At 55.5% G+C, this 122578-nt stretch overlaps 2 protein-coding genes and 1 non-coding gene across 8 annotated transcripts; 1 reads left to right on the forward strand and 2 right to left on the reverse strand.

The window, feature by feature from the left end:
• Positions 1–34392: 34392 nt before the first annotated feature.
• Positions 34393–41963, forward strand: COMP (cartilage oligomeric matrix protein). Of its 2 annotated transcripts, none has more exons than XM_060006662.1 (19): positions 34393–34516; positions 34746–34831; positions 35246–35297; positions 35725–35894; positions 36558–36695; positions 36993–37067; positions 37176–37334; positions 37423–37527; positions 37616–37723; positions 37924–38083; positions 38625–38743; positions 38956–39008; positions 39109–39290; positions 39505–39683; positions 39810–39858; positions 40062–40258; positions 40756–40928; positions 41549–41688; positions 41771–41963. In XM_060006662.1, the coding sequence occupies exons 1-19, from the start codon at positions 34438–34440 to the stop codon at positions 41815–41817; spliced, it is 2271 nt and encodes a 756-aa protein (XP_059862645.1). In that variant the 5' UTR covers positions 34393–34437; the 3' UTR covers positions 41818–41963. The 2 variants fall into 2 exon arrangements, with proteins under 2 accessions (XP_059862645.1, XP_059862646.1); XM_060006663.1 differs by having other exon boundaries at positions 34411–34516; positions 34741–34831.
• Positions 41964–42346: 383 nt separating this feature from the next.
• Positions 42347–121038, reverse strand: CRTC1 (CREB regulated transcription coactivator 1). Of its 5 annotated transcripts, XM_060008015.1 has the most exons (16): positions 120908–121038; positions 75179–75295; positions 73902–73949; positions 72211–72348; positions 71129–71190; positions 69024–69118; positions 66888–66973; positions 63175–63215; positions 62477–62697; positions 57655–57788; positions 55768–55920; positions 55609–55659; positions 53401–53505; positions 49819–49905; positions 49021–49201; positions 42347–47764 (listed from the first exon to the last, which is right to left on the reverse strand). In XM_060008015.1, exons 1-16 carry the CDS (start codon positions 121031–121033, stop codon positions 47553–47555), a joined length of 1857 nt encoding a protein of 618 aa, XP_059863998.1. In that variant the 5' UTR covers positions 121034–121038; the 3' UTR covers positions 42347–47552. The 5 variants fall into 5 exon arrangements, with proteins under 5 accessions (XP_059863998.1, XP_059863999.1, XP_059864000.1 ...); XM_060008016.1 differs by lacking the exon at positions 73902–73949; XM_060008017.1 differs by having other exon boundaries at positions 42347–47675; positions 55609–55920.
• On the reverse strand, positions 66420–66526 carry LOC132423733 (U6 spliceosomal RNA). The gene has a single exon (XR_009519054.1). It is a non-coding gene; the product is annotated as a U6 spliceosomal RNA (small nuclear RNA).
• Positions 121039–122578: the final 1540 nt, after the last annotated feature.

Here is a 122578-nt window from a genome sequence, read left to right on the forward strand (position 1 = left end):
CACAACAGTGGGAGGCCCGCGTACCGCAAAAAAAAAAAAAAGTCCTCAAATCCTTTGACACTTTTTTCGATTGCCCTCCCCTTGAGTGTAACTGGACTTAGTGACTTGCAGCTAATGAATAGAAGGCAAAACAGAAGGTGACAGAAGAAACTGCATGATATTGGAGGAATTGAGGTTTCTGCCTTGCCCTCTCCTGGTCACTCACTCAAGGGGACACAAGTTACCACATCATAAGGACACTCAAGCATTGCTGTGGAAAAGCCTCAGGGAGAAGAACTAAGATCTCTCACCATCAGCCAGCACCTGCTGCCGCCCATCTGTGGCAATGAATCCTACAGCCCCAGGAGAGTTTCCTCTGGCTCCAGCTCTAGCCAATAACTTGACCACAAGCTCCTAAGAGACTCTGAGCCAGATCCACCAGGGCAAGCCACTCCCAAATTCCTGACTTACGGAAACTATGAGATAACAAGGTCTATCTTTTTAAACTACTAACTTTGGGTATAACTTGTTACACAGCAATGGATAACTAACACAGACGTACAAGATATTTAATTTCAGGTTAGTTGGTAAAAGCAAAGGATTCCAAACAACTTAGGTGTCCATCACTGGTAACAAATGACTTGTCCCAACCTCAGATTGGGTTGTTACACCCCTAAGGGCAGGACAGCCTCAGCTGTCATGGGCTGGGTGATATCCTGGCTGAGGTGCCTTAGGAGGGAAGCCAGCCCTAGAATGTGGTCTGGAGCAGCTGAGCCCCAAGCCCTTCCATTGCACTTTAGTTCTCCAGCAAAGCTGGAGACATGGTAGCCAGAATTCCAGACCCATGCCTTATCCCTCCTTTCCCTGTCACCCCAAGACTTTCCTTTCCCTTCCTCTGATGGAGCCCTTTTCAGAGCCAGCATTTGTAACTGAACAGGACCCTGTGGGGCCATCCCAGGACAGACCCCACCTCCCATGTCTTCCACCTGCCTCTTGTCTGCAGAAAAAACTTTAGCCTCCTAGGCCTTTCCCAAGTGCCAAAGAATAAATTTAATCAGAGAAGTGGGAAAATTCAGCTAGAAAGGAAAACAGTCAAGCAAGACAAAATAATTTCAGGTTAGTCATTAAACAAAGTCAAGGACTTTTAGTTCCTTCTCAAGGGCTATAGATAATATTCTGAGCCATGTCCTTTGAGTTATTTTGCAGATACTGAAACTCTTACCAGGTAGAAGTTAACTGCATGCTGACCACAATAACATAGACCCCCAGATCAGCTGGAACCGGAAGATTGATGATGTTGACTCCCAATTACCTCACCACCAGCCGATCAGAAGAAAGTCCATGAGCTGATCACACACCCCACAACCCCGCTCCCTCACTGTCTCTAAAAACCTTTCCCTGAAAACCATCAGGGGGAGCCTTTTGAGGGAGAGCCTTTTGAGGGAGGGCCTTTTGAGGGAGAGCCTCTAGCTGCCTGTACTCCTTGCTTGGTGCCCTGCAGGAAACGCTGCACTTTCCTTCCCTACAACCTGGTGTCAGTAGATTGGCTTTGCTACAAGTGGGCAAGTGGACCCAAGTTTGGTTTGGTAACACATGGATCATAATTTTGATTAAATTATCGTCAGTGTGATTCTTTGTCGAATGTTCATTATTGTTTTGGAGAGGATGCTGCAGGTCTCCCACCCAGATCTCCTTTACTGGCTGGCGCACCCCTACCCCAGCTGCTGTAAATATCGTCTGCTAACAGCTCACAGCCACCCATCGTGAATTGCCCTCACCCGAACTGCCTCACCAGGGAGGTTATGCCCCCCAAAACGCACATCCCCTAGGGAAGCCCACACCAAGGACCAACTGGCATGGGGAACCAGAGGCCAGACCCCTTGCACCAAAGTAGGAACAACTTGGGCTTCTCATGCTCCAGGGTCCCCCCTAGGTCAGTGGAGGCTTGACACCAGTTGAGCCCACTTCCTTGCCTGCTCCTTCCCTAAATTGTCCTGCATCCTTCACTCCCTCACAAGTTTCCCCCAAACTCACACAACCTTGGATCTCCATCTCAGGCTCAGCTTCTAGAGAACCCAACCCAAGGTGAGGCAGAAATCAGTTCTCTGAAGGCAGGAACCGTGTCAGTTTCATTCACTGCTGTATGCACAGGGCCGAACACAAGACTTAGCACACAGTAGGTGCTCAGTAAATGTTTCAGTGGCCAAGTCACAAGCCCATATTACTGCTTGGGGAGAACATGGAGGAGACCTATTACCCATGTTTATAGGTTGAAGGGATAACTAAAAGGATCGTCACACTTTTTCAAAATCTTCCATTCTCAGTCACCTCTGGCATGTTTCTCCTGCAAACTCAAGACCCATCAACATCTTCATGTGCTTTGAGCATACAGAGGCCAAGGGCTCCTCAAAAAAGAAGGCACGTTGATCTACTTGTTTCTTTTGTTGCTTGTGCTTTGGGTGTCATTTTCAAGAAACCTTTGCTAATCCAAGGTCATGGAGATTAACCCTTATGTTTTCTTCTAAGAGTAGTATGATTTTAGCTCTTACATTTAGGTCTTTGATCCATTCTTGAGTTAATTTTGTGTATGGTGTGAGGTAGGGGTCCAACTTCATTTTTTTTGTATGTGGCTATCCAGTTGTTCTAGTACCTTTTGCCAAACAGATTATTCCTTCCCCATTGAATGGTCTTGGTACCTGTTATAAAATGAATGTTTGTGTCCCCCCCTAAATTCGTATATTGAAACCCTAACCTCCAATGTGATGGTATTAGGAAGCAGGGCCTTTGGGAGGTAATTAGGGCTTGATGAGGTCATGAGGGTAGGGCCTTAATAATGGGGATTAGTACCCTTATAAGAAGAGATGCCAGATCTCTCCCTCCCTTCCTCTCTCTCTCTCTCTCTCTCTCTCTCTGCCAGGTGAGGGCACAGCAAGCAGGTGGCCCTCTACAAGCCAGGAAGAGAGCTCTCACCAGGAACTGAATTGGCTAGCATCTTGATTTTGGACTTACAGCCTCCAGAGCTGTGAGAAATAAATGTCTGTTTAAGCCATCCAGTCGGTGGTATTTTGTTATAGCAGCCCAAACGGGCTAAGAAAGCATCCTTGTTAAAAATCAATTGATCATGAATGTAAGGCTTTATTTCTGGATTCCCAATTCAATTTTATTGATATATTTGTTTATCCTTATGCTAGTACCATGCTGTCATGATCACTATGGCTTTGGAGTAATTTTCAAAATCAGGAAGTGTGGCTTTCAAAGTTTGCTCTCCTTTCTCAAGATTGTTGTTTGGGGGGAGAAATGTCTATTCAAGTCCTTTGCCCTTTGTAAATTGTTATTTATATTTTTACTATTGATGTGTAAGAGTTCTTTTTGGATACTGGATACAAGTCCCTTGTCAGGTATATGATTTGCACGTGTTTTCTCCCATTCTGTGGGTTGCCTTTTTCATTTTCTTGATGGTATCATTTGTGGCACAAAAATTTTAAATTATGATGAAATCTAAATTATCTATTTTTCCTTTTGTTGCTTTTGTGCTTTTTTCATCATAGCTAAGTGTTGCTTATTCTAAGGTCACAGATATTTATTCCTATATATGATAGACGTCCAACTTTATTCTTTCACATATACATATATATATGTATATATATATATATCACAATACATATACATCACAATACATATACAATACATATACAATACATATACATATACAATACATATACAATATACAATACAATACATATACATATACATCACAATACATATACATTGTAGATATACAATTGTCCCAACACCACTTGTTGAAAAGACAGTTCATTTCCCATTGAATTGTCTTGGCACCCTTGTCAAATGCGTTTTTAGTATGAGTGTGTGCCATGGGACAAACTTAGGCTAAAAACTTTTTCTATGTTTATCTGAAATTCAAATGTACCTGGGTATCCTGCATTTGTATTTGCTGAATCTGGCAACTCTATACTGGCATCTAGTGGGTAGAGGCCAGGGATGCTGTTAAACGTCCTACAACGCTCAGGACAGCCCTCCACAAAAAATGAAATCTTACTCAAAATGTCTATGGTGCTGAGGTTGAGAAACCCTGGTGTGAAACAAATACAGGGATAGCATCGCTTGACAACCAGCAACTCTGAGAGTAGGTGGGATCTGCCCATTTTTCAGGAGTGGAAACTGAGGCTCAGAGCAGGTGAAGCAAGCATGGGAGGTCGTGGGCAGTGGGGATTCACCTGGATTCTCTTTAAAAATCACCCAGGAGAGGGCTTCCCTGGTGGCGCAGTGGTTGGGAGTCCGCCTGCCGATGCAGGGGACACGGGTTCGTGCCCCGGTCTGGGAAGATCCCACATGCCGCGGAGCGGCTGGGCCCGTGAGCCATGGCCGCTGAGCCTGCGCGTCCGGAGCCTGTACTCCGCAACGGGAGAGGCCACAACAGTGAGAGGCCCGCGTACCGCAAAAAAAAAAAAAAAAAATCATCCAGGAGAATCTGTCCCAGAAGAGACAAAGAGGCTCTTCAAAGGGGCCTGGGCTACCCGCTATGGATGCAGGCACCACAGATCAATCTCCAAGGATCCCCCCCCAGCCCCCACCCCTACCAGACACTTAGCCTGAGAAGATCCCGGGCACGCCCGGGCATTTGCATCTTAATGCTACCCCAGGAACTCCACTCAATGTTCTGTAATAACCTATTGGGAAAAGAATCTGAAAAATAATGGATATATGTGTATGTATAAATGGATCACTTTGCTGTATACCTGAAACTAACAAAACATTGTAAATCAACTATACTGTAATATAAAATAAAATTTCAAAAAAGCACATACTAACCCAGAGCGCTTCTTTAGGATGTCATATGGAGAGGATGAAAAATAAAATAATGCTTGGTCTAGCCACATTCTCATCACTGGAGGGTCCATGGCCACTTTTCGTTTACTTGGTTAGTAGTCATTTTTAAAAACCTACAAATGGGGAATTCCCTGGTGGTCCAGTGGTTAGGACTCTGTGCTTTCACTGCCCGGGCCAGATTCAATTCCTGGTCGGGGAACTAAGATCCCACAAGCCTCACAGTGTAGCCAAAAAAAAGTTTTTTTTAAATTACAAATAAAATAAGATAAAAACCTACCAGTCATTAATATTTGCCCCCGCTAGCAGGTTGAATGGTGTCCCTCCAAAAGATATGTCCAAGGTTTAACCTCTAGAACCTATGAATGTGATCTCATTTGGAAAAAAGGGTCCTTGCAGATGTAATTAAATGAAAGATCTCAAGATGACATCACCATGGATTTAGAGCAAGCCCCAAATCCAAGGACAAGTGTCCTTATGAGAGACAGAAAAGGAGAAACATAGAGGAGAAGGCCATGTGATGACAGAGGCAGAAGCTGGAGTGCTGCAGCGACAGGCTAGGAAATGCCTGGAGCCCTCAGAAGCTGGAAGAGGCAAAGAAAGGTCCTCCCTTAGAGCCTCCAGAGGGAGCACGGCCCTGCCAACACCTTGATCCTGGACTTCTGGCCTCCAGAACCATGAGAGAATAAATTCCTGTTGTTTTAAGCCACCCAGTCTGTGGTAGCTTGTTACAGCAGCCCCAGGACACTAACACCCCCACCAGATGACTCTCATCTCAAAGACCCCCATCCAACCCTTGTACTATATTTTTCATGCCTCTATTAATTATTAAAAATACATATACATTTTTATTTGGATTGCTTTTAACTGTATAAAAGGGCATCAAGCTGCCTGTGATCTTGGGGTCACTTACTCTTTCTCGCATGGTGATTCTATTTCTGAGCTGTGGCCATATTGTTACTCATCTATACTTTTTGATGGCTGTATAATATTCCACTACCTCCATTCAGCATTTAGGCAGATTCCAGGCGTGGACACCTCCAACACATCTAGCAATTTCTCTCGAGCATGTTGCAAGGCATGTGAATATTCCACTTGAGGAGGAAGAAACACCATGGCCGCCACACACGCCTGCCCCCCCAGCTTTCTATGAGTTCCCCAGGAGTCCCATTCCCACCATGCTGGGTATCATCTCACTGGGTAATTTTTGCCAACCAGCTGGATGCAAAGTGGTATCTCATTGAGGTACTCAGGTTATTCTAATTTTTTAATGCAATTCACACAACGTAAAATTCGCCACTTTGGCTATTCTAAAGTGACATTTAGTACACTCACAATGCTGTGTGAACATCAGCTCTAGTTCCAGAACATTTTCATCACCTCATAAAGGAAACCCTGTACCTTTAATACAACTTTTGAGCAAAACTAAGCAGCTGTTTAACTGGTATTTAATTCTTGTTCGTTTTTCCTATTCGGGAGAAAAAACACAATGTTTGTCTGTATGGGGTGGAGGATCCCTCACTGTAAAAGTAACACATTCTTGATGCTGGAAAAGAAAAAATCAGACAAAACAGAAAAGTAGAAAGAATATAAAACCACCTGGAATCTCACAACTCAGAACACAGTGTGCGCCACGATCCCCACCCCCAGATGGCTAACGTGAAGAAGATTGACACCAGCAAGTGTTGACAAGGATGGGGAGGAACTGAAACTCCTGTCCAGGCCGCTGGAAATGCAAACTGCTGCAGTCACTTGGAAAGGCAGCTTGGCGGTTTCTTCAAAAGTTAACAGAAGTCAGCCTTTCCCCTCCTCAGTATTTAGCCTAGAGAAATGAAAGCAGGTGTTCATAGAAGACCTGGTACATGAATGCTCCCAGCAGTTTTATTTATTAGTAATCGTCCCAAACTGGAAATAACCCAAATGTCCACCATCAAGGGAATGGACGAACACACAGTGGAATACTTCTCAGTAATAAAAAGGTGTGAACTGTTGACACTCCAGCAACAGGGATGCACCTCCAGCCCATTATGCTGAGTGAAAGAATCCAGACGCAAAAGGCTACGTACTGCACGATTCCTTTTATATGCCATTCTAGAAAGTGCAAACTAATGTACACTGACAGAAAACAGGTCAGAGGTTTTAAGGGGAGGGGTGGGAGGAAACATTTAGGGTGATGGTTATGTTCACTATCTTGATGTGGTGACAGTTTCACAGGTGTAGACATATATCAAATGCATCAAATTGTACACATTAAAAATGTGCAGGCAGGGAGATCAGCTCGGTGGTTTGTGACCAGCTAGAGGGGTGGGATAGGGAGGGTGGGACGGAGGGAGAGGCAAGAGGGAAGAGATATGGGGACGTATGTATATGTATAACTGATTCACTTTGTTATAAGCAGAAACTAACACACCATTGTAAAGCAGTTATACTCCAATAAAGATGTAAAAAAAAAAAAAAAGAAAAGAAAAAAATGCGCAGGTTTTGGTATGTCAATTATTACTGAATACTGCTGTTTTAAAAAGCAATGACAATGACAGTATTATATGAAAAATGTGTGTGTGTGTGTTGTAAGAAAAAAAAAACATAAGAAAAGAACTCAGAGTTGGGATTCACAGATACTTGTATGGGTATGTTCATAGCAGCCCTATTTACAATACCCAAAAGGCAGAAATAACCCAAATGTCCATTAGTGGGTGAGTGGATAAACAAAATGTGGTCCATCCAAACAAGAGAATATTAGGGCTTCCCTGGTGGTGCAGTGGTTGAGAGTCCGCCTGCCGATGCAGGGGACACGGGTTCGTGCCCTGGTCCGGGAAGATCCCACATGCCGCGGAGCGGCTGGGCCCGTGAGCCATGGCCTTTGAGCCTGCGCGTCCGGAGCCTGTGCTCCGCAATGGGAGAGACCACAACAGTGAGAGGCCCGCGTACCGCAAAAAAAAAAAAAAAAAAAAGAGAGAGAATATTACTCAGCCATAAAAAGGAATGAAGCACTGATTCATGCTACAACATGGATAAAGCTTTTTTTTTTTTTGGCTGCACTGCACAGCATGTGGGATCTTAGTTCCCTGACCAGGGATCAAACACACGGCCCCTGTGGTGGAAGCATGGAGTCTTAATCAATGGACTGCCAGAGAAATCCCAACACGGATAAACCTTGAAAACATTATGCTGAGTAAAAGAAGCCAGACCCTAAAATGCCACATGTTGCATGATTCTATTTCTATGAAAAGTCCAGAACAAACAAATCCACAGAGACAGAAAGCAGATATTAGAGATTAACTAGGGGGTAGGGGAGGGGGAGATGGGAGTTATTGCTTAATTGGCACTGGGATTCTATTCTGGGAGATGAAAAATTTTGGAAGTAAATAATGGTGATGGTTGCACAACACTTCGTGAATGTCCTTAATGGCACTCAATTGTACAGTAAAATGGCGAATTTCATGTTAGGTATATTTTTCCACAAAAGAAGTCTAAAACGATAAAATTCAATTAAAAAGAAAAATACAACAGATGGTTGCGTTGATGGGTTTGGGTTAACTAAAGCAGGTCTGGATTTATATCCCTGTCCTGCTATCGGCTTGCTGTGTAACCTCTCTCAAATGTCTTGACCTCTCTGTGCCTCACCTGTAAAATGAGATTCTAGTGGCGCCAACACCCCACAGTGTGTTGAAGGGTTTAGGGCAGTATCTGGACAGCAGCCATCAAGCACTAGTTCTCAGTGTTCTTTATTTTGTCTACATTTTCACAATTCATCATTGAAAATTAAAAAAAAAAAATTATTTCAAACCACACCAAAGTCCCCTCGGGCCTCCACCACAGCCCAGGCTGGGTCCCAAGTAGATCTCAGCCAATCCCAGGCCTGTCCCACTCAGTGACTTAACCCAGCATGGGTTGCACTCCGGAATTCACCCGCCAGTCCTGAATTCACAGCTCTGCCCCACGTCCTGGTCCAGCCCCTCCTCAAGTTCCACGCCAGCCTCCAAGTCCAGGGAAATGGCATTCTTCTCTTGTACCAAGAGAGGTCCCTCGAGGGTAAGCAGCGGCCATGGCTGCTGCAGGGAAATTCCATGACTTTGGAAAAAAGGACATTTAGGATCTTAGCTTTCCCCCAGACCAGCTTCTTTGAAACCCCATCTGTCAGGCTCCTGGCTCCCACAGAAGTGGCCCTCGCCAGTCACGCCTTGCTGAGATGTGGGCAGCCCAGGCTGACCGTGGACCCCATTTGGGGCTCTTCCCAGGAACAGTGGGCGCTTGTGGGTTTCTGTGGGCCCCCCTCGCGGCCCCATTCTTGCTTCAAAGGAGCCTCTTGTGGGACATGGATATGTGGCCAAAGCCCCGGCGATGCTGGTGGGGAAAGAAAAATAGGCATGTGTGTATGGTTTATAGCCTCCCTCTGCTCTCTGAACAGCCTCTTTGAAGGTGACGATGGGTCACAGCAGGCCTTGGGTTGGGGGGGACAGTGGGTGGCCACCTTGATTCTAATTCAACCACAGGCTGCTTTTTGGGGAGATATGCTGGGGTGTCGGGAGAGGTGGGTTTTGGCCTGGCCTCAAAGCTTGGGTTCCCAAAGAGACTCAAGGCTGCCACTGTGGGTGGCAAGGCTCCAGGAAAGAAGTCAGCCCCCAGGGACCCTCTTCTATTCCCGTACGACGCTGCACACTGGGATATATTTGGGGTGGAATTCACCATGGATGTTTTAGAAGGTGTTGGGCTGGGAAACTAAATAACACCTCCCAGTGGGTCCGACCCAGGTCATTCTCCCCAATTCACAGATAGCTGTGTGGCCTCTCAGAGCAGGGAGATGGATGATACGCAGAAGCCATCAGAAATCAGTAACTGGTGTAGTGTGTGAGGAGGGGACAAAAGGATGGGAAGGAAAATGGACCACGCCACACCCACTAGGAGGGCCACAATCCAAAACGGAAAATAACAAGTGTTGTTCAAGGATGTGGAGGAACCGCAACACTTACGCGCTGCAACTTGTAAAAACGTGATATGCTGTAGTCGCTGCAGAAAAGTTTGGCGGTTCCTCAAAAAGTTAAACATTGAAATGCCGTGTGATCCAGAAATCTCACTTCTGGGTATATGTGCAAAAGCGTTGAAAGCAGGGTCTCAAAGAGGTGTTTGTACACACATGTTCACAGCAGCACTAGTCACAATCGCCAAGAGGTGGAAACAGTCCAAGTGTCTGATGAATGGATAAACAGAAGGTGCTGCCTCTGTACGGTGGAATATTACTCAGCCATAAAAAGGAATGAAGTTTTGATACATGCTACAATGGGATGAACCTCGAAAACGTTATGCCAAGTGAAAGAAGCCAGACACGAAAGGCCACACAGTATATGATTCCATTTGTACGAAATGTCCGAACAAGTAAATCCATAGACAGAAAGCAGATTAATGGTTGCCAGGGGCTGGGGGAGGGGGATGGGGAGTGACTGCTTAGTGGGTACAGGGTTTCCTTTTGAGGTGATAAGAATGTTCTGGAATGAGAAAGAGGTGATGGTTGCACACATAGTTAATATACTAAGTGGCAGTTTAAAGGGGTAAATTTTTTGTCATATATTTTACAGCTAGAAAAAGAGAGAAAGGAAGGAAGGAAGGAAGGAAGGAAGGAAGGAAGGAAGAAACAAAGAAAGAAACAAAGAAAGAAAGAAAGAAAGAAAGAAAGAAAGGAAGGAAGGAAGGAAGGAAGAAAGGAAGAAAGAAAGAAAGAAAGAAAAGGAAAGGAAGGAAGGAAGGAGGGGGAAAGGGAAAGGAAAGGGAAGGAAAAAAGAAGAGAAGAGAGAAGTAAATAGTTCCCTGAGGGGTCGATGGACACCTGGGTGCAGGGCCACTTGCAGGGTCAAATGTGTGACTGCAAATCACTGACCAGATGTGCCCAGAAGATGGGCACAGTATAAAACCCACCAGACCAACTGAAACCGAATCACCACAGATGAGTTAGAGGACACTGCATGAGGTTCCTGCAGCTGCTGTAACAAAGTATCACAAACTAGGGGGTTTAAAACAACAGAAATTTATTCTCTTGCAGTTCTGGAGGCCAGAAGTCCTAAATCAAAGTGTCGGCATAGTCACACTCCATTTGAGGGCTCTAAGGGAGGATCCTTCCTTGTCAATTCCAGCTGCTGGGGGCTCCAGGTGTCCTTGGCTTGTGGCTGCATCACTCTAGTCTCTGTTTTTACATTACCTCCTCCTCTTCTTCTGTCTCTTATAAGGACACTTGTCATTGGATTTAAGGGCCACCCAGATAATCCAGGATGATCTCATCTTGAGATCTTCAACTTAATGACACCTCCAAAGACCCTTATTCCAAATAAGTTCATATTCACAGGTTCCGAGAAGGCATATCTTTGGGGCACCACCATTCTACCCACTAAACTATCGCTTACACTTGCAGAGGGGTATCCAAGACTCCGAGGAGTGAAGCCACTTCCTTAGGGCCCCTCTGGCAGCTTCTCACTCAGACCTGAGCAACATTGAAGTCCCCAGGACGTGAATTCAAGGCCCAGTGACATTCACAAGGCCAGCATGGCCCGCTAGGCCTGCACACCGAGGCTTGAGGCCCAGGAGATCAGAGGGGTTTGTGGACACCAGCAGCCCAGCATCCCGAAGTGAAGGGGTGCAGACTGCCTGGCATCGGCTACCCAGTGCGTGTTCGCCGAGCACCTCTGCGTGCTGGGTGCCCTCACCCCAGGCTGGGCAGAGTCTGGGTATGGAATGCTCAGATGGGCCTGGGGCAGCAGCACTGTGGGTGGTTTAAGGCTGGGGGTTCTGGGTTTGAATCCTGACCCAACCTCTTCCTGATTTAGGAGGCTGTGTGCACGCTTTCCTCACCCATCAAATGGGGCAAAATCAAATCCTTCATGTATGAGTCAAGATTCCCCAGAGAAACAGAACCAGTCGGTTACATATAGATTTATAGAAAGAGATTCATCATGAGGCTTACGTGATTATGGAAACTAAGAAGTCCCACAATCTTCCATGGGCAAGCTGGAGCCCAGGAAAGCTAGTGGTGTAGGTCAGTCAAAACCCAGAGACCAGGGCTTCCGTGGTGGCGCAGTGGTTGAGAGTCCGCCTGCCAATGCAGGGGACACGGGTTCGTGCCCCGGTCTGGGAAGTTCCCACATGCCACGGAGCGGCTGGGCCCGTGAGCCATGGCCGCTGAGCCTGCGCGTCCGGAGCCTGTGCTCCGCAACGGGAGAGGCCACAACAGTGAGAGGCCCATGTACCGCAAAAAAAAAAAAAAAAAAAAAAAAGTCAAACCCAGAGACCAGGGGAGTTGATGTTGGAAGTTCCAGCTGAGTCCCAAAGCTTGAAAACCAAGGTGTTGATGTCTGGGGGCAGGAGAAGAGGGAGAGCCCAACTTAACAGAGAGAGAGCAAATTCACCCTTGCTCCAAGTTTTTGCTTTGTTCAGGTCCTTACTGGAGTGGGTGATGCCCACCCATATTGGTGAGGGTAAACTTCCTTACTCAGTCCTCTGATTCAAATGCTAAGCTCTTTAGAAATGCCCTCACAGATGCAGCTAGAGATAATGTTTTCCCATCTCTCTAGGGACCCCTTAGCCCAGCCAGACTGACACTTGAAATTAACCATCAGGAGGTAAAGGAGGGCTTCCCTGGTGGCGCAGTGGTTGAGAGTCCGCCTGCCGATGCAAGGGACACAGGTTCGTGCCCCGGTCCGGGAAGATCCCACATGCCGCGGAGCGGCTGGGCCCGTGAGCCATGGCTGCTGAGCCTGCGCGTCCAGAGCCTGTGCTCCGCAATGGGGGAGGCCACAGCAGTGAGAGGCCCACATACTGCAAAAAAACCCCAAAAAAACAGAAATCCTCGTGTTTCAGTCCACTCCTGATTGTCCATTGATGGCTCTACCCCAGACCTCCTTGTCTTTGATCTTCCAGATCTTTTTTTAAAAAAAATTCATTCATTAATTAGTCTGTTTATTTATTTATTTATTTATTTATGGCTGCATTGGGTCTTTGTTGCTGCACACGCCTTTCTCTAGTTGCGGCGAGAGGGGGCTATTCTTCGTTGCAGTGCGTGGGCTTCTCATTGTTGCGGAGCATGGGCTCTAGGTGCGCGGGCTTCAGTAGTTGTGGCACACGGGCTCAGTAGTTGTGGCACACTGGCTTAGTTGCTCTGCGGCATGTGGGATTTTCCCGGACCAGGGCTCGAACCCATGTCCCCTGCACTGGCAGGTGAATTCTTAACCGCTCTGCCACCAGGGAAGTCCTGAACTTCCAGATCTTTTCCTTCTGGCCCTGGCCCAGGAATCTGTGTCTACTCTCACCTCAGGTCACCTCTCCATCCTTTGGGGCGACCCCTGCATGAGGCTGTACTGCAGCCATTGGTTCACACCTGTGTGCCAAGCAACCCACCACACAGACCCAAGTGGGAGAGCTAAAATGCCTCTGGGTGTAGGCATGCCAGATTCATCAAGACAAACACACGCCCAGAAAAAACTTTTTTTAAAAAAAAAAAAAAAGGACATTCAGTTAAATTTGAATTTTACATAAGCAGCAAATAATTTTATTTTAAAAATTTTTACTATGCTAACATACACAGCATAAAATTTACCATTCTAGCCGTGTTTAAGTGTATAGTTCAATAGTGTTAAATACATTATTGCTGTGCAACCGTCACCACCATCCATCTCGAGAACTCTGTTCTCTTCCCAAACTGAAATTCTGTGCCCATTAAACACTAACTCACCGTTCCCCCTCCCCCAGCCCTTGGCACCCACCATTCTACTTCCTGTCTCTGATTACTCTAGGGACCTCATATAAGTGAGATCATACAATGTTTGTCTTTTTGTGTCTGTCTTCTTTCACTTAGCATAATGTCCTCAAGGTTCATCAATGTCTCAGCATTTTGTTCCTTTTAAGGCTGAATAATATTCCATTGTATAGATATACTCCAATTTTATTTATCCATCCACACGTCAATTGCCGCTTGGGTTGCTTCTACCTTTTGGCTGTCATGAACAATGCTGCTATGATTATGGGTGTACAAATATCTCTTTGAGTCCCTGCTTTCAATTCTTTGGGGAATGTACACAGAAGTGGAAATGCTGGATCATATCATAATTCTATTTCCAATTTTTTGAGGAATTGTCATACTGTGCACCATTTTACATTCCCACCAACAGTGCACAAGGGTTCCTGTTTCTCCACATCCTCACTAACACGTGTTATTTTGTGTTTTGTTTTGTTTTTTTAATAGTAGTCATTCTAGCGGAGATGAAGTGATATCTCATTGTGGTTTTCTAAAAATATTTATTTATTTATTTATTTGTTTTTGGCTGCATTGCATTTTCGTTGCTGCGTGCGGGCTTTCTCCAGTTGGGGCGAGCAGGGTCTACTCTTTGCTGCGTGTGCGGTCTTATTGCGGTGGCTTCTCTTGTTGCAGAGCACAGGTTCTAGGCGCGTGGGCTTCAGTAGTTGTGGCGCATGGGCTTAGTAGTTGTGGCTCACAGGCTCTAGAGCGCGGGCTCAGTAGTCATGGCACACGGGCTTAGCTGCTCTGTGGCGTGTGGGATCTTCCCAGACCAGGGATCAAACCCGTGTCCCCTGCATTGGCAGGCGGATTCTTGACCACTGCGCCACCAGGGAAGTCCTCATTGTGGTTTTGATTTGCATTTCCTCATGTTGAGCAGCAAATAAATTTTTAGGATAAGTATTTTCCATGTAATATTTGGTACATACTTATCCTAAAAATTTATTCATTGTTGATCTGAATTCAAATTCAACGGTGCATCCTATATTTTTGTTTGTCTGTTTTATATAAATTTATTTATTTTATTTATTTATTTTTGGCTGTGTTGGGTCCTCGTTGCTGTGTACAGGCTTTCTCTAGTTGTGGCGAGCGGGGACTACTCTTCATGGGGTGCGCAGGCTTCTCACTGCGGTGGCATCTCTTGCTGCGGAGCACAGGCTCTAGGCGCGTGGGCTCAGTACTTCTGGCTCGTGGGCTCTAGACCACAGGCTCAGTAGTTGTGGTGCACGGGCTTAGTTGCTCCGCAGCATGTGGGATCTTCCTGGACCAGGGCTCAAACCCATGTCCCCTGCATTGGCAGGCGGATTCTTAACCACTGTGCCACCCGGGAAGTCCTGTTTGTTTCTTAATTGCAGTAAAATATACATAAAGTTACCGTTTCAACCACTTTTAAGTGTGCAACTTTATTGCCATTTAGTACATTCACCATGTTGTGTAACCACCATCACTATTTAGTTCCAGAACTTTTTCATCACCTCCCCAAACAGAATGGGCATCTGTAGCTTTTCGGGCAATCCTAGCCCTGGGGCAAAACTGTAAACGCATATCCTGTCTATCTTGTGGGAATGTGAACTGTTTCTGGTCCTTCTTTCTAATCAGAATAGAAAAGAATGCATCCGCCAAACCAGCAGCCACAGGCGACATAGCTGAAGCCTCAGGAATAAGCTCTGTCAGGACCACCCCCTCTACACAGCAGCTGGATAGAGCACCCACTTGGTCAGACCTGAGGAAGTCCATGGTCATTCTCCAGGGCCCATCTGGTATCCTCAGAGGCTGACTGGAGGATTTGATTGGAGAATTAAACAGAGGTGTGACAGGGACCCTCCCCTGCGTCCTTTGATGGTGGCGGATCTCTATGGATGTGATCTTGTTTGTGTTTTACGACGTGGCTGCAGGCGGGGACAGATCTAGAGGCTTCTTGTGGCCTTCCCCACTCTTATCCTTCAGGCCTCAACAGTGAGAGGAAGTTCCTCCAACTTCCAAGCATCTCTGTTCTCACCAGCTCTACCTGTTGTATACTCAGGGACCGCTGAGCTGGTCCACCATGAGCTAGACTTTCTCCAGGACTTTATTCATTATCTGGCCCCCCAGCCCTCTGTCTGCACGCGGGGTGGTGACTCCCTGGTTTCTGAGATCAGTGTCAGCTCAGACCCTGTGTCTGAGAGTCCTCAAAATGTCTGGGCATCCAGGTTCTGCAGTGGACGGCCACTTGAGTACAGGACCACAGGTCGCTGTGAGAAAGAGGACTGAGGATTTGTCAAGGAGACAACGTTCCAGAGTCCTCCCTCCTCGCACCTGACCAGCGCTTCAGGCCACCTCGGGTCTGGGAACTGGGCAAAGGGACTGAGACTCAGACTCCCTTTCCTCTGTTCTTGTGCTTTCAGATCGTGGTTGTTGATGATGCGGTATCCTTGGTAGCTGCCCATTCATCTCACCCCAGGGATATTCTATTAGCCTTATTAATCATCTCCACAGCTCGCTGGGGTCAAGCCCCCTTCCACCTTGCCTGGCTGTATCAGCCAGTTTCTCCCAGAGATGGAGATATTAGGACATGTATACATCAAAAGACGTATTGTGAGGAATTGCCTTATGCAATCATGGGGGCTGGTGAGTTCGAAATCCAGACTGGCAGACTGGGGGTTCAGGCAGGAGCCAAAAAATTGGTCTCCTTGACCCAACTCAAGCCCAACTCCTCCGACCCCTCTTCTCAACTAGGCTCCAATCTTGGCCTATAACGACTTGAACTAATGTGGTATCCAATGGCTCAAGGTCGCTTCCCTAGGATGACCCTAGCCCCTCTTTTTTTTTTTTTTTTTCCTTTTTTTAATATTTATTTATTTATTTGGCTGTGCCGGGTCTTAGTTGCCGTGTGCAGGATCTTTAGTTGAGGCATGCGGACTCTTTGTTTCCCGACCAGGGATCGAACCCGGGCCCCCTGCTCCCCCCGGGAGTGCAGAGTCTTAACCGCTGGAAGTCCCGACCCCAGCCCCTCTTAAAGTCCCTGCCTGAGAAGACTCAGGGCTGCCAAAAGAATTGACCATTTGTTCCAGTCAGCTCTTGGAGATGGTACCCCAGTCTCTCGGCCTTGGTGGGAGGGTGGAGGCCAAACTTTGAGAAGCATCAGTTGGCAAACCTAGATGGGTCTCACGTAGAACAACCCTTCCTTCCTGCTTTTTGTCATTTTCACTTCCCTGCCTCTACAGAGCCCCCCGTCACCCCCCACTTCCATTCCCTCATTCTCCCTTTAGAAAGCCAAATCAAAGTTGAGTTCGCTCCACATTGAATCTTTTTCCTTATGGCAATAGTAGGTTATGGATTAAAATCTCCCCTGACCGCTTTTCATTTATTTTTTATTGAAGTATAGTCGATTTACAATGTCGTGTTAATTTCAGGCATACAGCATAGTGATTCAGGGTGTTTGTTGGCTTTTCTTTTTTTTTTTTTTTGCAAATTATATTACATTACAGGTTATTGCAAGATATTGGGTGTAATTTCCTGTGATATCCAGTACATCCTGCTGCTTATCTATTTTATGTATAGTAGTTAGTATCTGTTAACCTCACCCCTAATTTGCCCCCAGCCCTGCACCTTTGGTAACCATAAGTTTGTCCCGACCACTTTAACTAGGGTCTGGCTTTGTTTATCTTGGACAAAGTGGAGTTTCTCCGTCCTTGGGGAAACCTTAGTTTTGCTCATAAATCATCTCAGCTGACTGGATGAGACCCACCCTGATTATTTAGGGTCAACTGGATATGGAAGCGAACCACATCTACAAAATACTCCACTGCTACCCCTAGACTAGGGCTTAAGGGATGACTGGGCACAGTCTAGCCAAGTTGACATGTAAAACTCAACAAGCTGACATGTGAAACCATGGTACTGTCTTAGAATAATTGAGGGTTCTGGCTCTTGGTGGTGAAGGGCTCACCCAACCTCGTACCTGGAGCATCATGCCCACGGCTCTGTGACCACCTGCAGAAGACACCACTACCCAGCTCCCTCTTGGCGCTGGCATCTCTCTCTGACAGCCTTGGGAGATGGCGTGCCCTCTGGGTCCTCCCACGGGACACCATCCTCTGGGATGCTTCCACGTATTCTTCCACTGCCCTCAGCCGCTGCCAGGACAGCTCACCCAGGTAATTCCACGCCTCTCAGTCTGGGCCAGCACTTTCTCCAGGCTTCTAAGAGCCATTTCAGCAACCCAGCTGGCCCATCATCCTCTGAGTCCTTGCCAGGATGTTAAATCCCAAGATTTAACGTGTCCCAAGAAGGTGCCCCCAAGTCAGTGCACTCTCGTTCCTCTGGTCTTACATTCTGGTTCCTGGACAAAACGCCTTCAACAAGAAGCGAAAGCAGGGACTTGAATGGATGCTTGCACACCTGTGCTCACCGCAGCAACATCCACAGAAGGCAAAAGGTAGAAACAACCCAAATGTCCATCGACGGATGACTGGATAAGCCAAATGTGGTGTAGCCACACAATGGAATATTATTTAGCCTTAAAAAGAAGGAAATTCTGGGGCTTCCCTGGTGGCGCAGTGGTTGAGAGTCCGCCTGCCAATGCAGGGGACACGGGTTCGTGCCCCGGTCCGGGAAGATCCCACATGCCGCGGAGCGGCTGGGCCCGTGAGCCATGGACGCTGAGCGTGCGCGTCCAGAGCCTGTTGCTCCGCAACGGGAGAGGCCACAACAGTGAGAAGCCTGTGTACCGCAAAAAAAAAAAAAAAAAAAAGGTTAAGATGGGGACTTCCCTGGTGGTCCAGTGGTTAGGACTCCACGCTTCCACTGCAGGGGGCCCAGGCTCAATCCCTGGTCCGGGAACTAAGATCCTGCAAGCCGCGTGGCACTGCCAAAAAAAATTTTAAAAGAAATGGTTAAGATGTTAAATTTTATGTTATTTTACCACAATTAATAAAAAAGAGAGAGAGGGGATAAAATGAGACTTAAGGGAGACAACAACCAAATACGGATGTTGTTTGGAACCTGATTCTAATACACCAACTGTAAAAAGTCATCTTTTGAGACAGCTGGGGAAACTGGGAGATGCATGATGCATCGTGGGTGCCTATGAAAATCCCCATCATTTCTGGAGCCAAGTGGCAGAGAAACAGAGAAATGACTCGAGGCCTGGGAGTGCTTTAGCATATTTCAGCAAAATAAAGTAAAAATAAATTGAAAATAGAGTAACCTTGAAAACATCATGCTGAGTGGGGGAAACCAGCCACAAAACCCCTCATAATGTAGGGATCCATGTATGTGAAACGTCCACCACAGACAAATCCATAGAGACAGAAATCAGATTAGTGGTTGCCAGGGGCTGGGAGAGGAGATGGGAGTGACTGCTCATGGGGACTGGGTTTCCTCTGGGGGTGATGGGAATGCTCTGGGATTAAATAGAGGTGGTGGCTGCATAACACTGTGAAGATACTAAAAACCACTGAATTGTGCACTTTAAAAAGGGTGCATTAGGGGCTTCCTTGGTGGCGCAGTGGTTAAGAATCCGCCTGCCAATGCAGGGGACACGGGTTCAAGCTCTGGTCTGGGAAGATCCCACATGCCGCGGAGCAACGAAGCCCGTGCGCCACAACTACTGAGCCTGTGCTCTAGAGCCGGCGAGTGACAACTACTGAGCCCGTGAGCCACAACTACTGAAGCCCGCGCGCCTAGAGCCCAAGCTCTGCAACAAGAGAAGCCACCGCAATGAGAAGCCCACGCACCGCAACCAAGAGTAGCCCCCGCTCTGCGTGGGTCAAGGTGGCTTCTAGGGTCTGGACTGTCCAAAGAAGGGTCCGTGTGTTCCTGGTATACCAAACTCAGCACACTGAACCTGGCTTTGCTGTGGAAAACTGGTTTGAGGTTTCTCAAACGGTTCCACGTGGAATTTCCAGCAATTTCAGCAATGATCCAGCGATTTCACTCACAGGTGTAGACCCAGGAGAACTGGAAACAGTTGTTCAAACCAAAACTTGTACATGCATGTTCAGAGCAGCACTAGCATGGAGACTAAACAACATGCTACTAAAAAACCAATGAGTTGGGACTTCCCTGGTGGCGCAGTGGTTAAAAATCCACCTGCCAGTGCAGGGGACACGGGTTCGAGCCCTGGTCCGGGAAGATCCCAGGTGCCGCGGAGCAGCTAAGCCCGTGAGCCACAACTACTGAAGCCCGGGCGCTTACAGCCCGTGCTCCGCCAAGGAGAAGCCCGCGCACCTCAATGAAGAGTAGCCCCCACTTGCCGCAGCTAGAGAAAGCCCATGCGCAGCAACGAAGACCCAATGCAGCCATAAATAAAATTAATTAATTAAAGAAAAATATCTAAGGGACATTAAAAAAAAATGGGTCAACAATGAAATTAAAAATACCTGGAAACAAATGACAATGAAATCACAACCATACAAAATCCACGGGATGAAGCAAAAACAGTTCTTATAGCAAAGTTCATAGTGAGTAGGCCTTCCTCAAAAAACAAGAAAAATCTGAAATAAACAAACTAACCTACCACCTAAAACAATTAGAAAAAGAAGAACAAACAAAACCTAAAGTCAGCAGACAGAAGGAAATAATGAAGATCAAAGAGGAAATAAATAAAATAGAAATTAAAAATTAGAAGAAAATCGATAAAACCAAGAGCTAGTTCTTTGAAAGGGTAAACAAAATTGACAAACCTCTGGCCAGGCTCACCAAGAAGAAAAGAGAGAGGTCCCAAATAAACAAATAAGAAATGAAAACCGATACCACAGAAATACAAAAAAAATAAGAGAATACTATGCCAACAAATTCGACAACCTAAAAGAAACAGACAAGTTTCTAGAAACATACAGGTCACCAAAACTGAATCAAGAAGCAAGAGATAATTTGAACAGACCGATCACCAGCAGTGAAATAGAATCTGTAATTTGAAAAACTCCCTACAGGGACTTCCCTGGCGGTCCAGTGGTTAAGAATCCATCTTCCAGTGCAGGGGACGCAAGTTGCATCCCTGGTCGGGGAACTAAGGTTCCACATGCCACGGGGCAACAAAGCCTGCATGTGCCACAACTAGAGAAAAGCCCGCACACTGCAAAAAAGAGATCCTGCGTGCCACAACTAAGACCCACTCAGTCAAAAATAAATAAATGAATAAAATATTTTTAAATATAAAAAATTTAAATCTCCCTACAAACAAAAGTCCAGGACCAGCGCAACACTAGTCACAGTTGCCAAAAGTGGAAACAACCCAAATGTCCACTGACAAAACATGGTACAACTGTACAGTGGAATATTACACAGCTGTAAAGGGGGATGAAGCTCTGACACACCCTACATCGTGGATGAACTTGGAAACCATTACGCTAAGTGAAAGACGCTAGACACAAAGGCTGCAGATTGTATGACCCTATTGACGTGAAATGTCCAAACAGGCAAATTCACAGAGGTACAAAGCAGACCAGTTGTTGCCAGGGGCTGGAGAGTGGGGTGGGAGTGACTGTCAATGGATAAAGGTTTCTTTCTGGGATGATGGAAAAGTTCTGGAATGAGATAAAGGTGCCGGTTACACAACATTGTGAATGTACTAAATTCCACTGAATTGTTCACTTTCAAATGGTGATTTCTGCATTTTGGGAATTTCACCTCCATTAGACAAAAGAAAGGCGTCTTTGGAACTGCTCTGCCTATGTTGATCTCTGCCCCTTTGCTTATTCCCTGCCCCGTCTCAGGCAAGCTGCCACCTTCCCTGCCCACCTTTATAGACCTGTGACCTGGGGGTACTCTAGTGCCCCTTCCCACCTGATTCTGGTCCCCACTCTAGGGCAGGACAGGTCCCACTTGTTCCTGCTGTGTCCCCAGCACCCGAAGGAGACCACACAGTAGGAGCACAGCAGGCGTTTGTTGAATGAATAAATGTTGGAAAATATATTAGCTCCAGGCTTTATCCTGAGCCTCTATTTTGCTGGAGAATTTCTCCCCAGTCTGGGGGAAGGGGGTGAGGGGGACTTTGCTTGGCTAGGAAATCCCTGCAGAGCCCAGGCCTCTAAGGAGGGTACAGGACGCAAGCAGGGTCGAAGCCTCTCTGCAGAAGGAACAGCGTCGTGACGAGGCCTTTCCACTCTGCAGTCAGACTCCCAGCCCCGAGAACCATAAAACAGTCCTGCTCGGACTGGAAACATTTCCTGGAGGCGTTGGCAGGGCCTGTGAGGAAAATTCCAGGGGAATAAGGAGAGAGGTCTTTGGCATCCACGAAGGGCCTGGAAGGGGTCGCCAGGCCTAGGGCCTTGGGGGGACCTTGCTGTTCTTGGGGGAGGCTGAGGGGCCCAGGCAGGGCCAGGTGGCTGTCAGCACGTTATCTGGGTCTGGGAGGCTCCTGCAGACCGACAGACCTCCCTGAGTCCTGTGGTGACGGAGGTGGTGCGTGGCCTCACCAGTCGGAGACGGTCCTCCACAGGAATTCGTATAAAGCTGCTTCGAGATGTTCCCAGCAAACATGAACAACCCACAGGGTGCTGACGTCTGAGGAAGGAACCTCCTGGTGCCCAGCACAGGGCAATGGGGTCCACACACCTCCCACGGCTCCCTATTGTCCCAGGATGGAATCCCAGTCTGGCCTGTCTAGTTGTATCGCCCTGTGTCCCCTGCCCCCATGTGAGCCGGGCCCCACCACAGCCAGGTCCAGGAACACTGCCTTGTTCTCGTCCCCTCCGGCCTTTGCCCACACTGGCATGTATTGAGGGTGAAGTTCTTGATTATAAATCCTGGGGCATTGCTGGGGGAGGTCAGGGGGACTCAGAGGGGTAGATGTTTCTCAAACCTTGTCATTGGGGCTCGTAGGTGCCTTTGTCCCCTAGAAGACAGGACCCCACCTACTATGGGCTGGGCATGATGGTACATGTTGGGGGTAAAATACAGTTTGTATGAACATACACACAAAGAAGATAATCTCAAAGAGTGAAGAGTGTTTGGAAGAAAGTTGAGTGAAGGTATTTTTGTTCAGGGGTTGGGGAGGCCTCCTGAGGTTGGTGATATTTAAGCTGAGATCTGAAGGACAGGAAAGTACCGTGTAAATATGGTGAATGAGAATTTCAGACAGAAAGGATGGCTTGTGCAAAGGCCCTGGGGTGGGAAAGGACGTGGCTGTTGGCAGAACAGTGAGGAAGCCAGTGTGACTGGAGCAGAGTGAGGGAAGGAGGAGACAGGCAGGAGGGATGGGATGAGGTCAGATTGTGTGGGGCCTTGCAGGACACAGAGAGGAGGCGGAATTTATTCTGAGAGTAATAGGGAGCCATGGAGGGTGTGTGAGTCAGAGAGGATTTATGAATTGATTTATGAATCTGATTTATGAATTTGAGACATCCCCTGTGGTTACCCTGGGGAATGGGGGGCAGTGTCCAGGCAGGAGTCAGCGGGGTGGAAACCAGGGCTGGGCTGCTGGGAGGGGCAAAGTGTTTGGATTTGTATGTTTTGGAGGCCGAGGGGACAAGAGCTGCTGACCAACTGAACATGGCGGGGGGTGGGGGCGGGGAGGGAGGAGCCTCAGATGCTGCCCAGGTCTCAGGCCCAGCATGGAATGGATGGTGGGACCATTGCCTGAGACAGAAAGCCTCGGAGAGATGACATCAGGGTACCAACGGCTGTGCCTTGGCCGTGCGGTCAAGGTGTCTGGTTGGAACCACATGCCTGGGCCAGGCTGGTCGAGCTCCAGATGAAACTGTGGACCTTGTGGGCGAAGAGTGGCCTTTGACGTCCAAGCCTGGACCGGGTCCACCAGGGAGAAGCAGGCAGGGGCGTGGCCCGAGCCCTAAAACCCCAAGCTTTGTGTAAGCAGGCAGGGCCCAAGTTTTCCCCATCCGGGTCCTTTTGTTCCAGCTGGAAACTGGGACCAAGTGGAGAAATCCAGATGTGGAGTTGGATGCAGCCCCGAGACCGTGCGGTCTGGGGAGGCCCAGCATCCAGGCGTCCAGTGGGTCCGGCCTCCGTGTGGCCTCTCTGGCCACGGCCCGGCCAGGTGTGGGGGGCAGGACGGTTTCAGCTTTGTGTCTCTGGCTTCAACTGCAAAGTTTAGAAAAATAATCCCAGCGCCGAGGCCTCACCCTTCCCGGTGTCAACCCAAGCTCCGGGTGGAAAAACAGGCCCCGGGCCCCTCGCCAACCCACAGATCTGAGACCCGCCCAGGGACCTGTTTAGGAGCAAGGGCAGGGGTCAGGAGGGCAAAAGACTGGCTCTCAGCATTTCTCTAGATGTGAAAGTTGACTCGATTTTCCCCCTGGAAAAGGGGGGCATTGCTCTGGACTCGCACCCACATTCAGGGTCTCCTGAAGCACCAGCTGTGTGCTCAGCCGCGGGCCACGCACTGGAGACCAACCCCTCAGACAAGCCATGGCCAGCCCTGCCCAGAGGGCCTCCCAGTCCAGCGGGACGGGGTGTGGGGTTCGCTAGACAACAGCTGTCACATTCCTGGGCCTCCGTTTTCCATCCCTGCAATGGGGAGGAAAACAGCCCCCCCTCAGGGAATCAGCACTATCACCATGACAACCTCCTCATTTCGGACCATTCACGACCCAGCCTGGGGCCCCATGGACAAGATCCCAGCGGTCCCAAATCTTCTAGATCGGGGGCACAAGTCAGCTGTTTAAAATCAGGCGGGGTGGGAACTGGGTTGAATCACTTTCAGGTCTCCTGATCCCAGTCACTAGGAGGAAGTGGTTCAAGTGCGGCTTAAGAAGTGGGGACAGGTGGCGGGGGCGGGAGAGGGCTGGGGTGTTGCTTAATGGGGACAGAGTTTCAGTTTTTCGAGCTGAAAGTATTCTGGAGATGGATGGCGGGGATGGTTGCCCAACAATCTGGACACACTTCATGCCACCAAACTGTGCACTGATTAAGATGGAAAGTTTTATGTGATGTGTTTTTACCCCAATAAAACGTAATTTTTAAGAAAGAAAAAAAAAAGATGAAGACTGAAATCAGATCTGCCTCTCATGTACTGTGTGGCCTGAGCAAATGTCTTGCCCTCTCTGGGCTTCTGTTTGCTCCCTCCCTGCCTCCCTTCCAGCTCTGGATCATAGTCACAGCTCTGAACTTGATGATTCCCTGTGATTGTGCATTTCCCCCATTTCAACCCTCTGGGGCTTGAAGCGGGGCTGGGGAGCAAGGGAGATGAACGTCGGTTGAGCAGCCTTGAAATGAGTGATGGGGTGAGAAACTAGTGAGTGTGGGCCCCTCTTGCCACCTGCCAGCCATTTGGAAATAACACGTTGGCGACGGCAGCCGTCCCGGGCAAAGCCTGTTTCCTTGTGATGTTCAAGGTTGCCTGGTACCCAGGGGAGGTCAAGAGGCCAGCAGACTAAGGAAGGGCCTTGGCTGGGCCTGGAGCTTCCCCCAGCGGCAGCCTTCCAGGGAAAGCCTGGGCCAGAGCTGGGACCACCACCATTCCTGCTGGCAGAAGGTAACAAGAGGGGCCTTGAATGTAGCGTTTGGAGATGCAGGCAGACGGTGGAGGCTTGGCATACTGCCAGGGTCACCTCCATTAAAGCAGGTGGTGTCCGGCAACCTGTAATCCAGAATGATCACTAAGGCAGGAGGCAGGTGGCGGATCCAGTCTCCATCATTTGCATCTGGTGGCATCCATCTGGGGGCTTACCCCCTTCCCCACCTCGAGAGGATGACTTAAGCCCCTGGCCTGTCCAATCAAAACCTTCTATCTACAGACCACAGTGACTGGTTCCGGGAAGGGCATGGAACCTGAGCTGGGCCAGTGAGCCTCAGCCCTGAGATCTCTACTGGGCCTAGCAGGGAGAAAGGTGCTCTGCTTCCGCTGGACCATGGGGCTGGAGAAATTTAAGCCTGACCCATCTTTGCCACTCCAAGAAGCAGGAAGAGGGCTGGTCAGGGAGATGCAAATCAGAACCACAAAGAGACATCACCTCACACCCACTAGGATGGCCATAATAAAAAAGAATCTAAAACACGGCATTGGCAAGGATGCGGAGAAACTGAAACCCTTGCTCATTGCTGGTGGGAGTGTCAAATGTTGCAGCCGCTGTGGAAAACAATGTGGTGGTTGTTCCTCTGAAAGTGAAACATAGTTCATCATCGTATGATCACAAGATCCAGCAATTTCACTCTAGGTATACACCCAATTGAAAACAGGTGTTCAAACAAACACTTGCACACACATGTTCACAGGGTTATTTATTCACAATAGTTAAAAGGTGGAAACAACCCAAATGTCCGTCAACTGCTGAATGGATAAACAAAATGATGAACCCTGTAGACATACTGAGTGAGAGAAGCCAGACACAGAAGGACACATGGTGTATGATTCCATTTATATGAAATGTCTAGAACAGGCAAATCCACAGAGACAGAAAAGCAGATGAGTGGTTACCAGGGGCTGGGGGTAGGGGGAACGGGAGTGACTGATAAGGGGAACGGGGTTTCCTTTTGGGAGAAGATGAAAATGTTTTCGAACTAGATAGAGGTGATGATTGCATGACATCACCCATGTACTGAAAACTACTGAACTGTACACTTTAAAATTGTTGAAATTATAAATTTTATGTAATGTGTATTTTATCACAATTTTTTCTTTTTAGAAAAGGGAGAAGACAGCTGACAGAGAGACACAGATCCTGAAGGCATCATTTGGGGGTTCTGGACCCAGCCATAGCTGAAGGGAACCCTGACGCTAAGGTAAGGCAGCAAGGGATGGGCTTTCCCTCCCCGTAACCTGGTATTTCAGAAAATCAGCTGCTTCGTCCCCATCATGATGAGAACAGCCCTCACTGAAGGCGCTGGGGGCCTCAGGAGGCTGGAATCCCCTCCCTGACCCTCTGCTTTCCCATCTGTAAAATGGGAGGAAGGGAAAGTCCCTCCATGCCAGCAATACGAGGTCCCAGTGTGCACTCATGGTTGATCACGTATGATCGTGTTTCGTCCCCGTGGCAGCTCTGTGAACAAGGTGCTCTGAGTTCAGCAAAGGGAAGCAATTGCTGAAGCCCGTGCTCCTGCCTTCGACGCTGCGTCACATCTAGAAGCAAATGGCTGGGGCCTCAGGAGGAGGGGGGTTAGGGCTCCCCAGAGGAGGCTCAGCAGGGTGGTGACAAGCTCACTCTTAGCATCCAACAGCCCTGAGTTCGAGTCTCAGCTCTGGCCCTCTGTGATCCCGGGCCAGTGGTGTTCACCTCTGGGCCTCAGTTTCCCCTCTCCAAAACAGACCGGTTATTCTGGGCGTCAGGTGTCGGGTCTGCTGGGTGAATCGTTGCTGTCCTGGGAGAGCTCATTAATACACGGATGTGTCTGGTGGAATCCGAGCTGGGCTGTGACTCCTGGTGTTGGGCAGAGGCCAGCGCTGGGGGGCAGCTTACCAGTTTACTGCCATCCGGAGGCAACGCAGCCAGGATACAGCCTCCCCTCCATGCCGTGTTGCTGTTGGCTTTTAAGAGGATATGGATGTAGAAGGAACTTGTTGATTCTTTTTCCACTTGCTGCTGAGCACTCGGCGTCCCGGCGCGCCTGGCCGGAGGCTGGCACTGTTTCCTGGAACCTGGACAGCCTCGCTTGGCCCTGGCCACAGGGACTCGCTGAGTGTTTGGCGGCTGGCTGGCTCCAGGCATCGGCGATGGCGTGGTCCTTCTCTCCCATGGCTGCCCCAGAGAGCAGGGAGAGAGTACCTCAGAGCTCCCGCGGCCTCTGGGAGCCTCCCTGGACAGGTGCCAACAGGTGAGGGTGGATCAGACAGGGTGATTCTGATGGGATCACCTCTGAGACTCCATCCTGTGGCATCTCATACGCGGGGCTCACCAGTGTTGTGTCTCAGGCTCCCTGGGCTCCTGTGGCTTCCACCATTCCACGGTTCTGTGCTTCTGTTGACTGGTGGCCATATCACCTGCGTCTGTGGGTTTTAGCACTGTGATCCCATGGCCCTAGGATCCCACAGTGTGGTCCCAGGTCTCCATTAACCCATAATGCTATGACTCTGTCATTCCTTAGTTCTGTGGCTCCTTGTTCTGTGGTCTTGTGACTCTTGGATTCATTGGAACTTCCTGACTTTACTTTCTTAAAATAAATTTATTTATTTGTTTGTTTGTATTTTTGGTTGTATTGTGTCGTCATTGCTGCACGCGGGCTTTCTCTAGTTGCGGCGAGCAGGGGCTACTCTCAGTTGTGGTGCGCAGGCTTCTCATTGTCATGGCTTCTCTTGTTGCGGAGCACGGGCTCTAGGTGCGCAGGCTTCAGTAGTTGCAGCACGTGGGCTCAGTAGTTGTGGCTCGCGGGCTCTAGAGCGCAGGCTCAGTAGTTGTGGCGCACGGGCTCAGTTGCTCCGCAGCATGTGGGATCTTCCCAGGCCAGGGCTCGAACCCGTGTCCCTTGGATTGGCAGGCAGGTTCTTAACCACTGCGCCACCAGGGAAGCCCCACTTGTGACTTTAGAAAAGGGTAAATCATCTAACCCAGTGGGAAACAGAGTCAAGAAAACTCATGGGGTGGGTGTTGCAATGACCGCCCCTCCACCAGCACTATGTGGGCCAGCAGCAACAGTGGCATCACCCCTTTTCCAGAGGGTTCCATGTGGCTGTCATCGTCCCATAGCTCTCTCGCAGACTATCCCAACAGCTGCTGTAGTCAGTCTCCTTCTGTGGGGTGAGAACAGGGACACACAGGCCAGCCATCCTGGTCCGGCCTGAGGGAGTAAACTTTAAGTTAGGGTAAATAGGGGTCAGCCAGGTAAAAGGCAGAAGGAAGAGTGCTCCAGGTGGAGGGCACAGCCTGTGCGAAGGTCCTAGGGTGGGGAGAAGCCTGAGAGTGGGAGGCACAGGGAGAGGCAGCCAGTGTGGCTAGAGTGAGCCAGGCCAGTTCACTTTCCTTTGTCTCATGTAAGGTCAGGGAGACAGAGACCGGACAGAGGCACCTGCTATGTGCTTCACTTTCACTGTCTGACTGACTTCTCACAATGACCTTTGAATGGGCTTGTCACATAGCTAGAGAGGCCCCAAGGGGGCGTCCATTCATTCATCCATCCGTCCTACCATCTGTCTATGATACATCCATCCACCTATCATCCACCCATCCACCCACCCAGCCACGTATCCACCAACCCATCCATCCATCTCCCCACCCATCTGCCTGTGTATCAAGCCACTCATTTAGCCGTCCCATCTATTCATCCCTCCATCCCTCCATCCCCTGATCCAGCCAGCCAGCTATCATCTATCCAACCATCCATTCACGTGTCCATCCAGCCATCTGCCTTCCTTTCTGTGAGTCCGTCCATCCACTCACCCGTTTACCCATCCAACCACCCACCTACCCACTCACTCATCTATCGGTCCATCGATCCACCCATCCATCCATCTACTCACCCATTAACCGTCCATCCATCCAGCCTTCATTTATTCTAACATGTGTATGATGCTGGAGATATGGTGGGACTCAGTGTGATGAAGGATGCAGCCCCATGGCCACGTAACCCATCTGTGCCCATTCGGTGTGGTCAGAGCTGTGACAGATGATACTCAGGGCACTTTGGAGGCCAGAGGATGCTGCTAACCCAGCTGGGACGAAGAGGAGTGAGTGATGTTAGAGGGGAAGGTGGACCAGGTGGAGTCACAGTCCAACGAAGGGCCTGGAGGGCAGAAAGAAATGGGGCTGGAGAGGCCCGTGAAGCCCGAAATGGTTCACGGCTCTGTCCCGTCCAGCCCTCTCCCCTTCCATCACACTCTCACCCCTCTGCTCCAGCCACACCTGCCTCCCCGCTGAACCTCCCAGACATCAGGCACATCCTCCCCGCAGGCCTCCACCCTTGCTGTGTCCTCTGCCCGGGACACCCCTCATCGGCTGGAACCCGTTCACCCGTTCAGGTCTCGATACTAACATCCCACTGCAGAGTGGCCTCCCTGACCCCTGGGCTCTGCTTCCACAGCCCAGCCAGCCCCTACTTCCATGCAGCTTGGGTGCACTTGTCCACCTTCAAGGCTACCTACCACAGGGCTGAGAGGCTGAGACCACCTCCTTCCCATCCACTGTGCAGCAAGGGGTCAATGCTTGTGCAGTGGATGGAGTTATTTCGTTTTATCCTATTGATTTCTAAGCATTTATTTGGCACATATTGTATGCAGTCCTCCCATTTCGGGACTGGGGCTCTCCCCTGCCTGGTAGCCTCCCTCTCTCACTGGCCCATTCGAGCCTGGGCCTCTGCCTGCCAGGCGGCCAGTGGGTAAACACACCCCGCCCTCACCCTCGGCCTCCCGCCCTTCACTGGCCAGAACAAGGTTCTCCTGTTAATGAGCTGAGGTGGGGGCTGGAGAAGGGGGGAGGAGGAATTGGGGGCAGGGCTTTGGTTCCTGTGATCTCTCCTGCCTACTCACCCACAGAAACCTGAGTGGCGGGACTTCTCCCCGCGGCAAGGCTGTGTGTCTTCCCTCTCTGAGCATCCAGTGCCCAAATAGAGGAGGCACGACGAGCCTGCCACACTGAGCCTCAGTTTGCCCATCTGTAGAGTGGGGAACGTTGGCAACCACCAGCATCAAAAAGTGCTGAATGCGCTTTTCATGGACTAATGTATTTGGGTCTCATGATGAGCCTAAGAAGTTGGGGCTCTCATTGTCCCCATTTCACCTGGGTTTTTAGTGCTGCTGGTATAGTGCAGAAAAACTTTAAGAATTTCCAATTTTCACTTCATTAGACGGAGAGGCAGACCGACAGACAGACAGACTGAGGGAGAGAAGGAAACCACTGCAGTGAGACCGCAGGCAGTCTCTCTCCGTGTAACACAGACACAGGTTTGTTTTGCTGTTACCTACAAAACTCTCACTAAATGCGAGAGGAAAGGAGAAAAGAGCAGGGCAGTCATTTGTCCTGCCACAGTTATCCCTGGAAAAATTATGAAGATAATGGTGGTGTAAAATCATTCTCAGAAATCAGTGCCCATAGAATGACATGTTGTTAAATTCCAGTCGCTTCCTAGTGAAGTCCTTTCTCTCCTAAGGGCAACCCCATAGTCCATTCTCTAAACTGGAGAAGTAAAAATTTACATTATAATAAACTTTTGAAGGTGTCCTCCCCCACCCTGTCCAAAGAAAAGAAACACACACACACACACACACACACACACACACAACCGCTGCTGCGAGGCACAGCGACGTTAAGCAACTTGTCTCAAGTTGCACAGCAGAGCTGGGATATGAAACTCAGGGTCCTGGTGCCAGAGACCAAGACCTTCATGGCGGTGTCCTGCTGCCTCCCACGATGATGAGTTCCTGCCTCCTGAGGCTGCGGGGAGAGTGGGCAAAAGAGGAAAACCCACAAAAGTGATGTGGCAAGGTTTCGAGCATTTGGTGCTTGCTCAATAAAATTGTGTCACTATATTTCTTGTCATTTTCTTCTTTTCTTTATCATACGTTTTGGAGAGTCTAAGACCGAATGACAATAGAGTCGAGGCAAATGGAGGGTGGGAGGGGAGGCGGGGCTTGCTGAAATTTACAGAGCAAGTCAGGGTGGGTCTGCCAGACTCCAGTGCCCAGATGGCATCCTATCTGTCCCCCTATCTGTCCCCCTTCCCACCGCTTGGTCCTTCTGGAGAGATGGGTCCAGTTGGGCCATCCAAGGCAGGCTGGGTCAGGCTCCTCAGCTGCGGATGCAGCAGTGGCTAAGTGGCCTCCCTTGCTGCTCTAATGAATTCCCCAGACCCTGGGCCTGTGGTGGGGCCCGCCCAGGGCAGGGCGGCTGCCTTCCCGACATACTTTCTCTCTGGATTCACAAGGAGAGGCGGCTGGGGGAGCTGGGGGCGCCCACATGTCTCCTGGCCCAGCAGGACTCTGCCAGGAAGGGCTCAGGGGCCCCATCACACAGGCATCAGCCTCTCTGCCCCAGCCTGGCCAGGTTCCTGGAACTACTGGGTCCAGCATCACGGGAAGGGGGGCTGTTTGGGGCTCCAGCCAAGGGCTCAGGCCAGGAGGTCCTGGGTAGCAGAGTTTTCACAGCTAATGAGGGACCTGGGCTAGCATTTCTCGTCTGGAATCTGTGGCCAAGGGCAGAGAGTGGGTGGTATGAAGGCCTTAGGGGTCCTGTCTTCTCCTGTTTTCATCCTGGCTGTGTGACCTTGAGCTGTCTCATACCTTCTCTGAGGGAAATGTAAATAAGAACGATCTGAGGTATAAGTGGCATAGTGTATAAATTACAGATTATATAATGAGGCTAACACAGGAGGCAGACACGGGGCACGGGTTAGCTCATTCAATCTTCTCAACAGTGATCACTCCCACTTTCTAGGTGAGGAAACCGAGGCACAGAGAAGTCAAGCAACTTGCCTTAGGTCACACAGCAAGGCGATGCCCAGCTGACATTCGAACCCAGGCCATGTGGCTCCTGAGTCTGTCCTAAAGTACAGTGGTAGCCGGGGTTGCTATTATTAATAGTAATTACATTACATTAATTATAAGGAATAATAACAATGTTATACTAATCATGGCAGGTGTTCTTTGCAGGCCCAGTGGCCCCCAGGGTAGGAGGAACAGAGCAAAACACAGACGTTTCCAGTCCCCCGGGTGAGGCCATCCCAACTTTCTCTGCCAGAAATATTCTGTCAGGCATCCTAGAAGAATGTCACACAGGCACCAGCCCCTAAGCCCTGCCCAAGTAGAACAGGGAGGTCTTCCTGAAGGAGTGGGCACCAGAGCCAGAACTTGGAGGATGGAGGAAGGTGTTCGGGATGGTGGGAGACAGCAGGTACAAAGGCCGGAAGGACACCCAGAGTGAGTTCTTGTGTAATGTGAGGCTGCCGAGGTGTGCGTGGGAGGAGAGGGCTGGCTGCTTGGAAGGGGGACTTCAGGGCCGATGGGATCCAGGAGGCAGGAGCATGAAACCAGATTGCCCATGTCTCCAGGCCTCTGTTGTCTGATCTGCAGACTGGGGCATCTTAAGGACCTCTGCCTTTGCCGTTCCCTCTGCCTAGAATGTCCTTCCCTGCATCCCCTCATGGCCGGGCCGTGAACAAGGCCGCGTGTGTCCAAGCCGCAGTCCCATGCCAAGCCTGTGGTGGGGGCCTGGCTTCCATGTGCCCTTGTCCCAGCTGCATGAGGCACACGCAAGCCTACAGCCCTTGCTGGAGCCGTGGTTTTCCCAAGAATTCCAGCACCAACCGGGAGTGGCCCCCAGGTGTGCCCGACGCCAAGGAAAACAGGAGGTGAGCTCACGGCCCTGCCACAGGCATCAGGGCACGGGCCTGTGGTACTTCACTGGAAGTGCCCAGGCTGGGATCGGCTGTTCCTACCCAGCCTCCCCTCCAGACCCACCACTCCTCACTCACCCTCTGTGGCTCCCCATTGCCCTCAGAAGACAGTGCAAGCCCTGCCCCACTGGTATTACTTCTCCTGAGCCCCAAGATTTCTCTACCCTGAGATCAATCTGTCCATCAGACCAGGCTCATTTTTGCCTCAAGGCCTTTTCACATGCTGTTCCTCTACCTGGAATGCCTTTCCACCATCTCTTTATCTGGCCATGGCCTCCTCACTTTCCTGGTCCTAGCTCGGTGTTCCCTCCTCCTCCTCTAAGAAGCCTGCCCAGACTCCCCCTGCCACCCCAAGCTGGGTCAGGCACCTTCTTGGAGCTCCCACTGCTGCCTGTGCATCCCCCACCACAGTCCTGGCCCCTTGGGATGATTACATGTAGCTGCTTCCCCACCAACCTGGGTTCCCCACAAGGGAGGGGCCCAGTCCGGCTTGTTCATTCTGTGTCCCCAGCGTCCTGCACAGGACACGGCACACAGTAGGTTCTCAATGCATGTTTGAGAATAATGAATGTGCCTGAAATTTCCCCACCTCCAAGCTCCACATGCTTCACTCTGCCAGAACCGTCCTCACCTTTTTGTCTCTGCTGATCTGAGTCTTCCTTTCCTTTAGGTTTCCTTGCCACCTCCTCCAGGAAGCCCTCGGTGACTTCTCTGCAACCTCCCATGAGAACAAATCTGGCAAGGAACCTACCCTGGCTTCATCCCTGCCCCTCTCAGTGGCCCTAGGCTAGTCACTTCCTGTCTCTGGTCCTCAGTTTCCCTGCCTATAGAATAGAGGCTGCAAATGCTGGAGGGTAGGGGCAAAGAGGGTTAACTCCAGAAAACAGAGATGTTTTGTAGCTTAAGAGCATGGCTGGGCTGGGAGGATTTTCCTGATTAGCAGTAATTTCTATTTTTATTACAGGCTGTTCCCACAGAGCTGGACTGGAGCTTGGATGGTATGGCAAAGTCTCGACAAACAGAAGCACAGGGCCTCCCCCGCTCAGATCTCCTCCAGCCACAGCCCTTTAATTTGCTCACCCTCCTGCTGGGGAGGGACACACACACAGCCCAGTGCACAGATTGGGAGACTGAGTGGGCTCCGGCCCCTGGGCGACCAGGCTGCCCCCCTCCCCTACTCACCAGCTTGAGAACCGCAGAGAGAGATCAGAAAGGGGTTGGGGGAGGAGGTGAGTCCTAACCTTTAGCCACTCTTGACTCAGTTTCCCCAGGTGTGAGCTGAGGGGCGCCACTGTGGGGATCACTTCGTTCCCAGCTATGCCCGAGTCTTGGCACGCAACCATCACTCAGATAAGCGAATGAGAGGGCTGGAGGGCGGTCCCGCTTGATTCCCCGCCCCAATAACCCCCGCACAAGCCCTCCCCCCGTGACTCAGTTTCCCCGCCGGATCCGGGTTCAGCCGCGCTGGGCGGGGCCTTGAACGCGGAGGCCAGCGCCGTCTGTTTACCTTGAGGCTGGACGCTGGGCAGGGCCGCGGAGGGCCGTCCCCGGGGCCGGCCGCGCCGCCGGCATAAATAGGACACGCGGGCCTCGTGGGCGGCAGAGAGCGAGCCGCTGTCCAGCTCCCCGCCGCCGTCATGGTCCTCACCGCCGCCCGCGTTCTCTTGCTCACCCTGGCTGCCCTCGTCGCATCGGGTCAGGGGCAGATCCCGCTGGGTAAGCCGCGCCTGACCCCCAAACGGACAGGACTCGCGGGAGGCCTGGGGTCGCGGCTTCTTGGGACTCGGGGACTGTTCGCCGGGGCGTGCGGGGCGGAGAAAGCAGGCAGCGGGGCAGAGGCTCAGGAAATGGGGTGGGCGTCAGGGGTCCCTGCCGCGGCGGTGTGAGGGGTGGTGATGGGGGTCTCTGGTCCCCGACGCCCCACCAGCGCCCCCTGTCAGCGCAGGTGCAGACCTGGGCCCGCAGATGCTACGCGAACTACAGGAGACCAACGCGGCGCTGCAGGATGTGCGGGAACTGCTGCGGCAGCAGGTGCCTGCCGGGGTTGGGGGGACGGGGGTGCCGGTTTGGCACAGAGAGGCTTGGAAGAGGGGAAGGGGGTCTCGGAGGTAGGGGAGTGTGGAGGAGTGGGGGGAGGACTGGAGAAGGGGATCCTGGTGGAGGTGAAGAGGGTCCAGAGTTATGGAAAAGAGGAAAAAGAGGGGTCCCAGGGAAAGGGGGTTCCGCGGGAGAGGGGTAGGGATCCGTGAGGGGGGAAGGGAATCCCAGGGAAGGAAGAGAGGGGCTAGGAGAGTAGGGATCTCGGGGTAGGGAGTCCATGGGGAGGGGACCCGGGCCGAGTGGGTGGGTCTGCGGGAAGGGAGTTTGAGAGAGGGAGAGGGGAGACCCGACGGGGGAGGAAAGGGATGGACCCGCTGACCACACCCCATCCCCCTTGCACCAAAGGTCAAGGAGATCACGTTTCTGAAAAACACGGTGATGGAGTGTGACGCGTGCGGTGAGCGCAGCTGGGGCGGCAGAGACTGGGCGGCGGGGGAGTGAGAAGAGATGGGGAGACAGAGACAGAGAGCGAAGGACAGACCGGGAGGAAAAGAGACAGAGAAGATGGAGGCTGACAGAGATGGAGAGATTGGATGAGGGATGGAGAGAGAGAAACAGGAAGGGGAGACAGAGACTATGGGAAGGGGAGACCCCAAAAGTGCCAGAAACCTTGCGAGAGATGCTGGGAGGTGGAGAGTCGCGGAGGGAGAAGCAAAAAACGGCCGAGCGCAGAGATCCAGATACTGGAGAAACCTGGAGGGCAGAGCGCTCAGTACGAGGCGGGGTCGCAGAACAGCCAGGATCTCACCACGCCCTCAGGGGCCATTCCCCCCCAGGCTCCACCCCTGGGCGTGACCCTAACCATTCCTGCCCCACCCCCGCAGGGATGCAACCCGCGCGCACCCCCAGACTGAGCGTGAGGCCCCTAAGCCAGTGCGCGCCCGGCTTCTGCTTCCCCGGCGTGGCTTGTACCGAGACAGCAAGCGGTCCGCGCTGCGGACCCTGCCCCGCAGGCTTCAGCGGCAACGGCTCGCACTGCGCCGATGTCAACGAGGTGCGTCCGTCACCACCGCCCAGACGATCCCCCAATGCGTGACCCCACAGCTCCCCACCGCCCCGACGAACTCCTCATCCGCTGGGGGTGCTCTCCCGGAGCCCCCTCATCTCCAGGGGCGCAGGTCCAGACGACCTCCCCACCGCCGGGGGACACCCACCACTACCACCCCCCTCTCCACCTGGGACGCCCATCCCGACGACTTCCTCCGTAGCCGGTGACGTCCGCCTCAACGACCCCCCCTCACCGCCGGGAACCGCCGACCCCAGCCACCCTTCCACCACCGGGGGGCTCCCGCCCCGACAGCCTCCTCACCGCCGGGCACGCACGCCCCGACGACCACTTCCCGCCTCCTCTGGGGACGCCCGCCCTCAAAATGTCTTCCCCCGCCCATGAGCACCCAGCCCACCGGGTCCCAGGAGCAGATCCCCTCAGGCACGCTCTGTTCCCCGCCTGGTCTTGCCCCTTCCCACATCAAGGCAAAACCGTGTGTGACCCCTGGGACAGTGGCCTCTGCCCCACATGGCACTCCCCGCCCCCCAAGAGCTAGCTGACGGCCCTTGAACTTTACAAGTACAAGCCCAATAAGCCCTGAGAAGCCTCTCTCGGGGAGGCCCAGCTATACGTCCGTCCTCTGACCCTCCGGGGCCCTTCTTCCCCCAGTGCAACGCCCATCCCTGCTTCCCCCACGTCCGCTGCATCAACACCAGTCCGGGCTTCCGCTGCGAGGCTTGCCCGCCGGGGTACAGCGGCCCCACCCACGAGGGCGTGGGGCTGGCCTTCGCCAAGGCCAATAAGCAGGTGAGGGCCGTGGGGGGTTCGGGTGGGGAGCCAGGAGGAGCATGTTGGGGTGGGGGGCATTTTGTTGAGTAAACTCGACCTCCAGTCTCGCAGCCTTTTCCTGCCTCGCTCCAGCGGGAGCGCATAGGGACCGGAGTCTGGGGAACAGAGGAAGTTAAGGGTCCACGTCAGGGATGGTCGGGCTTGGAGGCAAGATGTAGGGGAGAGGTAGGATTCAGAGGAGACGTGAACCGGGTGGGAGGTCTGGGGGTATCTGCGTAGGATCAGTGACCTCTGCCCTCCCTCCCACCCACCCAGGTTTGCACGGACATTAACGAGTGTGAGACCGGGCAGCATAACTGCGTCCCCAACTCCGTATGCGTCAATACCCTGGTAAGGCCTGGGAGGAGAGGGGAAGGACTGAGAGATGGAGGATGGGACGCGAAGTGTCAGGCGTGCGGGGGTGGGGCGGGGCGCTGACCTCCTGTGGCCCGGGCTCAGGGCTCCTTCCAGTGCGGCCCGTGCCAGCCCGGCTTCGTGGGAGACCAGGCATCAGGCTGTCGTCGGCGCGCACAGCGCTTCTGCCCCGACGGCACGCCCAGTCCGTGCCACGAGAAGGCCGACTGCGTCCTGGAGCGTGATGGGTCGCGATCCTGCGTGGTGAGTGCGAGCGGGCCAAGGAGGGGCGTACGATGAGGGTCCGGGGGTGGGGCCACGCCGGAGCACCCACTCACTCCCCCACCCGCAGTGCGGTGTCGGCTGGGCTGGCAACGGGGTCTTCTGCGGCAGCGACACAGATTTGGACGGCTTTCCCGACGAGAAGCTGCGCTGCTCAGAGCGCCAGTGCCGAAAGGTGGGCGGGGTCTGAAGGGCGAGGCCTGGTATGAGGGTGGGCGGGGCTCCCTGGCAGCGCCCCTCATGCCCGCCGCGCCCACCCCTAGGACAACTGCGTGACGGTGCCCAACTCAGGGCAGGAGGACGTGGATCGCGACGGCATCGGAGACGCCTGCGACCCGGATGCCGACGGGGACGGCGTCCTCAACGAGAAGGTGGGGCAAAAGCGGGGGCCTAGGTGAGACTAGATGGGGGCTTGGCTCGAGTGAGGGGTGTGGCCTTAGAGGCTGATCTCACAGGTCCCAGAGGGTTAGGGGGTTCCCTGCAGAGGAGGCGGGGCCTCGGAGACGGACAGTCTGGGGAGTGACATTTGCCTTTCTAGGCCTGACTATTCCCAACCGGCCCTGACCTCTAGGACAACTGCCCGCTGGTGCGGAACCCAGACCAGCGCAATGCGGACGGCGACAAGTGGGGCGATGCATGCGACAACTGCCAGTCCCAGAAGAACGACGATCAGAAGGACACAGATAACGACGGCCGAGGCGACGCCTGCGACGACGACATAGACGGCGACCGTGAGCTCTGTGGCAGGGGGGAGAGGAGAGGGAAGGGCTGGCACCAAGGGGCGGGGCTTGGCTGGGCGGGGCTCGGCCTCCTTTGGAAGCCGGAGGGGGTGTGCTCGCCTAGGGCTCCAGGGACCGTGGACCATGCTCCGGCGGGCAGCAAAATGCAAGCTGGGATATGATGGCGAGGAGAAAAGGAAGGAACTTTTGGAGGAGGGGAAGGTGGTCCCTGTGTTAGATGCTGCAGGGAGGAAATAAGAGGACAGAGACGTGAGCCTGGGGTTTAGGGCTGAGGAGGTACCATTTTTACATCTGGGCAGAGACTCGAGGTGGTGCATTCACAGAGCTAGTCCCCTCACCGCCATCCATTCATTTAGTCTCTAGGAGGCTGGTGACTGGGCATGAATACTTGGTTTAACTTTGTTGTTATTGGGAGCCAAAGATGGGGTGGGACTCTGTCCCAAGCTAGCCCCAGGGCTGCACCTGCCCTGCTGAAGTCAGCCTGGCCCCGTCCTAATCTTGGGATCCTGTTCTGTCCTTCTGCTTCCTGCAGGGATCCGCAACGCAGTGGACAACTGCCCCAGGGTGCCCAACTCAGACCAGAAGGACAGTGATGGCGATGGTGTAGGGGATGCCTGTGACAACTGTCCTCAGAAGAGCAACGCAGACCAGGTGAGGGCAGGCCAGACCCCAGCTGGGTCAGACCCCTGGGGTAAGCACCAGGCTGATTAACAAGACTCCAGCCCAGTCCCAGCAGCCTGGGGGGGTGGGGGGGTGTTCCTCCACGTCAGGAAGGACCTTGACTCTGGAACTGGGGGTGGGCAGGAGGCTTCTGAATTCTTCTGCCCTGATTAAGGACATCTACAACCTTCCCCCGCCCACAGAGGGATGTGGACCACGACTTTGTGGGAGATGCTTGTGACAGCGACCAAGACCAGTAAGGAGGACATCTGGGGCTGAGGTGGGCACCCAGGGTGGGCAACCCTTGATCCAGCTTTCTGGGGTCTCATTGTCTCTGCCCCACCCGCTCACTCTAGGGATGGGGATGGGCACCAGGACTCGCGGGACAACTGCCCCACAGTGCCCAACAGCGCCCAGCAGGACTCAGACCACGATGGCCAGGGTGACGCCTGCGACGACGATGATGACAACGATGGGGTCCCCGACAGTCGGGACAACTGCCGCCTGGTGCCGAACCCGGGCCAGGAAGACGTGGACCGTAAGGCAGGGTGCAGGGCCTGTGGTGGGGATGGGGCTAGTGTGGAGCCACTAGGGTGAGATTTGGGGTGGGCATGGTGGGGCCAGTGGCACGTGTGAGCAGAGCTGGAGACATGGTGTGGGCAGGGCCGGTAGCCTGTGTGGGCGTGGCCAGGCCTGGGGCGGGGCCTGGAGCTGATTATACTACGGTGGGGGGGCCTCCCATCTCCTCTCAGGGGACGGCGTGGGCGACGCGTGCCAGGGGGACTTTGATGCAGACAAGGTGGTGGACAAGATCGATGTGTGTCCGGAGAACGCTGAGGTCACCCTCACCGACTTCCGGGCCTTCCAGACGGTCGTGCTGGACCCCGAGGGCGACGCGCAGATAGACCCTAACTGGGTGGTGCTCAACCAGGTGCGGGCGGGGCCCAGGCGGGAGGTGGAGGGAGCCCAGGACCGCCACAGCGGGTCCTAAGCTAGGGGCGGGGAGCCGAGGCCCACACGGCTGGGCTGAGGCCCTTCTTCCTTTGAACCCCACCAGGGGATGGAGATCGTGCAGACGATGAACAGCGACCCTGGCCTGGGTGTGGGTGAGACATGGGGAGGGGCCAGGCCGTGCAGGGGGCGGGGCTAGGGGAGAGGTGGGACGGGGCGGGCCTGGACTCAGGAAAGGCGGGGCCAGGTTGGGTGGTCTGGGCTCAGGGGTCGGGCGTTCTGGACTCTGGAGGGGCGGGGCCCGGGGGCGGTTCTGGGCCCCGGTGCGGCAGGGGCTAGCGTCCCTTCCTCTCCCCAGGTTACACGGCCTTCAATGGCGTGGACTTCGAAGGCACGTTCCACGTGAACACGGTCACGGATGACGACTACGCGGGTTTCATCTTTGGTTACCAGGACAGCTCCAGCTTCTATGTGGTCATGTGGAAGCAGATGGAGCAGACATACTGGCAGGCAAACCCCTTCCGTGCAGTGGCGGAGCCTGGCATCCAGCTCAAGGTGCTGGGCCCTACCTGAACTCTTCGTCTCAGTGCCAACTCGGAGGCCCCAAACCCTCCCACAGATCCCCAAAGCCTTACAGCCCCCGGCCTCATTCTATGGACCTAGAAGTCTTTCTACCTAGTTCCTCCCACAGGCCCTCAAACACTCCCCCGGGATCCCCCAATCTCTCTGTGAGCCCCCAAACCCTCTCACAGAGCCCCAAACTTTCCCTCAGGTTCCAAATCCTCCTGCAGGCCCCATAGACCCCAGTATTTCACTGAAACCCTAGAATTCCCCAAGTCCTCTAGACTCGAGTTTATCCCACAAACCACTGCTGCCCCTACAGCCTGACTGCAAAGCTCCTCGTGGCCCCCAAGGCTTTCTCATGGGTCTCCCATCCAGGCATACTGGGGCCCCCCACCACTCCTCTATGACTCACAGCTCCTTGCCTGTCTGGGGGCTCTGGTGGCCTGTGTGGTCTCTGACCCCCGCTCCCCTGTTCTCTGGCGTGGCAGGCCGTGAAGTCCTCCACAGGCCCTGGGGAGCAGCTTCGGAATGCACTGTGGCACACGGGGGACACAGAGTCACAGGTGCGGCTGCTGTGGAAGGACCCCCGCAATGTGGGCTGGAAGGACAAGACGTCCTACCGCTGGTTCCTGCAGCACCGGCCCCAAGTGGGCTACATCAGGTGGGAACCTGCCCTCTGCCAGGGGGCCCGGAGTCCCTGCTCTATCCTGGCTCTTGAGGGAAGGAGGGGGGTGCTTCAGGGGGCCTCGGTCCCCTTATCTGTAAAATGGGAATAATATAGGCAGTTAGAAATAACTGTCTGGCCCTAGGGCATGATACCCCTCCCAGGACAGGGGGAGGGGCCAGGCCGTGCAGGGAGCTGCTCAGGGGGCAGGGCCAGAGGAGAGGTGAGACATGGGGGAGGCTGGACTCAGAAAAGGCAGGGCCAGTTTGGGTGGTCTGGGCTCAAGGGTCCGGTGGTTCTGGACTCTGCACACAGCAGTAGGGGGGGTCTCACTCACTCCTGGTTTCTCAATCCCCACTCTACGCTGCCAGGAAGACCAGGCACTGCGCTTAGCACCTACTGTGTGCAGGGCCCTAGATGTCCATCCTCTCACACAGGGAAACTGAGGCTCAGGTCAGGAGCCCCCTCTGCCCTGAGCATGGCCCCGGCAGGGAGACATATGGCCCCCTCTTCTAGAGAGGAGGGGGCCTAGCTCATGGGGCAGGATGCCGACGCTCTGAGAGGGGAGGAGGCACCTGGCCCAGGGCCCTGAATCACAGTCCCTTCCTTTTCCGCAGAGTGAGGTTCTACGAGGGCCCGGAGCTGGTTGCGGACAGCAATGTGGTCCTGGACACGACCATGCGGGGAGGCCGCTTGGGAGTCTTCTGCTTCTCCCAGGAGAACATCATCTGGGCCAACCTGCGCTACCGCTGCAATGGTAAGAGGACCCTGTTGGGGAAGGTGGGGAGTCCATACCGCCCAGCCTCACCCCCCCTCACCTGCTCACCCTCTCTCCACAGACACCATCCCTGAGGACTACGAGGTCCAGAGGCTGCTGCAGGCCTAGGGACACAGGTGAGGACCCGCCACTGGATGACGGCCACCCTCACGGCTGCCCTCACTGTGGGAGGCCATCAGCACCCGGCCCCAAGAGGCAGCTGGCCTGGTGGGGAGGGAGAGGGGCTCAAAGAGGACAAAATAAAGTGTGTGTGTGGCGGAGCAAGCCGGCTGTGGTCTCTGCTGCGGGGAGATGGAAGGGTCGAGACTCTGAGGAGAGGCCAGGGACCCCAAACTCAGGCCTTGGGAGAGTTGGGGGCCTGCCACTCTCTCCCCCCGTGACTGGCTGGGGCCCTAGAAGCCTGACTAGGAGTGTCCGGCCCTGCTGCATCCCACTCACTCTCCTGGGGCGTCTGCCCCAGGATCCTGGGGTGTGTGTGTGAGGGGCTCATGCCTGCGTGTCCGTGTGTCTGTGTCTGTGTGTGCGGCCCCTGTGTGGCTCCTGCCTGCTGCACCTGCAACACCCACAGTTCATCCTCCAGAGGAGAGAAGAGGGCAGGAAAAAAGGGGAGGAGGCAGAGATGAAAACATTGTATTTTTATTACGTTTCATTACAAAGGATGCAAAGGTACACAGACGATAGCGTCCACGCCAGAGAGGATGGGCAGGGGCCGGCCGAGTGCGCCCTGAGCGCCCGCCCCCGCCCGCCATGGGCACCCACGCGTGCGGCCCACGGGACATCTACAGCACAATGTACATGCTGGGGGTGGGGGCAGAGCCAGCCTGGGGGAAAGAGGGACATGAGTGGGACAGGGCTTGGACTGGCAGGTTTGCATATATCAGTGCCCAGTCCCTGGAGGGGCAGGGGCAGTTTCCAACGGAGGGCATGGCGGGGTCAGTGGACCTTGACTGCCAAAGCCCTCCCTTCCGGAGTGTGGTAGCAAATGCCACAGCTGTGTCCCCTTGTCCCCGGTTGGCAGGAGGTCAGAAATGACAGGCTGGGCATCGATTACCCCCAAATTCCACAACCCTGCAAGATGGGGGCAACCCAAGTGTCACTGGCTCCTCGGGACAGGGTGTTGGGCACTGGCCAGGAGGGCAGAAGGCAGAGGGAGCTGTCTGGAACCAGTCCCTGACGTCCAGCCCCTGCCTGGGGTGAGCCTGGAGCCCTGAGACCCGTGGGCCTGAGCTAATGACGAGAGGGAACTGAGGCCCGGGTCACAAGGGTCTTGTCTGCTCCCCGGCGCCTTCAGGAGTACCCCAGCGCCTAGGCCTGGGGGTGCAGGTCACCGCACCTCCATTGGGGTAGAACTCTTATCTGTGGCCAGCCACCTGTGGCACACCAACGGTTAGGAGAGGTACCTGAGCCCCACGCAGCCAGGACCCCCAAAAGCCGAGGAAGCCAAAAAGAGTTGGTTCAGGCCAAGCTGGCCGGGCAGGGCCTGACAAAGGAATGTCCCAAGGACCCCTGTCATAGGATGCGAGACCCCCAGGGGATGGGGGCCCAGGGTCCACGGAGAACTCGGGCAGAAACAGACCTGTCTGCCCACTCACCCCAGGCAGGCCTCCCAGGGTAGGCGAGGTGCCAAAACCTCCCCCAGCTCTTCAGGTCACGTGGGGGGGGCGTGGAGCTCAGGTGGCCACAGCTCCCTCACCTGAAGCGTCACCTGCAGGGGTGGTAGGCCAGGCCCAAGAGCAGCAGGGTACCCTTGACCTTGCACCCCTGTGCCCCAACACTACGCCAAGGGCACCCTGAGGACTCTGACTACAGCTCCCTCAGAAGCCAGTGAGGGTGACGGGTGCAGCTACTGCTGTTTCAGGGTGGGGGTCTCCTGACCTACCAGGCCTCACCACACCCAGCCTGCACCCTGGGGTGGGGATGCCTTCTTTGGAAATGCAGAAGACTCAGAATCCAGTTGGGGGCAGGAGTTCGGCAGCAAGTTTGGTTATGAACTAGCTCAGGGTGGGCTGAGATGTGGAGGTCTGGGGAGGGGTGTACCATCCCAGGCGTTCTCAGCTGCCTGGAGGCCTCCAGGTCAACAAAGTTTTCTCTAGGAGAAGGTGATCATGGGGGCTCATTAGGCCCAGGAGGCTGGACAGAGGGGGGTCACCCCTGCTGCTTGAGTCCCACCCAGCACCTCCATGGGCCTCGTACGTACCTACTCCCGTCCCCTGTGACCAGGCCATGGCCAGCACCCAGCATGCACGCAGCCCCCAAACTGGACACCCACCCCAGCAGGATGGATGGACGACACGGGACGTCTCGCCCTCCATGCAGGAGTCTCACAGCATCTGATGGACGGACAGATGGACAGCTGTCCTTGCCCGCACCACTGTGACACACAGGCCTCACGACGGGCCCACTTGGCTGGCCGCCCTCCTGGGAGGTCGGCCGCCTGAAGAAGTCAGGTCAAACACACCTACGACGTCAGAACCCTCCTGCCCAGCCCTCAACACCCACAAGGAGATAACAGCACACAGGCCGCAAAGGCCGGCCAAGCACTCCCAGTGAATGGAGGCGTTGCTGGGGAAAGGGCTGCAAACACACACACCTGCCCTTGCCTTCCAGCCTCGCAGGCCTGGTCCCAGGGAACTCCGTGGACCACACTGGGGTTGGGGGCTGGACCAAACGCAATTAGGGTCCCTTCTGCTGTGTACTTGTCCCCACAGGGAAGCCTGACTGGTTTTTGAATACCACTGGCCGTGGGCCTCCAAATTTTGCTGAAGGGTCGACCTGCCCCCTGAGCTTTCCACTGAGGGTCTCAGGGCCCCCTGCCCCAGGGGACTGGCGCCTACCCTTCTTGCCCGGAAGAGCGCTGGGGGGAAGCAAGGCGTGCAAGGAAAGCTGGGGGGGGGCTGCAGGGTACCCCAAACAGTGCTGCCTGTCTTCCCTCTGCTAAGGGCACGGTGCGGGGGGAGGTCCTCACGGGTACCTGTGACAGGGATGTGACCCCCATGAGACTCCTCCTTCCCCAAGTCAACCCTGGGCACTGCAGGGGGTGATGCTGACAGGCGGAGGGTGGGGACCAGGGGCATGAACTCTCTTCTCTGGGGGACACAGAGACAGGCTGACCCCAGGTCTCACCCTCGGTCCATGGAGCCTCACGGGGGAACAAATTTACCACCCTGGGGGCTCAGAGGACAGAGGGTAAACTGAGGCAGGTGGGGACACGCTGGTTGGCTCACGCTCCCGGAGAAAAGATTTGCACAGCTGAGGGGGGCTCGGCCACAGCGAGCGGGTCTATATACACGACGCAGGGGCTCCAGCTCACCCCTCACGGCGCAGCTCGTCTGAAATCACAGTATTTTCACGTCACAAGTCAAAGGGCTGATTCCCTTAAGCTGTCCTGTTTCTAAAAGTCTTGGCTACTCATATTCAATATTTAGTAGAGAAATGATATTTAAGAAAAAACCCCAAATCCCCTGTTGTAGACCCCCAGAGGCCTGCCCAGGCCCAGGAGGGGGCAGTGAACCCTTTGAGGACGCCTGGCCTCTGGCTCCTGGCTGGATCCCCTCCCTGGGAAAGCTCTGCACCTACGCCCCTCATGGGCTGAGGCTGCCGTGTTAATACAGTGTCACCTGTGCTCCTGGCCTAGGGATGCCAGAAACAGGCCATGGGGCTGGACAGTCCCTCCTTCCCTGCCCATCTGCACCAAGAACCCACTGCTGGGCAGATGGGAAATGTGGGCTGGCGGGGCTCCCTCACGGGGTCCCCAACTCCTTGTTTGAAAATTGCATCCAGGAAGGTTGCTTGTAATTTTATTAAGGCCATTTTTTAAAAAAAGTTCTACATACAAGTCTAATGGTAATCAAACCCTTCTATGTACATACATGTAGTTTTTCTTTAAAAAAAGAAAGAGTCCTCACTCTTTGCCCCCAGCCCTGGAAAGAAGATGGGCCCTTGACCTGGATGGACTGACACTAAACCTAACTCCAGTCCAGACAACAGCGGCGGAGGCCAAGTGACCGAGGACAGGGGGCTTCCCGTCTGTGGGGCCACGCGGCCACTTGGCCACATGCTAAGAGCCCGGCCAGGGAACAAGAGAGAGGGATGGTCGCTAGGATCAAATCTGGCTCCCACAGATAGAGGCGGGCGCTCCCAAGACCCCAACGGAGGCGGAAACGCACCAGGCAGGAGGTGCCAGCCCTGCTGGCAGGCGGAGGAGCGAGTAAGAACTCGAGATGCGATGTCGGAGGGAATGAAACGGACGTTCCTATTCCAAAGCAACTGACAGAACACAAAGCCAGCCCTGTCGCCCCCTCGCAGGGCCTGCAGGGCAGACGGATGGCCTCTGGTGCGCCAGTGAGCCCCGATGGATGGTCACCTGGGCCTCCTGAGGCACTCAGAGAGAAGCACCCGGAAACCAGCCGCTAAAATGCACACTGCTCTTTGCCTCCAAATCCAGCCCTGCCAGGAAGGGCTACGAAAGAGATGGCGGGATGGTGGGAGGGGATGAATGTCGGCTGGACCTCGGGATGGGGGTGCTGAGGACAAGCTCGTCTCCGGGGCATCTCAGAACAGAGGGGCCGCGGCTGCTGCCGCCAGCCACGGGGTCTAGGACAGGCCTGCCCTGAGGACTGGCTGGCACCTTTGGGAAGGCCGGGCAGAGCTGGGTCTTCACGAGACCCCTGATGGAAGCTGGGGCTCCTTCCCAGAAGTCCGTTAGGGATCAGAGCAGAGGCCCCTCTGGCCGCTGCTGCCAGCTTCTGCCAGAGTGCCCACCCAGGCCAGCGAGCCCAGCCCAACCTCACGTCCTTCTGTTTTGGGATAACGGAGCAAAAGTAAAAAGGCCAGAGATGCAGCTCAGACCCGGGCAGGCAGCAGACCGCTTCCAGTTAGCTTACAAATATTATAACGTTGGATTTCTAGAATAAAAACATGCTCTCAGGCAAGTGTTGGCTTGAAGGAGTCAGTTATTCATCTACAACCAAAATGTAAATACAAACCGAAAGAAACAAACCAAAAAAATGCCCCGGCCGCCTCCAACCGCCCCCCCGGCCATTCTTTAAATAATACTAACAGTGACCACGGTACAGAGAAAGAAAGAGGAAACAAGTCGCAAAACCCCCTAGAAATGATCCCCGCCTCCACGTGCATCCCCGACAGGCCTGGGTGGGGATTTCGCAGCAAAGGTGGCCACCGAGGGGCCCAGCTGGGGGTGGCGAGGCGGGGGCGTGGGCTTCCCTACTGGGCCCCGGGGGGGATGCAGCTGCTTCGCATGCTCCGTTCACATGTTCGCATCCCACCTCCGTGGGATGGAGTCTAGTGTTCTGCGTGTGCTCAGAAATATAAAAGACAGCAGTCCAAATAGTGTTTATTTCCGCTTCATGTCCGCCCACCCCCGCCCCCGGCGCCTTCTCCTTTTGGCGGGGTGGGGCTGGCTCGCTACCTAACCAAGGGCTGGGGGCGCGGGCGGGTGGGGGGACCGGGGACAAAGGAAGGCAGTGAGAGCTGGACAACAGTCGCAAGATGCACCTCATCCCACCACCGTCACAGAGCACGGCGCCCCCCGAGGCCGGCGGCCCTGCCCAGCACGCTTTCCGCATCTTACATGGGGACGAGAGAGCAGGGAGGGAGGGTCCGCGGGGGCGACGACACGCGGCCTCACGCGGGAGGTGGACAATCGGGGCGGGCGGGCGGGTGGGCTGGGGCGCTTGGCGGCATTGCAAGCTCAGAATCACAAGCTCGGCCGTTTGCGAGGGACGGAGCGCCACCGTCCCCAGGCTTGGGGAGACGCCGTGGGGACCACTGACCGGTGGGGTGACGGAGCCGGGGGCTGGGCGGCCGTGTGCCGGGCGTGCGGCTCACAGACGGTCCATCCGGAAGGTGTCCTCGGTGGCCGGGTCGGCCAGGACCATGTCTGGGTCATTGAGCATGTGCAGTCCGTCCAGGGTCAGGGGGTCAATCTTGAGTTCGTCCAAGGGGAACTGGTTGTCAGAATCGAAGCTGACGTCACCGACCCCGGCCAGCGTGCTGGTCAGTTCTTTAGAGAGGCTGGGAGGGGACTCTCCTGTCACTGGGGGTGGGGGGTACACACAAAAGGCTCAGCTTGGCCCTGACTCCCCGCACCCCGACTCTGCGCCTCCATGGCTCCCATCGACGCTCAGGCCATACCAGGGAGCTCACCTGAGCAGTGTGTTCCCCAAAGGACATTTGCGATGTCTGGGGACATTTTCAGTTGTCACGACTGGAGGGAATGCTACTGGTATCAGGTGGGTGGAGGCCAGGGATGCGGCTCAACACCCCCTAGCACACGGGACGGTCCCAACCCAGATGTCGGGGTACCAGGGCCGGAAAGCCCTGGGATGAGGGCTGCGACACAGACTTCAGTGTGACCTGGAGGGTGCAGGGGCCTCTCAGGCTCTGCCAGGTTCTGCCAGGCAGTCTGCTCCGTGTGCATGTGGGTTGGGGGGAAGCCCGGGTTTCCCTGCAGAGACCCAGGTTCACACCTGGGCTCCTTCCTCTACTTGTGGTGAGACCCTGGGCCTCAGTTTCCCAATCTGGGAAACAGATATGAAAGTTTCGTTCCTTCTGGGCTGTTGGACAATCACAGAGGCCTGATTCTTCTCACACAACTTCCAAGGCCAAGGCTTCTACACCCAGAGCATCTCCTGCAGACCCTTGGGCGGGGAGGAGGCATTGGGTCTGCACTCCGGCTGTGGGGAGCTCTGGGCAGGAACCCCTTCCATCCTAGAGATGTCAGTGGGGACTGCTGAGAGGGCCTCACCCTCAATTCCCCGACAGCCCTGGCTTATGAGGAAACCGCCTCCGTCTTTGATAAAACCTAGAACCTTCAGGGGCATGACGAGGGGTGGGGGTGGGGGACTGCAGCGTCTGAGCTCTGCTGGGAGAAGACTCACTCAACATGCGCGTGCGCAAGCCTGGGTGCCTGGGCACTGTGCTCAGGCCGCTCAGGGAGGCCCGACGCAGCATGCGCGAGCTCTTACGTGTCTGTCAGCTGCACGGGACAAGCCCCAGCAGGCAGGGCCCACCCCACAGTCACATGCATCCCCGGCATGTTCAGCTACTGGGGTTCAGGGGACTGGGCAGGAGGTGAAGGGCTAGGTGAGTGACCGGTTTCATCCTGTTCTCTCTTGAGCCTGGGACACCGGACACCTGGTCCAGGGTCCAGTGTGCGTCCCCCCAGCCTGTGTCCTGTAAGCCCAGCAGTGAGCCGAGGTCAGTGGGTTCCGGCCTCCTTGGGCAGGGACACCTCAGCCCCGTCGCGCCTCACCACGCAGGGCAGGGACTCCATCTCCCCCGGCCTCTCACCTGTGAGGATGATATTGGGGATGCTGCCGTGGCTGGGGAAGCTGAGCTGCTGTGTGTCCGGCAGGCTCCCGTGGCTGCCCGTGAGGCCCATCATGGCCGCCTGTGAGTAGTTGAGTGTCGAGCCCGGGCTGTACAGGCTGCTGGAGCTGATGGCATTCTCTATCATGTTGAACTGCTCCAGCTGGGACAGGAAGCATACAGGTGTGAGGCCAGCCTCCCCGAGCTGGCCACCCTGGGGCCCCGGCCGTGGTTGCCTGGCCGGCCTGCCTGCGACCGCTGGCACCTCCTCCCCTACAGGACGGCCAGCACCCGTGCCAAGGTACACTTGGGGCTGCCAAGCATGAGTCCCTCTGCCTTGGGGTCTCCCCATCTCCGAACCTGCCTGGGCCTGCCGGCTCACGGCCCCCTCAGAGCTTGCTGGATGGATGGATGGATGGATGGATAAGTGAGTGAGTGAACAGCTCCAGGCTTCAGCCAACCCTTCCCGTGCCCACACGCCCCCAATCCCGGCCTTCACGCAAAGCCACTGCAACCTCCCGCAAACCCACGTGCACGGCCCACACCGAGGCACCGCTGTAACAGCCACTGCCTGTCCCTACCAGCGTTCACCGCCCACCCTTCCTCCCCACTCCGCTGGCGGCCTCGTTCTGCGGGCAGGGTGCAAACGCCAGGAGAGGCCAAGCCAAGCCACCCCCTCCAGGGCCTGGGCCTCTGCAGTCTGGAGACTGGAGAGGCTGAGAAGCTCACGCAGAGGAGTGGGCGGGGTCTGGCGAGCATCTGCGGTGGGCGCCTGCTCACCTGGTGGGACAGAGCATTGGCCTGCCTGGCCGCCATCTGCTGCTCATAGTATGAGTCCCCAAACACGCCGCCCAGGGTGGAAGAGTGCTGCAGACAGAAGAGAGGCCCACTGTCGTCAGGGTTCCTAAAACCAGGCAGGGGGTGAGGCTGCTATGGGGTTGGGGGGGTGGTTCTCCCACGGGCTGGCTGCACCCATACCCTTCTCCCAGGACCTCACCACCGGCCTGGGCTGGGAGAGGAGGGAGGCCTCTGGAACTTCCTGGAAGGTGCTCAGGACGTGAGAGGCTGATGACATCTATCTCAGGGCTCCTGGGAGAGCCCACACCCGCTGGGGTGGAGGGGTGCACTCCTACTCTCAGGATGATTGCTCCTTTCCACCACCTGCTCCTGGGGAGGGGGCCGCTGCCGCCCAACTTCTCCCAAAGTGCCATCCCATCTCCTCTCCTTAAGCTCAGGTGTGGGTGAACCCGCTGTCGTCAGATGGAAGACGAGGGGCCACAGGGACCGGAAACCCCACCTGACAGGCCCCAGAGGAAAGTGTGTGAGTGGGGCAAGGCGGGAGATACTCGGTGTTCAGGGTGGGATGCGTACCTTGTCAGACATGGGAGACGCGGGACAGGCAGCAGGCCACACACACGTGGGCAGGAAGGGTGCACAGAGTGAGCACAGGACAGGTACACGGAAAGCCCCTGCCCACCTGTCCAGCCGCGGCTGCCTGCCTGCCCGCGAGGCCCTGGGGCCTGGGGGATGGCAGGCAGTCCCACTCCTGTTTGCCCAATGCCAGCTGGGGCAGAGGGATGGGGGCTGCCCCTGGGAGAGGAGCAGGGGGCTGGGGATCCTCTGAGGCAGTGGAGATGCCAAGAATAGGACTGTGGAGCTCCCGCCCATTCTTGAGGTGCTGCCAGGGAGATGGCAGGACAGAGTCTGGCGGGATGTGGAAGGCAGGAAAGGGATGGCCGTGTGTGTCGCCAAGTCACACCGGAGGCAACAGACCTGGGGAAACAGATGCCCCGCCCAGGGCCCTCGGCGTCCCCGAGGCTGGGAACTCTGGCCTGTTTCCTCCTCTGTAGAGCAGGGTGGCCCTGCAGAAGTCGCTCCCCTGCGGCCGTTTCCAGGTCAGAGGCTTCATGGACCACAGGCCCTGGACCTCCCCGCTTTGAGCTCTCTATTCTAGAAAGGCCCCCGCGTTCTCTGACAGCTGCCAAAGCTTGACTCTCAGGCCTCCATCCCAGAGGGGAGTTGGCCACAATGCCCCCAGCCGCTCCGGGTGTTCAGTGGACTGACCGCAGAAAGGGACAGCCGCTCCGGCTGGTGCGGTGGCTCCTGGGAATGCACATTCCATTCAAACACCAGGAAAGAGTTAAAAATGCGAAAGGAGTAAGAAGCCAAAAAGACAACGTGGCAAAAAGGCCACACCTGCCCTAAAAATCGCCAGCTTCAGGTTTGGAGAAGGGGGCTGTGAGGTTGCTGGGTTTACCTGCGAAGGGGGCAGATGATGGCCGTGGCTGAGGCCGGGGGCAGGCTGTTCTGGGGCAGCTGACCCTGTCCCCATGGCCTTGACCCCAGAGAGGCCCGGCACACACAGGAGACCCCAGATGTGGTTTCTCTTGTGAAGCTACCACGAGGGTTTGCCAGAAAGGTCTGCCCAGAATGGAAGGGCTGGGGCCGGAGGGGGCAGCACAAAGGAGCCAATTCTAGCTGCCTAAGGTTCAGGGTGCAGCCGGACACAAGCGACATCCGCTTGGGGCCAAGTGGGGCAAGGCGGCTGCCTCGTGCATCCAGGGGAGATGCTGGCTGGGCCGGAGAGGCGTGGGGTGACCCAGGCCCATGGGGCTGATGAATATGTCCCCAGAGATCCAGCTGCAGTGGGAAACCATGGTTTGCCCCCAAGCAAGCCCCTGGTTGGGGCCAGACAGCCTGCCGGCCCCATCCTCACATCTGAGTGAGCAGCCTGCCTCCCTGGCCAGTGCCCAGTTGACGGATGGACAAACCAACACAGAGACACGGGCTTGATGAGACGGCGACATGCTTTCCGCTCAGAATGGCCCACTTTGGTGCAGGAGAACCTCTCCTGAGAGCGATCTGCTCCACGCTTAAATTCCTGTCCTGCCTCACGTACACCAGCCCCAGGCAGGGCTGCCCACCTCGGGCAGGCGCCCCCTATCGCTTTCCCTGCCTGGACCAACTTCTCCCACTCCCGCGTCCCCTCGGCACTACGTGACGAGACCAGCCGCGAGAGCTCAGAGCCGACAGGGATGGACGGAGAGTATGCAGACACCAGGCTGACCCCCCGCCGGCCCCGAGCTCACTGCACCTTCCCTGCCTTCTGCGGAGTGGGGGGCTGCATGCCAACAGTCCCAGCGGGACCCCTGGCTGCCGTGGGCGGTGGAGGGAGCGCCCTGGGAGAGCCCCTCCTGTATCAGTGAGCCATGAGAACAGCCTCAGGTCCCCTGAGGGCTAGGTCTACTGTCCTGACACACGGGGCCTGGCTCGGGGTGCGCTGCTGCGAGCCTGGGAGATGGACAGCGGGGCATGTCGCTGGGGACAAGGGAGCCCACGTCCTGCCTGGAGGAACAGCTCCTCCCCCTGCTCTTCCCGGGAAGTAAGGCCCTATCTTCCCCTAGCTGAGAGGGAGACTTCAGGGTCCTGGGCACTGCAGTAGCTCCTGAGGTTTCTCAGCCTGGGGATGGGGTGGTGGGGTCCTGGGGAGGCTCTGCTGCTACAGCAAGAAGTCTGGGGCCTGGATGTCAGTTTTGCAGGAACCCCTTCTCCCCTGATGGAAGGTTCCAGACAGAATGCACCCATGGATGGAGCAGAGCCAAGAGGGATTCTGAGGAACCTGGAAGGGGTGTGTGTGTGTGTCTGTGTCAGAGATCGGGGTCCTGTGGTGCCTGGTATGGAGGGAAAACCTGAGTCTGATAGACATGATCAGCCTTGCCTGTTGCCTGGGGCAAGCCTCAGTCTCATCTGTGGGAAGAGGACGGAGACACTGGAGGGGCTGCTTCCTGTGCTGGGAGTCTGAAGGCGAGAGACACGCCATCCTAAGGAGTGGAGGGGGCTGAAGAGTCAGAGCCCCCATCACAGGCTGGCCGTCACCTCAGCTGCACTCTGATGCAGGGGGAGCACGCCTCCACCTCCAGAAGCCTGGAAGCAGGAGGCCTCAGGGCGGGCAGACATGGGTGGGGACGGGTGCACGGGCTGCTCGATGCCTGCTCTGAGCTGCACACAGGGCTCGGCATCCCAGCCATGGGGTGAAGAGCTGGGGCGAAGGCGACACCAACGTCACCAATGCGAATGGGGAGCCCGCCAACCCCACTTGGGGCTTGGCGTGGACCACAGAGGCGCCGAGGGAATGTGACAGCTCCGGGAGAGGGTGCCTTCTCCCTGGCCACTGCCCAGGGTGGCTACCCCTCACCGGTCCCCACCCCGGTGGAGTGAACAAGATGGCGTGGAGTGAACAAGATGGGGTGGAGTGAGACGGGAGGCACAGACGGCGGACAGACAGGTGGATGGGGGACACGTGGGGGGGTGCCAGCTAGGCTGGAGTGGGGGAGGCCGGGGAGGGGAGGCGGCGTCCCTTACTTGCGGGGAGCTCCCGGGGGAGAAGCCTTGATTGGAGACGGGTGAGGTGGGAGACTGGTTGGCTGGGGAGCCAGCGCTAGTACGGTACTGCTGCAGAGCCGGCGCCTGTGACGACAGACAGGTCAGGATGCTCACGGGGCCCCAGGCCTGGCTTCCCGGGACTGGCTGTTCGCTGCTGACACCCCTGGCAGGGCCCCCATCCCTCAGGTGAGCTGAATACCCAGGGCACCTGCAGGAGGGCACCTAAGCCCGGGGCCTCAAGGGGCCCTTCCTCCAAACCCAGCTCTGGGAGGGGTGGGGCATTCTGTCAGAGAGCATGGAACCCAGCCTCACAGAATCGCCCTGGGGGGCTGGGGAGGGGCGGAGGGATCAGTTCTACTCAGCAGGTTTTAGAGCACTCACACGAACGCACACCACACCCACGTACGTGTGCGCACAGCTGCACACGTGTGAACACGCACACCCGCAAGGGCAGGGAAGGCCAGGGCCGGTCAGATGCCCTCGGGCTGACAGCCAAGGCCACCTGGGGCACACTGCAGGGCTCCTGGCGCCGGGTAGTCACTAGCACTGGTATTGCTTGGGACAAGTCCGCCGGGTTACGCTGTCCACAGACTTCCAAAGGACGGCCACCTCCTCACTCGAATGACAAAGGGTCTTGGCTTCTTATCAGACTCCTGGGGGGGCAGGACGAGCTCGGCCAGGACCTGGATTTAGACCCTGCTCTGGTCCTAACCAGTGAGGCCCTGCTGTGTGCCTCTGGGCAAGCTGCCTGACCTCTCTGAGCTTGTTCAGTGAGACCCAGCCGGCCGGCCCAGGGCTCCTTAAGCGCTATGTCTCCTTCATTTCCTCAGCGGCCTGTTCTGAGCAGTTTGGGATGGCGGTTGAGCCCAGATGGGGCAGGGGGCTCGTGCAGGAGGGTGGGGGTGTCAGAGACATCAGCGTGGTCACTTGGCAATGACCAGCTCAGGCCTTCTTCGGGCTGGGAAGAGGAAAATGACCAGAGGGACATTCTCCTCGCTTGGATGGATCTACAGAAACTCACAGAGGAGGCCGCTGGAACCTGAGCCCTGAGGGAGCCACCACTCCCACGGGAGGGGAGGGGCTGCCCGACAACAGCGCCCTGACCCGAGAGCCTGGCCTGGATAGCCCATGTCTCCTATGTCCCCCCAGGTCCACAGAGAGGCACCGCCATGGCAGGGTGTCATGGAACTGGGTGCCCCAGGCAGCCCCACTGTCAGAGCCACGTCCATACCTGCTGTGTTTCTGCCCAAGGCAAGGCTGGGGTGCAGTCCCATCCAAGGGGACCCCTGAGGTCTGCCCTCTGAGGGATCAGAGCAGCCTGGAAATGTGGGTTTCTACCTGTTGGGTTACCTGCCCGCCCTGGCCAACCCAGGGGGGGCCTGTTCTTCACAGAGCACATGATGTTCTGATGACATTTATCCTGGGGCTGGCAGCCATGGGCCAAGTGAGTGGGGAGGGCTGGCTGGGCCCCAAACGTGGGTCCCTGTTCCTCTGGATGTGGCCAAAGGTAGCTGTGACCACTCCCTTCCCATCAGGGCAACCTGGGTGAAAGTCTGAACAAGCAGGAAGGTTTGGGGTGCAGGGGTCAAAACCTAGCACTTGTTACCCCAAGCCTGGCCCCAGGCAAGGGGGTCCCATTGTCTGAGCTACAGGCCCCCGGCCCAGGGCACTGTGCTGTATGAACCGCAGAACTGGCTTCATCCCTTCTTCTTCTCCAAGTTCATCTCCATCCCTCTGGCTCTCAGAAGTCCATTCCCGAGGCCCTGAGAGCTCCGTGTTCTCCCTGCCCCCGAGGAAGCCTTGTCTTGGGTGGGAAGGGCTGAGGGGGGCAATCAGGGCCATGGGGGAGGGCTTGGCAGCCAGACGTGGGGTGGCCCGTCCTGGGTGAAGTCTGGGGCACCTGACCCCTGCTTGTGCCTCAGTTTCCCCATCTATACCGGGGTGACAAACTTGGCTTGAGGATTCCAGGGAGAATACCCCACTGAGCTCCCAGCCTCAGGCAGTGTTTGCCGCAGCCCCAACCCCTGGCCAAGTTGGCCTCAAAGTGGAGCCTCAAGGTGGCTGCAGATAAAGCCAGGCACCCTGACACTCCTCCTGCAGGTCTGATGGGGGTCTCCCACAGCCCCTGGGCTCCTCCTGCACAAGCCCCACCCCCCGCCCCCCCATCAGGCCCCGCCCCGGGCTTACCGAAGCAGTGTCGATCCCCATCGGCGGCTGGCCCGAGTTCTCTGGGGGGGACTGGGGGAGAGAGGATGGTACCGTGACCGCAAGCGGGGGCAGTTGGGGCCCCCGAGTCAGGCTGGCGCTCGGCATCAGGGAGCCGCCCTGGGGGAGGCCGACAGGCACCTGCGGGGGCGGCGGGGGCGGCTGCTGCTGGGACGCAGGCGGCGGCGGGGGCGGGGGCTGAGGCTGAGGCGGCGGCGGCTGCTGAGAGCCCGCCTGGGTGAAGAAGGCGTAGGGCAGCTGCTGCTCCAGAGACAGGGCATCCATGGCCACGGCCTGAACGGAGAGGAGGGCGTCAGGTGGGACACATGCTCAAAGGAGTGGGCCGAGCGGGCTGTGAGCACCTGGCCCCCAGGGGACCCCCATGGCCTGGCGTGATTGACACTGAAGTGAGAGATGAACAGAGGGATGTCCAGACCCTGGACCAGGGAAGCGAAGCGGGCTTCCCCCAGGGCCCACGGAGGACTGGGCTGCCCCCAGTGAGCCTTTCTCGTTGCACACCCTTCCACACTTGCAGAGACTCAGGATGCTCCGCCCCCATCCCCCGCCTCTCTGAGCCGGAGTTTCCCCACTGTGGACAGGCACAGGGCACCACACTCTGGTAGCCCAGCGGGGAGCCAGCACCTAGCCCCTGTGGGGGTCCTGCCGGGGAGAAGGAACCCCCTCCCGCCACCCTGCAGCCTGGGCACCAAGGGGAGGCTGGAGACGGTGGGGCTGACGGAGGCTCCTGTGTGGTCACTCGGCAATGACCAGCTCGGGCCCCTCTTGGAGTTGGAAAGAGGAAAATAACCAGAGGCAAGTTTTCCAGGCTCACGAGTCTGCGCGGACAGTTCCTCAGGCAGGCAGGCAGGCATGGGCTCCTGCCCTCTGAGGGAGGCTGGATATGCCCAGGAGCTACAGGATGTAAACACTTAGCAGAACGCAGGAAAGGAGTGGCCGGACGGGAGTTTCCGGAAAGGGAAGGCAGGCCTCAGGGGTGGGGCGTGGCGGGGAGGGGAGAAGAGGCTGGGGTCACGGATGAAGAGACTGAAGACACAGCCGCTAGGAGCCACGCATGGCTCTGTTTGGATCCTGATCTGAACAAGAACCGTACAAGAGACAGAGACACCATGGAGAGCCGAGACCAGGCCGGGCATCGGAAGGTATAGAAGAACTACTGTTAATTTCGTTGTGGGTGGATAAGACCATCGAGGTCATGTTAAAAACCGAAGAAACAATATTATCTATTAGGGACTGAAAAGCAGACAAAGTGGACAAATTCCTCAGAACACACAAACTACCGAAATGGACCCAAGAAGGAAAAGGACGTCTGAGTAGGACCGATATGGAGTAAGGAGGTGGGATCAGACACCAAAAACTTTCCAGTGAAGATCCAACAAGACCGCAGCACCTTCACTGGATTCTACCAAATGTTCAAAGAAGGACTAATACCAATGCTTCTCAAACTCTTCAACAAAATAGAAGAGGAGGGAACACTTCCTAACTCGTTCTACGAGCCTGGACTGACTAAAAAAGAGAAGATTCCAATTATGGAAATTGGAAACGAAAGGGGCAACGTTACTAACCACTTCACAGAAATAAAAAGGATTATGAGAGTACTACGGACCACTGTATGCTGGCACGTGGGATAACTGATGAAACGGACCAACTCCTAGACACACACAAAACTACCAAAGAAGCAGACAAAGCAAACATGGTAAATTGGTGGTGGTGGTGGGCGGGGAAACCTTCTCTAAACATTTTATTTTGGGAAATTGCAACTAGATCTTAAAGAAGAGAACAGCATAATAAAGAATGCCCAGTCACACGGGCACAAGCTAACAGCCATGATGGACACAGGGGAATCCAGGCCACTGATTTCTGCATTCCCCGTGTGTTTGAAAATTTGACAACAAAAAGCAAAAAAAGTGTTGGCAAGATTTTCAGGATTCTGCTCCCTGGAAGGAGCGTGAGGCCTCCCAGAGAGGCAGAGCCGGGCCCCACCTCCCCCGCCCCACTAAGCCCTCGCACCTGAGTGATGGGTGACAGTGGGGAGAGAGTGGGCGACACCTGCTGGGCCTGCTGCCGCCTTGCCTCCGTGCTCAGGGACAGCGGGCTGACGCCGGCCGGGCGGTGCTGCGGCGAGGAGCCAGGTGTGCTCATCCCTGAAAGGAAGGGAAGGTGGGCATGATGCCAGCCACTGGGATCATGGCAGGGGGCACTCACACACCCAGGGTCATTGCTGAGGACAGTCCAATCGCTCACACAGACGCCAGTGGGCACATTCTGATCACCAAACCTGGGATGCCCCCTCTGAGGTCCCGATACCCTGACCTCAGGGTCCCCCAGCTCTGCATGGGCTCCCATCTCCAGTGCTGACCAACACTCTCCCCACGGATCCTGCCATCCCTCCAGGAGGGGCGTGTCCCGCAGGCCCTGCCAATCAGCGCTTCCCCACCTCCGGGCTACTGCGTGATTGGCCCCCAGATGGACATGTGACTAGGCTGGCCAAATGAGACCCTGCCCAGGGGCTTTCGATGGAACTCCAGGAAGGGAGGTCCAGAATTGTGTGAGGAGGCATCCTGGTAACCACAAGGGCAATGAGGGGCAGAGACAGCACCTGAGCCCCAGATCCAGCCACGCTGGCATTTCCCTGGTTTCAGAGACAGTCCCCCTCCTTTTTTTTTTTTTCCTAAAATGGCTTGGGTTTTGGTTAGCTCCAACCAAATCGGTGCTGCCTGATGCTGCAGTTTCTTCTTGAGCCTCATCGTTCTCCTCACCCCCATTCCGTGAACGTGCCCCTTCCCATAACTGCTCCTTTGGCCAGATCTCCTCTTGGCCCCTGACCTCTGTATCTGGCAGCCCTTCCCCCCACAACACGCACCCACAACCTTCTCCTCCCACCTCATGCACTCCCCATGCTGCAGCACCAACCCCATCAGGATACCTGAGCAAGAAACTCAGTTATTTTATCTTCTTCCTGATGGAGCTTTTGCTGGGGCGGCGGGGGCTCCAAGTCACCCCTTCCCTCACCCCGGCCCCCTAGCCCAGCAATCTGATCCCTGGATGTGTCTGCTGTGAAGGAGCTAAGTGAGGTCAAGTTCAGTGTGTTGGGGCCTGCCAGATGATCCTGGGGCACTGTGCCAGGGAAGCAATGGGCCCCCTGATGCTGGGGGCAGGAGGGGAGCCCTGAGGGCCTGGCCTGATCACCCCAGACTCAGTTTCTTTGTCCTCTCCAGTTCACCGCGAGGCCCTCAGGAGGTCGTGAGCAGGCTCCCAGAGAATCTGGCCCGCAGTCAAGGCCAGGTGAAGGTGCCTGACTCACTGGGGGAGCTGGGCCCACCCCGCGGAGGGCACCGGATCAACCCGGTTCCAGCGGGTGAGGCGGCAGGTTCCAGGGCTGGCAAGAACGCACCCAGCATACACTGAGGGGAGATGACGGGCAGCCTTCCCTCTACCCCAGGCAGCTGTTCGCTGGGGCTGTGTCATCTGTGCAAGGCGAGCCCGGTCACGCCTGCACTTCCCCTCGGATGCCCTGGCAGCTCCGCTCCACTAAGCACTGCTGGGGGGGCCTGGCACCGTCGACAGCTCCTGTAGCGGAGCCCCCGGGGGCCAGTTTCTGCACAGACCTTGGGCCCAGAATCAGGCTGCTGCAAACACAGTGACGTCAAGGGAGCCATCGACAGAGGCCTAGTCAGGAGGAGTCCGGAAGACGCCTGCTGAGAGCACACTGGGAGTCGGGACCCTGCACTGCTCCCTCGTCTTCTCTGAGCATCTGACGCTTCGTGTGTCCGGCGGGCCGAGGAACGCTCCACATGCACGTCGGGAGCAGATGTCGGGGCTCGGTAAGCAGCAGGGGCAGATGCCAAGAGTGGCGGGGACAGAGGGGCGACGGGGACGGGAGGGGCTCGCAGCAAACTGGAGTGCTCTAGCCCAGCTTGAGGCACACGACGTCGACCCACCATTGCTGGGCCTGACTCTTCAAGAGAAGCTGGAAATCCAGGTTTTTACGTGCATATTTGAATGTCAATTCAAAGCATCACACACACAATCGTGTAAGAAAGCCAAAATACACTGGGGGGCTGGATTTGGCCCTTCGGCTGCCGCCTCTGACGTCTGTCCTGAAGACAAGGGAGTTTTTAATCCTCTGCTAGGCTGTAACGTGAGCTCCTGGCCTCACATGGGGCGGCCACCACCCCCTGAGACACCAGTTGGGCCGGGAGGGCTGAGGGATGCCTTGCTGTTGAGTTCCTTTTGACAACCTGGATCAACTTTAGGAAAAGAAATGGGGCCAGCTGGAAGGGAAGCCTAGCGTGGGCAGGGACAGCTGCCAGGGGAGGGCAGCCCAGGTGGCAGGAGCCCGCCCCAGTGGCATGGAAGCCCTGTGCACGGGGCTAACTGGCCACGGAGCTGTGCAGGGAAGGAGGACCTCAGCCTGCCCACTTCCCGCTTCCGGCGTGCAGCCAGGGAAACGACTTTGGCAAACTTGGAAGGAGATGAGAGGGGCCACTGTCTTCCTGGCGGCGGAGGCCTCCGTCCTCCTCCTCCGCCGGCTCCCGTCCTGACTGCAGGGTGGGCCAGGTGGTGTGGGGGGCGATCTCCATGTGTGCCAGGGGCCGGTGGCTCTGCTTGATTTAAAACACACCCGGAGAGTGAGGCCCCCGCCAGGCGAGCTGCTGGAGCGCGGCAGGTTCGCAAACAACCGAACACATGTCAGACATTACCGGGCCGAAGCTCTGAGCCAGGCAGGCTGGGGTCTGGGCCCCACGCTCGGGGTCTGCACTCGTTCCCGCATCTATGGTTTTCACATGTGTTGTGTTTTCCTGTACTTGTTTAGACTCGGCGCGGGCTGGAGGTGCGAGGCTCCCGGGCGGGCGCCGGGGGGCTGCAGAGGGGGTGGTGCCCTGGAGGCTGCTGCCAAGGCGTGAGGAGAAAAACGGGGGCCGGGAAACAGCGACTCTCTGCCGGAGGGCCAGCAGCCCCAGGGCCAACCTTCTGATTTCTTTCCTTGCACAGGCATCTGTGGACGCTGCCCACCCACTGGTGGGAGGGCCACAGAGCTGGGGCTCCCCTGGATCTGCTCGTTTTGCCTTCTGGGCCTTCCCTGGAGGGGTGGGCGGGTGAGTGGGGTGCACACGGCCAGGGCCAGTATCCTCTGCCCGATGGCTGAGCCTCAGCGGGCACGGGGCCAGGGGCACGGGAAAAAGAACACAGCCTAAATGGCATGAGGCAGAGTGTCTCTCTCCTCTTCACCACTCTGGCCTCCATCTCCTCGCCTAAATACCTAGGGAACGTCTGCACCGCCCTCAACAACCCTCACCTGGCCCTGGCCCGGTCGGCACCAAAGCCGGGAATGACTCCGGGCTCCTTGCTCTCCTTCACTCCCTGAATCAACCTGGCTCCGAGGCTGGCCAATTTCCCCCTGAAATCTCTCTGCAAAGCTCCCAGTGGGGCTCTGCCCTGGCCCAGGGGCTGCCGCCCATTCCTCACAGTCAGCTTCTCCCCGGGGCAGTCAGAGGAAGTGTGGCAAACACGAATGTGAGTGTGTGATTCTCTCTCAGAAAACCCTGCGCGGCGCTGCCCACCACGGTCGGGGCGGAGGTGCCATGGGCGCTGAGCACTGACCTGTGCTGTGGCTCCAGGACATAGGGAGGGTACAGCGAGGCAGTGCTCTCACCGACCGCCGAGTCCGGACACATGTGGGGACACATGTGAGTCCCCACGGCCCCTCCTGCCCGTCCCACCGCCAGGCTGTCGGGGGCCCGTCCTGTCTCCTCCCTGGGCGCAAACCCACGCCTCCCACAGTCAACGTGGGTAGAGGGGTCAGAGCAAGGGCGTGGGAGATCAAGGCCCAGCCCAGGGGACAGACGAAAGAGCGAAATAGTGACTCAACAGCAGCACGGTGAGTGCAGAAAAGCAACCCAGTGTGAGAGGGGGCAGGGGCGGGGGCATGGGCAGGGAGTCAGGAAGGCCTGCAGAGGGGAGGGGAGGCGGTCTGCGTAGGGAACGGGGTGAGGAGCCTGGAGGAGCGCTGTGTGGGTGGGGTGGCATGTGCAAAGGCCCCACGGTGGTCGGCGGTGAGCCTGTTGGCTGGAGAGGAGTCGGCATGGGCAGCAGGAATTAGGGGGCCCCGCGGGTCTCAAGCTTTCACTAGGGAGGAAACTGAGGTGCTGTGCAAGGTCCTGACCAGAGGAGGGCCATGAGCGGATGGCCCTTCTGGGTGGAGAAGAGGCACGGGCTGGGCAGGGAGCAAGCAGATGGAGGCCACGCAGGGGAGAGGGTCTGAGTGGAGGAGGACACCTCCAGGGTCCCCGCCTGAGTCATAGAAGGACGGTGCTGCCGGAAGTCCCAAGGAGGAACAGGGTTGGGGCAGCATCGGGGGATACTGGGACAGGCCAGGGGCCCATGAAACGTCCTCAGGGGAGGGGGCCGGGCTGGAGCATCCTAAGCAGGCAGCCACGGTTGGGGGATTGGGGGGTCGGGGTGGGGGGAGTGGGAGAGGTGGGGGAGAGGAACAGATCAGGCCTGTCCTTTGATGAAGGGCATGAGGAAAGCCTGGCACTCCCCAACTCTCTGAAGCCCCCAGTCCCCCCTAAGAACCATGGTCCCATCCCTGGGGGCATGAGCTTTCCCAGCCCTGGTCCTCTGCCCAGGCTGTGCCCTCTGCCCAGATGCCTTTCCCCTTGGGTCAGCGTGGCAACCCTGAACCCCAGTGGTGGACTCTGCTCCACCCCCATGCCTGGCATTTTGGACGTGACCCTGCTAAGTCATCATTCAAACACACTTGTCATTCTCACTGAACGGTGACCTCTGTCAGGGAAGGGAGTGTCCCCGCCACCCAGCCCAGCCTTACCCTGGCCGGCACCGCCGATGCCCAGGTGTGTCAGGTTGGCTGCGAGGTTGCCGGTGCTGCTGGAGCTGCTCAGCGCGGGGAAGGTGGGCTCCTCGGGGTCCAGCGGGGTCGGGAGGGGGGAGGGGAAGTGGATGTTGGTCAGGTCAGGCAGGGAGCCCCCCGTGTTGTGGGTGGCAGGGATCAGGGCTGTAGTGTTTTCCTGGTCGGCGGATGGAAAGATGCTGGGGGGAAAGGCCAGACAGAGGGGGCGGTGAGCTCTCGGGGTGGCGGCTGGCCTGTTCTCCCACGAAAGCTGTGGCAGGGGCAGAAGAAGGCTGGTGCAAAAAAATTCGTAGGCGCAAAATGACACCCCATAATTAGGCACTGCCCTGCTGGAGAAATGACTGTCAGCACCTCCAGTGGAACCTCAGGAAGCTGCCTATCCCTGTGGGATGGGGGCCAGGGTGAGGGTCCTCCCACTGCCCAGGAAAAGGGTGTGTCTGAGGGGTGAGTGTGTTGGGGCTAGGACAGGGGCTCTGTCATCTCAGGGAAGGAGCGGTAGGCGTGTCCCCCCGCAGTGGGGCTTGCTGGGTGGCTGCCAGGGCACAGTGTCCCTCTTGTCAGGATATGTAGCCTCATGAGCGGAGGGGAAGCCCTGGCATCGTCCAAGCAGCCCAGGGTGGCCTTGGGCACACAGGGTGGGCCCTGCTGAGACTTACTTGATTCCAGGGACCTCGCAGGACTTGGGCCTGGACCCCGTCTGAAAGAGAAGACAGCAGAGGCTGAGCTGGCCTCCTCATGTGCACTGCTCCTCCTCACAGCATGGCTTCTCCCCACCAGGGCTAAGAAATGCTCAACAAGAATGGAGTTCATCTGCAGATGAAGAACTCGTGGCCTCATGGCACTGGGGGGGCCTGCCCCAGACACACCCAGGGGCAAAACCAAGAGTTGTGTGGAGATGGTCTTTCTACAGCCCCCTCCCAGCTTCAACTCTGTCTACCTGTGGGCACAGCCCAGGGGTGGCGTGGTCCCCTGTGCGAGCAGGCATTGGGGAAGAAGAGGAAGCTTGCCCACTCGTCACATCTGAACCCCCCCAGGGCTGTACCATGGCTGTTAACAGCCAGCCGGGGGGCAGGGTTACTGAAAACTCCAGGCTAACACCCTGTGTCACTCCTGAATGGAGGCAGGCAGGGCTCCAGTGGCAGGGGCTGCCTCTGTTCTGTGTGCCTCTGTCCATGGCAAGGAAGGACACCACGTGGAGAAGCCTGAGGAGGCTCAAACCGCATGCCCTAAGTGACACAGAGGGCGCTCCCCACACCCCCTGCTGACCCGCCTTGCAGCGGTGCGGTGCCCCAGAGCTGCGACTCCCACAGGCAACCCTGCTGCTGACGTGCTCCCTGGCCCACGCGGCCCAAGGACAGAGACCGTGGCTGCCCTGGACACCAGCCCCGGGGAGAGGGTCCCAGAGAAACCCTGTTTCCCCTTCTGTGAACCCGGGACATTATCACCATCCAACAACTGCAGGCTCCAGGCAGGGTCCCCAGACCTGTTCAAGGACAAAGGAGGAAACTCTCTTCCGACGGCAGCAGACATGACTGGACAGAACCTGGCATGCTAGTGGCGGGCTCGGCTGTGTCATGTTCCCTTATTCCTCTCTGCCTCTCGGGCCCTGGGGCAGACACTCCTGGCTGACTGTTACAGGAGCATGGACACACCAGCCGGGGCGGGGGTGGGGGGGGGGTGGGGGGGGTGGGGGGGCGGGGTGCTAGGCCTGCCTCCCATGCACACACCCAGTGCGGTGGGGTGGGGGAGGCCCGACTGGCATGTGACCAACAGGCATTTAGCCCCTGCAGGGAATGCCGGAGGAACGGGTTTCTACTTGGCCACAGGCTCCTTAATTCCGTGGGTAAACACTCGCTTCATTACCAGATTTTTTTACAAAGCACTTTGACAATGACTTTTTCTAAAGAATCTTTTCAAAAGCATTCCACGAATGTTATGGGATCCTAAGAGATTTCTAAACAGTATTAAAAATTCACCCATCACCCCCCACCCCACCCCCAACAAATCCACAGGAATTCCTTTACTGACATCCTCACAGATGCATCGTTTTGAGCGGCAGTTAAAGGAAGTCTGGCCAAGATGCTGGGCTCTGCCACCATCTTCTCACTCCCAGGATGCTGGGGCCGTCCCCCTCCCCAGAGTCACGACGCTACCATCTTCACTTTCTTCATGGCAGCACCACATTTGGGCATGCGTAGGGACCCTGCTGTCCTTACTGACGCACCTCTCTGCAACTAGACGTTTCAGTTACTTTTTGACTTTGTTTGGGTTGTTAGAATTTTTAAGTTTCTCCCCCCAAGTCTGAAAATCATATGCGTTCCTTGTGCAAAACTGGAACATGCAGACGGGGATTAAAAGGCCAGGGCTTCCCTGGTGGCGCAGCGGTTGAGAGTCCGCCTGCCGATGCAGGGGACACGGGTTCGTGCCCGGTCCGGGAAGATCCCATGTGCCGCGGAGCGGCTGGGCCCGTGGGCCGTGGCCGCTGAGCCTGCGCATCCGGAGCCTGTGCTCCGCAACGGGAGAGGCCGCAACAGTGAGAGGCCCGCGTACCGCAAAAATAATAATAATAAAAAAAAAGGCCAACAGTGCTGCTCACACCTGCACTCAGGTCTCCCCCAGGGCCTGGTCCTGCACGCCCAGGGATCTGTTGGCATCTTTACGTGTCTCGTGCCTTTCTAAACAGCTTTATCCTGCTCTTTCCACATACCAGTTTTATCACAAGTCTCTCATGCCTTTAAAATTCCTTCAAAGATCCCAATTCACACACACAGAGCTTTCCACACGAGGGACTGAGGACAGTTTCCTTATAAATCCCCCACTGTCGAACATTCAGGTTGTTTCCTGTTGATTTCAAACGTTCTGAACACATGCCTTTGAGGAACATAGTGCTGTCTGCTCGTTCATCATCTCCCTCCGAGTTCCTGACAGGGTTTCAATTTAAAAAAAAAAACATTCAAAATTGCTTTAGTGTTAGTGCATTTTTGTCCTATTCAAATTCGTTGGGGGCTTCCCTGGTGGCGCAGTGGTTGAGAATCTACCTGCTAATGCAGGGGACACGGGTTCGAGCCCTGGTCTGGGAAGATCCCACATGCCACGGAGCCACTGGGCCCGTGAGCCACAACTGCTGAGCCTGCGCGTCTGGAGCCTGTGCTCCGCAACAAGAGAGGCCGCGATAGTGAGAGGCCCACGCATCGTGATGAAGAGTGGCCCCCGCTTGCCACAACTAGAGAAAGCCCTCCCACAGAAACGAAGACCCAACACAGCAAAAATAAATTAATTAATTAATTTTTAAAAAAATTCGTTGAAATCTGTATTCATGGCACAAATTCCATCTTATCACTAGCCATTTTTGTAGGTTGAACTTGAGAAATTTGTTTCTGGACCTTGAAATAACACAGAAATCCCAATCCAATTGGGAATTCCAAGCAGACTCTGTACTCTAATAAAAGCTGCAATTATTGTGCAAGTGAATGGAAGTTTACGTTTAAGAATGAGGACAGGGAATTCCCTGGAGGTCCAGTGGTTAGGATTCCGTGCTTCCACTGCAGGGGGCACAATTTCAATCCCTGGTTGGGGAAATAAGATCCCGCGTGCTGTACGGTGCAACAGAAAAAAAAAAAAAAGAATGACGATAAACGATGATAATTACCCAATACTGTGGGTTAGTAGAACGATCACAGGCTAAAAATTAGGAGGTAGACGTTCTAAACCCTAAGTGTCTTCACAGCCTTGGGCAAATCACTTAACTTCCCTGGCTTCAATTTCTTTCTCTTTTCATTGAGGTATAATTCGCATATAATATTATATTCGTTCCAGGTGTACAACATAATAATCCGATATTTGTATATACTGCAGTGATCACAATAAGTCTAGTTAATAGTTAACATCTATCACTACACATAAAAATATGGAACGTTGTGTGAATCTGCACATCATCCTTGTACAGGGGCCATGTTAATCTTCCCTGCACTGTTCCAATTTTAGTATACATGCTGCCAAAGTGAACATAGATTTTAATTCCTTACATGGTTTTCACCAGTGTAACAGGCCTGCCATTAGTATTCAAGGCTTATGCAACTGGTCAAAACTGAATGAGGTTTAGGCAATTCCCTGGTGGTCCAGTGGTTAGGACTCCGAGTACTCACTGCCAACGGCCCCGGTTCAATCCCTGGTTGGGGAACTAAGATCCCGCATGCTGTGCAGCACAGCCAAAAAAAAAAAATGGAATGAGGTTCACACTTCAGGGAAGGCGACACTCCCCCAAGGTGCTATTCTACCATCTTCACGTGGGTTGTGCTAAAAAAAAAAAAAAAAAAAAAAAAAAAAGATCAAGAAGGAAAACCACTTCCGAAAACCCTTAGGCTCTTACCTTCTTGGTGTCCCATGCCTGCTTGGAAAGGTTCTTGTCCATCTCTGATGTGGTCTCCTCCATTCCAGGGACTGTTAATAGTAAGACTGGGGTGGGGTGGGGTTGGAGAAGAAGGAGAAGCAGAAAAGGAATCTTTGCAGCTGTGCGGTGGCACCAGGAGGGCACTTCCCTGACATACAGAGTCGCGACCGTGATATGAATGAAGCTGCCCCAACAGTGACTTCTGGGGATTGTACTAAAGCAAAAAGGAGTTTCGTTAAAAAAAGAAAGAAAGAAAGAAAGAAAAAGAAAAGTGAAAAAAAAAAAAGTCAGAGAACTTGTGACTTATAAAGAAATGAAAATGAAAGCTCTGGAGCTAAAGACGTGTGTCAACTCTGCCTCTCACAGGACCCACTCAGGCCTCGGGCTGCAGAGAACAGCCAAGAATCTCTCCCCATCTCCCACGACTGGTCACCTCACCCCGTGCACCCCACCTACAGCCCTGTGGACACCTGCCTCCCCCTCCGGGCTGTCAGCACCCAGGGGCCGGGCCCTTCTTGGGCTTTTGGCAGCAAGCCACGTAGCTCAACGTAGTCTGAGGTCGATCCAACCACGGTAGCTACGGCTCTGTGAGTTAGCTGCAATGCCAACCAGTCCCAGAGGAGGAAAGGAGGAGAGAGAAGGTCTAAGGGACTGGATGGGCATCGGTCGAGGCCCTGGAACCAGCTGTGCCTGAAGGCCCCTTTCCTTAAAACTTTCAACACTTTCTTTATGAGATCCAGTTTCCTGATGCCTGTTGGAGGTTCAGTGCTGCAATAGCGCCACTATGAACATAGTTAGAAGGAGGAGGTTAATTCCTCCTTCTAGAAACCTGGACTGGGGGATGGGAGGACAGCCAGGCCAACACCAGACTTCGTTACTGCCTGGGCCCCTCCTAGAGCAACGGGGAGAGGTGATGTGTCCCACCCCCCCCCCACCCCCACCAAGGCCAACTGGACTCTGAGCTACCAGGGGTCCTTCCACGGTCACAAAGAGTCCCTGGGGAGGGTGAAGCCCACTCACCCACCCCCAAAGCCCCAAGTTCCTGGCGGACCTCCCTCAGGATAGACAGCGCCCTCTGAATTGCCCCCAGCGTCAGGAACAGGAGGGAAGTACCAGGTCCATTCTCGTCACCCCTAGGCATTTGGAATCCTCGCTCTTATTATGGAGACATTCCCTTCTGCAGTCTCGCCTCTGATGCCCAATGAGCTGGAAAGATCACATGAGGAGAGCCCCTGCCCACCAAGGGGTGAAGTTCTGGTTGACCATCCTTCTTCTATCAGCAAAATCTCCCTGGTATGTTTACATACTCACACAGTGAAATGCTACCCAAAAAGTGGTAAACGTTTGGACCTGCAGTGTAAATGATTAACTGTCTGGTTTCAGTGTCCTGGAGCAGATCAGGCCCACATGGGCTTCTAGGGCTGGCCTCATAGCGTCACACTCCCCTCTCTGGGTGACACTGCCCCAGTTTTTAAGATGCCATGTACCTTCCTGGAAGGTCCCAGGGATGCTGCCTCCATACCTAGCTCCAAGGAGGAACTGAGGCCTGGACACAGATCTGCCCCAGCTGCAGGGGTGTGTGCATGACCCAGTTGGAAAGGAGGCTCTGGACAAGAGTTAGGGAACAGTTAGCCTCTTTTCCACACACTGTTGCCAGGACAGACCCTGTGGACCAAGAGGTTCTGAGCATCAGAGCCGGGAAATGATCCAGTGTGAAGCCCTGGATCAAACGCTACCTGAAGCTGAACATCTAGCTCCGACTGTCGGTCACGAGCTGATAAATGCCCCTTTTCCCCGGGCTTGCTGCTCCCAACATCTGAAAGAATCTGCAAGGCCCCCAGACTGCACGGCCATACCCTGAATCCATAATCAGAAGCCAATCTGAGTTTGCAGAGACTGTTTTCTCTGCCTAGAAAACTCCTACGCACTCCTCAAAATCCAACTCAAATAGCACTATCTCCAAGTTTCCCTGAACCCCTCCCCTTGTCCCACAGCACCTGCTGAGTCTTCCTTCTCAGGTCTGTCCACCTACATATTTGTGACCTCTGGGAGCACAGCGGTCAGCCACTGGACTTGCCTGACCCCAGGAAAGACACCCATGGGCCCCGTTGATACCTTTTTTCTGGTGCACGTCCTGGGACCCACCCGTAAAAGGCTCTGGCTGGGTGGGCGTCATTGTGCTCTGGTGAAGGGCAGAGTCAGAATTGGTCCTGGGGAGAGGAGAGAGACAGTGAGCCTTGGCCCCAAAGGGGACGAAGGGACAGTCCTGGTTCCACTCTATCTGGGACCCACCCGATGGAACAGGGTGGCAGTCGTGGGTCATTTTTGTGAGCTGCATACCTGAGCAAAAACCCTGAAGAACCACAACAGTGATTCTGGTTTTCGTCTGCAAAGGCTGCAGCAGAGCTGTCCGTTCGTTCCTAACCAGCCCCTGCCCATCCCTGCCCCTTCGATGGCCTTCGCGGCTTTAGGGAAAAGGTAGTGCTTTCCTGTTGAAACCCTGAAGAGAGAGGGCCTGACAGTCCCACAGTGGCCCAGCCTTGGGTGTATGAACCCATCATGGAGTCCCCTACTGGTGACCAATGGCCAAGGGGGGGTCTTGCTCCAACCAGCCCAGTGCTCCCAGGAGTCTGGGAGAGGCTCCACTCTCTGCCCCAATAACACAATCTGCCCCCAGCTGCAGGTGCCTGGAGGGAGGGTCCTCAGAAAAACCCCTCAGCTGCCTAGGAAACCAGGGGCAGCCACGGGGAGCTGGGCAGACACGCAAAGGGCAGGTCCAGCTGCACAGCCAATTCGGGGAAACAGCCACACACCCCCAACGGGGATGTCCCAGACACTGAGAGTGACGTGGAGGAAACTTGGCTCAAGGACAACAGCAGGGTACAGAGGACCGGGCTGTCTCTGACCCAGGGGCCAGCTGAGCTGTGAGGAGCCAGGGGGATCCTGGCTCCCCACCAGCTGTCTGTCCCTGAGCAAGTGTTCTGACCTCTCTGCGCGCTTTCTTATGCCTAAAATGGGGAGGATAACAGCACCAACTCCACAGAGCTCTGTGCGTCTTACATCAGTTAATGTATGTGATGGTTGAAATAGGACCTGGTATATGAACACGTGCTTGGTGGGCATTTAATTATGTTATTTTTAAATTTTATTTATTTATTTTTGGCTGCATTGGGTCTTCATTGTTGGGTCTTAGTTGCTGCGCGCGGGCTTTCTCTAGTTGTGGCGAGCGGGGGCTACTCTTCATTGCGGTGCGTGGGCTTCTCACTGCGGTGGCTTCTCTTGTTGCAGAGCTTGGGCTCTAGGCGCGTGGGCTTCAGTAGTTGTGGCACGCAGCCTCAGTAGCTGTGGCTGACGGGCTCTAGAGCGCAGGCTCAATAGTTGTGGCGCACGGGCTTAGATGCTCCGTGGCATGTGGGATCTTCTCGGACCAGGGATCAAACCCGTGTCCCCTGCATTGGCAGGCGGATTCTCAACCACTGTGCCACCAGGGAAGTCCCTAATTACGGAAGTCCCTAATTGAATGATATATTTTGTGCTGTGTTTTTTTTTAATAGCTTGTTCACTTTGGGTCTTTGTTTACTGAAGTCACCTACATATGTTTTTTTGCGTATGTGTGCTAAAATAAATATAAAACTTGCCTTTTTAACCATTCTTAAGTATACGCTTCTATGTCATTAAGTACATTCACACTGGTGTGCAACTATCATCTGTGTTATTGTAGGTATTTATATTAACTATATTATTGTCATCTTAGATCTTCCTAGATGATGGCATTATGGACTTTTTTTTCATCTTCTAGATGCATTTATGTATTTTCCTAATCTTCTAGTAATAAATATATCTTACTTTTCCAATCAAATTTTCTATGGCTTTTCAGGAATGTGGGAAACAATCATAATAGAGCATTAAATAAAGCAAGTGACAACACCGAATAGTCAGTACAATCCCGACTTTGTTTAAAAAAGAAAAGGAAAAAAAAAAAGTCATAAATAGAGGGGAAAAAAGAAGTCATAAATAGAGGGGGGAAAAAAAATCCCTGGAAGACCCCAAAACTGTGACCTCATTGTTTACAGGGATAGAGCTGATTTCTAGAAACTTCTGGATGCTTCTAAGTTTTGTCATTTTTAAGTGACTGCATATTGGTTTTCCAAGCACGGCCACGACGAAAGTATAGTTTTGTTTCCAATGAGAGGGCTGGGGGTTGGTTCTGGGTCACTGACCTTCTCCAGCTGGTGTCCGCAGGTGGCGAGAGGTACACGGTGCCATATGGGCAGCTGTCCGCGTGAGTGTAAGTTAAGGGGATGGTGCTGTCAGCTGAGGCCCTGCCCCGAGCCTCAAGAACCCTGCGCTGGCCAGCCCGAGTAGCCAGGCTGCTGGGAGCCGGCAAACAGCTGGGGCCTCGGGGCGGGGGCCTTTCCTGCCTGGCTGCGAGCAGCCCCCAGGGTGCAGCCCCATCCACCTAGCACTCAGCACTCACCCCCTGCAAGCGCACGTGCAGGCTGCACCCCTTCCAAGAGGGGCCTCAGCCATGAAACGGGGGCCCGTAGGGGGGGCTGCAGGGAGTCTAGTTCAGCTGACCCCGGTCTTGACTCTTAACTTTGGGCTGACGGGGTGACTCCCAGGGCCCGAGGGCTTGGTCTGGTGCCCAGTTGCTCAGGCTCCCCCAGCCCGTGGAAACGAGAACCAGGAAAGAACAGGCTTCTCTGTTCTAGAGAGCCGGGGTTCCCAGGAGCAGCCACTCAGAACGCAGTGGCGGGGGAGCCTGGCTGGTTAAGTACCAAGGGGCAGCCAAGTCGGTGGTGGGGGTGGGATTCCTCACAACCTCTCTGCTTGGCAGAGGCGCAAAGGCAAATTTTGTGTCTTCAGATCAAGCCTCCCTCTGATCTGTGTCTGGCTCAGATCCCCCTCGGCCCCACTGCCTTGGCTCCATACTGCCCCCAGAGGGGTCCACCACCATGGCCCTGACGTGTGGGTGCCCTGCTCACAGCCTTCCTGGGCCCCACTGCCCAGTCAGGCATCTGAGCATACCCTCCCAACTCTCATTTCAAGCTGTGTGCTCCAGTGGCCTACTCTGTGTCACTGTTCCCTGTGCTCCCCTAGCCCCCGCCTGGCTAAAGGCTCCTCAGCTTGCACTGCCTCCTCCAGGAAGTCTTCCAGGGTTGCCATGCAATGGCACCCCCCTCTTGGTGGGGCCCAGTAGCCCTGGAGGACTGGAGCGGCCCTGATTCTATCACAGAGCTGGCAGCAGGCAGGTCCATCAGCTGGATGAAGTGGTTCCCCCCCGACTCTGGGAAAAGGATATCTGCCTTCCATGTTTGTCCACTGACAGAGGCCGGCGATGTGGGGAGCCAAGGCGGCCACGCTCCCGGTACACTCTGTCCACTAGCCCATGGTGCCGGGTAGTTCGGCTGGTGTCCAGGCCTGAGGACTGGAAGGGTGTCTGGGGGTGGGGAGGGAGGAGAGGAAGAGACGGAAAAAAAGAGAGAGGAACCCAAACCACGGTTACCAGCTGTGGTCCAAGATCTGACCCCAGCTCTGCCCCCAGGATCTCGCCTCAGGGTCCCTCTACAACCCCCCTGCCCAGTTCTGGAGACACCCTCGGCTACTCCAGACGGGCTTCCTTTCCTCCTCGGCCCCTGCCCCCAGCCTCCGAGCACTGTAGGGGTGGCGGCGCGCTGGGGTTCCAGGTGCCGGGGCGGCAGGCGTGCAGTGCAGCTGGCATGCACGGGCCAGGCAGAGCGGCGCAAGCTCGGGGCCCGGAGCCGGCCAGGGTGCCAGGGGTGCAGATGGCCCGAGCACCCCCTCCCAGCCTCGCCAGGTGCAGACAGGCCTCCGCCCTCTCTCTCCGGGCCTGGCCGGCCTCCTCTCCCCACCTACGTCATCCCTGGAGGGGCCTGCCAAGAGACAGCCCCAGGGCTTCCAGCCCAGGACGTCAGGGGCCCACCTGGCCAAGTGCTGGCTCCCTGGAGGCTCCTCGTGGAGCCTGGGGCTGGTCCTGATTGAGACTCGGCCCCCACGCACTCTCCCCCACAGCCTTGTCCCAGCACCACCGGCAGCCAAGTGCAGGCACTTTCCGGAGCCCTGGCCCACAGCTTGGCTGGACGGGGCTCCCTTCCAGCACCTGGGGCTGGCATGAGGCCCCCGGTCACGCCCGGCTCCCGCTCCTGGCTCCATGCTCCTGAGGTCCCCAGGAGCCTGCTCTCCACCAGCCCTGGTGCCATGGGCCCCTCACCATCTGACTGGGGTGAGACTGGCAGCCTTAGCTAGCTCTGGAGGCAGCTACCAGCCTCCTACCTGGCCATCTGGCCCTCGGGCCCTTCTGTCTTCTCTGGGCAGCCAGGCAAAAAGCAATTTCCTCCGGAAGAATGCCACTGGCTGGCTCACTGCTCTTCTCCACCTGTCTGAAAACCTCGGCTAGCATTCAGGGCTGACTGCTCTCCCTGGTGTTTGGGGACCCCTGGCGTCCGGGGACCCCGTCTTTCCCTGACCCAGCAAGGACGCTGCCAGCTTGGGTCTTTCTGTGCTTCTGCCTCCAAAAGGCTGTGGGCCCGGGAGATAGCAGTGACCGAGGGAGGGTAGGAACCTCACTGTCCAGGCACAGACACCAGAGGACAGGGGCCGTTCATCTCCTCCCAGAGATGCCTGGAAGCCCAGAGGGGAAACCAAGGCGGCTGAAGCAGAGCCAGAGGCACAGAGAAGCTCGGGCCCAGCCACAGCCCAGCTCGCCAGGCCGAGTTAGGATCCGCGCACACGCATGTGCATGTGTCACAGGAACGAACCATGCAGCGTTGGCACGCATGCTAGGATCCCCCGGGGAAGGGGTCTCTCGACGCGACCATATGCACTTCCCCAGACAAGGGGGTGCAGAGCGAATCTGCTTCCGTTTGGCAGACGGGACACCTCCCGCTGGGCCACGGGGGCGGCCGCACAGGAATACCCAGCGCCCGCACACGTGCCGGGGATGCCGAGGCCTCAGCCCAGGGGCTCATTTACCAGAGAGACAGGAGCCGCTGCCAGAGCCTCCCCCAGATATCCGCTGGGCTGAAAATGCAAAGAACCAAGACTTTGAGACACTCCTGCCTCGCCTGGCCCCCCAGTGGGAAGCCCAACAGGCCCCCATGCACCCTCGGCCCACGGGGGCTCTACAGTGGCCTCAGGCAGGGCCAAGTTTGGGGATGCCCAGCGAGACACTGTCCTTGACGGAGGAGGGGATGGGGAAACAGAGGAAGAGGGGAGCCAGGGAGGAGAGGAGAAAACCCAAACTAGAAAGGGCCCTGACAAAGAGGTGAGGCTTTTGGAGCATGTGAAGATCAGCCTGACAGCCCCATGCATCTATCTGCTCTGATGTGGAGGCCACGTGAGGAGGGCCGTGCTCCAAGAGGCCCTGGGGATTCAGAGCTGAGCCAGCCGGACCCCAAGCCAGCCTGCGGGACCCTGGGCTGGTGCCCTGACACATCCCAGCAGCAGTGTGGGAGGAGTGCAAGTTGAGGAATGACTGCGGGGTGGGTGGGGGCTGAGCTCCCTGTGGGAGCGACCCAGCTCCACCTGGCCTGTCAACATGCTAACGGACGTGGCTGTCTCTGGGGCTCTGTCCCAGCCACGGGACAAGTGCGTGGCTGTTCGGTGGACCTGTCCCTGCAGGAGTCCAGATATTGTGCTGGGGGGCGGGGGGCCCAGCTATCGGCCCAGCTCCTGGGCCCACCGTGCCTCCACTTCCACCTGCAGACCAGGGTCGAGGGACATGGCCCAGGAAAAGAGGCCGGCCCTGCACCAGGCAGGCGGTGGACCTTATCTGTTCTTATTTATGATAAGGACGTGCGCGGCAGCTATGCGGCCTGCGGGAGCCGTGCTGTGTGGGTCTCTGCCAGAAAACGTTTGCAGACAAGTGGGGTCAGGCTGAGGGGCCTCCTTCTGAGAATTGCTGGGCTTGCGGATTAGTGAAGCGGGACGGAGCCAAGCCCCAGAGGCCCTGAGCAGTTCCCGCTGCCGCACAGTCGGCCAACAGGTGTAGCGGCTGCCGAAACACTCACAGCCAGACCTCGGCCTCTCTGCGGGCTCCGCTGACAGAGGATGGGCAGGGGGGATCCGGGTGAGGCCTGGCCAGGCCATCCCAGGGGAAGGAGTAGGCGGGGGCTGGGTGGGCGGCGGCAATTGTCTGGTGACCCCAGCTGTTCACCGGCTGTCATGCACGCTCTCTTGCTCTGTGGCCAGGGCCCAGACTGCAACACACTCCAGGTGGGAGGTGGTGTGGGAGAGGAATGGGGGCTCACCTGGAAGGGCAGATCCACGGTGCCGCTCCCAATCTGGTTCACGTTGGGCAGGGACCCGCCATAGTACTGGCCACGGCTTGGGCCCAGCTGCAGGTACTGGGACTTTTGGAGCTGGAGCTGCAAGAGAGAAACCGACAGCTATAGTGTGGGGGGAGCGGGGGTGGTGGTTCCTGAGCACACTCTGCGGAGCATCATTCCCGAGGGCCCCAAGTAGTGGAGTCAGTGGCACCGGGCACAGAGGGTGTGGCACCCCCATGACTCAGATTCTCAAAGGAGCCATGATTCTCTCCACCAAAACCAGCAGAATCAGAGACCCGAGACGCCCAGGTGGCCCTCCCCAGGCAGGGAAACTCGCCCTGGGGGTGCTGCCTCCATGAACTTGAGGGGGCGTCGCCAGCTGATTCAGACAATTTGTGAATAAGCAAGAGTATCAAGTGGACCTGGAGCCTGGAGCCTGCGCAGGAGGCCCCTCACCCCCCCAGGGGAGCCATTTCTTATCACGCCAAAGGCTGCGTTCCTGGGGTGCGGGCCAGAGGCTGCGAATTTACGCCCGGACACAGGAGAAATTGTCTTTCCACTGGCCTGAATCAGAGAGGCCAGCTCAGAAGTGCAGTGCTGGCTTTCAAAGTGCAGCATGTACAATCCCTCTGACAGCACACACAGGGTGAGAGGGTCTGCCAGACCCCGCCTGAGTTCTAAGGAGTCCTGCCCAAGCCCCCAGGCTCCTTCTGCCTGCCCCGCCAGCCTCACGCATTACAGAGCCTTCGTCTGGGGTGGCTGCATCCCTGCACAGTCCTCTGCCCATCACTCGTGTGGGGATTCGTCCTGCTGGGCCAGGCCTCAGAACCAGGAGTCCGGGGCTCCCTGACCAGCCACGGCTGCCTTGGTGCGGGGCTGGGACCGGGCCTTTCCTCGCTGGAGCATCGATTCCACTTTGCCAGGAATAGCAGATGCTCGTGACCTGGTTGACACCACCGGTGGCCCTAGGCCCTCAGCCAGGTCCCCAAAGCCTGTCAGTCTGCCCAGGCTGGTATGCAGGTGCTGTGACGGAGGGGTGGCAGCTGGGCACCCGGGGAGAGGTGGGTGTCCGCTCCAGCCGGCTGGGGCGGTTGCTAGGGTCGACGCTGTGTACACAACAAGACCGGCTCACGTTCCCTCACAAACAGCTCCTGGCAGCGCTCCGTTTGCTGTCCGCCCACACCGCCCGGCACTCCCACGCCAGACCCGGCTTCCTGGGGGGCCTCCGACACCGGAGGGGGAAGTGAAGCTCGGGAACTGGCTGCTCGCCCGGCCGAGCACCTCACCCAGGTAAACAGCTGTTTCCTGCGAGCTGCGGTGGAGCCAGGAGGGAGATTGACCTTGCTCCATTCCTCCGCGGGTGGTTCTCAGGCATCTGTAGGGTCCGGCCCAGGCTCTGTCTCCAATGGCTGGAGACGCTCACCGTGAACACCCCACTGTGTCCCTCCCTGCGGTTGCACGAGATGAAATAGGCTAGCCCCCGGTCAGGACGGAGGGGGAGGCCAAGTAGGATGGGCGATGGGCACGGGTTACCTTGCACCCGAGACCCGCCCCCCCCGCCCCCCCCCGCCAGGCCCTTCTTGTGTCTGAGCCACGTGGCAGGAACTAGCCTTACATCCACCTCTCAAGAACCACCTCTCGAGTACCATGTGGCCCTGGGGAGCTACAGCCCCCTTCTGGGCCTCAGTTTCCCCCTCTCTAGAGTGGGTGGTCCAGGTGAGCGTGTGTGCACAAACGCCGGTTGTGTGAGATACAGGAAGTGCTTATAACACACGTGCTTCTGTCCCAGGCTGAACGGCCAGCTCTGGAAACCGCAGCATTCTGGAAAGTACTCTGCAAAGCTGCCACGTTCCGGCCCAGAGGGAGCCCAGACTGGCGACAGGCTGCTCATGGCTGGTGCGCTGTTGCAACAGTGGCCCTCTGGCGGAGGCTTTCTTTCCCTTGATGGTTCCCAAGCCCCACCCACTGTGCTTTGGGAATGTCAGGCTTTGTGGTGCGGCCTCTGGAGTGGACACAGTGCGGGGCCCCACTCGTCCTTTGGGGGGGACCCCTGTGCTCACCCTCGGTTGTATGTGGGGCTGTGCAGGAGAGTTAACCTGGCCCAGGGCAGTTTGACCTTTGCCCCCAGCTCCTGGGAAGTGAAAGCGCTGCCTGATAAAGAGTGTCTCTGTTTGCCTAGGTCCTCGGGCCACGCTGGGTATCTATGCCAACAGTGTGACTGCGGGTGGAGGTCTCAGGCCAATGCAATACCAGCTCACCCTCTGCAGCAGCTGCAGACAGCAGTCAGCAGCGTCTGCGTGGCGAACCCCAATAAGAACCCTGGACACCAAGGCTTGGGGCACATTCCTGGTTGACAGCCCCCATGTATGTCATCACACACTGGTGCTGGGAGAAGCAAGCACTGTCCGTGTGATTCCCCGGGAAGGGACAACCTGCAGCTCTGTGTTTGGAAGTCTCCTGGCCGCCGCCCCACGCCAGCTGTGATCTGTGTCGTTTCACTGTAACAGACCCCGCGACCGTATGATGGTTTTCAGTGACTCCTGAGTCCTTCCAGTGAACTGCCGAGCTGAATGTAGTCTTGGGAACCCTCGAATTCTGCAGTTGGTGTCAGATGTGAAGGTGGTCTTAGGGACCCCCTTAACTTTCGCAGGGGCTGACTGCCATCCCAGGCCTGGCCAGGAAGCCCCAGGAGTAAGGTCCTGGGGTGAGGAGGTGCCAGCCTGGGCTCCACCCATGGGCCTGATGCCTCAGAGGGTCCACAAGGAGGAGAGCAGAGTGACACCACCAGTCAGGGTCTAACAAGCTGCCTGACGTTGAAGTTCATGCCTCTTCCCGCTGTCAAGCCACAGTCCCTCGTGCATCCCTCCACCCAGTGGTCCTCACTCTGTACCCCCTCGACGGCGCTTCCTACCCTACCCTACCCCCAACCTCGCCATAAACCCGGCATCCAAGCCAGGGTCTAACACTCAGCAGCACCTGCTGGTGGAACAAAGAAACACAGAACACATGAGTGAAGGAATGAATCAATGAATGAACACCACTGCTCCCGCTCTCAGGAGGTGACTTTCACCAGCCAGGTGACAGTCCCATTTGGAGGCCACATAAGAACCTTTCAGGACACCAACACAACTCCTGATGCCCTCAGGAGGCTTGGGCCACCCCTTCCCCTCACCCCATCCTCATGGGTTTTGGCAGAGGCAGGCGCAGACAGGGCAGTGAAGTCTGGACAAGGCCCACCGGCTCAAAGGAGCTGTGACTCCCAGGCTCCCCCTTGCTTTTGGCCTGCGGGTCAGACAGTCTGGGGTCCAAGTCCAGGCTCCCCAACTGTAAGAGTGGACCCCACTCCAGATGCTGAGGGCAGGCAGATGCCCCATCACCCACACTTTCACGGTGGCCTCCTTGCCTTCTGCTCTCCCCACTCTTCATTTCCTCTGGCCACCTGACCCCAAAGCACCCCGAGTTTGTGACTCCCCCCAGGGCCTCAGCCTGTGACAGCTCCCCCTCCACACCCACCTTGGGGGGGCCTCCCTGACACCCCACCCAAGAAGCAGGCCCCCCCAAGCCACCTTCACACTGGCCTCTGGCTTTGTTGTTGTTGTTGTTTTTTCCCCCGTTGCAGAGCACAGGCTCCGGATGCGCAGGCTCAGCGGCCATGGCTCACGGACCCAGCCTCTCCGCGGCATGTGGGACCCTCCCGGACCGGGGCACGAACTCACGTCCCCTGCATCGGCAGGCGGACTCTCAACCACTGCGCCACCAGGGAAGCCCTGCTGTTGTTGTTTTTAATAAAGTTTTCGGTTCACAGAAAAACTGCAAAGATGGCACAGGGAGTTCTGGAATCACCCTGCCCAGCTTCCCCTAAAGCTACCCTCTTCCTTTACTGGGTCAAAAGGAAGAAAAATGATAGCACCACTGACTGACCCAGGCCTTTTCCATATGCCCCTTGGTTTGTCTAGCCACGTTTGCCCCATCCAAAATGCCTGGCCCATGAACCCTGTCCACCATCCCCATCCTGTAACCGCCAGGTGGCGGGCTCCCGAGACTCACGGTCTACTGGTCACAACGTGTCTGGTGCCAGCACTGCATGGGGCCACGCCGGACCCCCAGGAAGTGCTGCTTTATGTCTGGCCTTGCCTCCCACCAGCATCCTGCAGCCCCAGATCTTTCCAGAACAGTCCAGTTCGTGTCTCTCAAATCCTCTTGCTCCCACGTGTGAACCAACCAACCAACGACGTGGCGCCACACCCTAGGGGTCAGAGGTGTTTCAGGGTTGAGGCCGATGGGGACACGACAGATGACCAGGAAGCACAGCATAGGCCTTAGGCACCCTCTGAGCCACCCTCCCACCCCAAGTGTTGCAGACGGCACCCCTGAGCCCCCGCCACGGGCCACAGAGCCCTTCTCAAGTCTCAGCACATTTAAGCATCACAACTGCCCTGTCTCAGGTGTCCTGGGGCGACCGTAACAAATTACCACAGACTGGGTGGCTTATAACAACAGGAATTCACTCCCTCACAGTTCAAGAGGTGGAAGTCCAAAATCAAGGTGTGGACAGGGTTGGTTCTTTCCAGAGGCTCTGAGGGATGGTCCGTCCCAGGCCCCTCCTGGCTTCACGGGGGTGGAGGGGGGGCGCTCCAGGCGTCCTTGGCTCACAGCTGCCTCACTCCGATCTCCGCCTCTGTCTCTACACGGCCTTCCCCTCTGTGTCTGTGTCTCAAATCCCCCTCTCCTTTCTCTTAGAGTAATACCTGTCATTGGGTTCAGAGCCCATCCTAATTTAGAATTAATCTCATCTTGGGACCCTTAATTACACCTGCAGAGACCCTCCTGCCAAGTAAGGTCATATTCCCAGGTTCCAGGGGTGAGCACATGGACATATCTTTTTTTGGGGGTGGGGGGGCGTCATGAGGCATGGGGGATCTTGGTTCCCCGACCAGGGATCGAACCTGTGGCCCCTGCAGTGGAAGTGCAAAGTCTTAACCACTGGATCACCAGGGAAGTCCCCAGGACACATGTTTTGCGGGGACACAATTCAACCTAAGACAGGCCCTTTGGGGGTTACCTGGTGGCCTAGTGGTTAGGATTCCAGGCTTTCACTGCGGTGGCCCAGGTTCAATCCCTGGTCGGGGAAGATCCCACAAGCCGTGCAGCGAGGCCAAAAAAAAAAAAAAAGAAAAGAAAAAAAATAGTAATAAGACAGGCCCTTTGAGGAGGTTACCAGCACACTCCGCTTTCCAGATGGGAAAACTGAGACTCAGCAGGCAAGGAAACTGCCCAGGGCCATCAAGCTCAGAAGTGGCCAAGTGGGGCATAGACTCCACTCCTGGAACCTGACTCTCGCATAACCCTGTGGACCAGCGGGTGGTTGGGACCGCAGAGTGTCCCAGAGGCCACATCACATCACAGATCAGAGCACGCCAGCCCTTCTGGGAGCTTATAGTCAGAGCATCAACCCAACCATTTCGGCTCTGCCAAGGGGGACCCAGCACAAGTCTCACTATAAAAAGCCACTTCAGGTCCTGCTTTCGCCCTGGGCCCCTCGTTTCCACACAGGGTTCCCCCGCCCCGGCCCCTGACACAGCCTGAGTGAGGACTGGCCCTCCCCCACCAAAGTCCTTCTCCCCCACCCGACCCCCACTCCCCCTACAGAACCGTGTATAAATGGGTGGCTTCTCCAGCCTCTCCCAACCCCCTTGCTGACAGGACCCCACAGGGACAGAGTTGCCCAGCACAGCGTGCATCCCCAGTCTGTGTCCACATCCCTACTGGGCACACAACCCCCGATCCTGGCACCGTCCAAGGGGCTGGGAGGAGTGGGGGCCACAAGGCCGGGGAAGCACGGGGGCCCGTGGCCCTGGGAAGTCATGGCAGATGCAATCACTTCTCCAGGGCAGCCCCCGTCCTCTGGGACCCCCACAGGATACAGCAAATTCCCATCTGCCAACCCCTCCCAGGCCTCGCTGTCTAGAAGGAGCTGGCCTCGGTCAGGTCCATCAGCAACCACCATGGCAACTGGCCAAGCTTCTAATGAAATTAAGGGGAGTAGCTGAAGGCTGAGCTCTGTCCTGCAAAGCCAGGGCAGGCATGGGGGCCACAGCAGAGCACCAGAGAGGAGCTGTGAGCTCTCAGCAGACCTGTTTCCCCCTCTCACCACGAAGGTCTGCACTGTCTGGCCCTCTGCTCTCCCTCCCCCAACCACTGTGCTCTACCAGCTGAGGTAACTGCCTCAGGGCCTTTGCACTGGCCCTCCCTCCTCCAGAAGGCTCTTCCCGCTGGGCCAGCCCAACACTGCGCACCTCTCCCCCACGGGGTCACCTCCTTCCTTCCACGGCTCACTATCCAAAACCACCCGACCAAGGTCTATCTCCTCCCATTAGACTGTCAGCCCTGCAAGGACCCTGGCACAATGGAGTAGCTTGGCACTCACACGGGGACTGAGAGACCAGATAACAGATGAACATGTGAATGCAGGAACAACTAACTGTTCGATGTGCTCAGAATCCCAGGCAGGGACAATGTTTCTCCTGTGCCCACATGGGACAGCCCACCCCCCGACTCTGGGGAAACTGAGGCCCAAGGAAGAACAGGCGGCTTCCCAAGTACACGAAGAGCCACTCGTGAGAGGGAGGTGGAGGGCAAATCCCACCTCAAGTGCAGGATCCTTCTGGGACCTGAGTGCTGAGCAGGACCCCAGGGGATTCGCACACCCTGGCCTGAGCACGGCCCCTCAGGGCTCCCCTAGGTGGAGTCCTCAGCAGGCTGCCAACAGCAGAGGGGTCACCTTTCGGGGTTATTCCCTGGGAGGGAGAGACCAGGGCTTCATCAGGTTCTCCAAGTATTCCAGCAGCAGTAGGGGCCTGTGGAGGGAGCCCCAGAGAGCCCCTGAAAGGGTCTGATTCTGAGTCACGTGGAGCTGCCAGTGCATTTTCCGGGGCCAGCAGTCCCTGAGAGGTGTGTGCACCCCACTTAGTCTGGCTGTGTCCCTCCAGGTTCCTTCCAAGGCCTGGCCCCAAGTGCCTGCCTGGTCTTAGCTTGCGCACCAGACGTGAGCTTGGGGAGGGGAGACGGCCCCTCCCAGGCTCCATTCCCAACATCTGTGGGTCGTGCCGTCTCTCCCCACACCTCTCGGAAACCTGGGGCTCTGGGGGAGACGGCTGTGCCTGCACAGGTACCCAACCAGGAAGGCCCGGAACCACTCTTCTCCCTTCTTAAACATTTTTTTTTCTTTGTTATCAAAATAAAAGTCACACAACATAAAATGAACCCTTTGAGGGGCTTCCCTGGTGGCGCAGTGGTTGAGAGTCCGCCTGCCGATGCAGGGGACACGGGTTCGTGCCCCGGTCCGGGAGGATCCCACGTGCCGCGGAGCGGCTGGGCCTGTGAACCATGGCCGCTGAGCCTGCGCGTCCGGAGCCTGTGCTCCGCGACGGGAGAGGCCACAACAGTGAGAGGCCCGCGTACCGCAAAAAAAAAAAAAAAAAAAAAAAAAAAAGAACCCTTTGAAATTGTACAATTCAGTACCATCTAGTACATTCACAGTGTCGTGGGACCATCACCTCTAGCCAGGTCCAGAACATTCGCATCACCCCAAAAGAGACCCAGCGCTCATTAGCAGTTGCTCCGCATCCCCCCACCCAGAGCCCCAGCAACCACTAACCTGCTTTCTGTGTCTGTAGATTTGCCTGTTCTTGATATTTCACAGAAATGGGATCACACACTATCTGTCCCTCTGCGTCTGGCTTCTTTCTCTCAGCGTGGTGTTTTTAGAGTTCGTCCACACGGCAGCACGTGTCAGAGCTTCATTCCTTTTTATGTCTGAATAATATTCCACCGCGTGGATGGACCACATTTTGTCCATTCATCTATTAACGCACGTGTGTTGTCCCACCTTTTGGCGACTGTGACTAGTGCTGCCGTGGATGTGCATGTACAAGTATCTGAGTCCCTGTTTTCAAATCTCTCAGGCATGTACCTCCAAACAGAACTGCTGGATCATACGGTAACTCCGTATTTCTCTTGTTGAGGAACTGTCAGACTGTTTCCCACAGCTACTGCACCATTTTCCATTCCCACCAGCAGGGCACGAGGGTCCCAATTTCCCCACATCCTCATCAACACTTGTTAGTGTCTGTTGCTTTGACAGTAGCCATCCTGATGGGTGGGAGGTGGTATCTCATTTCAGTTCTGATTTTCATTTCCCTGATGACTACTGAGGTTGAGCATCTTCTCATGTGCTTATCGGTCACTGTACATCTTCTTTGGAGAAAGGTCTATTCAATTCCTTTGCCTTTTAAAAAAATTGGGTTGTACGTCTTTTTCTTGTTGAGTTATAAGAGCTCTTTATATATTCTGGATCTTACTCCCTTATCAGCTATATGGTTTGCAAATACTTCATTTTCTTGACAGTCTTTTGATGCATCGAAGTTTTAAATGCTGATATGCTCCAATTAATCTATTTTTTTTTGCTTGTGCTTTTAGTGTCACCATCTAAAACTCCATCCCTAACCCAAGTCCAGGAAGATTTACACCTATGCTTCCTGCTAGGAATTTTATAGATTGAGCTCTTACATTTAGGCTTTTGGTACATTTTTAATTCACTGTTGTTGGAAATTCCCTGGTGGTCCAGTGGTTAGGACTCTGTGCTTTCATTGCCAAGGGCCCGGGTTCAATCCCTGGTCGGGGAACTAAGATCCTGCGAGCCGTGAGGTGCGGCCAAAAACAGTAATAATTCACCGCTGTTAACTTTGTTGCTGCCCCAGTCCCACCTCACCATGGGCCCCCACGCCAACTGACAGCTCCACAGTGAGGAGAGCCAGGCTGCCCCCACGAAGCGTGCCCGGTACACTGGAGTTTCTCATTACACGTCTACCGAGCATGGGAAGGAATAATGAATGAACTCGGGAATGAATGAAAGCATCACAGGCATGTGGCCGAGCGTGGATTCCAGGCTGAGTCACCCCGGCCCCCGGCCCCCCTGGCCGGCTGAGACACTCCCCAGCTGCCTCCTCACTCGTTCCCAAAGTGTAAATACAGAACCAGATACACAAACACCGAGTGCGCCTCGGAATGCCTTTAATCAGGCCCTGCTGCCGCTGCCAAATCCGCATCCCCGGCTGATTCGGAGGGTCCGCTCTGAGCATGTTTTGTTTCCCTCGCTGGTGGCCGTTGTTGAGCACAGACGGTCGGGCTGGGATGTAGGAAGGGTCCCTTGGGGTCTGAGTGCAGCACAGCTGGCTCCTGGGGGGCCTCTCTCCCCTGCCCGCCAGCCAGGCACCCACTCTGGGTGGGGCCTCGAAGCAGCCCTGAGATGGGGAGACATGGCTTCACCTCCGTTTTACAAGGGGGGAAACTGAAGCCCGGGGGGGAATGACTGGCTCGCCCTGAGGTCACCTGGGAAACGGGACGGGGCCTCGGTTACAATCCAGGCTCTTTTCCTGGCAAACCTCAATTTCCCGGTGGCCCACAAGGCCCTCCCCTGCCTCCTGCCTCTGGGCCCTTGCACCCACCTCACCCTTTTCTGGAACCTTCCATGGAGCTCCTTCTCATCCTTTGGGTTTGCTCAAACATGACAAGAAGCCTACCCTGACCCCTTACTTCCAAAATAACCCTCTGTATTAACTCGGGCCGCTGTAACAAAATACCACAGACTGGGTGGCTTAAGCAGCAGATGTGTACTTCTCAGAGTTTCGGAGGCTGCAGTCTGAGATCAGGGTGCCGGCACAGCCTCTGGTGAGAGCCCTGTTGTTGGCCTGCAGAACGCTGCCTTTTCCCAGTGTCCTCACGTGGCCTTTCCTTGGGGTGCGTTCAGTGAGAAGTCTCTCTCTCCCTCTTATAAGAACACCTGTCCTATCGGATCAGGAACCCTCCCTTATGACCTCAGTTCACCTCAATCACCTCCTGCACGCCCCATCTCCACATAGGGTCACACCGGAGGCTAGGGCTTCCACACAGGAATCTGGGGAACACAGTTCGGTCCGCAGCACCCTCTCACGGATAAGCTGCCGGCCTGTGTCTGTCTGGTGGGCCAACAGGCCCTGACAGCTGGGGCCCTGCTTGCCTGGCCTCCATAGGTGCCTCAGGGACCAGCTCCCATCCTGAGGAAGCAACCATCGACAGCTCTATCTGTTGTTCTTGTGGTTTGTTAATATTTATTTAGTTAGTTAGTTATTTCTGTGGCTGCGTCGGGTCTTAGTCACAGCGCATAGGCTCTTCGTTGGGGTACGCGGGCTTCTCTCTAGTTGTCGCGCTCCAGAGCGCACGGGCTCAGGAGTTGCGGCTTGCAGGCTTAGTTGCCCCGCATGGCATGTGGGATCTTAGTTCCCTGACGAGGGATCGAACCCGCGTCCCCTGAATTGGAAGGTGGATTCTTAACCACTGGACCACCAGGGAAGTCCTGTGTTTTGTTTCGTTTCGCTGCACTGCACAGTAGGCAGGATCTCAGTTCCCTGACCAGGGATCGAACCCACACCCCCGGCAGTGGAAGCACGGAGTCCTAACCACTGGACCACCAGGGAATTCCTAACAGCTGTGTCTGGAATTGGGAAGCCCAGAACCGCCCCACACCCTGAGTCCTCTGGGAACACCCACAGCTAGCCAGGCCCAGGCGAAGCCCAGGGACCCCAGGACTCTCCCAGCAGGAGCCCCCAGGGTGTAGGGTGGGGTGGCCTGCAAGGATAGGTCTTCTCTGGACCTGTCCCGGGAGTCAGTGAGGCGGAGGTGACAAGTGGTGCGTGCTGCTCCGGGGCTGCCGCAGACAGAGACGTGATGGGTGGACAATCACGGCTGGCGTTTCCAGAATCAGTGGCCCAAATGTAAAGTCATGTGCCTGTTCACCAGGGTCACGGGTGAGGGCCGGGTGGGGGCACGTGCAAGGCAGCACAGAGGAGCAGGAACAGCCCAGGATGAATCAGCTCAGCCACTATACGGGGGCTGCATGCCCACCTGGAACCTCAGGATATGACCTTGCTTGAAAATAGTTTTTGCAGCTGTGATTAGTTCAGGCTCTTGAGATGAGGTCATCCTGGATTTCGGGAGATCCCTAAATCCAACGACTAGTGCTCTCCGAAGAAGAGAACACAGAGACGGACAGGGAGAAGGCCGTGTGACGGTGAAGGCAGAGATCGGAGGATGCAGCTACAGCCAAGGGTTATGAGGAGCCACCAGAGCTGGGAGAGGGGCCTGGGACAGACTCCCACTGAGAGCCCCCAGATGGATCCAACCCTGCACACACCTTGATCTGGGACTTCTCGTCTCCAGAACTATGAGGGAGTAGATTTCCGGGTTTTTTTTTTTTCTTTTTTTTTTCTGTTTGTTTTCGTTTTGTTTTGAATCTGTTTGGTTTTTTGTTTTGTATTTTTTTTTTTTTGCAGTACGCGGGCCTCTCACTGTTGTGGCCTCTCCCGTTGCAGAGCAACAGGATCCGGGCGCACAGGCTCAGCAGCCATGGCTCACGGGCCCAGCCGCTCCGCGGCATGTGGGATCTTCCCGGACTGGGGCACGAACCTGTGTTCCCTGCATCAGCAGGCAGACTCTCAACCACTGCGCCACCAGGGAAGCCCTGTTTGGTATTTTTTGATCCTTATGTTGTTATTAAATTCTTTTTTTTTCCAAAACAACTTTTTTATTGGAGTTGATTTACAATGTCGTGTTAGTTTCAGGTGTATAGCAAAGTGATTCAGTTATACAAATATATATATAGCTGTTCTTTTTCAGATTCTTTTCCATTGTAGGTTATTACAAGATACTGAATATAGTTCCCTGTGCTGTATAGTAGGTCCTTGTTGTTTATTTTATTTTATTTATTTTATTTTTTTGGCTGCATTGGGTCTTCGTTGCTGCTCATGGGCTTTCTCTAGTTGCGGCGAGCGGGGGCTACTCTTCATCGAGGTGCGCTGGCTTCTCATTGCGGTGGCCTCTGCGGAGCACGGGCTCTAGGCGCACGGGCTTCAGTAGTTGCAGCACGCGGGCTTCAGTAGTTGCGGCGCGCGGGCTCAGTAGTTGTGGCTCACGGGCTCAGTAGTTGTGGCTCACGGGCTCTAGAGCGCAGGCTCAGTAGTTGTGGAGCACGGGCTTAGTTGCTCTGCGACATGTGGGATCTTCCTGGACCAGGGCTCAAACCTGTGTCCCCTGCACTGGCAGGTGGACTCTTAACCACTGCACCACCAGGGAAGTCCCTGTTTATCTATTTTATATATAGTAGTGTGTATCTGTTAATCCCAAACTCCTAATTTATCCCTCCCCCTCCCCCTCCCCTCAGGTAACCAGAAGTTTGTTTTCTATATCTGTGAGTCTATTTCTGCTTTGTAAATTCATTTGTATTATTTTTTTAGACTCCACATATAAGTGATGTCATATGGTATTTGTCTTTCTCTGACTTACTTCACTTAGTATGATAATCTCTAGGTCCATCCACATTGCTGCAAATGGCATTATTTCATTCTTTTCTATGGCTGAGTAGTATTCCATTGTATAAATATACCACATCTTCTTAATCCAATCATCTGTTAATAGGCACATGGGTTGCTTCCATATCTTGGCTATTGTAAATAGTGCTGCTTTGAACATTGGGGTGCATGTATCTTTTCAAATTAGAGTTTTCATCTTTTCTGGATATATGCCCAGGAGAGACTTTTGTTGTTTTAAGCCTCCCAGCTTAAGGTACTTTGCTACAGGAGCCCTAGGAAACTAACTCTGGGGGCCCAGAGAGGAGGCAGGGCCACTCAGAGCCAAGCTTGGGGGAGGTGGGGACCCTGAGAATGGATGATCGGGGAAGGCCGATGATGGGGACCCTTAAGGTGATACTCCAGGGTGAAGAAGTAAGGGTCTAGGCAGAGGGAACATTAGGGGCAGAAGTGGAAGCCCAGGAAGAGAGGGAAGACAAGGTCAGGCCAGCTCTGATGGGCAGTTACTGCAGAGTGGTGGGGAGGGAAGCACAGGTGCCCAGTCCATGACAGCACAGGGAGGCAGTGAACGCCCAGCTGGAGACCCAGGGGCTGGTGACACCACAGTGGACTCGCCAGGCGGGGCAGTCTTGGCACACTGGGAGCTGCAGAAGGGCCCCCCCAAGAAACGCCCCTGGAAGGTCCTCAAGGCACCCTTCCCCGACACTATGCCAATCCCACCCCAAGGTTCTGGGGGCTGTACTAGGTGGGACAAAAGGGACATGGGGTCTTACTGGGCACAGAGCTCCACGGGAGCTGCACACCTCCCTCTGGCCTGCACCTGGGCACTGCATCCCAGCAGGCTGGGGTGGGATCAAGTGCGCAGGGGCCTCAGCAACGGGACTGCCCCCAACCCCTTCACCACATACTGACTGCAGGGCCACAGCCCGTCACCGTCAGGTTCAGAGGGTGGGAGTCGGCGGGGAGGGTGTGTGCAGCAGCCCAGGAGGGCCCAGTGTTTGCTCTCCTACCCCTGCCCTATACAAGCCCTGACAGGTCCTAGAGAGGTGTGAGGGGCCCCAAGCGGGAAGCAGGGGAGCCATGCTTTGCAAGCCCAAAGGCAAAGCCCAGTGCTGCCAGCAGGGCCAACTGGAGATGCTGCTCCCCTGTTCCACAGCCTGACGTCCATGGGAGAGGAGGCCGACTGCCCCACAGGCACAGGATGGCCTGCACACGAGCGCCAGCCCCGACCCCATCTGTCTAGGCAGCAGGTCCCCACAGCCTGGCTGAGCCTCCCCCAAGGCAGGCGGCCGAGTCTAGCACACAGTGAGGCCCCTTCCAAATGGCCAAACGCACCTGGTTTCACCTGTGACCTCAGGAAGCTCTCCCGGCCTCCAGGGGGGCTACTCAGCCCGGGCCCAGCAGGAGGCTCTGGGGGGAGGCCCCGGGGCTGGGGGGCTCGAGGCCAGAGAGGCTTCCAAGAGTGAGGCCAACAGAATAATCAAGTGAACTTCGAAAGCAGGTCAGGCTTGAAGAAGCTACTTGGAGTTGCCCATTTCTACTATGACTGTGTTCTAACGTTACTTGATTTCTGGAGCTGATAAGATCTAGAACTCTGATATGTTTAAGTCCAAACCCCTTAGACGCTGCAGTTCTTTCCCAGTTTTGCTTACCCACAATTCATTCTGTGTAGCTAATTAAGCTGGAGAAGCCTGGGAATAATGTTTGGAACCAGGTTAATAAAGTTCCTTGCCTAGTAACAAAAAAAAAAGAAAGAAAGAAAAGAAAGAGTGGGGTGGCGGTTCAGGACAGTGCACACTCCCGACCCCTGGCAGCCTCGCCACGTGGAGAGGCACGGCGGGAAGGGTGCTTCTGTGGGTGCAGGAACCCTGACCCCAGGGCCATCTATGTCCACCCCCCACTCTGGGGCACTATACAAGTTTCCTGGGGCTGCCGTAACAAATGATCACAAACTGGGTGGCTTAAAAAACAGGAATTTATTCCCTCACCGTTCTGGAAACCAGAAGTCTGAAATCAAGGTGTGAGCAGGGTTGGACCCTTCGGGAGGCTCTGAGGGACAATCTGTCCCAGGCCTCTCTCCTGACTGCAGGTGGCTTTCGGCAGTCCATGGTGTTCCTGGGCTTGTAGACGTGTCACCCCGATCTCTGCCTCTGTCTTCACGTGGCCTTCTCCCTACGTGACTCTGTTCTGTCTTCTTGTAAGGACCCCAGGCACTGGATTCGGGGCGCACCCTATTCCAGGATGACCTCACGGTGACTTGATGAGATCTGCAAAGACCCTATTTCCAAATAAGGTCCCATTTGCAGGTTCTGGTTAAACATGAACTTGGGGGAGGGGGGACACTCTTCAACCCACCAGAGTCACCTCATCCTGTGTCCCCTCGAGTCCCACACTAAGAACCATCCCATAATGGCAACATCTCAGAGCTCAAGCCCCAGCCCTGCTCCTGCAGCCCCTGGGCCTCCCGGGCCGTGCTCTCTCCTTCACTTCCTCCGCTGTCACCCAGGGGCTGAGGGGTGAAGCCAGGTCGGCACACAGACCCGCCCAGCACACGTCAGCTACAGAGGAAATGACCCAGACCCTGAGAGGCAGGTGGCCGGCAGCGTCTGCAGAGCCATTTGGCTGCATCCATTGGGAGCCTAAACGATGTTCCTGCCCTATGACCTGTAATCCCACTTCTGGGAAGCTCTCTTGAGGAAGATGGTCCAAAAGGCAGATTTATGCACAAGGATGTTCCTGCAGCGTCGCAGAGCTGCAGAGCGAGAAGCCCGAGCTGCATGGCAGGATCCTCCAGAGAAGAGCAGGGGACACACGCCTGCCCCCAGGGCCGGAGGTGGACGATGGGGAACCCACCTTCTGGTGCAATTTCTAGACCATCTCTGTGGTTGGTCCGTGCAGGCGCAGGCTGACCCGGGAGAAGGCTGGGCTATCCCCTTTCCAGGGACAACCCCAAGTGGGAACAGGAGCTGAAGTGTGCAGGCTGCAGGGTGGCCGGCAGCCCCAGAAATGCCCCATGGGACATGAGAGGAACTCCAGGTCAAAGGAAGGGCCACGGCAAATCGCATAACCAGGGTGACTGGGGCCACCTGGGCTTGAAGCGGGGACCCAACACTCCACGTTCGTCCTCCACAGGCCAGAGACTGACATGAACCCGAAAACAGGCCAACACAATGATCCTGACAGTGAGGGGTTCTGTGAGGGCGGGGGGCTCCCTGGAGGCCATGGGGAGAGATGCCCCAGCTGCATGGAGCAGGGGAAGGGAGGCTGCTTGAGGTGCAGAGGCCCCGCAGAGGTCAGAGGTCAGAGAGGAGGCTCCCCCCAACTCGGGCCAAGGGGCTTGGGGAGTGGTGGGAGCGTGATCTCACATGCAGACAGTGAGTCACAGATGTCCACCCAGTATACCTGGGGGACACAGAGAGGCATCCCCAGCTCCGGGCAGGCCCACCAAAAGGGCATGGGAGGTAGGAGGGACAGAGCAGGCGTGCTGGGGTGACACAAGGCAGGGCTGGGTGGGCGACAGGGTCAGAAGCCCCTGACTGACAAGGGCAACGAAGATGGTGACAGCAAGACCTAAACGGCACCTTCCCACATCCCACCAGGTGCCGACCAGGCACCTGACGTGGGTCAGCTCAGGCACATGCAGTGGGTTCACTTAGGTCCCTAAAAACTTAAGTCCACATCCTCACTCCAGAAACCTGTGACTTTGACCTAATTTGGAAAGAGGGTCTTTACAGATGTAATTAAGGAAAGTATCTTGGGATGGAGAAATCTTCCTGCGTTATCCAGGTGGGCCTTAAATCCAATGACAAGTGTCCTTATAAGAGACAGAAGAGGAGACACACACAGGGAGAAGGCCACGTGGAGATGAGGCAGAGACTGAGGCAGAGACTGATGCAGTCACACACTAAGGAACGGGGGAGCCCCCAGAAGCCGGAAGAAGCAAGGAAGACTCTGCCCCCAGACTTTCAGAGGGAGCCATGGCCCTGCTGACACCTTGATTTCAGACTTCTGGCCTCCAAAGCTGTGAGAGAATAAACTCCTGCTGTTTGAAGCCCCCCCAGTCAGTAGTACTTGTTACAGCAGCCCCAAGACACTCATACCCACAGATCGCCCAAGCCAGGACAGATGCAGCCATCTCCCCTTCCCAGGGGAAGCTGAGGCTGGTGGGCGGGCCCTGAACCCCTCCCCCACGCACAGATGGTGCCCTATTACCTCTCTCTTTTAACTTGAAAACGAAGTTGAACTCCAGCAAGCACAAAGAACTACATACCACACATCCACTCCCTCAGTCTAAGACCTAATAACTGTCACCGCTCCGTCATCTTGGCCTCTCACTTTGCAAAGTGGACAACGGAGCCCTGAGGAGGCCACCAGGGCACCCACATTACCGCCATGCTTCCCACCGGGCGACACTGGACGCCATCACCCTTGACGCACTGACTCACGATCTGCCTTCTGGGGGCTCTGAGAGCACCAGGGCCTCTGAGGGGACAGAGGCTACTTGGGGACCGTCTAGTTCCATCAGGGCCCCACGCCCCTCTCACTAACAGGCCCCTCTGAGCATCCAGGTTACGCGGCCCTCTTAGGCACCCCCCGCCCCCAAACAAAGGGCCCAGAGGCAAAAGATACCCAACAGATAAGCATATGCCCGGGCCTTCCAGAGTTCCCCACAAGGTCCTCCGTCCAGCAGGTACCAAGCCCACTACTGGAAACACCAAACCCACCACAGGCATGAACTTCTGACACTTTAAACCTCACGGTGGTGCCACCACACGTCCCCAGAGGTCGGACAGTCCCACAGCTAGAACCGGCGGAGACAGAAGTGGGGAGACTGAAGGTCATATGTAAACACATTTACAAACCGTGGATGGACTGTTCACAACTGCCAAAAGGCGGAAACAACTAAACGGACAGAAAAGATGTGGTCCGGCTATACCATGGAATATTACTCAGCCATAAACAGGAAAGAAGCACTGACACAGGATACGACGTGGAGGAACCTCGAAAACATCAGGCCGAGTGGAAGAAGCCAGACACAAAAGGCCACACAGTGTAGGATCCCACTTCTATGAAATGTCCAGAACAGGTAAATCCAGAGACAGCAGATTAGGAGTCACCAGGGGCTGCAGGGGGGGTGTAGGGAGTGACTGCTAATGGGGACGGGGTTTCCCTTGGGGATGATAAAATGTTCCGGAGCTGGACAGACGTGACAGTTGTCCAACACTGTGAATGCACTAAATGTCACTGAATTATTCACTTAAACATGGTGGATTCTATGTTATGTGAGTTTCACCTCAATCTAAAAATTGGTGGCGGCTGGTAATCCTTGGTGTTCCTTGCCTTATGGCTCCATCACGCCAATCTCTGCTTCTACCCTCACACGGCCTTCTTAGAAGGACACCAATCACTGGATTCAGGGCCCACCCAACTCCAGGACAATCTCATCTCAAGATCTTTGACTTAGTCACACCTCCAAAGACCCTTTTTCCAAAGGTCACAGTCACATGTTCCAGGGGTTAGGACTTGGACATACATGTTTGGGGGACACCATTCAACCTACTCCACCAGGTTTGCTGTAAGGCTGACAGCCTGTGTCTGTGCCCACCCTCCTACTCCCCAAACCCGCGGACTGCGGCTCTCCAGCCAAGGGACCATAGGCAAATCTGTAACCTCTTGGCCTCAATTTTCTCATCTGCAGCATGGGGCTGGGAGCGCCTCCCCGGCCGGATGGAGGAGGGGTCGGAATGATTCTCACGGGGAAGCACTGCGGGGTGCCTGGGATGCAGCGAGCCTAGGCAGGGACACCAGGGGCCCGCAGTGCACGTCCACAAACCCCCGGCTCTGTGCCCAGTGAAGACCCCACTCATACCAGGCTGCGCCCCCATGTGCTTGAATGAAGGCAGGGCAAATCACTGCACCTCTCGGGGAGCTGGGGCCTCACTGAGGGCCAGTGGACCTGCTTGGTGGAGGGTCTGCTGTGGGTTGAATTGTGTCCCCCGAAAATATACATCCATGTCCTAACCTCCGGTACCTGGGAATCTGACCTTATTTGGAGACGGTGTCTTTGCAGATCTCATTAGTTAAAGCGAGGTCGTACCGTAGTAGGGTGGGCCCCAGTCCAATGACTGGTGTCTTTAGAAGATGAGAAGCGACACAGACACACAAGGGAGAAGGCCACGTGGAGACAGAGGCAGAGACTGGGATGATGCGGCCACAATACAAGGAACATCTGGAGGTACCAGAAACTGCAAGGGGCCAGGAGGGATCCTCCCCTAGAGCCTTTGGAAGGAGCACAGCCCTGCCACACCTTGCTTGGGACTTCTGGTCTCCAGAACCGTGTTAAGTCACCCAGTTCATGGTCATTTGTTACAGCAGCCACAGGACACCAAGACGGGCCTGAGGACTTGCAAGCGCGTGCGTGCTGTACACGGGGAGAGGCGGGGGACTCTGAAACTCATCGTTTCTCCACCTTTACTCCGAATACACACCGCTTCTGGAACGTGTGAGCACGCGTCTCTGTTTATAGCTGAAAGAATGGACCCTCTGCAGTTTAATTTTAAATCTCATCACCAACTGGAGAACACAAACCACCAGCTGGGATGCCGGCCCCTGGAAACCGGGGCTGCCTCCCAGCAAGCGGCCCCTCGGCCCAGGCACGGAGAGGGAGCCGGACTCAGACGGGCCGTGATGGGTCCTGCGCCTCCCTCTGCCCGGCCCGCCTTGAAAACATCAGACTGAGTTTCTGACAGGTGCCAGATGCAGCAGGGAGCACAGCCTTCCTCACGCCGTAGGGGTCAGCACCTGCCGGCCTCCGGGATCCCCGGCGCCGCGGGGCAGTCTGCCAGCAGCTGCTTCGGGCCGATGCCAAACGAGTGACTTTTAAAAATGGCCTCCACACAGAACTCAGGTTCTGGGTTGAAACCGCCTCTCGCGAGTGGCTCCTTCAATGCTGCCTCCCCCTAGGATGGAAGGGGCCACGGGAAGATAAGACAAAAGCGAGATGCCCTCATTACCACGGGCCCAAAATAGCTTTTATGTTCCATTTTTCAGACATAGCACAACTCTGGAGTTACATATTAACACTGCACGCTGTTCTGTGGTCTGGGAGGCAGGATCCCGGGCCTGCCCAGGCCTACCCTGTGCCCCTCAGGCACTCTCACAGCCCTGCCTGAGCCCCTAAGACTGCCAGCCCCCAGCGGGGCCCTGGGTGGCACCTGCTCCGGGCATGGGGATGGGCAGGGTCAGCCCTAGGGCTGCCTCACTGCCCTCAGACCACAGTCGGCCTGGCAGGGCGGGCCCCACTCGGAACTGTCGTGTCCAGTGGACATGTCCCAGGAACCGTCACCAGCCCGGGGCCACGCCCCCCCCCCCCCCCCCCAAGGAAAAGAAAGCAAAGACAAGGGCTGAGAAAGGTGAATGCCAAGGGCTTGTGGGGATGAGCAGCTGGGCAGGGTGACATGGCAAGGAGACCACGCGAAGGTGAGGCCAGAGAGGGGGCCGGGCCGGGCTGGAGAAGGCCTGAGTGCAGGGCCGAAGAGGTGGGGGCAGGCAGGGGAGCATCCCACGGCTTCCCCTTTCCCTCTTCCCCTTGTTGTTTCTGTGAGCAAGTCCCAGCGGCTCCCCCTCCAGGGCCCCTGTGTGCCCCGTCCACATTCCCAGCCTGGGTCACCTTGCACCAGGATGCCCGCACAACCTCCTCCCCGATCCCCCTGCCCGAAGCCGTCTCCGCACACCGCTGCCAGGAAAGCCTTTCTTTCCTTCTTGAATTAAGTTCAAATTGTGTCACGCTCCTGTTTTAAACACACCAGTAGGTTGCTATCCTATTTAAAATCAAAGCCAACCCCACTCTGGCAGCTCCTGAACAAGTTAAAAAGAGTTACCTCGGGATGTAGCGGTTCCACTCCTTGGTACGTGCCCCAGTGAAATGAAGACCTACGTCCACGCTGTTCACAGCAGCCAAAAAGGTGGAGACAACCCAAGTGGCCATTGATGGGAAAATGGATATACAAAACGTGGTCCCTTCACACAATGGAACATCGCTCAGCCATAAAGGAACAAAGCGCTGACACACGCTGCAATGCGGGTGAGCCTCGAAAACATGCCGGGTGAAAGCGGCCAGACACCAAGGGCCACGTGCTGTGTGACTCCATTTAAGGGAAACGCCCAGAACAAGTAAATCCACAGAGACAGCAGATCAGTGGTTGCCGGGGCTGGGGGAGGGGGTGGGGCGTGACTGCTCACGGGCCTGGGGTTTCCTCTTGGCGGGGGGGTGGGAATATTTTGGAACTAGACAGTGGTGGTGGTCACACGACATTGTAAATATACTAAATGCCATTCAACTGTTCTCTTTACATGGTTACTTTCATTACATGAAATTCACCTCAATAATCAATCAATCAGTGAAAATCGAGCCCAACCCTGGGGGGCTGGCTGTGCCTGCCATCTTCTCCCTTGCCCCCCTGCCCCGTCACTCGGCCTCGAGGTGGCCGAGTCCCTCTCCCCCCAGAACCTCTGTCTGTGCGTCCCCTCCTCCTGCCCACGCTCCCCCCAGTTCTGGGAACAGCTGCATCCCGACCTGGGGGTCCCATGCCGAGCCCCCTCCTCCGAGAAGCCCTGATCTGCTCCCTGCCCGGCACTCGGGCCTGCCTACTCCCCTGGGCCCGGGAGGATGGGAGCAGCGTCTGCAGGCCTCCGAGCCCCCTGGGGTCAAGTGGGGCTGCCGATGAAGAGGGGAGGACTGGCCACTGGGCTGTACCAGCCCGCAGTGAATCCACCCCAGCATGCAGTGTGGGGTTGCAACCTCGATCCTCTTCACGGGCCGCCGAGAAGACGGAGCCGGGCTCCAGGGCACGCTTGACCCCGAGGGCCACCGCCCAGAGACCGATAAGGGGGAGGAGCCCCCCCCCCGTGGCTCCTGACTGAAGCCCACTGGGACCCTGACACCCCAGTCTAGCAGCCTCTTCTCAGCCCCCGTCTCACTCTTGTCAGGATTCCCTCGAAGCTCTCCAAATTCTGACTTCCAACCCAGCGCCCGCCATCCTCACAGAGAGGCTGCACAGACACCACAGGCGAGACACGCACACACCTCGCTCACATGTGCGTGCAGAGGCAGGCATGCACGTCTGGGCACACACTCACACGAATGTGTTCACACACACTCAGTACTGAATGCACACACACGCGTGCGCGCGCACACTCACTCACACACTCGTGTGTGCACACGTACGTGTGCTCACTCACTGGTGCACACGCTCACACCCCTCCCACCCGGAAGTGCCTCTCTCAGAGACACCCCCAGAAGCTGAAGAGGCAAAGAAGGATCCTCCTCTAGAGCCCAAAGAAGGAACCAACCCTGGCAGCATCTTGAGTTTGGACTTCTGGCCTCCAGAACTACGAAACAATAAATTCTTGTTGTTTTAAGCCACTAGGTTTGTGGTCATTTGTTGTGGCAGCCCCAGGAAACTAATAAACACAGTGCTTGAACTGTCCCTGAAGACTCTCAGGGGACCCTCCCCCAAATCGCCCTCCAGCTGGGTGCAGGGGCACCAGAGCCCAGGGGTAGCAGGAAGGGCCCTGGAAAGGTGCTGAGGGAAGCACAGAGGTGCAGGCAACAGGACGCAGCCAGAGCGGGGAGGTCCCCGGGGTCATCTCCGCCGCTCCGGATGTGGGAATAGCATCCCAGTCCCTAACCCACCATCCCGAAATACAAAAGCTCTGCAGAGGCCCTTCTGGTGAGCGTGGTGCAGGCCGACCAGCAGTAACATGACCAGTGGATGGGAGGCTATTGCCGTTTGCTCACAGAGCATCAGTTTTTCTGCAAACATGTGCCAGGTCCATACTGTGAGGCTGCCCAGACCCCATCGTGTCTGTACACGCACAATGCCATCTTCCTAGAAATAGAGCCAATATGATTCCCAGTGATTTCTGGAGCGCCCTTGACCCCCTGCTGCTCAGTCTTCCTGGGTGTGTGTCACTTGCCTGGTGTCACACTGGAGGCCAGTGGGGGGACTGCATGGGCCCCAGTGAGCACTGCCACTCTGCTGCCTCTGGGTGGGCCTGGGAGTGAGGGAAGGAGTCCAGCACAGGCTGCCCACAGGAGGCACGTGGCTGCTATTTTCAGGGTGGGTTTCCACACTCGCAGGCCAAGCCGCCAGGACAGGGAGTGGACTGTGTGGGTACAGGGCACAGCAAGGTGGGGGACTTGCTGGCAGCCACTGCACAGGCATCCAGGGGCACCTCCTTGGGCATGCAGTTAGATGTGCACAAAGGGGTTCCCTGCTCTGGCCTACACCCCGGGGCTCTGTGCCTGGGCGTGTTATGCAACATCTTCGCATATAAATGGAACGTTCCAGATGGACCAGGGCAGGAATCCCAGCCTGCATCGAGCCCCCAGACATTGAGCTAGAAGCAACCAGCGGTGAGCCTCACGGTTACAGGACTGTGTGCAAACAACTCAAACCTCCACAATATAAAATAAGACAATCCCAATAAAATTGGGAGTGAGTGGGGAGGGGAGGTGAAGGACCAGTAAATGGGCACAAAGCCCCAGCTCCCAAGCTGGGATGCAACACAGAACATGGAAAGGGTGGTTTGCAAAACCAGCTGGCTCTTGGAAGACGGTCTGGTGGGTCCTCGAAAAGTGAAACACAGAATTACCACATGACCCAGCAATTCCACTCCTAGGTTACAGACCCAAAGAACAGAGCTCAGGTGTTCAAACAGAAACCTGTACAACCACGTCCATAGCAGCACAAGTCACAATCACCAAAAGGTGGAAACAACACCCACGTCCACTGACTCATGAATGGATAAACAAACTCGATCCATCCATACAATGGAATATTACTCAGCCATAAAAGGGATGAAGCACTGGTACATGCTACACCATGGATGAACCTCGAAAACGTCATGCTATGGTACTGGCAGAAAAACAGCTACAAAGTTCAACGGAACAGAATTGAGAGCCCAGAATTAAACCCTCGCATATATGAATAATTAATTTACGACAAAGGAGTAAAGAACATACATCAGAGAAAGGATAGTCTCTTCCATAAATGGTGCTGGGAAAACTGGACAGCCACGTGCAAAAAATGAAACTAGACCACCAACTCACACCATACACAAAAATCAACTCAAAAAGGATTAAAGACTTAACTGTAAGACCTGAAACCATAAAATTACTGGAAGAAAATACAGGCAGTACACTCTGTGACATCAGTCTTAGCAATATTTTTCTAGTATGTCTCTAGATAGGCAAGGAAAACAGAAGCAAAAATAAACAAAAGGGACTACAGGAAACTAAAAAGCTTCTGCACAGCAAAGGAAACCAGCCACAAAATGAAAAGATGACCCGCCGATGGGAGAAGATATTTGCAAAACATATATCTGATAAGGGGTTAATATCCAAAATATATAAAGAACTCATATAGGTCAACAACAACAACAAAAAAAAACAATTTAAAAATGGGTAGGGGAGCAGAATAGACATTTCTCCAAAGAAGACACACAGATGACCAACAGGCCATGAAAAGATGTTCAGCATCACCAATTATTAGGGAAATGCAAAACCACAATGAGATATCAACTCACGCCTGTTAGAATGGTTATTATCAAAAAGGCAAGAAATAACAAGTGTTGGTGAGGACGTGGGCAAAAGGGAACCCTCGTGCACTGTTGGTGGGAATGTTAAGTTGGTGCAGCCACTATGGAAAACAGTATGGAGGGTCCTAAAAAAAATTAAGAATAGAGGGCTTCCCTGGTGGCGCAGTGGTTAAGAATCCACCTGCCAACGCAGAGGACACGGGTTCGAGCCCTGGTCCGGGAAGATCGCACATGCTGCGGAGCAGCTAAGCCCGTGCACCACAACTACCGAGCCTGCGCTCTAGAGTCCACGAGCCACAACTACTGAGCCCACATGCTGCATCTACTGAAGCCTGCGTGCCTAGAGCCCGTGCTCCACAACAAGAGAAGCCACCACAATGAGAAGCCCGCGCACCGCAACAAAGAGTAGCCCCAGCTCGCCGCAGCTAGAGAAAGCCGACATGCAGCAACGAAGACCCAACGCAGCTAAAAGTAATAAATAAATTAAAATAAATAAATTTAAAAAAAAAAAAGAATCCGCCTGCCAATGCTGGGGACATGGGTTCGAGCCCTGGTCTGGGAAAATCCCACATGCCGCAGAGTAACTAAGCCCGTGTGCCACAACTACTGAGCCCACGTGCCACAACCACTGAAGCCCACGCTCCTACAGCCCATGCCCCGCAACAAGAGAAGCCACCGCAATGAGAAGCCCATGCACCACAGCGAAGAGTAGCCCCACTTGCTGCAACTAAAGAAAGCCCACGTGCAGCAACGAAGACCCAATGAAGCCAAAAAATAATTAATTTTTTAAAAAAAGCTTGGTTTGGTTTAAAATAAATTAAATTTTTTAAGAAGTCCCCTCTTAAAAAAAAAAAAAGAAAAAGAGGTAGTGCTTGTATACAACAGAATACTACTCAGCCATAAAAAAGAATGACATTTTGTCATTTGCAACAACATGGATGGAACGTGAGGATATTAGGCTAAGGGAAATAAGTCAGATGGAGAAAGACAAATACCCTATGATTTCACTTGTATGTGAAATAGTAAATAAATAAGTAAATAACCAAACAAAACAAAAACAAACATGTAGATAGAGAACAGAGTAGCGGTTACCAGAGGGGAAGGAGTCGGGGGGCGGAGAGGGTGGAATGGGTAAAGGGGATCAACTGTCGGATGGTAATTAAATTTTTGACAGTGAGCACACTGTAGGGAAGGCAGAAGTAGCAACATAATGTTGTACACATTCAACTTATATAGTGTTATAAACCAATGTTACCTCAATAAAAAATAAATTAAAAAAGAAAACATGACAGAAGCCAGACCCAAAAGGCCACATAATGTGTGATCCCATTTATATGAAATGTCCAGAAGAGGCAAATGCATAGAGACAGAAGGTGGCTGCCGGGGCATGAGGGGAAGGAGGGAGTTGGGGAGTGACTGCTCATGGGCACGGGTCTCCTTTGGGGGTGATGGAAACGTTCTGGAACTAGACAGAGGGGATGGTTGCACAACACTGTGAATGTGCTAAATACCACTGAACTGTGCACTTTGAAATGGTAAATTTTATGTTATGTGACTTTTACCACAATAAAACAACATGTAAGAGAAAGGAAAAGCATTCCCAAGATTCTGGCCAAGCGCAAAGTGCAAGTCAGCATGGAGGTGAGCGGTGGGTGAGACCCGGAGCGACCTGTCCCGAGCCCCCGCTCGCAAGACAACGGCGTGGGTGGGGGACGGTCGCCAAGGACCACGTCCCTGCCCTCAGAGCAGTGTCATCTAACTGGGAAGCCACCACGGCCCCACATGTGTACGCAGAAGAGGAACACAGACTGCCACGTGGCTTCTTGGCCGTGGCACATCCCCTCTTGAGGCAGCCCAGGGTCAACCTGCCAGGCACCCACCCCAGGAGGGGCACAGCCGCCCACGCACTGCCAACCCACAGCGCCTTGGGGTCCATCAGTCCACGTCAGAGCCTGTGATCTGGCAGGCAGGAGCACCGAGGCCGCAGCTGTGGCCTTCTTGAGGTCTAAGAAGCATTTTGAAAAATGCAAACTAGTGGCCAACTTCTAAATTTTTTTGAAATTAACTTAAACATCAGAATTGCTGGCTCCTCCTGTAACACTAAAAGTGCCAACAACTTGGGGCCTGGATTCCTGGCTCGTGATTTATTATCAGCCAGCGCGGGGCCACATTCCCCGCGCTGAGACAAGAGGGCTGCACAGGTCCCCTCACGCCCCATGTGCGAGTCTGGGTTCCAAGAGGGCCGGCAGGCCTGAGGTCGCCCAGCTGGCTGCACACCCAGGGCTGCCAAGCCCAGCTTGTCCCCACTGCCCCCCCCGTCCAGCTCAGCAGCTGTGTGGACCGACCCAAGGCCTGGAGGGAGGAAGCCCCCACCCCACCCCCAGAAGCAGGCCAAGTGTGGGACAAGAAGGTATGGAGCTAGGATGTTGCATGTGGGCCAAGCGAGGCCCAGAATGCAGGTCTCACCCTGAGCCAAACCCAAAGAAATCCACTGCTGCCTGTCCAGCATTTAACCATGAGCAGCCCCAGCCAGAGTGGACACCAAGAGGTCTGCAAAGCCCTGGGGAGGGGACATGAGCAAAGGCAAGGGGTCAGCAGTCAGGCCCAGCCCCAGGCTGGCTCAAGAGCCAGGGGTTCCTTGGGGAGAGCCCACACTACACTGCCACCCAGAACCCCCACCTGAGGGAACTGCTCAACACAGTCCAGGAGCCCTGCCACCCTCACTGGCTCCTGTCTTCACCCTCCAGCCGTCCCAGAAAACCCTGTATGTCTGGCCCAGCCGGCAGGGCTAGTGCCCTCCAGGGAGGGTCCACTAGGCATCGCCTGGGGCCAGCAGGACAGGAGGCCCGAGCAGGCAGTTGGAGACATGGGGAGCCAGTCACCTGAGGGTGCTGGAAAGGAGGCTGGCAGGGAAGCCAGTAGGGCCGGGGACGAGCTCTGTGGCTCACGTGCTTACCCACCAGCATAAAGAGGTCCTGGGGCGCTCCAGGTTCCGGGCTGGGTGGAGGCTGAGGATTTCTGAGTGAGAGGGGCTGTGCAGAAAACAAGCAGGAAAGGGGGTCGGGGGTGGGGGAGCAGGTGGTAAAGGAGGTGACACTGGAGCTGGGAAGAGCACTCCAGGCAGGCGGTCCAGTGAGTGCAAAGGCCCTGGGGTCAGAGTGAGCATGACAGGCGGAGGGGGACATGGGGGCAAGCCAAGCCACCCATGAGTGAGCAAGGAGCTAGGGGGAGGAGGGCGCAGAGCCTCACGGGATCTCACTCTGAGTGTGATGAGAAGCTACGAGAAGAATTAAAGCCAGTGACCTAGGCTGCCTTCCCTCGCACAGAGTTCCCATGCTCGGAGGAGGTGGACAGAGGAGCCAGTGTCGCGCTGGCGATGGGGGAGCAGACAGCCCATCCACAGCAGGCAGGGCACAGGGCAGGTGGAGATTAGGCCCCTGAACTCAGCCACCTTCCAGGATGGGGCCCAATACGACACCTGGACCGATGAGGGGCTGCGCAGGCACAAGGAAAAGCACCCAGGGCAGACGGGACCTGGAGACTCACCTGTCCCGGGGACCAAGCGCTCCCAGGCGGCACCCCTGGGTGCACTTCCAGCTTTCCAGCAGGTCCCAGGAGGGTGCTGACAAGCACACCGGCTCACCCCAATTATCATCCATGACCCCTGGCTGGTCCCCAGGCTCTATCTGTCCCTCTCTCGTGCCCATGCAGGTGCTGGCCAGCCTTCCTCCCAAGGTCTCCTTCCTTCCCATCCAGACCCCAAGGCGGGGTCTGCTCCCCTGCTCCAGTGGCTGTGCCCCTCACTGCAGGCTTCCTGCCACCACCCTCAGGATGAAGTCCCACGTTCCCGCAGAGCGTGAGGCCAGGACAGGCGCTCTCAGGATCCTGTGCCCTTGGTCCCCACCTTCTCACAGGCAACCCCCACCCCGCCACGCCAAGCCTCTGCAGCTGCTGTGCCCTCTGCCAGGTGCACCCTCGCCCGCCCCCCCCAGGCGAACCTCACTCGGGGCACCACAGGGCCCAACATGGCTCCCCCCATGCCCCATCAGGCACCCTCTGCTCCAGACGCAGCTGTAGCCCTGCACCTCCAAGCACCATGAAGGCTCAGAGCAGGCACTGCTGGTCAGGCCTTTGTCGACCGGGGGTGCCTCTCCAGCCTGGTGCCTGTGGCTACCCTTGCGAGGAAAACCCTCCTCTCTCTCCATTACTTCGCTCCTCTCCCAGCCTCCGCCCTGTGGTCCCCTCCCAGCTCCCTCCAACACGGCTCTCTTAAGGGCTCAGCCCTCTGCTTCTCACGTGTCACCCCTTCTAGGGCAGCCCCGGATGCCAAGTCAGCCAGCAACTCCAGTGTGCCACCTGGCCCTGTGCTTGGAACGCTCTCCATCATGCTCACAGGAGCCTCCTCCATCTCAGCAGCCCCTCACGAGGCTCTTGTCCGCCCAAGTCCTCCACTCCACACCCCCCGCTCCTCGTGGCCCTGGCAGATGACACCATGATCTTCCCCACGCGGCAGCCAGAAACCCAGGGGTGGCCCCGTTCTTCCCTCGGGCCTCCCCGCCGTGGCCGGCCTGACAGTCACCTCTCCTCCACAGCTCCTGAGCCCCCAGATTCCCCTCGCCCCACAGTCGTGCCCCAGACAAACCCCTGCCAGGTCTCTGTGCCTCAGGATATGCTGTTCCTTCTCCTCTGTCGCTCCCTACCCACCTCCTGTCCCACCACAGAGCTCTCTGCCTCCAGGCAGCCCTCCCAGCTTGGCCCCACCCTCCAGTAACCTCTTCTCCCCTCTAAGTCAGTAGCTCCTCAGGGCAGTCAGCAGATGTGATTCCCTCCACAGGGCACCAACTGTGTGCAGGTACAGTCCTAAGGGTTGTTCACACACTGAGATGGTTAACCCGCTCTACAGAACATCTTAGGAGCGGTGATGGGAAAACTGACAGGGGCCAGTTATGTGTTTTCCCAGGGTCACGCAGCTGGCAGGAGAGGAGCAGAACTTCATACTGTTAGGATGGCAACAATACCCGAAGCAACCTACAGAGACAATGCAATCCCTATCAAAATCCCAACAACAGGGGCTTCCATGGCAGTCCAGTGGTTAAGACTCTGCGCTCCCACTGCAGGGGGCACAGGTTTCGATCCCTGGTTGGAGTAAGATCCTGCATGCCGCACAGCGTGGCCAAAAAAAAAAAAAAAAAAAATTCCAACAACATTTTTGGCAGAAATAGAAAAATCCACTGTAAAGTTCATATGGAATCTCAAGGGACCCCAAAGAGCCAAGACCATCTTTAAAAAGAAGAACAAAGTTGGAGGACTCATGCTTCCCGATCTCCAAACTTACCACAAAACCACAGCAACCAAGACAGTCTGGTATTGACATAAAGACATATAACACCAACGGAATAGAATACAGAGCCCAGAAATAAACTCTCACGTATATGGTCAAATGATTTTTGACAAGGGTGCCAAGACCATTCAAAAAGGAAAGGACACTCGTTTCAACAAATGGTGCTGGGAAAACTGGATCTCCACATGCAAAAGACTGAGGCTAAACCCATACCTTATACCATATATAGAAATTAACTCAACATGGATCCAGACCTAAAGCTAAAACTATAAAACTTTAACTATGTAACTAAAATTATAGAAGCTCAGAAGAAAACAGAGGAAAAACTTCAAAACACTAGATTTGGCAATGACTTCTTGGCTGTGACACCAAAAAGACAGTCAACAAAAGAAAAATATATATAAATTGGGCTTTGTCAAAATTGAAAACATTTGTGTATCAAAGGACACCATCAACAGAGTGAAAAGGCCCCATTCCCATGGAACGTGAGAAAATATTTGCAAATCATGTATCTGATAAGGGATTAACATCCAGAATATATATGGAACTCCTAAACCTCAACAGCAAAAAACAACTCAATTCAAAAATGGGCAAAGTGGGCTTCCCTGGTGGCGCAGTGGTTGAGAGTCCACCTGCCGATGCAGGGGACACGGGTTCGTGCCCCGGTCCGGGAAGATCCCACATGCCGCGGAGTGGCTGGGCCCGTGAGCCATGGCCGCTGAGCCTGCGCGTCCGGAACCTGTGCTCCGCAACGGGAGAGGCCACAACAGTGAGAGGCCCGCATACCACAAGAAAAAAAAAAAAAATGGGCAAAGTAACACAAAAATACTAATTAGAAAAGATATATGCACCCTTATGTTCATTTCCACACTATTTATAACCTCCAAGATATGGGAACAAACTAAGTACCCATTGATAGATGAATGGATAAAGAAAATGTTTTATACATATGTATTTATACATACACACACACACACACACACACACACAGTACAACTCAGCCATAAAAAAAGAATGAAGTCCTGCCATTTGAGACAACATAAATGGATATGAGAGTGTTATGCTATGTCAAATAAGTCAGATGGAAAAAAACAAATACCATATGATTTCACTCATATGTGGAATCTAAAAAAAAAAAAAAGAAGAACAAACAAAATAAAATAAAAACTCATCGATACAGAGAATAGATTAGTGGTTACCAGAGGGAAAAGGGGTTGGGGGTGGACAAAATGGGTGAAGGGGTCAACTGTATGGTGATGCATGGTAACTAGACTTGTGTTGGTGATCACTCTGCAGTGTACACAGATGTTGAACTACAATGCTGTATGCGTGAAACTTACATTTAAAAAAAAATAAAATGGGCAAAGGACCCAAATAGATATCTCTCCAAAGAAAATATACAAATGGCCAACATGTGCATGAAAAGATGTTCAACATCACTAATCATTAGGGAAATGCAAATCAAAACCACGAGATACCACCTCACATCCACAAGGATGGCTATAATCAAAAAGCCATAAAAGAAAAAGTACTGGTGAGGATGTGAAAAAATTGGAACCTTTGTGCACTGTTGGCGGGAATGTGCAGCCGCTGTGGAAAACAGTGTGGAGGTTCCTCAAAAAATTAAACACAGGATGGCCACATGATTCAGCAATCCCACTTTTGGGTATACACCCCCCCAAAAAATGGCAGCAGGGATTCGAACAGATATTTGTACAGCCATGTTCAGAGCAGCATTATTCACAACGGCCAAAAGGTGGAAGCAACCCAAGTGTCCAATAAATGGGTAAACAAATGTGGTCCATCCATACAATGAAATATTATTCAAGCTTAAAAAGGAAGGAAATTCTGACATATGCTACACCACAGACAAACCTTGAGGACATTATGCTAAGTGAAATAAGCTAGTCACAAAAGGACAAATATTATGAGTCAGTCCATTTACACGAGGTCCCTAGAGTAGTCAAATTCATAGAGACAGAAGGTGTTTAATATGGGAACAGAGTTTCGGTTTTGCAAGATGAAAAGAGTTCCAGAGATGGATGGTGGGAACGGTAGCACCACAATGTGAACGTACTTAATGCCCCCGAACTTAAAAATGGTTAAGATGGGGAACCATTACGTATATTTTCCCACTTTATTTATTTACTTACTTGGCCACGTCACGCGACTTGCGGGATCCTAGTTCCCTGACCAAGGATCAAACCCGGGCCCGGGCAGTGAAAGTGCTGAGTCCTAACCACTGGACCACCAGGAAATTCCCTCCCACAATTTTTAAAAAGGAAAAATACAAAAAGAAAATTAGCATTTCACTCCTATGGAATTCCTGCCCAAAACACACCACCGTAACCCCATGGCAAGAAAACAGACAAACCGCCCTGAATGAGATTCCACAAAAAGACTGAGCAGTTCTCTTCAAGAGGTGAAGGTCATGGACACTGAGGAAACCCTGAGCATCATGGATTGGAGGAGACTGAGGTGACCCAACGACTAAATGCAACGTGGGAGCCTGGACAGAACCTAGGCCCAAAAAAGGTCACTGAGGGACATCTGGGGAAATCCAAACGCAGACTGGAGTCTAGCTGATAGACCTGTGACAATGCTGCTGTCCTGGTCCTGTGACGCCGTTCATGGTGAGGGGCTATGGAAACTGTACTGTCTTTGCAACTTTTCACTAAATCTAAAACTCTCTCAAAAGAAAAAGTGAAAAGAAATGAATATCCCTCCCCCCCAATAAAACTGAACAGACAATTCCTAAACTGTTTCTTGGCACCTGTCACATGTCAAGCCAGGGCACATGGGTGCAAAGTGTAAGACCCTGCCCCATGGGGCACCCTGATGCCCCCCGGCACGAGGCTAAGCGCTTAGGGTGGGCACGTCATCTAATCTGTACAACTCTACACATGGAAAAACTGAGGCACAAGAGGAGGAGTCATTTGGAGGAAGCCGGCAGAGGCAGGGCTTTGAGCCCCAATAATAGCCACTTAGACTTGCAGGGTGGGGGCGTCGCCATGGGGAGGGCTCTTGGGCACAAGTGACCCCCAGAAGGCCCCTGCTACTGACCCTCAGGGCTCCTCCCTCTGCATCTGTTGAGCCAGCAGGGATGAAATTAGCATCTCCTTGGCACCTTGGCTGCTGGGCCCATAAATCACTCCTGAGGCTGTGCATTGATTCTGTGATGGTTTAATGAGCCGCTCCCATCCTAATTACAGCTATCAAAGCCCTCCTGCCTGGGAGGACAGCAGGGATCAAGACAGCACAATGCTCACGGGTACAAAAGGACCCACGGAGGAGGGCCGCAGGAGTTTGTCTCTTCTGAACTTGATCACTGAACTTGATCTCAATGTGAGAGAGGCTCTTTAGCCGGCAGGGCATGGACACAGCAGCCCCCTGGACGTTCCGGCAGGGCGGACAGATCTCGGTCTTTGTGGGGCATGCTCCACCCCCCACCCCCACCCCGGTGTCCCCAGCCCGAGGACTGGCCAGCCCTGCAGAGCCAGCCCTGGGCACTCTGCCTGGCTGGGCTGACACTTCCTCCCTGAGATTTCCAGGCGAATGACCAGCTGGCATGCACCCACCCACCCTCCGCGCCCAGGTGAGCTGTTGTCAGATGCACGGAGGAAAAGGGAAGTGCTTTGGGTTTTCTGTTTTCAATCCTCATCAAAGTTTTGAGACATAAACAATTTCTTTTATTACTGAAAAAAAAAAAGGGTGGCAGGGTATGTCCCTGCAACCCCAGCTGGCAGGGAAGGGCACACCTCAAAAGCTCTCACAGGGCTTCTCCCATCATGAGCGTCCTTGCGGGAGCAGGGCAACTCAGGAGGGACCACCGAGCTCCCAGGCTGGATCCAGGAACAGAGGCTCAAATGCTCAACAGCCAACAAGGGAAAAGATCTGTCCTTCACAGCAGAGACTGACCCCTCTGGATAGAATGCCGTGCCCCGGCTTTGGGGTGAAACCCCCGTGACCAGTGGGGTGTCAGGATGGGACCACCTGACAGAGAAGGAAGTTCACATAGGAAATTAGGACTCAAGGTCTCTTCTCTGCTGCAGAAATGCCTTTCCTCATTATGGGGGCCAGCAGAGCATAAAGTGAAAGCTATTTAATATAAACCTCCCCCATCCCCACCCTGGGGAATCAGATTCCCGATTCTTGGGTGAAAGAACTTCCGCCAAGTCAGCAAGTCCTGGTCTGTAAGGAGTCAGCGTTCATTCCCTCAGCACCCACCACCCCTTGGGGATGCCTGCCCTGGTTCCCTCCCAGGGGACTAGTCCACCCCAGACCCCTGCATCCCCTGCCCTCACTCTCCCCAGGCCTGTGCCCATATGGTGGCTGGAGGGATCTTTGCTAAACCTACATCGCACATCACTGCCCTGCTCATAACCTTCCTGGAGCACCCCACCACCCCAGAATCGGACTCTGACCCCTCACGGGGGCCCATGACACATCACCCACGGAGTTCGGCCGGGCCAGGCTCTCCCCAACAACAGGCCTCACATCTCCCAATCCCATGGCTCACCCTTGTGCCTTGGGGCTCAGCCCAAACGCCACCTCCACCAAAGGGCCCCCCTACTCCCATCCCATTTCACTCTCTCAGAGCCATGACTTTGGGGCCAGGGACCAGCTGGCTGCTGGCATGGTTTCCCCACTTGTTCTGCAAGGTTTCCCCAGGGCCCAGCACAAAGTAGGTGCTCAATAAATACTGACTGAAGCACTAGACTTTCCAGTCCAAACCCTGGCCACTGCAGGGAGACCTCACTGTGTGGTCCGGTGCTTCCTACGTTCCCCAGCCCAGGGTACCTGCAGGGCCGAACAGGCACCACGCTGCCCCAGGCCCGCCCTCCGGAGCCCACAGGGGTCTGCCAGTCCACTCCAGACCCCTGCATAGTCAATACAAACTCCAAGTTTCTCCCTAAAACTGTTCAGAAAACTGTAGCTCTGGGAAGATCCTACTACCCACCTGGCTCTGTAGCCACTCGGCACCCGGTACACATTCCCAGATGGAAAACGGGACCCCACGCCACATTCCCACTACTTAAGGGGAGAAGCCTGACTGTGTGGTGGGAGACTGGCCCTTTTAGAGGACACTTGCACCCAGAAGATTCTAAAATGAACTAGAGCTAGGCCTGCCCTCGGGGGGGTCACAGTCCAGTATCTGCTTAGTGCCTGTTGAAAACCCACTCCGTGCCTGCTGACTGTCTGCTGTGCCCACTCCATGCCTGCTGCCAAGCGCCTGCTGGGCACCTGCTGGGTACACCCTGTGTGCCTGCTGAATGCCTGCTGGGCACCCACCGATGGTTCACTCTGTGTCTGCTGAGCACCTGCTGGGTATACCGGGTACCTGCTGAGCAGGAGCTGAGTGTCTGCTGAATGCCTGCCGTTTGCCCGCCCAGTGCCGCTGAGCACCGCCGTGCGTTCACTGTGCGCACGCCTCCAGAATCCCAGCAGCGGCAAGCACGCATCTACGTGCGAGCCCCATTCCGGACACGCTACCTGGGTTAACCCGTCTAGGTCTCACCACAAGCCTATGAGGCAGACACCACTGTGACCCCCGCTTCACCGAGAGGGAGAAGAGCCCAGAGGGGACTCCCAGGTCTAAACTCACTCAGGAGGAAGCAGAGAAAAGCCCAGCAGCATGGTCCCAAGCTGGGTACCGGGTGCTACAGGCCCCCCTCACCCCAAGCACTTTCTCCCCTCCACGCCCATCTGAGAACTCTGAGGAGGAAGCCCCGGCCGCGCCTCATTTCCATCTGGCAAATAATAAATATTGACTCTCTGAATCCTTGGCCCGAGAGGCAAGCAGTGGCTTCCTTGTTTGCGCACCTGGACCCCCAGCCAGCCGGCGGCACCAGAGCCACCTCTGGCCAGGGCAGGGCACACCCACCTCTGCTCTGGGGTAGGGCTGGACATGGTGGAGGGAGGGAGGTGAGGAGAGGGGGTCGGAGACGCCCCAGCCAGAAATGGGGGGCTAATCCATCCTACAAGCTCCAAGATGAGGTGAGACTCTCCCATCCCCACCCCTTTCTCACTGGTTCCCCCACCTCGCTCTCCTTCCTGCTCACCTCTGAGTAAACCGTCATTATTACCTCTGAAATGTCCCAAATCGGCCTTCCCTCTGTCCTCATCGTGGCAGAGCCCAAGGTGCTACAGTCCCCTCCCTGCTGCAGGGGGTTCAGAGACAGACACACAGGTGGGGCAGGCACAGGGAGGAATACAGTGAACGCCTGATTTGCAAAACACCAGGGACGACCGCCACGGTCACCAACAGATGTATATGAATCGAAGCTCAGCCTCCAACAGGGCCCCTTATGGCTGCATCAAGAAAAATGTGGGCCCCAGATTCAGACACAGGGTCGATCCCAGCACCTCCACACACAGCAAACCACCTGACCTGTCACGCCTTGGTCTCTCATCTGTGTACCAGGGGAAGCAACAGGCTCTTTCTCGGGGTGACCGCCACCACTTGCTGGGTGTAGGCACCTGGGCTCTAGCAAGCATGGCCCCTGCCACTCCCGCACCTTCGCGTCACTCACGTCACCGTCCTGCTGGAACCTTCCATGACACCCCATGGCCCACAAACAGGGCCTGGCCTAGGGCCCTCCATCACCCGCCCCACCTCCCTCCCCAGCCCTCTGCCCGTGCAGTCTATGCTCCTCAAGCCCTTCCCTCCACGCACAGGGTTCCAGCAGCCTGGAAGGCTCTGCCTCATCCCGACCGGCTGGCCAACTCCCAGAGCCGCATGAGACAGGGGAAAACGTGTGGTGACCTGGGTCTGTCCAAAGGGGTCAAATCCCAGCTCTCCCACCTCGAATGTTCTGTGACATTTGCTCTCTGAGCCGTGGTTTCCCCCTCAGTAAACCCGGGAGGATGCCGTCAGCTGCCTGGGGTGTTGATATGTCGCCAGGCTCAAGGTCTGCACCTCAAGGAACCGGGGGCCTCTACCGACCCCTTCTCGCCTGCACAATCCTGGCACGCGGGGGAGCACAGGAGCAGGGCTTCCCAGCCTCGGCACCCACCGACATCAGGGGCCTCGTGCACACTGCAGGGTGTGGAGCAGCACCCCTGGTCTCCGTTCACCAGATGCCAGGAACACCCACCGCCCCAAGTCATGACAACCCAAGATGTCCCCAGACGTTGCCAAATGCCCGCAGAGGCAGAACCGGCCGGGGTGAGCACCCTGGAGCACCCATTTTTGACACTTCCCCACCACTGCACTCGGGCGGTCTCTCCCCAGGCCAGACCCCACCCCTGACATCCACATGGCATCTTCCAGAGGGTCCCTGTTTAAAAAGAAATCCCCAGCACCAAGGACTCTGAATCCCAGCCCCTGAGGCGCCAGTACCCTGTCTCACGGAACAGCATGGAAGGCAGCCTGTACCACTGAGCTGAAACCAGAAGCCCCCGGCGCCGAGAGCGGCAGAGGAGGCCCAGCACTCAGCCTTCGGGACGCCCGCAACGGCCCAATGCTGACCCACGGTAACCTAAGTGACCCCGAGCAGGACCAGAAGGCCCACTGCGTGGACAAGAGTCATCTGGCACTCTGCCCCCGAGCCAGCCTTGGGGACAGTGACAGCAGAACCCTCCCTGGTGGTACGGACCGACAATTACCACCAGGCCACCAACCAAGGGCCAGACAGCCCACTTACCCCTCTGACGGAGGCCAACCCTATCCCTCCACCTGGCACAGCCCTGGTGACCCCGGTGTCCGGGCCTCCCAGCAAGGCCCACATGGCAGGGTCCTCAGATCCCCACTCAGAACTCAGGTCCCCACCCAGACCTCCAGAAGCAGGATCTTGGGGGAGCCCAGAGTCTGCATCCTTTAGTTCCAAGGTGGTTCAGAGACCCCCAAGAGTGACAGAACCACTGCCCACCATCCTCCCAACCTTCCTTGTTGCTCTTGGTCAGTGGGGCTCAAACTGTGGGTGACAGCCATTGGCCCAGGGCCAGCAAACTCCTGTAAAGAGCCAGATGGTAGATATCTCCACCTCTTTAAGCCATCAGGTCTCTGCGGCAATGACTCAACTGCCACAGACAAGGCATGAATGAATGGGCGTGGCTGTGTTCTAATAAAACTTTACTTACAAAAAAACAGGTGTAGCTGGCTGAGCCCTGGATTACTGGGTTATGAAACCAATTCAGTGGGTCCCTGGCATTTTATAATAAACAGAAGGGAACCAATTATATCAACTTTGCACACACACAGGGAGGGCTGGACTCCTTGGAGAAAACTGTTTCAATTGTATGTTTGTTGGTGGCGGCTGTTATGACACGAAACACAAATTTCTAACAGTGGGTCACAGTCAAGGAAATGAGAAGGCGGCCTCGGAACTAAGCCCTCAGCTTCCATGCCTGTCCCTCAGCCAGTGACACCCTCCCCTCACCCAGCCACAGACCCCCCTGGTTCCACACCTACTGCAGGTCCAGCAAGCCCTCCTGGATTCCCCGGAGCAGGTGGGCCCCAGCACCGCACACCCTGTGCACCGGCCTCCACCTGGTGAATCAATATGCCCGGCAATTCCACTCCCGGGCATGTGCCCACAAGGTGAAAACAGGGGCTTGTGCAAATGCTTGCACACACATGTTCACAGCAGCACCATTCATGACAGTGAGAAAGCGGAAACAGGCCATACACCCATCAACAGGTAACAGATACACTAAATGTGGTCCATCCGCACAACGGAATATTATTTGGCCACAGAAAGGAATGACACTCTGACACGTGCTACGAAGTGGATGAACCTCGAAAACATCATGCTGAGTGAAAGAAGCCAAACACAAAAGGCCACATGTTGTATGGACCCATTTACATGAGACGTCCAGACACGCCAATCCACAGAGACAGAAAGTAGATTAGTGGTTGCCAGGAGATGGGGCAGGGGAGGATAGGGAGTGACTGCTAATGGGGACTGGATCTCCTTCTGGGGTGATGGAAATGTTCTGGAACTAGACAGAGGTGATGGCTGTGCAACACTGTGAATGTGCTAAATGCCACCGAAATGTGTATTAAAATGGTTCATTTTATGTGAATGTCACGTCAATTTTTTAAGGCTTTTTTTTCCAAAACAAGGTCACTCCGCATGGTTCCCGGGCTGGCCATGAGCTTTAGGAGGGTTCTCTACACAGGACCCCCGGCTGGCAGGGCCACTCAGCAGTCCCCTGTGGGAACAGAACCAGGGCTCTCCAAGAAAGCCTCCTTCCAAATGACAACTGGACCAATTAACCCAGAAGCGTGTCCCGTGCCAGCCACAGAGACTTCGGCACCCAGCCTGATCTAGACCATGGCTTTTATGGGAAAAGCGCCATGGGCACTGCACAAAGGTGTGTGTGATGGTGTCCCAAGTCTGCCGCCTCCAAGACGAGGACAATTAGTGACAGGAAATATGGAGTCCAGGGTCCAAGTCATGGGAGAAACAGGGGCGTGGTGGGAGAAACTGAGTCACGTTTCGGAAAAACCAAGGCCCACATGGGGCCAAGCAGGCTCTGGCAAGCTACTGAAGGTTCTAGTTTGTGTTCTTACTTCCTTGTTTCGGACACAGCGCGTGTGCTCATCCCAGAGCTACACGTCAGTTCTGCCTCTTCCCGGCTGGGATGCAGCACTGGGCCTCAGCTTCCCCATGGGCACAATGGCAAAGCCGACCCTCCTCTCCGGTAGGAGGGGCTGAGCAACAAGAATGGGGATGAGTGAAAGCCACACGGCGCCCGGCAGGGGGCAGGACCCGAGAGTGCAAAGGACAGACTTTACCCCTGACCACACTGTGACCATACTCTTGGTCAGCTCCTGACAAGATGCCCCTCCTGCCCCAGGGCCTTTGCTCTAGCTGCTGTTTCTCAGGCTTGTTCACCATCACCACCAGGCCCAGGACAGAGCGAGAGTCCCCAGTTCCTGACAATGGGTGTGTGACGGATCCACTCAAGGCCTCGAGGGGAACATGACCTGCCAAAGAAGGACACGTGTGCACATCTGCAGACAACCCTCAGGCCCACCGCCCCGAAGCGGGTTCCGCATGGTACCTGGACTCCGCGGGCTCTGTCTCAGCCCAGGAGAGTGTCCGCCAAATGACCGCCAAAGGCGGGGGGCGGGCATAAAACAACACAAATTCATTTTTGCACAGCTCGGGAGGCCAGACATCCAAAATCGAGGTGTCGGCAGGGCCACATTCCCTCTGGGGGCCCTAGGGGAGGATCCTCCCTTGCCTCTTCCAGCTTCTGGGGGCTCCACGCATCCCTGGCTCGTGGCTGCAACACTCCAATCTCTGCCTCCGTCATACATGGCCTCTCATACGTGAGTCCGGGTCTTCTCTTTTCGTGAGGACGCCAGTCATCTGACCACCTAAATCCAGGACAACCCCATCTTGAGATCCTTACCCTACTCACAGCTGCAGAGACCTTCTTTTCCAAATAAGGTCAGAGTCGCAGGTTCTGGGAGTCAGGATGTGGGCACATCTTCTTAGGGGCCCCCATGCAACCTATTACCGGGTGTGGCAGATCACCAGCTGGAAGGCACTGAGACTGCTGGGGCCTTCTGGAGGTGGGGTGCCGTGTACCCCATCCTCTCAACAGAGCAGCTCGGCGAGTCCTGCGTGCGTGTGTGTGTGTTAAGGCTGCAGATGGCACCAGACACTTGAAGCAGCCGGCACAGAGGCAAATGGTGCCAAAGCCCAGGATGGAGGCCAGGACTGGGGGCGGCCTCCACGCTCAGCTAACCCGAGCCCCCGCTGCACGGTGCCTGCGGCCCAGAGGCCCGTTTTCCAACAGCCTGTGCAGAGCCACCCCCGTCACAGGGTAGGGCCGGGAGAACACCCTCCTTGAGCGCAGCCAGAGCTGGCAGCCCTGGCTGGGCCACCGTGGACTGCTTTGCACGCGGGCTTTTTCTGGCCCAGGTGCTGCTCCCTGGGATGCTCAGTGATCAGTTACAGGCAGAGCCTCCTGTGCCCTGAGCCCCCGGCAAGTGGGCGACGCGCCCCCATCTCTTCCCCTCACCTCCCACATCCGGTCCACCCACACGTCCAGTCATCTCTGCTGGCAAAATCCACCACTCCGGCCACTGCCACGGCCACCTCCCTGCTCAAGCCACCTTCTCCATTCCCCAGCCGGGATGCTACAGCGGCCTCGCACCATCTGCCTGCTTCCCTTCTCACCCCCTTGCCCACTCAGCTCACAGCCATCTTTGTAAGACACGAAGCATCCTTGAATGATTACATGGAGAGTTACCATTTGAGAGTGACCAGCAACTCCACTCCTCGGCGTATACACCCAAGGGAAAGGAAGACCCGCGTCCACACAAGCACTGGGACACAAACGTCCGCAGCAGCACTGGTCACAGCAGCCAAAAAGGTGGAAACATCCCGAGTGTCCACGGATGAACAAATGGATACGCGAAATGCAGTGTATCCACACCATGGAGTATTATTCAGCCTTAAAGAGTAATGAAGTAACGGACAGTGGTGGCTACACGACACTGTAAACGTACTCAATACCACTGACCTGTACACTTATCAATGGTTAAGATGGTTAAATTAGGAACTTCCCTGGTGGTCCAGTGGGTAAGACTCTGAGCTCCCAATGCAGGGGGCCTGGGTTTGATCCCTCGTCAGGGAACTAGATCCCGCATGCCGCAACTAAGAAGTCTGCACGCTGCAACTGAAGATCCCACATGTCGCAACGAAGATCCTGAGTGCCTCATCTAAGACCCGGCACAGCCAAAATAAATAAAATAAATACATAAATGTTAAAAAAAAAGATGGTAAACTGTATGTTTTGTATATTTTACCACAATTCTTAATAAAGAAAGGAAGGACTGATACACCCTACAATATGCATGAACCTCGGAAACATCACGCTGAGCAAAAAAAGTCAGACATAAAAAGCTACGTGTTATATGATTCCATTTATATGAAATGTCCAGAACAGGCAAATCCACAGAGACAGAAAGTAGATGAGTGGTTGCCAGGAGTGTGGGAGGGGGAATGGGGAGTGACTGCTAAGGGGACGGGGTTTCCTTCTGGGGTGATGGAAATGTTCTAAAATTGGTGATGGTTGCACAACTCTGTGAATATGCTAAAAACCACTGGATGGTACACTTTATTTATTTTTTTGGCCGTGCCACGCGGCTTGAGGGATCTTAGTTCCCCGACCAGGGATTGAACCTGTGCCCCCTGCAGTGGAAACTCGGAGTCTTAACCACTGGACCACCAGGGAAGTCCCTAGATGGTGCACTTTTCTTTTTTCTTTTTTGGCTGCGTTGGGTCTTCGTTGCTGCATGCAGGCTTTCTCTCTAGTTGGGGTGAGCGGAGGCTACTCTTCATTGAGGTGCGTTGGCTTCTCTTGGTGCGGAGCACGGGCTCTAGGCACACGGGCTTCACTAGTTGCGGTGTGTGGGCTCAGTAGTTGTGGCGCGTGGGCTCAGTAGTTGTGGCTCGCGGGCTCTAGAGTGCGTGCTCAGTAGTTGTGGCGCACGGGCTTAGTTGCTCCGCGGCACGTGGGATCTTCCTGGGGCCAGGGCTGTCCCCTACATTGGCAGGCGGATTCTTAACCACTGTGCTACCAGGCAAGTCCCAGTACACTTTAAATGAGTGGTTTGAATGTATTGGGAATGATATCTCAATAAAGCTATTACAAAAACAAGCAAAGGATCAGGCCACTGACCATCACAGACCCTCCCAGGGCCCCTCCCTCAGGGGCCAGCCGCATCTCTCCTCTCTCTCTCTCAATATGCCAGCCTCAACCTCGCCAAGCCCTTCCCACCTCGGGGCCTCTGCACCTGCCTCCCTCACAAGGGACACCCTTCCCCAGCATGGGGTGGGGGTGGGGGGCGCGGGGGCCTCTGTCTCACTGTCCAGGTGCCAGCCTCCCGCCCTAGCCAGTCCTAGCACATTGCTTTGCTTCTTCTGAGAGCATCGGCCTCATTTATCTGTAGCAATTCTCTCCTGTCTCCACTAAAACCATGCCGGCTCCCCAAGAGCATGGCCCTCACATGCCTCATAAGCTGCTGGCTCCCCAGTACCTAATACAGTCCCTGGGACGTGCTGGGCAAATAAAAATGTCATTTTGTGGAATAAGCAAGCTACCCTTGCTCACAGATCAGGATTCTGAGACCCAGAGAGGTTAAGAAACCTGCCCGAAGTCACACAGCAGAGCACCACAGCCCTCTCTGCACATCAGGCTGCCCATGTCTGAGGACGAGAAAGGAGCATTCGTGCACTCACCTCTCTACCCTGCGACCCAAAAGTGGACGTCACACCCCATCCGCCACCCGAACTAGCCCTTGGGGTACCTGCCCCTGGGTGAAGTGACAGCATGGATCTACTCATCAGGCTCAACACCTGCTGACCGGCCTTTCACAAGGGAAGGCACTGCGGGTGCACCCATCATGACCGAGGGCCGTGCACAGACACACATCGACACGAGCGTCCCCGCTCGCTCCGGGAGTGGGCGTGCTGACCTGTGGAATTCCCCTGAGAAGAGCAGGTACCAACTGGGCCACGTCCCACCTGTTCTCAGGTGAAACGTTTGTGTCTACCGCAGGCGGAGGCAGCGCAGAAGGCTGCAGCCATAGGAGGGTGAGCAGGAGGAGACCCTGCATCAGGCGGGTTCGCTCACCTGCACCAGACACTGCTGATGTACCACGTGCCATGTGCAATAGCCGGAAAAGGCTGGGAAAGAGCTTGCCCATCCTGGTCTCAGGTGCAGGCAAAGCCACCAGCCTGCCCACAGTGGCACAGCCGTATTGATGGGTGCGGAGTTTTGAACTATCTGCCCGGGTGCAAAGCTCGCACCCCTGCCCACACAGCGTTTCCTTCAAACTGAAGGTATCTCGGCCTTGACACTGCTGACACCTGGGGCCGGATCACTGTCTATGGTGGGAGCCGTCTATGCATCGTAGGGTGCATCCCTGCTCTCTACTCACTAGATGCCAGTAGCAGCCCTTCCCCTAGTCGAGACAACCAAAAATGTCATTGCCAAATGTCCCCTGAGGACAGAATCACCCCCAATAGAGAACACTGCTCTGTCTGTAAAAATCTAGTATAAGTGCACCTCCGCCCAGGGCCCAAGCCCACCCTACCTCCCCAACTCCCGAAGTAAAGGAAGGCAACAGGGCGAGGGAGGAAAGAGATGGGAAACGGTTACCAGGGGCCGAGAGAACTGCTGTCTGCGAATCTTAAAAATCTTTTCTACATCCATCAACCAATGAATGGATAAACAAATGTGGTCCAGCCATACAAAGGAATACTACTCAGCCATAAAAAGGAAAGAAGCTTCCTGATACACGCTACAATGTAGATGAACCTTGAAAACATTAGGCTGAGCGAAAGAAGCCAGACGCAAAAGGCCACATCTTGTATGAGTCCATTTATATGACACGTCCAGAACAGGTAAATCCATAAAGACAGAAAACTTGGTGGCTGCCAGGGGCTGGGGGGAGGGGCACATGAGAAGTGATTGCTAATGGGTGTGGAGTTTCTCTGAGGAATGATGAAAACATTCTGGAATTAGACAGTGGTGATGGTTGCACAACTCTGTAAATGTACTAAAAACCACTGAACTGTACACTTTAAACAAGTGAATTATATGGTACTATCTCAATAAAGTTGTTATTTTAAAGGTATCTTTTCAACAACAATTCAAAAACAAACAAACAAAAAGACACCAATAATTCATTTCCAACCCTAAAGCAGAAACCAGGCCTTGGATCATGAAGAACTGTCAAGAACCAGTGTGACCCCTTCTTCTTGTCACACCACATACATTTGACACCTACTGCATGCTAGCACACACTACATGCTGCAGACAAGATGAAGTGGACACTCCTGCACTCAGAAGCCCTGACGTATGGGCAACACTCAAGCTGCGCGCTTTCATTCATTCATTCATTCACCAACCACATCCTGAGCGAGGCCGCAAGCGGCTGGAGCAGGGACAAGCAGCACCTGGCCGACAGTGAGCACCCGACTGATATAGCTGAACAAACGCACGGAAATGAAGACACACATTCTAGTCTTAAGGTCATGATCTCAAAGAGAAACAAGCAACTAATTAAAAAGTAACGTCACCCCAAAAGCCCACCTGAGGAATCAGAAACTGAGGCTCACGGCATGGAGGTAGGTCTGCCTAGGCCAGTCAGATCGGACACCAAATCCAGAAACCAGCGGGGTGGGTGTCTGCAGCTCCCACTCAACCCCTCCCCAAGGCCCCAGGGTACAGCAGAGGGGTCCCATCGCTCTGCAGGATCGAAGCAGAGATTTACTGCCACCTGTGCAAAGCATGCTCCCCTCCCTGACCCACGAGGAAGGGCTTGCTAGACACACTCCACAAGGGAGGATACCGAGACCCAAGGAGCTTGGCACCTCACGGTGGTCGCCAGAGAGCTGGGGCCCAGAAGAAGGGCCAGGACCCCCAACCCCAGCCACAACCAAGCCCCTGCTCCAGGCCTACAGCGGCTTCCCAGATGAGGTTAGCAGGTAACCGGGCCTGCTCCTGCACACCAAAAGCACCCAGCCATCTGAAGAACTGTCCCTCCATCCTGGTCCTGAGGGGCCAGGGGCCATCTGTGGCCAGCTGTACCTTGTCCTAGTGGGAGGAACATCACCTGGTCCCCACCATATGGGCTGCATGGGGAAGGGGCAGCTGTCAGCACTCCAAGCTCCAAGACAGCCCAATCTGCCTTCCTGATCCCGCCCAGGTCCCCACAGCGGAGGCCAGACCTTTCCCCCAGGTATCCAAAAGGGAGATACCTATCCCATCTCAGCTCTGCAAGTGGGGGTACCTGTCCTTCCCCCAACACTCAGGCAGTGAGTGCACAGGTGACAATGATGGAGAGACACCTGTCCCTTCAGGTAGCAATGGTGTGGGGGCAGCTGTCCCCCTCAGGTGCCAATGATATAGGAGCACCTATCCCCCCTCCCCAGTTAACAGTAATGCTTGCAAGCAGCACCCAGTTCACACACCTCAGTATCACTGCTCTAGGTAGCAGTGATATAAAGGCACCTATCCCCCTCAGGTAGCAGTGTGGGGACACCTTTCCCCCCTCAGGTACCAATGATGTAATGGCACCTGTTCCCTCCATGTAGTAATGATGTAGAGACCCCTGCCCCTACAGGTAACAATGATGTAAAGACACCTGTCCCCCACTTCAGGTAGCAATGATGCAGGGACACCTTCACCCCTTCAGGTATCGATGATGTGGGGGCACCTGTCCCGCCCACGACGCCCGGGGCGTGGGGACACCTGTCCCCACGGGCCGAGCCAAGTCCCGCCCCCGCCGCGCGCGCCCCGCCCCCGCCGCGCGCCCCCCACCCCGTGCACGCGCCAGACACGCGCCCCCTGCCTCCCTCTCCGGCCCAGAGGGGTCGGCGCGGGCAGCCCCCTTACCCGCGCGGCCCGCGTCAGGCTCAGGTCCTTCATGACCTCCTCGAAAGCTGCCGTCTCCTCCGCTTGCTTCTGGTTGTGCAGGGCGATCTTCTCGCTGAATTTCCGCGGATTGTTCGAAGTCGCCATCTTCTCGCCGCCTCCTCCTCCTCCTCCTCCTCCTCCTCCACCTCCTCGCCCCCCCCACTCGCCGGTGCCACCACGCAAGCGCCGGCCGGACCCGCGGGCGGCGGGCAGTGCGCAGGCGCGCCGGCTGTAGTGAGAGCGGCACATGCGCACAGGAGTCGCGCGCGGCGCGGGGGCGATAGCGCATGCGCGCGCCTCGGCGGCGCGCTTAGAGGCCAGAAGGGGAGGCGGGAGAGGGAGGGTGGAGTTTTCGGCGCAGTCGCAGTGAGCCGCCTCCTGGCCCGCTGGACAGCGGCCGTCTGGCTGTTGGGCAAGGGACAGGCTGGGCCGCTGGAGCTCCCAAGAGAGAGACTCCTGGACGCAAACCCTTCCAGGTCACCAAGATGGAGCCAGCACCCATCCCAAGGACAGGTAGCACTCGAGGCTGAGCCTGGGCTCGGACCAGTTCAGCTCAGAGACCAGTTCAGGGCGTTGCTCATCCATGCATGCATTCATTCATTTATGGAGCGCCTATGTGTGCCAAGTGTACTGGGGGAACGGCGTGAGCAAGCAGACGTGGTCCCTGCCCTCATGGGATGCACAGTCGGGGCGGGGGGATGGAACATAACCCACCAACAAATGACCCGAGAACTTTTCAGATGGAGAGAAATGTGATGTGGAAAATAAAACCAATGATGGGCCAGGAGGAGAGTGATGTTAGGAAGGGAGGCTCCTATGGCCAACATGGTTTTGGGGGTGCGATCAGTCCCCAGCCCAAAATCCCAATGTCGTCCTTAACACCTTTCTTTCCCTGTTCCTATCCCCTATCCAGTTCCTATTTTCTGGATCCTTAAGCTCAGAGAACTGGAGCTACATAGCTTTAGCCTCCTCTCTGTGAATTTCTCCAGTCCAATTTTGCTCAAGGAAGCCAGCTTTGCCATGGGGTGCTAAAGGACAGGTCCAGAAATCCCACCCAGACCCATCAGTGAAAGGGACAGCAGAGTCTCCCCGATGATGAGGTGGGGGGGGGCAGGTGACCTAGAGAGGCAAGAGGGATTCTGACACCTAGTTGTCTCTCCCCAGACAGAGGGACCCCAACCACCAATGTCAAAGTTTGTATTCAAGAGGCTCCAGGGATTTCGGAGCATGGGTGGGGCAGAAGCCAGGAGGGGCAGCCAGGGGAATTGGGGGCATCTCTAATTGCACAACAAGCACACTTTTTTACCAGGGCGAGGGATGGCTGGAGGGGACACTGATGGAGATCATAGGGGGAAACCAACATTTTCCAAACATGCTTTTATTTATATTTTACAACAGTTTAATGAAAAGTCCACATTAAATACATACACATACATAGATTTTAATTTGGAGTGTCCTGGGCACTGCCACTGCTCTATTTTATCCTTCTGGTTCATATGGTTTTGAGCACTTTATTGGACTTCTAGCCTTTTTGCCTAGCAAGTATCTGCCACCTATCTGGGGTGTCAACAACCAACTACCCTTCAGGGAACCCTTTCCAACTTTCAGTCCCTGGTTTGTGGTAGAGCTGGTCTCACCACTCGCTCTCCC

Source organism: Delphinus delphis, chromosome 3 (genome assembly GCF_949987515.2).
Source record: "Delphinus delphis chromosome 3, mDelDel1.2, whole genome shotgun sequence".
Classification (NCBI taxonomy): Eukaryota; Metazoa; Chordata; class Mammalia; order Artiodactyla; family Delphinidae; genus Delphinus; species Delphinus delphis.

Bases quoted from the DNA above. Each gene is read 5' to 3' on its own strand.
- COMP (XM_060006662.1), top strand. From the start codon at position 34,438: ATGGTCCTCACCGCCGCCCGCGTTCTCTTGCTCACCCTGGCTGCCCTC. The intron at 35,298-35,724 runs GTGAGCGCAGCT...CCACCCCCGCAG, and splicing joins GATGGAGTGTGACGCGTGCG to GGATGCAACCCGCGCGCACC. The intron at 39,291-39,504 runs GTAAGGCAGGGT...ATCTCCTCTCAG, and splicing joins GGGCCAGGAAGACGTGGACC to GGGACGGCGTGGGCGACGCG.
- CRTC1 (XM_060008013.1), bottom strand. From the start codon at position 121,033: ATGGCGACTTCGAACAATCCGCGGAAATTCAGCGAGAAGATCGCCCTG. The intron at 75,296-120,907 runs GTAAGGGGGCTG...TCTCTCTTGCAG, and splicing joins GCCTGACGCGGGCCGCGCGG to CTCCAGCTCCAAAAGTCCCA. The intron at 63,216-66,887 runs GTAAGAGCCTAA...CTTCTCTTTCAG, and splicing joins AGGCATGGGACACCAAGAAG to ACGGGGTCCAGGCCCAAGTC.